General features: G+C 52.5%; 1 protein-coding gene across 1 annotated transcript; it reads left to right on the top strand.

The window, feature by feature from the left end:
- The first annotated feature begins 35,024 nt into the window (after positions 1–35,024).
- Positions 35,025–141,432, top strand: DRC7 (dynein regulatory complex subunit 7). The gene is made up of 18 exons (XM_073659867.1): positions 35,025–35,112; positions 35,334–35,394; positions 37,472–37,643; positions 38,609–38,734; positions 59,498–59,692; positions 59,825–59,983; positions 91,068–91,286; positions 92,791–92,910; positions 98,815–98,875; positions 109,839–109,967; positions 110,041–110,169; positions 110,236–110,462; positions 132,778–132,993; positions 134,057–134,167; positions 134,247–134,357; positions 134,451–134,645; positions 141,014–141,153; positions 141,242–141,432. The coding sequence occupies exons 2-18, from the start codon at positions 35,339–35,341 to the stop codon at positions 141,330–141,332; spliced, it is 2,457 nt and encodes an 818-aa protein (XP_073515968.1). The 5' UTR covers positions 35,025–35,112; positions 35,334–35,338; the 3' UTR covers positions 141,333–141,432.
- Positions 141,433–144,009: the final 2,577 nt, after the last annotated feature.

Raw genomic sequence — 144,009 nt, 5'->3', positions numbered from 1 at the left:
AGAGAGCGCAGTCCTGGCGGGGAGGATACCAGAGAGCGCAGTCCTGGCGGGGAGGATACCAGAGAGCAGGGTCCTGGCGGGGAGGATACCAGAGAGCAGGGTCCTGGCGGGGAGGATACCAGAGAGCAGAGTCAATAAGGGGAGGGTGCAAGAAAGCAGGGTCCATGAGGGGAGGATACGAGAGAGCGCAGTCTTGGCGGGGAGGATACCAGAGAGCAGGGTCCTGGCGGGGAGGATACCAGAGAGCAGAGTCTTGGTGGGGAGGATACCAGAGAGCAGAGTCAATAAGGGGAGGGTGCAAGAAAGCAGGGTCCATGAGGGGAGGATACGAGAGAGCGCAGTCCTGGCGGGGAGGATACCAGAGAGCAGGGTCCATGAGGGGAGGATACCAGAGAGCAGGGTCCATGAGGGGAGGATACCAGAGAGCAGGGTCCTGGCGGGGAGGATACCAGAGAGCAGAGTCAATAAGGGGAGGGTGCAAGAAAGCAGGGTCCATGAGGGGAGGATACGAGAGAGCGCAGTCCTGGCGGGGAGGATACCAGAGAGCAGGGTCCTGGCGGGGAGGATACCAGAGAGCAGAGTCTTGGTGGGGAGGATACCAGAGAGCAGAGTCAATAAGGGGAGGGTGCAAGAAAGCAGGGTCCATGAGGGGAGGATACGAGAGAGCGCAGTCCTGGCGGGGAGGATACCAGAGAGCAGGGTCCATGAGGGGAGGATACCAGAGAGCAGGGTCCATGAGGGGAGCGTGCGAGAGAGCGCAGTCCTGGCGGGGAGGATACCAGAGAGCAGGGTCCTGGCGGGGAGGATACCAGAGAGCGGAGTCTTGGTGGGGAGGATACCAGAGAGCAGAGTCAATAAGGGGAGGGTGCAAGAAAGCAGGGTCCATGAGGGGAGGATACGAGAGAGCGCAGTCCTGGCGGGGAGGATACCAGAGAGCAGGGTCCATGAGGGGAGTATACCAGAGAGCAGGGTCCATGAGGGGAGCGTGCGAGAGAGCGCAGTCCTGGTGGGGAGGATACAAAAGAGCACAGTCCTGGTGGGGAGGATACCAGAGAGCGGAGTCCTGGCGGGGAGGATACGAGACAGCGCGCAGTCCATGAGGGGAAGGTACGAGAAAGCGGAGTCCATGAGGGGAGGGTACGAGCGAGCGGAGTCCATGAGGGGAGGGAACGAGAGAGCGGAGTCCGCGAGGGGAGGGAACGAGAGAGCGGAGTCCGCGAGGGGAGGGAACGAGAGAGCGGAGTCCGCGAGGGGAGGGAACGAGAGAGCGGAGTCCGCGAGGGGAGGGAACGAGAGAGCGGAGTCCGCGAGGGGAGTCTACGAGAGAGCGGAGTCCGCGAGGGGAGGGAACGAGAGAGCGGAGTCCGCGAGGGGAGGGAACGAGAGAGCGGAGTCCGCGAGGGGAGTCTACGAGAGAGCGGAGTCCGCGAGGGGAGTCTACGAGAGAGCGGAGTCCGCGAGGGGAGTCTACGAGAGAGCGGAGTCCGCGAGGGGAGTCTACGAGAGAGCGGAGTCCGCGAGGGGAGTCTACGAGAGAGCGGAGTCCGCGAGGGGAGTCTACGAGAGAGCGGAGTCCGCGAGGGGAGTCTACGAGAGAGCGGAGTCCGCGAGGGGAGTCTACGAGAGAGCGGAGTCCGCGAGGGGAGGGTACGAGAGAGCGGAGTCCGCGAGGGGAGGGTACGAGAGAGCTGAGTCCGCGAGGGGAGGGAACGAGAGAGCGGAGTCCGCGAGGGGAGGGAACGAGAGAGCGGAGTCCGCGAGGGGAGTCTACGAGAGAGCGGAGTCCGCGAGGGGAGTCTACGAGAGAGCGGAGTCCGCGAGGGGAGTCTACGAGAGAGCGGAGTCCGCGAGGGGAGTCTACGAGAGAGCGGAGTCCGCGAGGGGAGTCTACGAGAGAGCGGAGTCCGCGAGGGGAGTCTACGAGAGAGCGGAGTCCGCGAGGGGAGTCTACGAGAGAGCGGAGTCCGCGAGGGGAGTCTACGAGAGAGCGGAGTCCGCGAGGGGAGTCTACGAGAGAGCGGAGTCCGCGAGGGGAATCTACGAGAGAGCGGAGTCCGCGAGGGGAGTCTACGAGAGAGCGGAGTCCGCGAGGGGAGGGTACGAGAGAGCGGAATCCGTGAGGGGAAGGTACGAGAGCGGAGTCCGCGAGGGGAGGGTACGAGAGAGCGGAGTCCATGAGGGGAGGGTACGAGAGCGCGGAGTCCATGAGGGGAGGGTATGAGAGAGCGCACAGTCCAGGTGCAGAGGATACAAGTGAGTGCGCAGTCCGGGCAGGGAGGATACGAGAGAGCGCGAAGTCTTGGCGGGGAGGATACGAGCGAGAGCAGTCCATGAGGGGAGGGTATGAGAGAGCGGAGTCCGCGAGGGGAGGGAACGAGAGAGCGGAGTCCGCGAGGGGAGGGAACGAGAGAGCGGAGTCCGCGAGGGGAGGGAACGAGAGAGCGGAGTCCGCGAGGGGAGGGAACGAGAGAGCGGAGTCCGCGAGGGGAGGGAACGAGAGAGCGGAGTCCGCGAGGGGAGTCTACGAGAGAGCGGAGTCCGCGAGGGGAGTCTACGAGAGAGCGGAGTCCGCGAGGGGAGTCTACGAGAGAGCGGAGTCCGCGAGGGGAGGGTACGAGAGCGGAATCCGTGAGGGGAAGGTACGAGAGCGGAGTCCGCGAGGGGAGGGTACGAGAGAGCGGAGTCCGCGAGGGGAGGGTACGAGAGAGCGGAGTCCATGAGGGGAGGGTACGAGAGAGCGGAGTCCATGAGGGGAGGGTACGAGAGAGCGGAGTCCATGAGGGGAGGGTACGAGAGCGCGGAGTCCATGAGGGGAGGGTATGAGAGAGCGCACAGTCCAGGTGCAGAGGATACAAGTGAGTGCGCAGTCCGGGCAGGGAGGATACGAGAGAGCGCGAAGTCTTGGCGGGGAGGATACGAGCGAGAGCAGTCCATGAGGGGAGGGTATGAGAGAGCGGAGTCCACGAGGGGAGGGAACGAGAGAGCGGAGTCCACGAGGGGAGTCTACGAGAGAGCGGAGTCCACGAGGGGAGTCTACGAGAGAGCGGAGTCCGCGAGGGGATGGTACGAGAGAGCGGAGTCCACGAGGGGATGGTACGAGAGAGCGGAGTCCACGAGGGGATGGTACGAGAGAGCGGAGTCCACGAGGGGAGGATACGAGTGAGCGCGCAGTCCGGGCGGGGAGGATACGAGTGAGCATAGTCCACAAGGGGAGGATATGAGCAAGCGCGCAGTCTGGGCAGGGAGGATGTAAAAGAGTGCGTAGTCTGGGCAGGGAGGATACTAGTGAATCACAGTCCGGGCTGAGAATATACCAAAGAGCGCAGTCCATGCGGGAAGTATATCCATTCACTTACACATACAGAAGAACCCTTAGCTGCAATAGAGGCTGCCGCACTCTCGGCTCTGCCGCACCGGAGCCGCCGCTCACAGTCTGCTGTTCTAGATGTGGACGCTCCACTGCCGAGCTGGCGCCATCAGTTGTTACAGCCCTTAGATGCACAATCCATGGAAATGATGAGGGAAGGAAATAAAACATGTCTCCCCCCAAGATGCCCAACATTCGAAACCCCAGGAGACCCCCAATCACTAGAACAGGTTCCCCATTTCTCCTCTATTAAAAATCTCAGGGACTGAAAAACAACGGATGAGAGATGTGGCAAATCTCACCAGTTCCACTGGGATCCAATCCTTGATCAATTCATGTCGGGAGTGTACAGCATATATTCCTGTGGGGCCATTTGTCTACGGGAGGGGCCACAGCTGTAGCTAGCGGCAAACAGCTGACCCCATGGTGGGAATGTGGCCCCCTGACCGCTGCTCCGTCAGGCCATCCTATACAAAACCTGCAGAGATGGAGGCTACAGAAGACCCCTCCAACTAATGACTGAACCGACCAGACCAGCTCCGCTCGCTGCAGAGTGCGGCGTCACTCGGGCGGAGAGGATGCGCCATGGACAGATCTCTGCTGCCTCTGTGTTCTGATCCTCTGACCGGACGCTCCGCAGATCGGTGGAGGGGCTTCTGCCTTTGGAGAGATTAATTGTGTAATCAGAAATTTACATCTTGTGTCCTCCAGCTGAAGAGCGAATGACCCATTGTACCCGACATTGTGGAAACAGAGCTTCTGTCATGTGCACATAGACAAGAAGGACACCGTGTGCGCGGTATAAGGACGAACACGCTGTGTAGATCCAGTATACACAAGAAGGACGCGGTATACGGACGGGCACGCTCATCAAGGGTGTGTCAGAAGTGATAGACAGTCGCCCTGCAGGGGGTTGCAGGAGATCTCTACGTTTGGCACTACAGACATCTTCTTAGATGAGAGGCTGTCTCTAGGACCCAGCGGCTACCTCCCTCTGGCTACTTAACACCCTGCCTGGGTGTATAAATACCTGGTGTGTTTCAGAGGGAGGTGCTGGCGATATTCATTATTACTTGTGAGGCTTTAGCGAGAGCAGTACTTCTCTCTGGTTCTTGAGGACTTGTGCGCATGTGTCTGGAGTCGTCTAAAGGTAAGCATTTCCTGTTTGTCCTTCCTTGTTGTCTATAGTGTTAAGTGGGGATCGACTAGTGCTTATCTCCTCCCTTCCCTAGCCTGAGTCTTACAACAGAGAGAGACAGGACAAAGCACGCGTGCAGTGATTGCTGAAGAGCCAATACAGGGACATCAGGGGAGACAGGGTGACACTAGACCAGACTAGGAGGTCTTCACTTCCCCCCCTTTCCCTAGAGTCTGGGTTCCCTTTCCCACATCTTGCGTGACAACGCTGTACAGATCCAGTATAGACAAGAAGGACGCGGTATACGGACGGGCACGCTGCGCAGATCAAGTATAGACAAGAAGGACGCGGTATACGGACGGGCACGCTGCGCAGATCCAATATAGACAAGAAGGACGCGGTATACGGACGGGCACGCTGCGCCGATCCAGTATAGACAAGAAGGACGCGGTATACGGACGGGCACGCTGTGCAGATCCAGTATAGACAAGAAGGACGCGGCATACGGACGGGCACGCTGTGCAGATCTATTCTATAGACAAGAAGGACGCGGTATACGGACGAACACTCTATGCAGATCCAGTGTAGACAAGAAGGACGCTGCATACGGACAGGCACGCTGCGCAGATCCATTATATAGACAAGAAGGACGCTGCAAACGGACAGGCACGCTGCACAGATCCATTATATAGACAAGAAGGACGCGGTATACGGACAGGCACGCTGCGCAGATCCATTATATAGACAAGAAGGACGCGGTATACGGACGGGCACGCTGCGCAGATCTGATATAGTCAAGAAGGACGCGGTATACGGACGAACACTCTATGCAGATCCAGTGTAGACAAGAAGGAAGTGGCAAACGGACAGGCACGCTGTGCAGATCCAGTGTAGACAAGAAGGACGCGGTATACGGACGGGCACGCTGTGCAGATCCATTATATAGACAAGAAGGACGCGGTTTACGGACGGGCACGCTGCGCAGATCCATTATATAGACAAGGATGCGGTATACGGACGGGCACGCTGTGCAGATCCAGTATAGACAAGGAGGACGCGGTATATGGACGGGCACGCTGAGCAGATCTAATCTAGAAAAGAAGGACGCAGTATACGGACGGGCACGCTGTGCAGATCCAGTATAGACAAGAAGGACGCGGTATACGGACGGGCACGCTGTGCAGATCCATTATATAGACAAGACGGACGCGGTTTACGGACGGGCACGCTGCGCAGATCCATTATATAGACAAGAAGGACGCGGTATACGGACGGGCACGCTGCGCAGATCCAATATAGACAAGAAGGACGCGGTATACGGACGGGCACGCTGCGCCGATCCAGTATAGACAAGAAGGACGCGGTATACGGACGGGCACGCTGTGCAGATCCAGTATAGACAAGAAGGACGCGGCATACGGACGGGCACGCTGTGCAGATCTATTCTATAGACAAGAAGGACGCGGTATACGGACGAACACTCTATGCAGATCCAGTGTAGACAAGAAGGACGCTGCATACGGACAGGCACGCTGCGCAGATCCATTATATAGACAAGAAGGACGCTGCAAACGGACAGGCACGCTGCACAGATCCATTATATAGACAAGAAGGACGCGGTATACGGACAGGCACGCTGTGCAGATCCATTATATAGACAAGAAGGACGCGGTATACGGACGGGCACGCTGCGCAGATCTGATATAGTCAAGAAGGACGCGGTATACGGACGAACACTCTATGCAGATCCAGTGTAGACAAGAAGGAAGTGGCAAACGGACAGGCACGCTGTGCAGATCCAGTGTAGACAAGAAGGACGCGGTATACGGACGGGCACGCTGTGCAGATCCATTATATAGACAAGAAGGACGCGGTTTACGGACGGGCACGCTGCGCAGATCCATTATATAGACAAGGATGCGGTATACGGACGGGCACGCTGTGCAGATCCAGTATAGACAAGGAGGACGCGGTATATGGACGGGCACGCTGAGCAGATCTAATCTAGAAAAGAAGGACGCAGTATACGGACGGGCACGCTGTGCAGATCCAGTATAGACAAGAAGGACGCGGTATACGGACGGGCACGCTGTGCAGATCCATTATATAGACAAGACGGACGCGGTTTACGGACGGGCACGCTGCGCAGATCCATTATATAGACAAGAAGGACGCGGTATACGGACGGGCACGCTGTGCAGATCTATTATATAGACAAGAAGGACGCGGTATACGGACGAACATTCTATGCAGATCCAGTGTAGACAAGAAGGACGCTGCATACGGACAGGCACGCTGTGCAGATCCATTATATAGACAAGAAGGACGCGGTATACGGACAGGCACGCTGCGCAGATCCATTATATAGACAAGAAGGACGCGGTATACGGACGGGCACGCTGCGCAGATCTGATATAGTCAAGAAGGACGCGGTATACGGACGGGCACGCTGTGCAGATCCAGTATAGACAAGGAGGATGCGGTATATGGACGGGCACGCTGAGCAGATCCAGTGTAGACAAGGAGGACGCTGCATACGGACAGGCACGCTGCGCAGATCCATTATATAGACAAGAAGGACGCGGTATGCGGACAGGCACGCTGCGCAGATCCAGTATATAGACAAGAAGGACGCGGTATACGGACGGGCACGCTGCGCAGATCTGATATAGTCAAGAAGGACGCGGTATACGGACGGGCACGCTGCGCAGATCCAGTATAGACAAGGAGGACGCGGTATACGGACAGGCACGCTGCGCAGATCCATTATATAGACAAGAAGGACGCGGTATACGGACGGGCACGCTGCGCAGATCTGATATAGTCAAGAAGGACGCGGTATACGGACGGGCACGCTGTGCAGATCCAGTATAGACAAGGAGGACGCGGTGTATGGACGGGCACGCTGAGCAGATCTAATATAGAAAAGAAGGACGCGGTATACGGACGGGCACGCTGTGCAGATCCAGTGTAGACAAGAAGGACGCGGCATACGGACGGGCACGCTGTGCAGATCCAGTATAGACAAGGAGGACGCGGTATATGGACGGGCACGCTGTGCAGATCCAGTATAGACAAGAAGGACGCGGTATACGGACGGGCACGCTGTGCAGATCCAGTATAGACAAGGACGCGGTATACAGACGGGCACGCTGTGCAGATCCAGTATAGACAAGGACGCGGTATATGGACAGGAACGCTGAGCAGATCTAATCTAGAAAAGAAGGACGCAGTATACGGACGGGCACGCTGCGCAGATCCATTATATAGACAAGAAGGACGCGGTTTACGGACGGGCACGCTGCGCAGATCCAGTATAGACAAGAAGGACGCGGTTTACGGACGGGCACGCTGTGCAGATCCAGTATAGACAAGGAGGACGCGGTATACGGACGGGCACGCTGTGCAGATCCAGTATAGACAAGAAGGACGCGGTTTACGGACGGGCACGCTGTGCAGATCCAGTATAGACAAGGAGGACGCGGTATACGGACGAACACTCTATGCAGATCCAGTGTAGACAAGAAGGACTCTGCATACGGACAGGCACGCTGCGCAGATCCATTATATAGACAAGAAGGACGCGGTATACGGACGGGCACGCTGCGCAGATCCATTATATAGACAAGAAGGACGCGGTATACGGACAGGCACGCTGCGCAGATCCATTATATAGACAAGGACGCGGTATACGGACGGGCACGCTGTGCAGATCCAGTATAGACAAGGAGGACGCGGTATATGGACGGGCACGCTGTGCAGATCCAGTATAGACAAGGAGGATGCGGTATATGGACGGGCACGCTGAGCAGATCTAATATAGAAAAGAAGGACGCGGTATACGGATGGGCATGCTGTGCAGATCCAGTGTAGACAAGAAGGACGCGGTATATGGACGGGCACGCTGAGCAGATCTAATATAGAAAAGAAGGACGCGGTATACGGATGGGCATTCTGTGCAGATCCATTATATAGACAAGAAGGACGCGGCATACGGACGGGCACGCTGTGCAGATCCAGTATATAGACAAGAAGGACGCTGCATACGGACAGGCACGCTGCGCAGATCCAGTATAGACAAGAAGGACGCGGTATACGGACGGGCACGATGTGCAGATCCAGTATAGACAAGAAGGACGCGGTATATGGACGGGCACGCTGTGCAGATCCAGTATAGACAAGGAGGATGCGGTATATGGACGGGCACGCTGAGCAGATCTAATATAGAAAAGAAGGACGCGGTATACGGACGGGCACGCTGTGCAGATCCAGTATAGACAAGAAGGATGCGGTATACGGATGGGCACGCTGTGCAGATCCATTATATAGACAAGAAGGACGCGGTATAGGGACGGGCACGCTGTGCAGATCCATTATATAGACAAGAAGGATGCGGTATACGGACGAACACTCTATGCAGATCCAGTGTAGACAAGAAGGAAGCTGCATACGGACAGGCACGCTGTGCAGATCCATTATATAGACAAGAAGGACGCGGTATACGGACAGGCACGCTGCGCAGATCCATTATATAGCCAAGAAGGACGCGGTATACGGACGGGCACGCTGCGCAGATCTGATATAGTCAAGAAGGACGCGGTATACGGACGGGCACGCTGTGCAGATCCAGTATAGACAAGAAGGACGCGGTATACGGACAGGCACGCTGCGCAGATCCATTATATAGACAAGAAGGACGTGGTATACGGACGGGCACGCTGCGCAGATCCATTATATAGACAAGAAGGACGCGGTATACGGACAGGCACGCTGCGCAGATCCATTATATAGACAAGAAGGACGTGGTATACGGACGGGCACGCTGCGCAGATCTGATATAGTCAAGAAGGACGCGGTATACGGACGGGCACGCTGTGCAGATCCAGTATAGACAAGGAGGACGCGGTGTATGGACGGGCACGCTGAGCAGATCTAATATAGAAAAGAAGGACGCGGTATACGGACGGGCACGCTGTGCAGATCCAGTGTAGACAAGAAGGACGCGGCATACGGACGGGCACGCTGTGCAGATCCAGTATAGACAAGGAGGACGCGGTATACGGACGGGCACGCTGTGCAGATCCAGTATAGACAAGGAGGACGCGGTATATGGACGGGCACGCTGTGCAGATCCAGTATAGACAAGGACGCAGTATACGGACGGGCACGCTGTGCAGATCCAGTATAGACAAGGACGCGGTATATGGACAGGAACGCTGAGCAGATCTAGAAAAGAAGGACGCAGTATACGGATGGGCACGCTGCGCAGATCCATTATATAGACAAGAAGGACGCGGTTTACGGACAGGCACGCTGTGCAGATCCATTATATAGACAAGAAGGACGCGGTATACGGACGGGCACGCTGCGCAGATCCAGTGTAGACAAGAAGGACGTGGTATACGGACAAACACTCTATGCAGATCCAGTGTAGACAAGAAGGACGTGGTATACGGACGGGCACGCTGCGCAGATCCATTATATAGACAAGGATGCGGTATACGGACAGGCACGCTGTGCAGATCCAGTATAGACAAGAAGGACGCGGTTTACGGACGGGCACGCTGCGCAGATCCATTATATAGACAAGAAGGACGCGGTATACGGACGGGCACGCTGTGCAGATCTATTATATAGACAAGAAGGACGCGGTATACGGACGAACACTCTATGCAGATCCAGTGTAGACAAGAAGGACTCTGCATACGGACAGGCACGCTGCGCAGATCCATTATATAGACAAGAAGGACGCGGTATACGGACAGGCACGCTGCGCAGATCCATTATATAGACAAGGACGCGGTATACGGACAGGCACGCTGCGCAGATCCATTATATAGACAAGGACGCGGTATACGGACGGGCACGCTGTGCAGATCTAATATAGAAAAGAAGGACGCGGTATACGGACGGGCATGCTGTGCAGATCCAGTGTAGACAAGAAGGACGCGGCATACGGACGGGCACGCTGTGCAGATCCAGTATAGACAAGAAGGACGCGGTATACGGACGGGCACGCTGTGCAGATCCAGTATAGACAAGGAGGACGCGGTATACGGACGGGCATGCTGCGCAGATCCAGTATAGACAAGAAGGACGCGGTATACGGACGGGCATGCTGCGCAGATCCAGTATAGACAAGAAGGACGCGGCATACGGACGGGCACGCTGTGCAGATCCAGTATAGACAAGAAGGACGCGGCATACGGACGGGCACGCTGCGCAGATCCAGTATAGACAAGAAGGACGCGGTATACGGACGGGCATGCTGCGCAGATCCAGTATAGACAAGAAGGACGCGGCATACGGACGGGCACGCTGTGCAGATCCAGTATAGACAAGAAGGACGCGGCATACGGACGGGCACGCTGTGCAGATCCAGTATAGACAAGGAGGACGCGGTATACGGACGGGCACGCTGCGCAGATCCAGTATAGACAAGAAGGACGCGGTATATGGACGGGCACGCTGTGCAGATCCAGTATAGACAAGAAGGACGCGGTATACGGACGGGCACGCTGTGCAGGTCCAGTATAGACAAGGAGGACGCGGTATACGGACGGGCACACTGTGCAGATCCATTATATAGACAAGAAGGACGCGGTATACGGACGAACACTCTATGCAGATCCAGTGTAGACAAGAAGGACGCTGCATACGGACAGGCACGCTGCGCAGATCCAGTATAGACAAGGAGGACGCGGTATATGGACGGGCACGCTGTACAGATCCAGTATAGACAAGGAGGATGCGGTATATGGACGGGCACGCTGAGCAGATCTAATCTAGAAAAGGACGCAGTATACGGACGGGCACGCTGCGCAGATCCAGTATAGACAAGAAGGACGCGGTATACGGATGGACACGCTGTGCAGATCCATTATATAGACAAGAAGGACGCGGTATACGGACGGGCACGCTGCGCAGATCCATTATATAGACAAGAAGGACGCGGTATACGGACGGGCACGCTGTGCAGATCCATTATGTAGACAAGGATGCGGTATACGGACGAACACTCTATGCAGATCCATTATATAGACAAGAAGGACGCGGTATACGGACGGGCACGCTGTGCAGATCCATTATGTAGACAAGGACGCTGCATGCAGACGAACACTCTATGCAGATCCAGTGTAGACAAGAAGGACGCTGCATACGGACAGGCACGCTGCGCAGATCCATTATATAGACAAGAAGGACGCGGTATACGGACAGGCACGCTGCGCAGATCCATTATATAGACAAGGACGCGGTATACGGACAGGCACGCTGCGCAGATCCATTATATAGACAAGGACGCGGTATACGGACGGGCACGCTGTGCAGATCCAGTATAGACAAGGAGGACGCGGTATATGGACGGGCACGCTGTGCAGATCCAGTATAGACAAGGAGGATGCGGTATATGGACGGGCACGCTGTGCAGATCCAGTATAGACAAGAAGGACGCGGTATATGGACGGGCACGCTGAGCAGATCTAATATAGAAAAGAAGGACGCGGTATACGGACGGGCATGCTGTGCAGATCCAGTGTAGACAAGAAGGACGCGGCATACGGACGGGCACGCTGTGCAGATCCAGTATAGACAAGAAGGACGCGGTATACGGACGGGCACGCTGTGCAGATCCAGTATAGACAAGGAGGACGCGGTATATGGACGGGCACGCTGTGCAGATCTAATCTAGAAAAGAAGGACGCAGTATACGGACGGGCACGCTGCGCAGATCCAGTATAGACAAGAAGGACGCGGTATACGGACGGGCACGCTGTGCAGATCCATTATATAGACAAGAAGGACGCGGTATACGGACGAACACTCTATGCAGATCCAGTGTAGACAAGAAGGACGCTGCATACGGACAGGCACGCTGCGCAGATCCAGTATAGACAAGAAGGACGCGGTATACGGACGGGCACGCTGAGCAGATCCATTATATAGACAAGAAGGACGCGGTTTACGGACGAACACTCTATGCAGATCCAGTATAGACAAGAAGGACGCGGTATACGGACGGGCACGATGTGCAGATCCAGTATAGACAAGGAGGACGCGGTATATGGACGGGCACGCTGTGCAGATCCAGTATAGACAAGGAGGACGCGGTATATGGACGGGCACGCTGTGCAGATCCAGTATATAGACAAGAAGGACGCGGTTTACGGACGAACACTCTATGCAGATCCAGTGTAGACAAGGACGTGGTATACGGACGGGCACGCTGCGCAGATCCATTATATAGACAAGAAGGACGCGGTTTACGGACGAACACTCTATGCAGATCCAGTATAGACAAGAAGGACGCGGTATACGGACGGGCACGATGTGCAGATCCAGTATAGACAAGGAGGACGCGGTATATGGACGGGCACGCTGCGCAGATCCAGTATAGACAAGAAGGACGCGGTATACGGACGGGCACGATGTGCAGATCCAGTATAGACAAGAAGGACGCGGTATACGGATGGGCACGCTGTGCAGATCCATTATATAGACAAGAAGGACGCGGTATACGGACGGGCACGCTGCGCAGATCCATTATATAGACAAGAAGGACGCGGTATACGGACGGGCACGCTGTGCAGATCCATTATGTAGACAAGGATGCGGTATACGGACGAACACTCTATGCAGATCCATTATATAGACAAGAAGGACGCGGTATACGGACGGGCACGCTGTGCAGATCCATTATGTAGACAAGGACGCTGCATGCAGACGAACACTCTATGCAGATCCAGTGTAGACAAGAAGGACGCTGCATACGGACAGGCACGCTGCGCAGATCCATTATATAGACAAGAAGGACGCGGTATACGGACAGGCACGCTGCGCAGATCCATTATATAGACAAGGACGCGGTATACGGACAGGCACGCTGCGCAGATCCATTATATAGACAAGGACGCGGTATACGGACGGGCACGCTGTGCAGATCCAGTATAGACAAGGAGGACGCGGTATATGGACGGGCACGCTGTGCAGATCCAGTATAGACAAGGAGGATGCGGTATATGGACGGGCACGCTGTGCAGATCCAGTATAGACAAGAAGGACGCGGTATATGGACGGGCACGCTGAGCAGATCTAATATAGAAAAGAAGGACGCGGTATACGGACGGGCATGCTGTGCAGATCCAGTGTAGACAAGAAGGACGCGGCATACGGACGGGCACGCTGTGCAGATCCAGTATAGACAAGAAGGACGCGGTATACGGACGGGCACGCTGTGCAGATCCAGTATAGACAAGGAGGACGCGGTATATGGACGGGCACGCTGTGCAGATCTAATCTAGAAAAGAAGGACGCAGTATACGGACGGGCACGCTGCGCAGATCCAGTATAGACAAGAAGGACGCGGTATACGGACGGGCACGCTGTGCAGATCCATTATATAGACAAGAAGGACGCGGTATACGGACGAACACTCTATGCAGATCCAGTGTAGACAAGAAGGACGCTGCATACGGACAGGCACGCTGCGCAGATCCAGTATAGACAAGAAGGACGCGGTATACGGACGGGCACGCTGAGCAGATCCATTATATAGACAAGAAGGACGCGGTTTACGGACGAACACTCTATGCAGATCCAGTATAGACAAGAAGGACGCGGTATACGGACGGGCACGATGTGCAGATCCAGTATAGACAAGGAGGACGCGGTATATGGACGGGCACGCTGTGCAGATCCAGTATAGACAAGGAGGACGCGGTATATGGACGGGCACGCTGTGCAGATCCAGTATATAGACAAGAAGGACGCGGTTTACGGACGAACACTCTATGCAGATCCAGTGTAGACAAGGACGTGGTATACGGACGGGCACGCTGCGCAGATCCATTATATAGACAAGAAGGACGCGGTTTACGGACGAACACTCTATGCAGATCCAGTATAGACAAGAAGGACGCGGTATACGGACGGGCACGATGTGCAGATCCAGTATAGACAAGGAGGACGCGGTATATGGACGGGCACGCTGCGCAGATCCAGTATAGACAAGAAGGACGCGGTATACGGACGGGCACGATGTGCAGATCCAGTATAGACAAGAAGGACGCGGTATACGGATGGGCACGCTGTGCAGATCCATTATATAGACAAGAAGGACGCGGTATAGGGACGGGCACGCTGTGCAGATCCATTATATAGACAAGAAGGACGCGGTATACAGACGAACACTCTATGCAGATCCAGTGTAGACAAGAAGGACGCTGCATAGGGACAGGCACGCTGCGCAGATCCATTATATAGACAAGAAGGACGCGGTATACGGACAGGCACGCTGCGCAGATCCATTATATAGACAAGAAGGACGCGGTTTACGGACGGGCACGCTGCGCAGATCCATTATATAGACAAGGACGCGGTATACGGACGGGCACGCTGTGCAGATCCATTATGTAGACAAGGATGCGGTATACAGACGGGCACGCTGCGCAGATCTGATATAGTCAAGAAGGACGCGGTATACGGACGGGCACTCTGTGCAGATCCAGTATAGACAAGGAGGACGCGGTATATGGACGGGCACGCTGAGCAGATCTAATATAGAAAAGAAGGACGCGGTATACGGACGGGCATGCTGTGCAGATCCAGTATAGACAAGGACGCGGTATACGGACGGGCACGCTGCGCAGATCCAGTATAGACAAGGAGGACGCGGTATATGGACGGGCACGCTGAGCAGATCTAATCTAGAAAAGGACGCAGTATACGGACGGGCACGCTGCGCAGATCCAGTATAGACAAGAAGGACGCGGTATACGGACGGGCACGCTGCGCAGATCCAGTATAGACAAGAAGGAGGCGGTATACGGACGGGCACGCTGCGCAGATCCAGTATAGACAAGAAGGACGCGGTATACGGACGGGCACGCTGCGCAGATCCAGTATAGACAAGAAGGAGGCGGTATACGGACGGGCACGCTGCGCAGATCTGATATAGACAAGAAGGACGCGGTATACGGACGGGCACGCTGCGCAGATCTGATATAGACAAGAAGGACGCGGTATACGGACGGGCACGCTGCGCAGATCTGATATAGACAAGAAGGACGCGGTATACGGACGGGCACGCTGCGCAGATCTGATATAGACAAGAAGGACGCGGTATACGGACGGGCATACTGCGCAGATCCAGTATAGACAAGAAGGACGCGGTGTGCGCGGTATACGGATAACAACTGAACTACTCGATGCCACCCACAATCGTTTATAGAGGCCGAATTGACACCAGACAGGTAGTGTATGGCTTCAGGGGTGCTGTTTACAGAGCAAGAGGAACAGAACTATTAAAGTTTATATATTTAATCTGAAAAGTAGGCAGTGTTTACAAAAATATACAAAGATGATACAAAATGGGAATAAAACAATACAGTTTATACAATTACATAAAATAAAAAAAGGAAAAATCGAAAGAAAATTACTAAACCTGATGTCACATAAATGGGTCAGAGCTTAGCAGGGGGAGGCGCTCCTGAGGAAACGTGGATCAGTCCTACACCGCAATGTATCTTCATGGCATTGTACACGGATGATAATTGGCATTGGCTTTTATCATTTTATCACGTTCTTGAAAATATGACTTTCCTATCAATTATATTAACGCAGTTCATAAAATCTCACTTCACATTCTTGTGCATTCAAGATAAGATTGGCCTCACATCTGCTAGCCATTAGGATTTTCCTTAATAATTTTTATTTTTATAGCGCCAACATATTTTACAGCAGTATCCATTTAATTACCTGTTTCCAAAGGAGGGTTCATGTGAAGGTAACTTGCTATATTGCCACCTCTTGGTTAATTATGAGACTTCTTATGGATTTGCAGTCATATCTCTGACACCTCCTCCTTTTAGAGATGACATGGGAGACCGATTTACAGATCATCTCCCCGAAGGGTGGGACAATCCGTCCGTCAACCGTGCCATGCTCGCTACCCTTTTTGTGCTGAAGGGTAAAATCGTACAGCTCCAGGGCCGAGCTCCACCGCATATGGGGAAGAGGGGAAATTACAGTGGCTTCCGAAAGTATTCACCCCCTTGTTTTATTACTTATTTTGTTACATTACAACCTGTGTAAATATTTTTGTGATCCGATCTGTGTGAAGCATCAGCACTAAATAGTCTAAGTTGGTGAAGTGAGAAAAATACAGGCATAAATTAAATTTATGGGCTCATATAACTAACAATTGGCATGTGCGTATGTATTCACACCCTTTTGCTATGAAGCCCCTAAAAATTTCTGGTGCCAGCAATTCCCTTTATAAGTCCCATGCTTAGTGACAGCAGGACCCCTGTTTGCATTGTAAGTGTCACCTGTCTGTCACTATATACACTTCACCTTCTCTGAAAGTCCATAGCGGCTACAACACCATTAACAAGAGGCACCACTAACCAAACACCACCATTAACAAGAGGCACCACTAACCAAACACCACCATTAACAAGAGGCACCACTAACCAAACACCACCATTAACAAGAGGCACCACTAACCAAACACCACCATTAACAAGAGGCACCACTAACCAAACACCACCATTAACAAGAGGCACCACTAACCAAACACCACCATTAACAAGAGGCACCACTAACCAAACACCACCATTAACGAGGCACCACTAACCAAACAACACCATTAACAAGGGGCACCACTAACCAAACACCACCATTAACAAGAGGCACCACTAACCAAACACCACCATTAACAAGAGGCACCACTAACCAAACACCACCATTAACAAGAGGCTCCACTAACCAAACACCACCATTAACAAGAGGCACCACTAACCAAACACCACCATTAACAAGAGGCACCACTAACCAAACACCACCATTAACAAGAGGCACCACTAACCAAACACCACCATTAACAAGAGGCACCACTAACCAAACACCACCATTAACAAGAGGCACCACTAACCAAACACCACCATTAACAAGGGGCACCACTAACCAAACACCACCATTAACAAGGGGCACCACTAACCAAACACCACCATTAACAAGAGGCACCACTAACCAAACACCACCATTAACAAGAGGCACCACTAACCAAACACCACCATTAACAAGAGGCACCACTAACCAAACACCACCATTAACAAGAGGCACCACTAACCAAACACCACAAGTAACAAGGGGCACCACTAACCAGAGGCACCACTAACCAAACACCACCATTAACAAGAGGCACCACTAACCAAACACCACCATTAACAAGGGGCACCACTAACCAAACACCACCATTAACAAGAGGCACCACTAACCAAACACCACCATTAACAAGAGGCACCACTAACCAAACACCACCATTAACAAGAGGCACCACTAACCAAACACCACCATTAACAAGAGGCACCACTAACCAAACACCACCATTAACAAGAGGCACCACTAACCAAACACCACCATTAACAAGAGGCACCACTAACCAAACACCACCATTAACAAGAGGCACCACTAACCAAACACCACCATTAACAAGAGGCTCCACTAACCAAACACCACCATTAACAAGAGGCTCCACTAACCAAACAACACCATTAACAAGAGGCACCACTAACCAAACAACACCATTAACAAGAGGCACCACTAACCAAACAACACCATTAACAAGAGGCACCACTAACCAAACAACACCATTAACAAGAGGCTCCACTAACCAAACACCACCATTAACAAGAGGCACCACTAACCAAACACCACCATTAACAAGAGGCACCACTAACCAAACACCACCATTAACAAGAGGCACCACTAACCAAACACCACCATTAACAAGAGGCACCACTAACCAAACACCACCATTAACAAGAGGCACCACTAACCAAACACCACCATTAACAAGAGGCACCACTAACCAAACACCACCATTAACAAGAGGCACCACTAACCAAACACCACCATTAACAAGAGGCACCACTAACCAAACACCACCATTAACAAGAGGCACCACTAACCAAACACCACCATTAACAAGAGGCACCACTAACCAAACACCACCATTAACAAGAGGCACCACTAACCAAACACCACCATTAACAAGAGGCTCCACTAACCAAACACCACCATTAACAAGAGGCTCCACTAACCAAACAACACCATTAACAAGAGGCACCACTAACCAAACAACACCATTAACAAGAGGCACCACTAACCAAACAACACCATTAACAAGAGGCACCACTAACCAAACAACACCATTAACAAGAGGCACCACTAACCAAACAACACCATTAACAAGAGGCTCCACTAACCAAACACCACCATTAACAAGAGGCACCACTAACCAAACACCACCATTAACAAGAGGCACCACTAACCAAACACCACCATTAACAAGAGGCACCACTAACCAAACACCACCATTAACAAGAGGCACCACTAACCAAACACCACCATTAACAAGGGGCACCACTAACCAAACACCACCATTAACAAGAGGCACCACTAACCAAACACCACCATTAACAAGAGGCACCACTAACCAAACACCACCATTAACAAGAGGCACCACTAACCAAACACCACCATTAACAAGAGGCACCACTAACCAAACACCACCATTAACAAGGGGCACCACTAACCAAACACCACCATTAACAAGGGGCACCACTAACCAAACAACACCATTAACAAGAGGCACCACTAACCAAACAACACCATTAACAAGGGGCACCACTAACCAAACAACACCATTAACAAGAGGCACCACTAACCAAACAACACCATTAACAAGAGGCACCACTAACCAAACACCACCATTAACAAGAGGCACCACTAACCAAACACCACCATTAACAAGAGGCACCACTAACCAAACACCACCATTAACAAGAGGCTCCACTAACCAAACACCACCATTAACAAGAGGCACCACTAACCAAACACCACCATTAACAAGAGGCACCACTAACCAAACACCACCATTAACAAGAGGCACCACTAACCAAACACCACCATTAACAAGAGGCACCACTAACCAAACACCACCATTAACAAGAGGCACCACTAACCAAACACCACCATTAACAAGAGGCACCACTAACCAAACACCACCATTAACAAGAGGCACCACTAACCAAACAACACCATTAACAAGAGGCTCCACTAACCAAACACCACCATTAACAAGAGGCTCCACTAACCAAACACCACCATTAACAAGAGGCTCCACTAACCAAACACCACCATTAACAAGAGGCACCACTAACCAAACACCACCATTAACAAGAGGCACCACTAACCAAACACCACCATTAACAAGAGGCACCACTAACCAAACAACACCATTAACAAGAGGCTCCACTAACCAAACACCACCATTAACAAGGGGCACCACTAACCAAACACCACCATTAACAAGGGGCACCACTAACCAAACACCACCATTAACAAGAGGCACCACTAACCAAACACCACCATTAACAAGAGGCACCACTAACCAAACACCATTAACAAGGGGCACCACTAACCAAACAACACCATTAACAAGAGGCACCACTAACCAAACAACACCATTAACAAGAGGCACCACTAACCAAACAACACCATTAACAAGAGGCACCACTAACCAAACAACACCATTAACAAGGGGCACCACTAACCAAACACCACCATTAACAAGAGGCTCCACTAACCAAACAACACCACGAAGACCAAGGAGATCTCCAATCACCACCATTAACCCCGTCACGCCGACGCCTTTTCCATTTTTGTGTTTTTGTTTTTTGCTCCCCTTCTTCCCAGAGCCATAGCGTTTTTATTTTTTGGTCAATATGGCCGTGTGAGGGCTTATTTTTTGCGGGACGAGTTGTACTTTTGAACGACACCATTGAATTTACCATATCGTGTACTGGAAAACAGAAAAAAATTCCAAGTGCTGTAAAATTGCAAAAAAAGTGCAATTTCACAATTGTTTTTTTTTTTACCACATTCACTAAATGCTAAACCTGAGCGGCCATCATTATTCTCCAGGTCATTACGAGTTCGTAGACACCAAACATCTATAGGTTCTTTTTTATTTAAGTGGTAAAAAAAATCAAAAGATTGTTGAAAAAAATTGCGCCGTTTTCTGAGACCCGTAGCGTCTCCATTTTTCGGGATCTGGGGCCAGGTGAGGGCTTATTTTTTATGTGCCGGGCTGACGTTTTTATTGATACCATTTTGGGGTAGATCCAATGTTTTGATCGCCTGTTATTGCATTTTATTGCAATGTTGCGGCGACCAAAAAACGCAATTCTGGCTTTTTAATTTTTTTTCTCGTTATTCCGTTTACCGATCAGATTAATTATTTTTTTATATTGATAGATCGGGCGATTCTGAACGCTGTGATACCAAATATGTGTGTTTTTTTTTTATTGTTTTATTTTGAATGGGGCGAAAGGGGGGTGATGTGAACTTTTATATATTTTTTTAAATTTTTATCTGCTTCAAGAGTCTCCATGGGAGACTAGAAGCTGCGATCATCAGATCGACTGGGTGTAGCAGAATTGTTCACTTGCTATGAGCACCGACTGCTGGGCGACTTGTATAATTGCCGCAATAGGAGGCTCCACAAAGTACTGACTTTAGGGGGTGAATAGTTATGCACACTGAAGTTTTCAGTTATTTTGTCCTATTTGTTGTTTGTTTGTTCACAGTTGTCGGCAGGTTCTTTATATGAACTGATGCAAACCCTCAAAAAAACAGTGAAATGCCAGGTTGAAAAACAGGAAAAATGCCAAGGGAGTGAATACTTTCGCAAGTCACTGTACGTATAGCTAGGAAGTGAGAAAAATGAATTAAGGGCCCCTTCACACGTCCATGTCCTGCTTTTACAGAGCCGCAAATACGGACATGCGCATTGTATTCATTGGGTGTGCGCACATGTCTTTTTTTTCACGCAGACATTAACACGCACCAGCACCAGGGGAATCAGCGATACAGATCGCGCTGATCACCGGCGCTGGCTGCTGGAGGCATTTGTCATCATTGTCCCCTGCTTGCTCTGAAATCAGTGTGAGTAGGGGACAATGTTGAGAGTTGTATTCAGCCCCCGCCATCTCCAACAAGTGTAAAATTAAGAATAAAATATAAAAAAACAAAACAATATCCTTCACCTGTCCGAAGTACAAAGAATCCAGTGTCCCGCGCCGTAATCCATCTTCTGCATGAATGCTGGCATGATGCAAGAGCTCATGCTGACGAACAGAGGAGAATGACACGCTGCAGCGAGAGCGGCCCATGAACTGCGGTGACCTCAGTGAGATCATCGCAGCTCACCAAGGGACACCATCGCTAAGCGCCAGAACGGGCAAATCCTATTGATGCACCATTTCGGGGCCGCTGAGGGCTGATATTATTAGCTTCAGAGGGGGCTAGTATCCATGGCCCCTTCCCTGGCTATTAACCCCTTTCTGACGTCGGGCATAATAATACGTACCTGTGCCCTGGGCCTATTGGACCAGATATGTATTATTACGCCCTGGCGATTGCAACAGCAGAGGCTGTGCAGGGCGATTGCCGCCAGGTGTCAGCTGAATCCCCCACAGCTGACACCTAGTACTATGTGCCAGAAGCAGTCCCGCACCGCTCCCGGCACATTAACCCCAGAAATACTGTGATCAAAGTCGATTGCAGAATTTCCGGGGCAAGCATCGCTAAGAGCGCCCCTCTTACCTTCTATCCAGGATCCCGCGCTGTCTGTGCTGGGTCCGGATAGTTGCCATGGTGACCCGATGTCATGACATCCGGGTCACCAGGCATCAGGAAGTTAGAAAGATCGGGCGCAGTACATGATCTAACTTATGACTGCAGGGCTGATAGGCTGTATAGCACAGGGATGCTGCTGCTGATGCATCCTTATGCTATGCAAGCGATCAGCCTGCAAAAAATGAAAGTCCCATAGTGGGACAAAGTGTAAAAGTGAAAAACAGTGTCCCAAAGTGAAAAAAAAAAATTGTAAAAATATAAAAAAAAAAAAGAAAAAATAATCCCCCAAAAAATAAAAATATACTATACCCATAAATAAATCTTATTATGAAAAACAAAAAAAAACAAACCAATAAAAGTACACATATTTGGTATCGCTGCCTCCAGAACAACCTGACCTATAAAACTGTCCCACTAGTTAATCCCTTTAGTGAACACTGTAAAAAAAAATAAAAAATTAAGCAAAAAACGATGCTTTATCACCATACCACCAAAAAAAATTGAATAAAACGCGATCAAAAAGATGAATGTAAATAAAAATGGTACCGCTGAAAAAGTCATCTTGTCCCGCAAAAAACAAGCCGCCATACAGCTCCATCATCCGAAAAATAAAAAAGTTATAGCTCTCAGAATAAAGCGATGCAATCGATAATAGGTTATATTGTGTAAAAGCGCCAAAACATAGAAAAACGATATAAATGTGGTACCGCTGTAAACGTACTGACCCGAAGAATAAAGCTGCCTTATCAATTTTACCACACGCGGAACAGAATAAAAAAAAAAAAAAAAACAATTCCTGAATTGTTGGTTTTTGTTTATTCTGCCTCCCAAAAATCAGAATAGAAAGTGATCAAAAAATGTCACGTGCCTGAAAATGGCACCAATAAAAACATCAGCTCATCCCGCAAAAAACAAGCCGTCACATGACTGTCTGCCAAAATATAGAAAACTTACAGCTCTCAAAATATGGCGATGCAAAAACTACACACAAAAAAATGGGTCTTTTAGTGAGTGACAGCTGTCAATCATAAAAACCCCATATGATTCTGGTATCGCTGTAATCGCACCGAGCCGAAGAATAAAGTCGTCTAATCACTTATACCGCACGAGGAACAGCGTAAAAAATAAACTCTCGGGTTAGGGATGGGGTTTTTTAAAACGTAAAGAAAAAAAGATGACGATATGGCGACTAGTGTTGAGTGCTCGCTACTTGAGTTTGCATCGGGTGCTCGGGTATGCATTGAGTATCGTGGGTATTTGAGTGACATGCTCGAGTCTCCGCCCCATATGCTTCGCGGCCAAAAAAACCTCGCGGGGATTGCCTGCCATGCACGAGCGATCCCTGCATGTTTTTTTGGGCGTCTAACAACCGTGAAACATGTGGGCGGGGACTCGAGCATGTCACTCCAGCACCCCCGATACATGGTGCATACCGGAGTACCCAATGCAAACTCAAGTAGCGAGCACTTGCGCTCAAGACTAATGACAACTTATTCAATATGATGACCTAATGTTATCAAATTCTGTGTCGTACCTCTGGGTTCAAAATGTTCACTATACCCCTTGATAAAATCCTTGAGGGGTGTAGTTTCCACAATGGGGTCACTTGTGGGGGGTTTCCACTATTTAGGCACATCAGGGGCTCTCCAAACGCGACATGGCGTCCACTCTCGATTCCAGCCAATTTTGCTTTCAAATAGTCACACAGCGCTCCCTCCCTTCTGAACCATGACGGGCGCCCAAACACTGTATTTTCCCCACATATGGGGTATCGGTGTACTCAGGAGAAATTGCACAATAAGTTGCATGGTGCAATTTCTCCTATTACCCTTAGAAAAATGCAAAACTGGGGGCTGAAAAACATTTTTGTGGGAAAAATGTGAAAATTTTATTTTTACGGCAGAATGTTATAAACTTCTGTGAAGCACTTGGGGGTTCAAGGTGCTCACCACACATCTAGATAAGTTCCCTGAGGGGTCTAGTTTCCAAAATGGGGTCACTTGTGGGGGGTTTCCACAGTTTAGGCACATCAGGGGCTCCCCAAACGCAACATGGCGTCCGCTAATTATTCAAGCAAATTTTACAATCAAAAAGTCAAATGGCGCTCCTTCCCTTCCAAGCCCCCAAACAGTGGTTTTCATGGGGTGTGAAAACCCGGGGTCTTCCTTGAGTGCAATGCTACTCAGACAACACAGGGTGAGGGTAAACAGCGTGTTAATACTTTACTGACCCACAAAGCGGAGAATAAACACATAGAACAGTCCCAGCAAATACCCAAGATGGTGGAACATTACATAGTCCTCACCCTTCCTCCTTCTCCGCCCGATGAGAATTAGAGCAGCTGCGAATTTGGAGACTTCCAGGGCCGACTACCTCAACCAGTGGCCCCCCACTTCTGGTGGGCCCCCACAGAGAGAAGGTAGCGGCAAACTTAGGAAGCTAGCAGTCCATCGAGGTACAAGGCCAGGAGACCCGAGGTTCCAAATGTTACACACACGCCGCTAGGTTCAGATAGGGGCGAGATAGGTTACATGAATTCTTTGGAATCCTGGGGGAACATTCAGGGTTATACAAATACTAATCTCTGTTAATCAACTAAAGAAGAACACAGGTTAAAAAGTCAACATAAAAATAAAGGTGTGCTGCTCTTGCCATCAGAAAGTATGTCTGGCATAATTAAGATTTACACTGTATTGTCACATGGAGTATTTGGGAGCTCAGGAGAAATTGCACAACATATTTTGGTGTCCATTATTTCCTGATACCTTTGTGAAAACTAGAAAAATTGGGTCTTAAGTAACATTTTTGTGAAAAAACTTTAAATGTTAATTTTTTTCTTCCACATTCCAAAAATTTCTGTGAAGCACCTGAAGGGTTAATAAAGTTCTTGAATGTGGTTTTGAGCACCTTGAGGGGTGTAGTTTTTAGGATGGTGTCACTTTTGGGTATTTTCTGTCATAAAGACCCCTCAAAGTGACTTCAAATGTGATGTGGTCTCTAAAAAAATGGTTTTGTAAATTTTGTTGGAAAAATGAGAAATCGCTGATCAACTTTTAACCCTTACAGCTCCCTAACAAAAAAAAATGAAAATGTGGTTCCAAAATTGTGCTGATGTAAAGTAGACATGTGGGAAATGTTATTTATTAACTATTTTGCGTGACATATCTCTCTGATTTAACGGCATGAAAATTAAAATTTTGAAAATTTTCACCAAATTTCCGATTTTTTTCACAAATAAACGCAAGTGATATCGAAGAAATGTTACCACAATCATGAAGTACAATATGTCACGAAAAAACAATCTCAGAATCAGGGGAATCCGTTGAAGCTCCAGAGTAATTACCTCATAAAGGGACAGTGGTCAGAATTGTAAAAATTGGTCTGGTCATTAACGTGCAAACAGCCTGCGGGGATAAAGGGGTTAATATTAGCCCACAGCTGTCTGTTTGCCCTTTGCTGGTTAGAATTTATAGGGGGCTCCTAAGTCAATTTTTTCTGGGTTCCCACTGTAATCTAACCAGTAAATACTAATCAAACAGCTAATGGCTGTTATTAATAGCCAGAGAACATTTTTTGGCTAATGGCCCCTTCCCTGGCTAGTAATATCAGACCCCAGTGTATTACAGTGAACTGTAGAGGGAAGTTCTGAGGCCCGCGCTCCAGCAGCTCCATCTAGTGGTGACAGTGCTGAACTGTCTACAGGAGGGGATTTCTGAGGCCGCGCTCTGGCAGCTCCATCTAGTGGCGACAGTTCTCCGGCAGCTCCATCTAGTGGCGACAGCGCTCCGGTCTCCTCAGAGCTTCGCCAGCTCCATCTAGTGGCAACAGCGCTCCGCCAGCTCTCGTCTCCTCAGAGGTCCGCCAGCTCCATCTAGTGGCAACAGCTCCGCCAGCTACATCTAGTAGCGACAGCGCTCCGCCAGCTCTCGTCTCCTCAGAGGTCCGCCAGCTCCATCTAGTGGCGACAGCGCTCCGGTCTCCTCGGCGCTCTGGTCTTGGCGCTCCGGTATCTCCGGTCTCCTCGCCGCTCCGGTCTCTCCTCGCCGCTCCGGTCTCTCCTCGCCGCTCCGGTATCTCCTCGCCGCTCCGGTCTCTCCTCGCCGCTCCGGTATCTCCGGTCTCCTCAGCGCTCCGGTATCTCCGGTCTCCTCAGCGCTCCGGTCTCCTCAGCGCTCCTCGGCGCTCCGGTATCTCCGGTCTCCTCGGCGCTCCGGTATCTCCGGTCTCCTCGGCGCTCCGGTGTCTCCTCGGCACTCCGGTATCTCCTCGGCGCTCCGCTATCTCCTCGGCGCTCCGCTATCTCCTCGGCGCTCCGCTATCTCCGGTCTCCTCGGCGCTCCGGTCTCTCCGGTCTCCTCGGCGCTCCGCTATCTCCTCGGTGCTCCGCTATCTCCTCGGAGCTCCGGTCTCCTCGGCGCTCCGGTATCTCCTCGGTGCTCCGCTATCTCCGGTCTCCTCGGCGCTCCGGTCTCCTCGGCGCTCCGGTATCTCTTCGGCGCTCCGGTATCTCCGGTCTCCTCGGCGCTCCGGTATCTCCGGTCTCCTCGGCTCTCCGGTCTCTCCTCGGCGCTCCGATCTCTCCTCGGCGCTCCGGTCTCTCCGGCGCTCCGGTCTCCTCGGCGCTCCGGTCTCTCCTCGGCGCTCCGGTCTCTCCTCGGCGCTCCGGTATCTCCGGTCTCTCCTCGGCGCTCCGGTATCTCCGGTCTCTCCTCGGCGCTCCGGTATCTCCGGTCTCCTCGGCGCTCCGGTCTCCTCGGCGCTCCGGTCTCTCCTCGGCGCTCCGGTATCTCCTGTCTCTCCTCAGCGCTCCGGTCTCTCCTCGGCGCTCCGGTATCTCCGGTCTCCTCGGCGCTCCGGTATCTCCTCGGCGCTCCGGTATCTCCGGTCTCCTCGGCGCTCCGGTATCTCCGGTCTCTCCTCGGCGCTCCGGTCTCTCCTCGGCGCTCCGGTCTCTCCTCGGCGCTCCGGTCTCTCCGGTCTCCTCGGCGCTCCGGTATCTCCGGTCTCTCCTCGGCGCTCCGGTATCTCCTCGGCGCTCCGGTATCTCCGGTCTCCTCGGCGCTCCGGTATCTCCGGTCTCTCCTCAGCGCTCCGGTCTCTCCTCGGCGCTCCGGTATCTCCGGCCTCTCCTCGGCGCTCCGGTATCTCCGGCCTCTCCTCGGCGCTCCGGTATCTCCGGTCTCTCCTCGGCGCTCCGGTATCTCCGGTCTCTCCTCGGCGCTCCGGTCTCTCCTCAGCGCTCCGGTATCTCCGGTCTCTCCTCAGCGCTCCGGTATCTCCGGTCTCTCCTCAGCGCTCCGGTATCTCCGGTCTCTCCTCAGCGCTCCGGTATCTCCGGTCTCTCCTCAGCGCTCCGGTCTCTCCTCAGCGCTCCGGTCTCTCCGGTCTCCTCGGCGCTCCGGTATCTCCGGTCTCTCCTCGGCGCTCCGGTATCTCCGGTCTCTCCTCGGCGCTCCGGTATCTCCGGTCTCTCCTCGGCGCTCCGGTATCTCCGGTCTCTCCTCGGCGCTCCGGTATCTCCGGTCTCTCCTCGGCGCTCCGGTATCTCCTCAGCGCTCCGGTATCTCCGGTCTCTCCTCAGCGCTCCGGTATCTCCGGTCTCTCCTCAGCGCTCCGGTATCTCCGGTCTCTCCTCAGCGCTCCGGTCTCTCCTCAGCGCTCCGGTCTCTCCTCAGCGCTCCGGTATCTCCGGTCTCTCCTCAGCGCTCCGGTATCTCCGGTCTCTCCTCAGCGCTCCGGTATCTCCGGTCTCTCCTCAGCGCTCCGGTATCTCCGGTCTCTCCTCAGCGCTCCGGTATCTCCGGTCTCTCCTCAGCGCTCCGGTATCTCCGGTCTCTCCTCAGCGCTCCGGTCTCTCCTCAGCGCTCCGGTCTCTCCTCAGCGCTCCGGTCTCTCCTCAGCGCTCCGGTATCTCCGGTCTCTCCTCAGCGCTCCGGTATCTCCGGTCTCTCCTCAGCGCTCCGGTCTCTCCGGTCTCTCCTCAGCGCTCCGGTCTCTCCTCAGCGCTCCGGTCTCTCCTCAGCGCTCCGGTCTCTCCTCGGCGCTCCGGTATCTCCGGTCTCTCCTCAGCGCTCCGGTATCTCCGGTCTCTCCTCAGCGCTCCGGTATCTCCTCAGCGCTCCGGTATCTCCGGTCTCTCCTCAGCGCTCCGGTCTCTCCTCAGCGCTCCGGTATCTCCGGTCTCCTCAGCGCTCCGGTATCTCCGGTCTCCTCAGCGCTCCGGTCTCCTCAGCGCTCCTCGGCGCTCCGGTATCTCCGGTCTCCTCGGCGCTCCGGTATCTCCGGTCTCCTCGGCGCTCCGGTGTCTCCTCGGCACTCCGGTATCTCCTCGGCGCTCCGCTATCTCCTCGGCGCTCCGCTATCTCCTCGGCGCTCCGCTATCTCCGGTCTCCTCGGCGCTCCGGTCTCTCCGGTCTCCTCGGCGCTCCGCTATCTCCTCGGTGCTCCGCTATCTCCTCGGAGCTCCGGTCTCCTCGGCGCTCCGGTATCTCCTCGGTGCTCCGCTATCTCCGGTCTCCTCGGCGCTCCGGTCTCCTCGGCGCTCCGGTATCTCTTCGGCGCTCCGGTATCTCCGGTCTCCTCGGCGCTCCGGTATCTCCGGTCTCCTCGGCTCTCCGGTCTCTCCTCGGCGCTCCGATCTCTCCTCGGCGCTCCGGTCTCTCCGGCGCTCCGGTCTCCTCGGCGCTCCGGTCTCTCCTCGGCGCTCCGGTCTCTCCTCGGCGCTCCGGTATCTCCGGTCTCTCCTCGGCGCTCCGGTATCTCCGGTCTCTCCTCGGCGCTCCGGTATCTCCGGTCTCCTCGGCGCTCCGGTCTCCTCGGCGCTCCGGTCTCTCCTCGGCGCTCCGGTATCTCCTGTCTCTCCTCAGCGCTCCGGTCTCTCCTCGGCGCTCCGGTATCTCCGGTCTCCTCGGCGCTCCGGTATCTCCTCGGCGCTCCGGTATCTCCGGTCTCCTCGGCGCTCCGGTATCTCCGGTCTCTCCTCGGCGCTCCGGTCTCTCCTCGGCGCTCCGGTCTCTCCTCGGCGCTCCGGTCTCTCCGGTCTCCTCGGCGCTCCGGTATCTCCGGTCTCTCCTCGGCGCTCCGGTATCTCCTCGGCGCTCCGGTATCTCCGGTCTCCTCGGCGCTCCGGTATCTCCGGTCTCTCCTCAGCGCTCCGGTCTCTCCTCGGCGCTCCGGTATCTCCGGCCTCTCCTCGGCGCTCCGGTATCTCCGGTCTCTCCTCGGCGCTCCGGTATCTCCGGTCTCTCCTCGGCGCTCCGGTCTCTCCTCAGCGCTCCGGTATCTCCGGTCTCTCCTCAGCGCTCCGGTATCTCCGGTCTCTCCTCAGCGCTCCGGTATCTCCGGTCTCTCCTCAGCGCTCCGGTATCTCCGGTCTCTCCTCAGCGCTCCGGTCTCTCCTCAGCGCTCCGGTCTCTCCGGTCTCCTCGGCGCTCCGGTATCTCCGGTCTCTCCTCGGCGCTCCGGTATCTCCGGTCTCTCCTCGGCGCTCCGGTATCTCCGGTCTCTCCTCGGCGCTCCGGTATCTCCGGTCTCTCCTCGGCGCTCCGGTATCTCCTCAGCGCTCCGGTATCTCCGGTCTCTCCTCAGCGCTCCGGTATCTCCGGTCTCTCCTCAGCGCTCCGGTATCTCCGGTCTCTCCTCAGCGCTCCGGTCTCTCCTCAGCGCTCCGGTATCTCCGGTCTCTCCTCAGCGCTCCGGTATCTCCGGTCTCTCCTCAGCGCTCCGGTATCTCCGGTCTCTCCTCAGCGCTCCGGTATCTCCGGTCTCTCCTCAGCGCTCCGGTATCTCCGGTCTCTCCTCAGCGCTCCGGTATCTCCGGTCTCTCCTCAGCGCTCCGGTCTCTCCTCAGCGCTCCGGTCTCTCCTCAGCGCTCCGGTATCTCCGGTCTCTCCTCAGCGCTCCGGTATCTCCGGTCTCTCCTCAGCGCTCCGGTATCTCCGGTCTCTCCTCAGCGCTCCGGTCTCTCCTCAGCGCTCCGGTCTCTCCTCGGCGCTCCGGTATCTCCGGTCTCTCCTCAGCGCTCCGGTATCTCCGGTCTCTCCTCAGCGCTCCGGTATCTCCTCAGCGCTCCGGTATCTCCGGTCTCTCCTCAGCGCTCCGGTCTCTCCTCAGCGCTCCGGTATCTCCGGTCTCTCCTCAGCGCTCCGGTATCTCCGGTCTCTCCTCAGCGCTCCGGTCTCTCCTCAGCGCTCCGGTCTCTCCTCAGCGCTCCGGTATCTCCGGTCTCTCCTCAGCGCTCCGGTATCTCCGGTCTCTCCTCAGCGCTCCGGTATCTCCGGTCTCTCCTCAGCGCTCCGGTATCTCCGGTCTCTCCTCAGCGCTCCGGTATCTCCGGTCTCTCCTCAGCGCTCCGGTCTCTCCTCAGCGCTCCGGTATCTCCGGTCTCCTCGGCGCTCCGGTATCTCCGGTCTCTCCTCGGCGCTCCGGTATCTCCTCAGCGCTCCGGTATCTCCGGTCTCTCCTCAGCGCTCCGGTATCTCCGGTCTCTCCTCAGCGCTCCGTTATCTCCGGTCTCTCCTCAGCGCTCCGGTCTCTCCTCAGCGCTCCGGTATCTCCGGTCTCTCCTCAGCGCTCCGGTATCTCCGGTCTCTCCTCAGCGCTCCGGTATCTCCTCAGCGCTCCGGTATCTCCGGCCTCTCCTCAGCGCTCCGGTATCTCCGGTCTCTCCTCAGCGCTCCGGTATCTCCTGTCTCTCCTCAGCGCTCCGGTATCTCCGGTCTCTCCTCAGCGCTCCGGTATCTCCGGTCTCTCCTCAGCGCTCCGTTATCTCCGGTCTCTCCTCAGCGCTCCGGTCTCTCCTCAGCGCTCCGGTATCTCCGGTCTCTCCTCAGCGCTCCGGTATCTCCGGTCTCTCCTCAGCGCTCCGGTATCTCCGGTCTCTCCTCAGCGCTCCGGTCTCTCCTCAGCGCTCCGGTCTCTCCGGTCTCTCCTCAGCGCTCCGGTATCTCCGGTCTCTCCTCAGCGCTCCGGTCTCTCCGGTCTCTCCTCAGCGCTCCGGTCTCTCCTCAGCGCTCCGGTATCTCCGGTCTCCTCGGCGCTCCGGTATCTCCGGTCTCTCCTCAGCGCTCCGGTATCTCCGGTCTCTCCTCAGCGCTCCGGTATCTCCGGTCTCTCCTCAGCGCTCCGGTATCTCCTCAGCGCTCCGGTATCTCCTCAGCGCTCCGGTATCTCCGGTCTCTCCTCAGCGCTCCGGTATCTCCGGTCTCTCCTCAGCGCTCCGGTCTCTCCTCAGCGCTCCGGTCTCTCCTCAGCGCTCCGGTATCTCCGGTCTCTCCTCAGCGCTCCGGTATCTCCGGTCTCTCCTCAGCGCTCCGGTCTCTCCTCAGCGCTCCGGTCTCTCCGGTCTCTCCTCAGCGCTCCGGTATCTCCGGTCTCTCCTCAGCGCTCCGGTATCTCCGGTCTCTCCTCAGCGCTCCGGTCTCTCCTCAGCGCTCCGGTATCTCCGGTCTCCTCGGCGCTCCGTTATCTCCGGTCTCTCCTCAGCGCTCCGGTCTCTCCTCAGCGCTCCGGTATCTCCGGTCTCTCCTCAGCGCTCCGGTATCTCCGGTCTCTCCTCAGCGCTCCGGTCTCTCAGCGCTCCGGTCTCTCCTCAGCGCTCCGGTATCTCCGGTCTCTCCTCAGCGCTCCGGTATCTCCGGTCTCTCCTCAGCGCTCCGGTCTCTCCTCAGCGCTCCGGTCTCTCCTCAGCGCTCCGGTCTCTCCTCAGCGCTCCGGTATCTCCTCAGCGCTCCGGTATCTCCGGTCTCTCCTCAGCGCTCCGGTCTCTCCGGTCTCCTCAGCGCTCCGGTCTCTCCTCAGCGCTCCGGTCTCTCCTCAGCGCTCCGGTATCTCCGGTCTCCTCAGCGCTCCGGTCTCTCCTCAGCGCTCCGGTCTCTCCTCAGCGCTCCGGTCTCTCCTCAGCGCTCCGGTCTCTCCTCAGCGCTCCGGTCTCTCCTCAGCGCTCCGGTATCTCCGGTCTCTCCTCAGCGCTCCGGTATCTCCGGTCTCTCCTCAGCGCTCCGGTATCTCCGGTCTCCTCAGCGCTCCGGTATCTCCGGTCTCTCCTCAGCGCTCCGGTATCTCCGGTCTCTCCTCAGCGCTCCGGTATCTCCGGTCTCTCCTCAGCGCTCCGGTATCTCCGGTCTCTCCTCAGCGCTCCGTTATCTCCGGTCTCTCCTCAGCGCTCCGGTCTCTCCTCAGCGCTCCGGTCTCTCCTCAGCGCTCCGGTCTCTCCTCAGCGCTCCGGTATCTCCGGTCTCTCCTCAGCGCTCCGGTCTCTCCTCAGCGCTCCGGTCTCTCCTCAGCGCTCCGGTCTCTCCTCAGCGCTCCGGTCTCTCCTCAGCGCTCCGGTATCTCCGGTCTCTCCTCAGCGCTCCGGTATCTCCTCAGCGCTCCGGTATCTCCGGTCTCCTCGGCGCTCCGTTATCTCCGGTCTCTCCTCAGCGCTCCGGTCTCTCCTCAGCGCTCCGGTATCTCCGGTCTCTCCTCAGCGCTCCGGTATCTCCGGTCTCTCCTCAGCGCTCCGGTATCTCCGGTCTCTCCTCAGCGCTCCGGTCTCTCCGGTCTCCTCAGCGCTCCGGTCTCTCCTCAGCGCTCCGGTATCTCCGGTCTCCTCAGCGCTCCGGTATCTCCGGTCTCCTCAGCGCTCCGGTATCTCCGGTCTCCTCAGCGCTCCGGTATCTCCGGTCTCCTCAGCGCTCCGGTATCTCCGGTCTCCTCAGCGCTCCGGTATCTCCGGTCTCCTCAGCGCTCCGGTATCTCCTCAGCGCTCCGGTCTCTCCTCAGCGCTCCGGTCTCTCCGGTCTCTCCTCAGCGCTCCGGTATCTCCGGTCTCTCCTCAGCGCTCCGGTATCTCCGGTCTCTCCTCAGCGCTCCGGTATCTCCGGTCTCTCCTCAGCGCTCCGGTATCTCCGGTCTCTCCTCAGCGCTCCGGTATCTCCGGTCTCTCCTCAGCGCTCCGGTCTCTCCTCAGCGCTCCGGTATCTCCGGTCTCTCCTCAGCGCTCCGGTCTCTCCTCAGCGCTCCGGTATCTCCGGTCTCTCCTCAGCGCTCCGGTATCTCCGGTCTCTCCTCAGCGCTCCGGTATCTCCGGTCTCTCCTCAGCGCTCCGGTATCTCCGGCCTCTCCTCAGCGCGCCGGTATCTCCGGCCTCTCCTCAGCGCTCCGGTATCTCCGGTCTCTCCTCAGCGCTCCGGTATCTCCGGTCTCTCCGGTCTCCTCAGCGCTCCGGTATCTCCGGTCTCCTCAGCGCTCCGGTATCTCCGGTCTCCTCAGCGCTCCGGTATCTCCGGTCTCTCCTCAGCGCTCCGGTATCTCCTCAGCGCTCCGGTCTCTCCTCGGCGCTCCGGTATCTCCGGTCTCTCCTCAGCGCTCCGGTATCTCCGGTCTCCTCGGCGCTCCGGTATCTCCGGTCTCCTCGGCGCTCCGGTATCTCCGGTCTCTCCTCAGCGCTCCGGTATCTCCTCAGCGCTCCGGTATCTCCGGTCTCCTCAGCGCTCCGGTATCTCCGGTCTCTCCTCAGCTCTCCGGTCTCTCCTCAGCGCTCCGGTCTCTCCTCAGCTCTCCGGTCTCTCCTCAGCGCTCCGGTCTCTCCGGTCTCTCCTCAGCGCTCCGGTATCTCCGGTCTCTCCTCAGCGCTCCGGTATCTCCGGTCTCTCCTCAGCGCTCCGGTATCTCCTCAGCGCTCCGGTATCTCCGGTCTCCTCAGCGCTCCGGTATCTCCGGTCTCTCCTCAGCGCTCCGGTATCTCCGGTCTCTCCTCAGCGCTCCGGTCTCTCCTCAGCGCTCCGGTATCTCCGGTCTCTCCTCAGCGCTCCGGTCTCTCCGGTCTCTCCTCAGCGCTCCGGTATCTCCGGTCTCTCCTCAGCGCTCCAGTATCTCCGGTCTCTCCTCAGCGCTCCGGTATCTCCGGTCTCTCCTCAGCGCTCCGGTATCTCCGGTCTCCTCGGCGCTCCGGTATCTCCGGCGCTCCGGTCTCTCCTCAGCGCTCCGGTATCTCCGGTCTCCTCAGCGCTCCGGTATCTCCGGTCTCCTCGGCGCTCCGGTATCTCCGGCGCTCCGGTCTCTCCTCAGCGCTCCGGTATCTCCGGTCTCTCCTCAGCGCTCCGGTATCTCCGGTCTCTCCTCAGCGCTCCGGTATCTCCGGTCTCTCCTCAGCGCTCCGGTCTCTCCTCAGCGCTCCGGTCTCTCCTCAGCGCTCCGGTCTCTCCTCAGCGCTCCGGTCTCTCCTCAGCGCTCCGGTATCTCCGGTCTCCTCGGCGCTCCGTTATCTCCGGTCTCTCCTCAGCGCTCCGGTCTCTCCTCAGCGCTCCGGTCTCTCCTCAGCGCTCCGGTATCTCCGGTCTCCTCGGCGCTCCGGTATCTCCGGTCTCCTCAGCGCTCCGGTATCTCCTCAGCGCTCCGGTATCTCCGGTCTCCTCAGCGCTCCGGTATCTCCTCAGCGCTCCGGTATCTCCTCAGCGCTCCGGTATCTCCGGTCTCCTCAGCGCTCCGGTATCTCCGGTCTCCTCAGCGCTCCGGTATCTCCGGTCTCCTCAGCGCTCCGGTATCTCCTCAGCGCTCCGGTATCTCCGGTCTCCTCAGCGCTCCGGTATCTCCGGTCTCCTCGGCGCTCCGGTATCTCCGGCGCTCCGGTCTCTCCTCAGCGCTCCGGTCTCTCCTCGGCGCCGTCTGTAGCGGAGGCTGAGGGAGAAGCACTGAGGACCCTCACACTCTATAGCCATCAGTCCGCGCCGGGGGAAGCCCCGCCTTTTCCTGCACTTCACCCCCGTCACTTGGTCACATGGTTTGACGTCAGCCGTGGATTGTATTTAGCCTCTTCCATTGGATAATCTCATGATGCGGGGGCGGAGCCTGTGACTTCACTTCCGGTCTGTTGCTTAGAAACCAGACGCGGAGAAGAAACGCACAGGAGACTGAACTGCAGGTAAGAGAAAGAAAACTGGACACCCCCATAATCATCACTATCACCCCCATAATCATCACTATCACCCCCATAATCATCACTATCACCCCCATCACCACTATCACCCCCATAATCATTACAATCACCCCCATCAACACTATCACCCCCATAATCATTACTATCACCCCCATAATCATTACTATCACCCCCATCATCATAAGTTGGATGTTGTCCTCATACAGGTGTCATGGAGGCTGTAGAGGAGGTGGATGAGCGCGGACACGAGGGGGCCGACATCTCCGGGTGAGTGAGGACTGTGCACTGATGGGGGATACGGGGGAGGACTGTGCACTGATGGGGGAGGACTGTGCACTGATGGGGGTATACGGGGGAGGACTGTGCACTGATGGGGGAGGACTGTGCACTGATGGGGTATACGGGGGAGGACTGTGCACTGATGGGGTATACGGGGGAGGACTGTGCACTGATGGGGGTATACGGGGGAGGACTGTGCACTGATGGGGTATACGGGGGAGGACTGTGCACTGATGGGGGGATACGGGGGAGGACTGTGCACTGATGGGGGGATACGGGGGAGGACTGTGCACTGATGGAGGGATACGGGGGAGGACTGTGCACTGATGGGGGTATACGGGGGAGGACTGTGCACTGATGGAGGGATACGGGGGAGGACTGTGCACTGATGGGGGAGGACTGTGCACTGATGGGGTATACGGGGGAGGACTGTGCACTGATGGGGTATACGGGGGAGGACTGTGCACTGATGGGGGTATACGGGGGAGGACTGTGCACTGATGGGGGTATACGGGGGAGGACTGTGCACTGATGGGGTATACGGGGGAGGACTGTGCACTGATGGGGGGATACGGGGGAGGACTGTGCACTGATGGGGGTATACGGGGGAGGACTGTGCACTGATGGGGGTATACGGGGGAGGACTGTGCACTGATGGGGGTATACGGGGGAGGACTGTGCACTGATGGAGGGATACGGGGGAGGACTGTGCACTGATGGGGGGATACGGGGGAGGACTGTGCACTGATGGGGGGATACGGGGGAGGACTGTGCACTGATGGAGGGATACGGGGGAGGACTGTGCACTGATGGAGGGATACGGGGGAGGACTGTGCACTGATGGGGTATACGGGGGAGGACTGTGCACTGATGGGGGTATACGGGGGAGGACTGTGCACTGATGGGGGTATACGGGGGAGGACTGTGCACTGATGGGGTATACGGGGGAGGACTGTGCACTGATGGGGGTATACGGGGGAGGACTGTGCACTGATGGAGGGATACGGGGGAGGACTGTGCACTGATGGGGGTATACGGGGGAGGACTGTGCACTGATGGAGGGATACGGGGGAGGACTGTGCACTGATGGGGGGATACGGGGGAGGACTGTGCACTGATGGAGGGATACGGGGGAGGACTGTGCACTGATGGAGGGATACGGGGGAGGACTGTGCACTGATGGGGTATACGGGGGAGGACTGTGCACTGATGGAGGGATACGGGGGAGGACTGTGCACTGATGGAGGGATACGGGGGAGGACTGTGCACTGATGGGGTATACGGGGGAGGACTGTGCACTGATGGGGGTATACGGGGGAGGACTGTGCACTGATGGGGGTATACGGGGGAGGACTGTGCACTGATGGGGGTATACGGGGGAGGACTGTGCACTGATGGGGTATACAGGGGAGGACTGTGCACTGATGGGGGGATACGGGGGAGGACTGTGCACTGATGGGGGGATACGGGGGAGGACTGTGCACTGATGGGGGTATACGGGGGAGGACTGTGCACTGATGGGGGTATACGGGGGAGGACTGTGCACTGATGGAGGGATACGGGGGAGGACTGTGCACTGATGGGGGGATACGGGGGATCACTGTGCACTGATTGAGGGATACGGGGGAGGACTGTGCACTGATGGAGGGATACGGGGGAGGACTGTGCACTGATGGAGGGATACGGGGGAGGACTGTGCACTGATGGGGGATACGGGGGAGGACTGTGCACTGATGGCGGATACGGGGGAGGACTGTGCACTGATGGAGGGATACGGGGGAGGACTGTGCACTGATGGCGGATACGGGGGAGGACTGTGCACTGATGGCGGATACGGGGGAGGACTGTGCACTGATGGCGGATACGGGGGAGGACTGTGCACTGATGGGGGATACGGGGGAGGACTGTGCACTGATGGGGGATACGGGGGAGGACTGTGCACTGATGGGGGATACGGGAGAGGACTGTGCACTGATGGGGGGATACGGGGGAGGACTGTGCACTGATGGGGGGATACGGGGAGGACTGTACACTGATGGGGGGTGCATCCTTCCTTATATTGCAGAGAGTTGGTCGCCTCCGTGGACATCTCGTCATTCCCATCATCTTACACCCAGAACTCGCCCGAGGAGCAGACGCTGTTGGACCTGGCAGAAAACTTCTGTCGACAGTACGCGCTCCTCTATCCCGACCGGAAGCCGCTCTTCACATCACCCCAGAACGAGTGTGGTGTGGAGGTGAGTGCGAGTGACCCCGCAAGAATGGTGGATGGGTGCGGTGTCATGGCGTGTAAGATGGGGACGTGCCGTCTTGTGGAGTGTACGATGGGGACGTGCCGTCTTGTGGAGTGTACGATGGGGACGTGCCGTCTTGTGGAGTGTACGATGGGGACGTGCCGTCTTGTGGAGTGTACGATGGGGACGTGCCGTCTTGTGGGGTGTACGATGGGGACGTGCCGTCTTGTGGGGTGTACGATGGGGACGTGCCGTCTTGTGGGGTGTACGATGGGGACGTGCCGTCTTGTGGAGTGTAAGATGGGGACGTGCCGTCTTGTGGAGTGTAAGATGGGGACGTGCCGTCTTGTGGAGTGTAAGATGGGGACGTGCCGTCTTGTGGAGTGTAAGATGGGGACGTGCCGTCTTGTGGAGTGTACGGTGGGGACGTGCCGTCTTGTGGAGTGTAAGATGGGGACGTGCCGTCTTGTGGAGTGTAAGATGGGGACGTGCCGTCTTGTGGAGTGTAAGATGGGGACGTGCCGTCTTGTGGAGTGTAAGATGGGGACGTGCCGTCTTGTGGAGTGTACGGTGGGGACGTGCCGTCTTGTGGAGTGTACGGTGGGGACGTGCCGTCTTGTGGGGTGTACGGTGGGGACGTGCCGTCTTGTGGGGTGTACGGTGGGGACGTGCCGTCTTGTGGGGTGTACGGTGGGGACGTGCCGTCTTGTGGGGTGTACGGTGGGGACGTGCCGTCTTGTGGGGTGTACGGTGGGGACGTGCCGTCTTGTGGGGTGTACGGTGGGGACGTGCCGTCTTGTGGGGTGTACGGTGGGGACGTGCCGTCTTGTGGGGTGTACGGTGGGGACGTGCCGTCTTGTGGAGTGTACGGTGGGGACGTGCCGTCTTGTGGAGTGTACGGTGGGGACGTGCCGTCTTGTGATTTGTTAATGCTCTTCTCATGGCCTCCACCCTTTCTGGATCCACAGAAGTTTGTGTGCTCCACACTGCGCCCAACTCTCCTCCCGTACCCGACGCTCTACCAGTGGGAGGAATGTGCGCACTTTGTGTCTGAATTTATAACCATGAGACCCCTGAACTCCGCGATTGAGCTGGTAACAAAGCGTAATTCATGTATGACATCTGTCCACTCTTCTCTCTGTGTCCCCCCTCACCTCTCCTCGCTTCTTTCTGTGTCCCTTCTTCTCTCTGCGCACCCTTTCGCCTCTCTTCTCTGTGTATTAGATGTCTCTCATTGACGCTTTCTCCCGGGGTCTTCTCGTTCACGGCCCCTCTGCCTCTCTTCTCTGTGTATTAGATGTCTCTCATTGATGCTTTCTCCCGGGGTCTTCTCGTTCACAGCCCCTCTGCCTCTCTTCTCTGTGTATTAGATGTCTCTCATTGATGCTTTCTCCCGGGGTCTTCTCATTCACGGCCCCTCTACCTCTCTTCTCTGTGTATTAGATGTCTCTCATTGACGCTTTCTCCCGGGGTCTTCTCGTTCACGGCCCCTCTACCTCTCTTCTCTGTATATTAGATGTCTCTCATTGACGCTTTCTCCCGGGGTCTTCTCGTTCACGGCCCCTCTGCCTCTCTTCTCTGTGTATTAGATGTCTCTCATTGACGCTTTCTCCTGGGGTCTTCTCGTTCACGGCCCCTCTGCCTCTCTTCTCTGTGTATTAGATGTCTCTCATTGACGCTTTCTCCCGGGGTCTTCTCGTTCACGGCCCCTCTGCCTCTCTTCTCTGTGTATTAGATGTCTCTCATTGATGCTTTCTCCCGGGGTCTTCTCGTTCACGGCCCCTCTACCTCTCTTGTCTGTGTATTAGATGTCTCTCATTGACGCTTTCTCCCGGGGTCTTCTCGTTCACAGCCCCTCTGCCTCTCTTCTCTGTATATTAGATGTCTCTCATTGACGCTTTCTCCCGGGGTCTTCTCGTTCACGGCCCCTCTGCCTCTCTTCTCTGTGTATTAGATGTCTCTCATTGACGCTTTCTCCCGGGGTCTTCTCGTTCACGACCCCTCTGCCTCTCTTCTCTGTGTATTAGATGTCTCTCATTGACGCTTTCTCCCGGGGTCTTCTCGTTCACGGCCCCTCTGCCTCTCTTCTCTGTGTATTAGATGTCTCTCATTGATGCTTTCTCCCGGGGTCTTCTCGTTCACGGCCCCTCTGCCTCTCATCCCTGTGTATTAGATGTCTCTCATTGATGCTTTCTCCCGGGGTCTTCTCGTTCACGGCCCCTCTGCCTCTCTTCTCTGTGTATTAGATGTCTCTCATTGACGCTTTCTTCTGGGGTCTTCTCTTTCACGGACTCTCTTCTCTGTGTATTAGATGTCTCTCATTGATGCTTTCTCCCGGGGTCTTCTCGTTCACAGCCCCTCTGCCTCTCTTCTCTGTATATTAGATGTCTCTCATTGACGCTTTCTCCCGGGGTCTTCTCGTTCACGGCCCCTCTGCCTCTCTTCTCTGTGTATTAGATGTCTCTCATTGACGCTTTCTCCTGGGGTCTTCTCGTTCACGGCCCCTCTGCCTCTCTTCTCTGTGTATTAGATGTCTCTCATTGACGCTTTCTCCCGGGGTCTTCTCGTTCACGGCCCCTCTGCCTCTCTTCTCTGTGTATTAGATGTCTCTCATTGACGCTTTCTTCTGGGGTCTTCTCTTTCACGGACTCTCTTCTCTGTGTATTAGATGTCTCTCATTGATGCTTTCTCCCGGGGTTTTCTCGTTCACAGCCCCTCTGCCTCTCTTCTCTGTATATTAGATGTCTCTCATTGATGCTTTCTCCCGGGGTTTTCTCGTTCACGGCCCCTCTGCCTCTCTTCTCTGTGTATTAGATGTCTCTCATTGATGCTTTCTCCTGGGGTCTTCTCGTTCACGGCCCCTCTGCCTCTCTTCTCTGTGTATTAGATGTCTCTCATTGACGCTTTCTCCTGGGGTCTTCTCGTTCACGGCCCCTCTGCCTCTCTTCTCTGTGTATTAGATGTCTCTCATTGACGCTTTCTCCCGGGGTCTTCTCGTTCACGGCCCCTCTGCCTCTCTTCTCTGTGTATTAGATGTCTCTCATTGATGCTTTCTCCCGGGGTCTTCTCGTTCACGGCCCCTCTGCCTCTCTTCTCTGTGTATTAGATGTCTCTCATTGACGCTTTCTCCCGGGGTCTTCTCGTTCACGGCCCCTCTGCCTCTCTTCTCTGTGTATTAGATGTCTCTCATTGACGCTTTCTCCCGGGGTCTTCTCGTTCACGGCCCCTCTGCCTCTCTTCTCTGTGTATTAGATGTCTCTCATTGATGCTTTCTCCTGGGGTCTTCTCGTTCACGGCCCCTCTGCCTCTCTTCTCTGTGTATTAGATGTCTCTCATTGACGCTTTCTCCTGGGGTCTTCTCGTTCACGGCCCCTCTGCCTCTCTTCTCTGTGTATTAGATGTCTCTTATTGATGCTTTCTCCCGGGGTCTTCTCGTTCACAGCCTCTCTGCCTCTCTCCTCTGTGTATTAGATGTCTCTCATTGACGCTTTCTCCTGGGGTCTTCTCGTTCACAGCCCCTCTGCCTCTCTTCTCTGTGTATTAGATGTCTCTCATTGATGCTTTCTCCCGGGGTCTTCTCGTTCACAGCCCCTCTGCCTCTCTTCTCTGTGTATTAGATGTCTCTCATTGATGCTTTCTCCCGGGGTCTTCTCGTTCACGGCCCATCTGCCTCTCATCCCTGTGTATTAGATGTCTCTCATTGACGCTTTCTCCCGGGGTCTTCTCGTTCACAGCCCCTCTGCCTCTCTTCTCTGTATATTAGATGTCTCTCATTGACGCTTTCTCCCGGGGTCTTCTCGTTCACGGCCCCTCTGCCTCTCTTCTCTGTGTATTAGATGTCTCTCATTGACGCTTTCTCCTGGGGTCTTCTCGTTCACGGCCCCTCTACCTCTCTTGTCTGTGTATTAGATGTCTCTCATTGACGCTTTCTCCCGGGGTCTTCTCGTTCACAGCCCCTCTGCCTCTCTTCTCTGTATATTAGATGTCTCTCATTGACGCTTTCTCCCGGGGTCTTCTCGTTCACGGCCCCTCTGCCTCTCTTCTCTGTGTATTAGATGTCTCTCATTGATGCTTTCTCCTGGGGTCTTCTCGTTCACGGCCCCTCTGCCTCTCTTCTCTGTGTATTAGATGTCTCTCATTGACGCTTTCTCCTGGGGTCTTCTCGTTCACGGCCCCTCTGCCTCTCTTCTCTGTGTATTAGATGTCTCTCATTGATGCTTTCTCCTGGGGTCTTCTCGTTCACAGCCCCTCTGCCTCTCTTCTCTGTGTATTAGATGTCTCTCATTGACGCTTTCTCCCGGGGTCTTCTCGTTCACAGCCCCTCTGCCTCTCTTCTCTGTGTATTAGATGTCTCTCATTGATGCTTTCTCCCGGGGTCTTCTCGTTCACGGCCCCTCTGCCTCTCTTCTCTGTGTATTAGATGTCTCTCATTGATGCTTTCTCCCGGGGTCTTCTCGTTCACGGCCCCTCTGCCTCTCATCCCTGTGTATTAGATGTCTCTCATTGACGCTTTCTCCCGGGGTCTTCTCGTTCACAGCCCCTCTGCCTCTCTTCTCTGTGTATTAGATGTCTCTCATTGACGCTTTCTTCTGGGGTCTTCTCTTTCACGGACTCTCTTCTCTGTGTATTAGATGTCTCTCATTGATGCTTTCTCCCGGGGTCTTCTCGTTCACAGCTCCTCTGCCTCTCTTCTCTGTATATTAGATGTCTCTCATTGACGCTTTCTCCCGGGGTCTTCTCGTTCACGGCCCCTCTGCCTCTCTTCTCTGTGTATTAGATGTCTCTCATTGACGCTTTCTCCTGGGGTCTTCTCGTTCACGGCCCCTCTGCCTCTCTTTTCTGTGTATTAGATGTCTCTCATTGACGCTTTCTCCCGGGGTCTTCTCGTTCACGGCCCCTCTGCCTCTCATCCCTGTGTATTAGATGTCTCTCATTGACGCTTTCTCCCGGGGTCTTCTCGTTCACAGCCCCTCTGCCTCTCTTCTCTGTGTATTAGATGTCTCTCATTGACGCTTTCTTCTGGGGTCTTCTCTTTCACGGACTCTCTTCTCTGTGTATTAGATGTCTCTCATTGATGCTTTCTCCCGGGGTCTTCTCGTTCACGGCCCCTCTGCCTCTCTTCTCTGTGTATTAGATGTCTCTCATTGATGCTTTCTCCCGGGGTCTTCTCGTTCACGGCCCCTCTGCCTCTCTTCTCTGTGTATTAGATGTCTCTCATTGACGCTTTCTCCCGGGGTCTTCTCGTTCACGGCCCCTCTGCCTCTCTTCTCTGTGTATTAGATGTCTCTCATTGATGCTTTCTCCCGGGGTCTAAACGTTCACGGCCCCTCTGCCTCTCTTCTCTGTGTATTAGATGTCTCTCATTGACGCTTTCTCCCGGGGTCTTCTCATTCACAGCCCCTCTGCCTCTCTTCTCTGTGTATTAGATGTCTCTCATTGACGCTTTCTCCCGGGGTCTTCTCGTTCACGGCCCCTCTGCCTCTCTTCTCTGTGTATTAGATGTCTCTCATTGATGCTTTCTCCCGGGGTCTTCTCGTTCACAGCCTCTCTGCCTCTCTCCTCTGTGTATTAGATGTCTCTCATTGACGCTTTCTCCTGGGGTCTTCTCGTTCACAGCCCCTCTGCCTCTCTTCTCTGTGTATTAGATGTCTCTCATTGATGCTTTCTCCCGGGGTCTTCTCGTTCACAGCCCCTCTGCCTCTCTTCTCTGTGTATTAGATGTCTCTCATTGATGCTTTCTCCCGGGGTCTTCTCGTTCACGGCCCATCTGCCTCTCATCCCTGTGTATTAGATGTCTCTCATTGACGCTTTCTCCCGGGGTCTTCTCGTTCACGGACTCTCTTCTCTGTGTATTAGATGTCTCTCATTGATGCTTTCTCCCGGTGTCTTCTCGTTCACAGCCCCTCTGCCTCTCTTCTCTGTATATTAGATGTCTCTCATTGACGCTTTCTCCCGGGGTCTTCTCGTTCACGGCCCCTCTGCCTCTCTTCTCTGTGTATTAGATGTCTCTCATTGACGCTTTCTCCTGGGGTCTTCTCGTTCACGGCCCCTCTACCTCTCTTGTCTGTGTATTAGATGTCTCTCATTGACGCTTTCTCCCGGGGTCTTCTCGTTCACAGCCCCTCTGCCTCTCTTCTCTGTATATTAGATGTCTCTCATTGACGCTTTCTCCCGGGGTCTTCTCGTTCACGGCCCCTCTGCCTCTCTTCTCTGTGTATTAGATGTCTCTCATTGATGCTTTCTCCTGGGGTCTTCTCGTTCACGGCCCCTCTGCCTCTCTTCTCTGTGTATTAGATGTCTCTCATTGACGCTTTCTCCTGGGGTCTTCTCGTTCACGGCCCCTCTGCCTCTCTTCTCTGTGTATTAGATGTCTCTCATTGATGCTTTCTCCCGGGGTCTTCTCGTTCACGGCCCCTCTGCCTCTCTTCTCTGTGTATTAGATGTCTCTCATTGATGCTTTCTCCTGGGGTCTTCTCGTTCACAGCCCCTCTGCCTCTCTTCTCTGTGTATTAGATGTCTCTCATTGACGCTTTCTCCCGGGGTCTTCTCGTTCACGGCCCCTCTGCCTCTCTTCTCTGTGTATTAGATGTCTCTCATTGATGCTTTCTCCCGGGGTCTTCTCGTTCACGGCCCCTCTGCCTCTCTTCTCTGTGTATTAGATGTCTCTCATTGATGCTTTCTCCCGGGGTCTTTTCGTTCACGGCCCCTCTGCCTCTCTTCTCTGTGTATTAGATGTCTCTCATTGACGCTTTCTCCCGGGGTCTTCTCGTTCACAGCCCCTCTGCCTCTCTTCTCTGTGTATTAGATGTCTCTCATTGACGCTTTCTTCTGGGGTCTTCTCTTTCACGGACTCTCTTCTCTGTGTATTAGATGTCTCTCATTGATGCTTTCTCCCGGGGTCTTCTCGTTCACAGCTCCTCTGCCTCTCTTCTCTGTATATTAGATGTCTCTCATTGACGCTTTCTCCCGGGGTCTTCTCATTCACGGCCCCTCTGCCTCTCTTCTCTGTGTATTAGATGTCTCTCATTGACGCTTTCTCCTGGGGTCTTCTCGTTCACGGCCCCTCTGCCTCTCTTTTCTGTGTATTAGATGTCTCTCATTGACGCTTTCTCCCGGGGTCTTCTCGTTCACGGCCCCTCTGCCTCTCTTCTCTGTGTATTAGATGTCTCTCATTGACGCTTTCTCCCGGGGTCTTCTCGTTCACGGCCCCTCTGCCTCTCTTCTCTGTGTATTAGATGTCTCTCATTGACGCTTTCTCCCGGGGTCTTCTCGTTCACGGCCCCTCTGCCTCTCTTCTCTGTGTATTAGATGTCTCTCATTGACGCTTTCTCCCGGGGTCTTCTCGTTCACGGCCCCTCTGCCTCTCTTCTCTGTGTATTAGATGTCTCTCATTGACGCTTTCTCCTGGGGTCTTCTCGATCACAGCCCCTCTGCCTCTCTTCTCTGTGTATTAGATGTCTCTCATTGACGCTTTCTCCCGGGGTCTTCTCGTTCACGGCCCCTCTGCCTCTCTTCTCTGTGTATTAGATGTCTCTCATTGACGCTTTCTCCCGGGGTCTTCTCGTTCACGGCCCCTCTGCCTCTCTTCTCTGTGTATTAGATGTCTCTCATTGATGCTTTCTCCCGGGGTCTTCTCGTTCACGGCCCCTCTGCCTCTCTTCTGTGTGTATTAGATGTCTCTCATTGACGCTTTCTCCCGGAGTCTTCTCGTTCACGGCCCCTCTGACTCTCTTCTGTGTGTATTAGATGTCTCTCATTGACGCTTTCTCCCGGGGTCTTCTCGTTCACGGCCCCTCTGACTCTCTTCTCTGTATATTAGATGTCTCTCATTGATGCTTTCTCCCGGGGTCTTCTCATTCATGGCCCCTCTACCTCTCTTGTCTGTGTATTAGATGTCTCTCATTGACGCTTTCTCCCGGGGTCTTCTCTTTCACGGCCCCTCTGCCTCTCTTCTCTGTATATTAGATGTCTCTCATTGACGCTTTCTCCCGGGGTCTTCTCGTTCACGGCCCCTCTGCCTCTCTTCTCTGTGTATTAGATGTCTCTCATTGACGCTTTCTCCCGGGGTCTTCTCGTTCACGGCCCCTCTGCCTCTCTTCTCTGTGTATTAGATGTCTCTCATTGACGCTTTCTCCCGGGGTCTTCTCGTTCACGGCCGCTCTGCCTCTCTTCTCTGTGTATTAGATGTCTCTCATTGACGCTTTCTCCCGGGGTCTTCTCGTTCACGGCCCCTCTGCCTCTCTTCTCTGTGTATTAGATGTCTCTCATTGACGCTTTCTTCTGGGGTCTTCTCTTTCACGGCCTCTCTTCTCTGTGTATTAGATGTCTCTCATTGATGCTTTCTCCCGGGGTCTTCTCGTTCACGGCCCCTCTGCCTCTCTTCTCTGTGTATTAGATGTCTCTCATTGACGCTTTCTTCTGGGGTCTTCTCTTTCACGGCCTCTCTTCTCTGTGTATTAGATGTCTCTCATTGACGCTTTCTCCCGGGGTCTTCTCGTTCACGGCCCCTCTGCCTCTCTTCTCTGTGCATTAGATGTCTCTCATTGACGCTCTCTCCCGGGGTCTTCTCGTTCACGGCCCCTCTGCCTCTCTTCTATGTGTATTAGATGTCTCTCATTGACGCTTTCTCCCGGGGTATTCTCGTTCACAGCCCCTCTACCTCTCTTCTCTGTGTATTAGATGTCTCTCATTGACGCTTTCTCCCGGGGTCTTCTCGTTCACGGCCCCTCTGCCTCTCTTCTCTGTGTATTAGATGTCTCTCATTGACGCTTTCTCCCGGGGTCTTCTCGTTCACAGCCCCTCTGCCTCTCTTCTCTGTGTATTAGATGTCTCTCATTGACGCTTTCTTCTGGGGTCTTCTCTTTCACGGCCTCTCTTCTCTGTGTATTAGATGTCTCTCATTGACGCTTTCTCCCGGGGTCTTCTCGTTCACGGCCCCTCTGCCTCTCTTCTCTGTGCATTAGATGTCTCTCATTGACGCTCTCTCCCGGGGTCTTCTCGTTCACGGCCCCTCTGCCTCTCTTCTATGTGTATTAGATGTCTCTCATTGACGCTTTCTCCCGGGGTCTTCTCGTTCACGGCCTCTCTGCCTCTCTTCTCTGTGTATTAGATGTCTCTCATTGACGCTTTCTCCCGGGGTCTTCTCGTTCACGGCCCCTCTGCCTCTCTTCTCTGTGCATTAGATGTCTCTCATTGACGCTCTCTCCCGGGGTCTTCTCGTTCACGGCCCCTCTGCCTCTCTTCTATGTGTATTAGATGTCTCTCATTGACGCTTTCTCCCGGGGTCTTCTCGTTCACAGCCCCTCTACCTCTCTTCTCTGTGTATTAGATGTCTCTCATTGACGCTTTCTCCCGGGGTCTTCTCGTTCACGGCCGCTCTGCCTCTCTTCTCTGTGTATTAGATGTCTCTCATTGACGCTTTCTCCCGGGGTCTTCTCGTTCACTGCCCCTCTGCCTCTCTTCTATGTGTATTAGATGTCTCTCATTGACGCTTTCTCCCGGGGTCTTCTCGTTCACAGCCCCTCTGCCTCTCTTTCCTGTGTATTATATGTCTCTCGTTGACGCTTTCTCCCGGGGTCTTCTCGTTCACAGCCCCTCTGCCTCTCTTTCCTGTGTATTATATGTCTCTCGTTGACGCTTTCTCCTGGGGTCTTCTCATTCACGGCCCCTCTACCTCTCTTCTCTGTGTATTATATGTCTCTCGTTGACGCTTTCTCCTGGGGTCTTCTCGTTCACGGCCCCTCTGCCTCTCTTCTCTGTGTATTATATGTCTCTCATTGACGCTTTCTCCTGGGGTCTTCTCGCTCACAGCCCCTCTGCCTCTCTTCTCTGTGTATTAGATGTCTCTCATTGACGCTTTCTCCCGGGGTCTTCTCGTTCACGGCCCCTCTGCCTCTCTTCTCTGTGTATTAGATGTCTCTCATTGACGCTTTCTCCTGGGGTCTTCTCGTTCACAGCCCCTCTGCCTCTCTTCTCTGTGTATTAGATGTCTCTCATTGACGCTTTCTCCCGGGGTCTTCTCGTTCACGGCCCCTCTGCCTCTCTTCTATGTGTATTAGATGTCTCTCATTGACGCTTTCTCCCGGGGTCTTCTCGTTCACAGCCCCTCTGCCTCTCTTCTCTGTGTATTAGATGTCTCTCATTGACGCTTTCTCCTGGGGTCTTCTCGCTCACAGCCCCTCTGCCTCTCTTTCCTGTGTATTATATGTCTCTCGTTGACGCTTTCTCCTGGGGTCTTCTCGTTCACGGCCCCTCTGCCTCTCTTCTCTGTGTATTAGATGTCTCTCATTGACGCTTTCTCCTGGGGTCTTCTCGCTCACAGCCCCTCTGCCTCTCTTCTCTGTGTATTAGATGTCTCTCATTGACGCTTTCTCCCGGGGTCTTCTCGTTCACGGCCCCTCTGCCTCTCTTCTCTGTGTATTAGATGTCTCTCATTGACGCTTTCTCCCGGGGTCTTCTCGTTCACGGCCCCTCTGCCTCTCTTCTCTGTGTATTAGATGTATCTCATTGATGCTTTCTCCCGGGGTCTTCTCATTCACGGCCCCTCTACCTCTCTTCTCTGTGTATTAGATGTCTCTCATTGATGCTTTCTCCCGGGGTCTTCTCGTTCACGGCCCCTCTGCCTCTCTTCTCTGTGTATTAGATGTCTCTCATTGATGCTTTCTCCCGGGGTCTTCTCGTTCACGGCCCCTCTGCCTCTCTTCTCTGTGTATTAGATGTCTCTCATTGACGCTTTCTTCTGGGGTCTTCTCTTTCACGGACTCTCTTCTCTGTGTATTAGATGTCTCTCATTGATGCTTTCTCCCGGGGTCTTCTCGTTCACAGCCCCTCTGCCTCTCTTCTCTGTGTATTAGATGTATCTCATTGATGCTTTCTCCCGGGGTCTTCTCGTTCACGGCCCCTCTGCCTCTCTTCTCTGTGTATTAGATGTCTCTCATTGACGCTTTCTCCTGGGGTCTTCTCATTCACGGCCCCTCTACCTCTCTTCTCTGTGTATTAGATGTCTCTCACGGCCTCTCTTCTCTGTGTATTAGATGTCTCTCATTGATGCTTTCTCCCGGGGTCTTCTCGTTCACGGCCCCTCTGCCTCTCTTTTCTGTGTATTAGATGTCTCTCATTGACGCTTTCTCCTGGGGTCTTCTCGTTCACGGCCCTTCTGCCTCTCTTCTCTGTGTATTAGATGTCTCTCATTGACGCTTTCTCCCGGGGTCTTCTCGTTCACGGCCCCTCTGCCTCTCTTCTCTGTGTATTAGATGTCTCTCATTGACGCTTTCTCCCGGGGTCTTCTCGTTCACGGCCCCTCTGCCTCTCTTCCCTGTGTATTAGATGTCTCTCATTGATGCTTTCTCCCGGGGTCTTCTCGTTCACGGCCCCTCTGCCTCTCTTCTCTGTGTATTAGATGTATCTCATTGATGCTTTCTCCCGGGGTCTTCTCATTCACGGCCCCTCTACCTCTCTTCTCTGTGTATTAGATGTCTCTCATTGACGCTTTCTCCCGGGGTCTTCTCGTTCACAGCCCCTCTGCCTCTCTTCTCTGTGTATTAGATGTCTCTCATTGTCGCTTTCTTCTGGGGTCTTCTCTTTCACGGACTCTCTTCTCTGTGTATTAGATGTCTCTCATTGATGCTTTCTCCCGGGGTCTTCTCGTTCACAGCCCCTCTGCCTCTCTTCTCTGTATATTAGATGTCTCTCATTGACGCTTTCTCCCGGGGTCTTCTCGTTCACGGCCCCTCTGCCTCTCTTCTCTGTGTATTAGATGTCTCTCATTGACGCTTTCTCCTGGGGTCTTCTCGTTCACGGCCCCTCTGCCTCTCTTTTCTGTGTATTAGATGTCTCTCATTGACGCTTTCTCCCGGGGTCTTCTCGTTCACGGCCCCTCTGCCTCTCTTCTCTGTGTATTAGATGTCTCTCATTGATGCTTTCTCCTGGGGTCTTCTCGTTCACGGCCCCTCTGCCTCTCTTCTCTGTGTATTAGATGTCTCTCATTGACGCTTTCTCCCGGGGTCTTCTCGTTCACGGCCCCTCTGCCTCTCTTCTCTGTGTATTAGATGTCTCTCATTGACGCTTTCTCCCGGGGTCTTCTCGTTCACGGCCCCTCTGCCTCTCTTCTCTGTGTATTAGATGTCTCTCATTGATGCTTTCTCCCGGGGTCTTCTCGTTCACGGCCCCTCTGCCTCTCTTCTCTGTGTATTAGATGTCTCTCATTGACGCTTTCTCCTGGGGTCTTCTCGTTCACGGCCCCTCTGCCTCTCTTTTCTGTGTATTAGATGTCTCTCATTGACGCTTTCTCCCGGGGTCTTCTCGTTCACAGCCCCTCTGCCTCTCTTTTCTGTGTATTAGATGTCTCTCATTGACGCTTTCTCCCGGGGTCTTCTCGTTCACGGCCCCTCTGCCTCTCTTCTCTGTGTATTAGATGTCTCTCATTGACGCTTTCTCCTGGGGTCTTCTCGCTCACAGCCCCTCTGCCTCTCTTCTCTGTGTATTAGATGTCTCTCATTGACGCTTTCTCCTGGGGTCTTCTCGTTCACGGCCCCTCTGCCTCTCTTCTCTGTGTATTATATGTCTCTCGTTGACGCTTTCTCCTGGGGTCTTCTCGTTCACGGCCCCTCTGCCTCTCTTCTCTGTGTATTATATGTCTCTCATTGACGCTTTCTCCCGGGGTCTTCTCCTTCACGGCCCCTCTGCCTCTCTTCTCTGTGTATTAGATGTCTCTCATTGACGCTTTCTCCCGGGGTCTTCTCGTTCACAGCCCCTCTGCCTCTCTTCTCTGTGTATTAGATGTATCTCATTGATGCTTTCTCCCGGGGTCTTCTCGTTCACGGCCCCTCTGCCTCTCTTCTCTGTGTATTAGATGTGTCTCATTGATGCTTTCTCCCGGGGTCTTCTCGTTCACGGCCCCTCTGCCTCTCATCCCTGTGTATTAGATGTCTCTCATTGACGCTTTCTCCCGGGGTCTTCTCGTTCACAGCCCCTCTGCCTCTCTTCTCTGTGTATTAGATGTCTCTCATTGACGCTTTCTCCTGGGGTCTTCTCGTTCACGGCCCCTCTGCCTCTCTTCTCTGTATATTAGATGTCTCTCATTGATGCTTTCTCCTGGGGTCTTCTCGTTCACGGCCCCTCTGCCTCTCATCTCTGTGTATTAGATGTCTCTCATTGACGCTTTCTCCCGGGGTCTTCTCGTTCACAGCCCCTCTGCCTCTCTTCTCTGTATATTAGATGTCTCTCATTGATGCTTTCTCCCGGGGTCTTCTCGTTCACGGCCCCTCTGCCTCTCTTCTCTGTGTATTAGATGTCTCTCATTGACGCTTTCTCCTGGGGTCTTCTCGTTCACGGCCCCTCTGCCTCTCTTCTCTGTGTATTAGATGTCTCTCATTGACGCTTTCTCCCGGGGTCTTCTCGTTCACAGCCCCTCTGCCTCTCTTCTCTGTATATTAGATGTCTCTCATTGATGCTTTCTCCCGGGGTCTTCTCGTTCACGGCCCCTCTGCCTCTCTTCTCTGTGTATTAGATGTCTCTCATTGACGCTTTCTCCCGGGGTCTTCTCGTTCACAGCCCCTCTGCCTCTCTTCTCTGTGTATTAGATGTCTCTCATTGATGCTTTCTCCCGGGGTCTTCTCGTTCACAGCCCCTCTGCCTCTCTTCTCTGTGTATTAGATGTCTCTCATTGACGCTTTCTCCTGGGGTCTTCTCGTTCACGGCCCCTCTGCCTCTCTTCTCTGTATATTAGATGTCTCTCATTGATGCTTTCTCCTGGGGTCTTCTCGTTCACGGCCCCTCTGCCTCTCATCTCTGTGTATTAGATGTCTCTCATTGACGCTTTCTCCCGGGGTCTTCTCGTTCACGGCCCCTCTGCCTCTCTTCTCTGTATATTAGATGTCTCTCATTGGCGCTTTCTCCCGGGGTCTTCTCGTTCACAGCCCCTCTGCCTCTCTTCTCTGTGTATTAGATGTCTCTCATTGACGCTTTCTCCCGGGGTCTTCTCGTTCACGGCCCCTCTGCCTCTCTTCTCTGTGTATTAGATGTCTCTCATTGACGCTTTCTTCTGGGGTCTTCTCTTTCACGGCCTCTCTTCTCTGTGTATTAGATGTCTCTCATTGATGCTTTCTCCCGGGGTCTTCTCGTTCACAGCCCCTCTGCCTCTCTTCTCTGTGTATTATATGTCTCTCATTGACGCTTTCTCCCGGGGTCTTCTCGTTCACGGCCCCTCTGCCTCTCTTCTCTGTGTATTAGATGTCTCTCATTGACGCTTTCTCCCGGGATCTTCTCGTTCACGGCCCCTCTGCCTCTCTTCTCTGTGTATTAGATGTCTCTCATTGATGCTTTCTCCCGGGGTCTTCTCGTTCACGGCCCCTCTGCCTCTCTTCTCTGTGTATTAGATGTCTCTCATTGACGCTTTCTCCCGGGGTCTTCTCGTTCACAGCCCCTCTGCCTCTCTTCTCTGTGTATTAGATGTATCTCATTGACGCTTTCTCCCGGGGTCTTCTCATTCACAGCCCCTCTGCCTCTCTTCTCTGTGTATTAGATGTCTCTCATTGATGCTTTCTCCCGGGGTCTTCTCGTTCACGGCCCCTCTGCCTCTCTTCTCTGTGTATTAGATGTATCTCATTGACGCTTTCTCCCGGGGTCTTCTCGTTCACAGCCCCTCTGCCTCTCTTCTCTGTGTATTAGATGTATCTCATTGACGCTTTCTCCCGGGGTCTTCTCGTTCACGGCCCCTCTGCCTCTCTTCTCTGTGTATTAGATGTCTCTCATTAACGCTTTCTCCCGGGGTCTTCTCGTTCACGGCCCCTCTGCCTCTCTTCTCTGTGTATTAGATGTCTCTCATTGACGCTTTCTCCTGGGGTCTTCTCGTTCACAGCCCCTCTGCCTCTCTTCTCTGTGTATTAGATGTCTCTCATTAACGCTTTCTCCCGGGGTCTTCTCGTTCACAGCCCATCTGCCTCTCTTCTCTGTGTATTAGATGTCTCTCATTGATGCTTTCTCCCGGGGTCTTCTCGTTCACGGCCCCTCTGCCTCTCTTCTGTGTGTATTAGATGTCTCTCATTGACGCTTTCTCCCGGGGTCTTCTCGTTCACGGCCCCTCTGCCTCTCTTCTCTGTGTATTAGATGTCTCTCATTGACGCTTTCTCCCGGGGTCTTCTCGTTCACGGCCCCTCTGCCTCTCTTCTGTGTGTATTAGATGTCTCTCATTGACGCTTTCTCCCGGGGTCTTCTCGTTCACGGCCCCTCTGCCTCTCTTCTCTGTGTATTAGATGTCTCTCATTGACGCTTTCTCCCGGGGTCTTCTCGTTCACGGCCCCTCTGCCTCTCTTCTCTGTGCATTAGATGTCTCTCATTGACGCTCTCTCCCGGGGTCTTCTCGTTCACGGCCCCTCTGCCTCTCTTCTATGTGTATTAGATGTCTCTCATTGACGCTTTCTCCCGGGGTCTTCTCGTTCACAGCCCCTCTACCTCTCTTCTCTGTGTATTAGATGTCTCTCATTGACGCTTTCTCCCGGGGTCTTCTCGTTCACAGCCCCTCTGCCTCTCTTCTCTGTGTATTAGATGTCTCTCATTGACGCTTTCTCCCGGGGTCTTCTCGTTCACGGCCCCTCTGCCTCTCTTCTCTGTGTATTAGATGTCTCTCATTGACGCTTTCTCCCGGGGTCTTCTCGTTCACGGCCCCTCTGCCTCTCTTCTTTGTGTATTAGATGTCTCTCATTGACGCTTTCTCCCGGGGTCTTCTCGTTCACGGCCCCTCTGCCTCTCTTCTTTGTGTATTAGATGTCTCTCATTGATGCTTTCTCCCGGGGTCTTCTCGTTCACAGCCCCTCTGCCTCTCTTCTCTGTATATTAGATGTCTCTCATTGATGCTTTCTCCCGGGGTCTTCTCGTTCACGGCCCGTCTGCCTCTCTTCTCTGTGTATTAGATGTCTCTCATTGACGCTTTCTCCCGGGGTCTTCTCGTTCACAGCCCCTCTGCCTCTCTTCTCTGTGTATTAGATGTCTCTCGTTGACGCTTTCTCCCGGGGTCTTCTCGTTCACGGCCCCTCTGCCTCTCTTCTCTGTGTATTAGATGTCTCTCGTTGACGCTTTCTCCTGGGGTCTTCTCGTTCACAGCCCCTCTGCCTCTCTTCTCTGTATATTAGATGTCTCTCATTGACGCTTTCTCCTGGGGTCTTCTCGTTCACAGCCCCTCTGCCTCTCTTCTCTGTGTATTAGCTGTCTCTCATTGACGCTTTCTCCTGGGGTCTTCTCGTTCACAGCCCCTCTGCCTCTCTTCTCTGTGTATTAGATGTCTCTCGTTGACGCTTTCTCCCGGGGTCTTCTCGTTCACGACCCCTCTGCCTCTCTTCTCTGTGTATTAGATGTCTCTCGTTGACGCTTTCTCCTGGGGTCTTCTCGTTCACGACCCCTCTGCCTCTCTTCTCTGTGTATTAGATGTCTCTCGTTGACGCTTTCTCCTGGGGTCTTCTCGTTCACGGCCGCTCTGCCTCTCTTCTCTGTGTATTAGATGTCTCTCGTTGACGCTTTCTCCCGGGGTCTTCTCGTTCACGGCCCCTCTGCCTCTCTTCTCTGTGTATTATATGTCTCTCGTTGACGCTTTCTCCCGGGGTCTTCTCGTTCACAGCCCATCTGCCTCTCTTCTCTGTGTATTAGATGTCTCTCATTAACGCTTTCTCCCGGGGTCTTCTCGTTCACAGCCCATCTGCCTCTCTTCTCTGTGTATTAGATGTCTCTCATTGACGCTTTCTCCCGGGGTCTTCTCGTTCACAGCCCATCTGCCTCTCTTCTCTGTGTATTAGATGTCTCTCATTAACGCTTTCTCCCGGGGTCTTCTCGTTCACAGCCCATCTGCCTCTCTTCTCTGTGTATTAGATGTCTCTCATTGACGCTTTCTCCCGGGGTCTTCTCGTTCACGGCCCCTCTGCCTCTCTTCTCTGTGTATTAGATGTCTCTCATTGACGCTTTCTCCCGGGGTCTTCTCGTTCACGGCCCCTCTGCCTCTCTTCTCTGTGTATTAGATGTCTCTCATTGACGCTTTCTCCCGGGGTCTTCTCGTTCACGGCCCCTCTGCCTCTCTTCTCTGTGTATTAGATGTCTCTCATTGATGCTTTCTCCCGGGGTCTTCTCGTTCACGGCCCCTCTGCCTCTCTTCTCTGTGTATTAGATGTCTCTCGTTGAATCTTTCTCCCGGGGTCTTCTCGTTCACGGCCCCTCTGCCTCTCTTCTCTGTGTATTAGATGTCTCTCATTGACGCTTTCTCCCGGGGTCTTCTCGTTCACGGCCCCTCTACCTCTCTTCTCTGTGTATTAGATGTCTCTCATTGACGCTTTCTCCCGGGGTCTTCTCGTTCACGGCCCCTCTGCCTCTCTTCTCTGTGCATTAGATGTCTCTCATTGATGCTTTCTCCCGGGGTCTTCTCGTTCACGGCCCCTCTGCCTCTCTTCTCTGTGTATTAGATGTCTCTCGTTGAATCTTTCTCCCGGGGTCTTCTCGTTCACGGCCCCTCTGCCTCTCTTCTCTGTGTATTAGATGTCTCTCATTGACGCTTTCTCCCGGGGTCTTCTCGTTCACGGCCCCTCTGCCTCTCTTCTCTGTGTATTAGATGTCTCTCATTGACGCTCTCTCCCGGTGTCTTCTCGTTCACGGCCCCTCTGCCTCTCTTCTATGTGTATTAGATGTCTCTCATTGACGCTTTCTTCTGGGGTCTTCTCTTTCACGGCCTCTCTTCTCTGTGTATTAGATGTCTCTCATTGACGCTTTCTCCCGGGGTCTTCTCGTTCACGGCCCCTCTGCCTCTCTTCTCTGTGCATTAGATGTCTCTCATTGACGCTCTCTCCCGGGGTCTTCTCGTTCACGGCCCCTCTGCCTCTCTTCTATGTGTATTAGATGTCTCTCATTGACGCTCTCTCCCGGGGTCTTCTCGTTCACAGCCCCTCTGCCTCTCTTCTCTGTGCATTAGATGTCTCTCATTGACGCTCTCTCCCGGGGTCTTCTCGTTCACAGCCCCTCTACCTCTCTTCTCTGTGTATTAGATGTCTCTCATTGACGCTTTCTCTCGGGGTCTTCTCGTTCACGGCCGCTCTGCCTCTCTTCTCTGTGTATTAGATGTCTCTCATTGACGCTTTCTCCCGGGGTCTTCTCGTTCACAGCCCCTCTGCCTCTCTTCTCTGTGTATTAGATGTCTCTCATTGACGCTTTCTCCCGGGGTCTTCTCGTTCACGGCCCCTCTGCCTCTCTTCTCTGTGTATTAGATGTCTCTCATTGACGCTTTCTCCCGGGGTCTTCTCGTTCACGGCCCCTCTGCCTCTCTTCTTTGTGTATTAGATGTCTCTCATTGATGCTTTCTCCCGGGGTCTTCTCGTTCACGGCCCCTCTGCCTCTCTTCTCTGTGTATTAGATGTCTCTCATTGACGCTTTCTCCCGGGGTCTTCTCGTTCACGGCCCCTCTGCCTCTCTTCTCTGTGTATTAGATGTCTCTCGTTGACGCTTTCTCCCGGGGTCTTCTCGTTCACGGCCCCTCTGCCTCTCTTCTCTGTGTATTAGATGTCTCTCGTTGACGCTTTCTCCTGGGGTCTTCTCGTTCACAGCCCCTCTGCCTCTCTTCTCTGTATATTAGATGTCTCTCATTGACGCTTTCTCCTGGGGTCTTCTCGTTCACAGCCCCTCTGCCTCTCTTCTCTGTGTATTAGATGTCTCTCATTGACGCTTTCTCCCGGGGTCTTCTCGTTCACAGCCCCTCTGCCTCTCTTCTCTGTGTATTAGATGTCTCTCATTGATGCTTTCTCCCGGGGTCTTCTCGTTCACGGCCCATCTGCCTCTCTTCTCTGTGTATTAGATGTCTCTCATTGACGCTTTCTCCCGGGGTCTTCTCGTTCACAGCCCATCTGCCTCTCTTCTCTGTGTATTAGATGTCTCTCATTGACGCTTTCTCCCGGGGTCTTCTCGTTCACAGCCCATCTGCCTCTCTTCTCTGTGTATTAGATGTCTCTCATTGACGCTTTCTCCCGGGGTCTTCTCGTTCACAGCCCCTCTGCCTCTCTTCTCTGTATATTAGATGTCTCTCATTGATGCTTTCTCCCGGGGTCTTCTCGTTCACGGCCGCTCTGCCTCTCTTCTCTGTGTATTAGATGTCTCTCATTGACGCTTTCTCCCGGGGTCTTCTCGTTCACGGCCCCTCTGCCTCTCTTCTCTGTGTATTAGATGTCTCTCATTGACGCTTTCTCCCGGGGTCTTCTCGTTCACGGCCCCTCTGCCTCTCTTCTCTGTGTATTAGATGTCTCTCATTGATGCTTTCTCCCGGGGTCTTCTCGCTCACAGCCCCTCTGCCTCTCTTCTCTGTGTATTAGATGTCTCTCATTGATGCTTTCTCCTGGGGTCTTCTCGTTCACGGCCCCTCTGCCTCTCTTCTCTGTGTATTAGATGTCTCTCATTGATGCTTTCTCCTGGGGTCTTCTCGTTCACGGCCCCTCTGCCTCTCTTCTCTGTGTATTAGATGTCTCTCATTGATGCTTTCTCCTAGGGTCTTCTCGTTCACGGCCCCTCTGCCTCTCTTCTCTGTGTATTAGATGTCTCTCATTGATGCTTTCTCCTGGGGTCTTCTCGTTCACGGCCCCTCTGCCTCTCTTCTCTGTGTATTAGATGTCTCTCATTGACGCTTTCTCCCGGGGTCTTCTCGTTCACGGCCCCTCTGCCTCTCTTCTCTGTGTATTAGATGTCTCTCATTGATGCTTTCTCCTGGGGTCTTCTCGTTCACGGCCCCTCTGCCTCTCTTCTCTGTGTATTAGATGTCTCTCATTGACGCTTTCTCCCGGGGTCTTCTCGTTCACGGCCTCTCTGCCTCTCTTCTCTGTGTATTAGATGTCTCTCATTGACGCTTTCTCCCGGGGTCTTCTCGTTCACAGCCCCTCTGCCTCTCTTCTCTGTGTATTAGATGTCTCTCATTGACGCTTTCTCCCGGGGTCTTCTCGTTCACGGCCCCTCTGCCTCTCTTCTCTGTGTATTAGATGTCTCTCATTGATGCTTTCTCCTGGGGTCTTCTCGTTCACGGCCCCTCTGCCTCTCTTCTCTGTGTATTAGATGTCTCTCATTGATGCTTTCTCCCGGGGTCTTCTCGTTCACGGCCCCTCTGCCTCTCTTCTCTGTGTATTAGATGTCTCTCATTGATGCTTTCTCCCGGGGTCTTCTCGTTCACGGCCCCTCTGCCTCTCTTCTCTGTGTATTAGATGTCTCTCATTGATGCTTTCTCCCGGGGTCTTCTCTTTCACGGCCCCTCTGCCTCTCTTCTCTGTGTATTAGATGTCTCTCATTGATGCTTTCTCCCAGGGTCTTCTCGTTCACAGCCCCTCTGCCTCTCTTCTCTGTGTATTAGATGTCTCTCATTGACGCTTTCTCCCGGGGTCTTCTCGTTCACGGCCCCTCTGCCTCTCTTCTCTGTGTATTAGATGTCTCTCGTTGATGCTTTCTCCCGGGGTCTTCTCGTTCACAGCCCCTCTACCTCTCTTCTCTGTGTATTAGATGTCTCTCATTGACGCTTTCTCCCGGGGTCTTCTCGTTCACGGCCCCTCTGCCTCTCTTCTCTGTGTATTAGATGTCTCTCATTGACGCTTTCTCCTGGGGTCTTCTCGTTCACGGCCCCTCTGCCTCTCTTTTCTGTGTATTAGATGTCTCTCATTGATGCTTTCTCCTGGGGTCTTCTCGTTCACGGCCCCTCTGCCTCTCTTCTCTGTGTATTAGATGTCTCTCATTGACGCTTTCTCCTGGGGTCTTCTCGTTCACAGCCCCTCTGCCTCTCTTCTCTGTGTATTAGATGTCTCTCATTGATGCTTTCTCCTGGGGTCTTCTCGTTCACGGCCCCTCTGCCTCTCTTCTCTGTGTATTAGATGTCTCTCATTGACGCTTTCTCCCGGGGTCTTCTCGTTCACGGCCCCTCTGCCTCTCTTCTCTGTGTATTAGATGTCTCTCATTGACGCTTTCTCCCGGGGTCTTCTCGTTCACGGCCCCTCTGCCTCTCTTCTCTGTGTATTAGATGTCTCTCATTGATGCTTTCTCCTGGGGTCTTCTCGTTCACAGCCCCTCTGCCTCTCTTCTCTGTGTATTAGATGTCTCTCATTGACGCTTTCTCCCGGGGTCTTCTCGTTCACGGCCCCTCTACCTCTCTTCTCTGTGTATTAGATGTCTCTCATTGACGCTTTCTCCCGGGGTCTTCTCGTTCACGGCCCCTCTGCCTCTCTTCTCTGTGTATTAGATGTCTCTCATTGATGCTTTCTCCCGGGGTCTTCTCGTTCACGGCCCCTCTGCCTCTCTTCTCTGTGTATTAGATGTCTCACATTGACGCTTTCTCCTGGGGTCTTCTCGTTCACAGCCCCTCTGCCTCTCTTCTCTGTGTATTAGATGTCTCTCATTGACGCTTTCTCCCGGTGTCTTCTCGTTCACGGCCCCTCTGCCTCTCTTCTCTGTGTATTAGATGTCTCTCATTGACGCTTTCTCCCGGGGTCTTCTCGTTCACGGCCCCTCTGCCTCTCTTCTCTGTGTATTAGATGTCTCTCATTGACGCTTTCTCCCGGGGTCTTCTCGTTCACAGCCCCTCTGCCTCTCTTCCCTGTGTATTAGATATCTCTCATTGACGCTTTCTCCCGGGGTCTTCTCGTTCACGGCCCCTCTGCCTCTCTTCTCTGTGTATTAGATGTCTCTCATTGACGCTTTCTCCCGGGGTCTTCTCGTTCACGGCCCCTCTGCCTCTCTTCTCTGTGTATTAGATGTCTCTCATTGATGCTTTCTCCCGGGGTCTTCTCGTTCACGGCCCCTCTGCCTCTCTTCTCTGTGTATTAGATGTCTCTCATTGACGCTTTCTCCCGGGGTCTTCTCGTTCACAGCCCCTCTGCCTCTCTTCCTCGTTCTCGGTTCTTCGGGAGCAGACGGGACATTGCTTTGATTTCAGCGTCTTGCTCTGCTCTTTGCTGTTGGGCGCTGGATACGATGCGTACTGCGTCAGCGGATATGCCACCCACAAAATGTGCCTCATGGATGAGCGTCAAGAAGCCTGTCCTCTACTGAACACCCCGCAAGAGGTGAGAGGAAGCCCAGGTGTAGAGGGTGCGGAGGGCTAACACTACGAGGGTCCTGCAGCCCGCCCGCTTCTTCCATAAGTGCTGCTCTCGTATCCTCAGTTGTGTTCATTTCTGCACTGTTACTCCATCCAGAGCCGTGGATCGTCACCACTGAAGCCCCCTCAGAAGTACAGTGTGCGCCCCCCCAGACAACTACTCAGTAAGTTTCAGCTCCAGCAGGAAGTCAAGCAGGAGGCGAAGGAGCAGGCCGCCAGCCGGAAGCAGCACGAAGAAGAGGAGCGTCGCCTGGCGGTACGTGTTACCTGCCCCTCATACCGAGGCAATGATCCCCACCGAGCACACAGGTGTCACACTGACGGCAGCTGCCAGCGGTGGATCCCTACTGATCGACGTGGTGCACAGTCTTCTACTACTGCAGTCCCCTTAACAATAATAATGTTATTTCTATAGCACCAACATATTCCACAGCACTGTTCAATAAGAGAGGACATGTGCAGACAATAAAGACATTACATGGTAACACGGCGTTCACCAGTTACAGGAGGACGAGGGTCCGGCTCCAGGCTACAATCTATGAGGAGAGGGGGGACACAAGGGATACAACGTGCTGTCATGTACGGTCCGGCCGTCAGTATGATAAATAGGGATTATGATATAAAGCTGCAGGATCTATCATCAGCCAGGATCTGTACATACAGTTAGGTCCATATATATTTGGACAGAGACAACATTTTTCTAGTTTTGCTTCTAGACATGACCACAATGAACTTTAAACAAGACAATTCAGATGCAGTTGAAGTTCAGACTTTCCGCTTTCATTTGAGGGTCTCCACATTAACATTGGATGAAGGGTTTCGGAGTTTCAGCTCCTTACCATGTGCCACCTTGTTATTAAAGGGACCAAAAGTAATTGGACAGTTGACTCCAAGGCTATTTCATGGACAGGTGTGGGCAATCCCTTCGTTATGTCATTCTCCATTAAGCAGATACAAGGCCTGGAGTTGATTTGAGGTTGGTGCTTGCATTTGGAAGGTTTTGCTGTGAAGTAAACATGCGGTCAAAGGAGCTCTCCATGCAGGTGAAACAAGCCATCCTTAAGCTGAAAAAACCCATCCGAGAAATGGCTACAATATTAGGAGCGGCAAAATCTACAGTTTGGTACATCCTGAGAAAGAAAGAAAGCACAGGTGAACTCATCAATGCAAAAAGACCTGGGCGCCCACGGAAGACAACAGTGGTGGATGATGGCAGAATAATCTCCATGGTGAAGAGAAACCCCTTCACAACAGCCAACCAAGTGACCACCACTCTCCAGGAGGTAGGCGTATCAATATCCAAATCTACCATAAAGAGAAGACTGCATGAAAGTAACTACAGAGGGTTCACTGCACGGTGCAAGCCACTCATAAGCATCAAGAAGAAAAAGGCTAAAAAACATCGAAAAAAGCCGCACAGTTCTGGAAGAAACCAAGATCAACCTCTACCAGAATGATGGAAAGAGAAAAGTATGGCGAAGGCGTGGTACAGCTCATGATCCAAAGCATACCACATCATCTGTAAAACACGGCGGAGGCAGTGTGATGGCGCGGGCATGCATGGCTGCCAGTGGCACTGGGTCACTAGTGTTTATTGATGATGTGACACAGGACAGAAGCAGCCGAATGAATTCTGATGTATTCAGAGCCATACTGTGTGCTCAGATCCAGCCAAATGCAGCCAAACTGATTGTCCATCTGTAGTATCAAACGACGACCAATGACCCAAAACATAAAGCCAAAGCAACCCAGGAGTTTATTAAAGCAAAGAAGTGGAATATTCTTGAATGGCCAAGTCAGTCACCTGATCTCAACCCAATTGAGCCGCATTTCACTTGTTAAAGACTAAACTTCAGACAGAAAGGCCCACAAACAAACAGCAACTGAAAAGCACCGCAGTGAAGGCCTGGCAGAGCATCAAAAAGGAGGAAACACAGCGTCTGGTGATGTCCATGAGTTCAAGACTTCAGGCAGTCATTGCCAACAAAGGGTTTTCAACCAAGTACTAGAAATGAACATTTTATTTACAATTATTTAATCAGTCCAATTACTTTTGGTCCCTTTAATAACAGGGTGGCACATGTTAAGGAGCTGAAACTCCTAAACCCTTCATCCAATGTTAATGTGGAGACCCTCAAATGAAAGTGGAAAGTCTGAACTTCAACTGCATCTGAATTGTTTGGTTTAAAGTTCATTGTGGTCATGTCTAGAAGCAAAACTAGAAAAATGTTCTCTCTGTCCAAATATATATGGACTGTAACGGGTCTGGTAGGCGGAACCTCTGAGCTACTATACAAGGGGGCGGTCCTTGTAAGGGAGCGGGTGGCGACCAGGGAAGACGGGCAGGAAGTCACAGCAGGTGACCGGGACAGTCTCTGGGTGAACGGGCAGGAGGTCACGGCAAGTGACCGGGGCAGTCTCTGGGTAAAGGGTAGGTACGACCTGTGATGGCTGAACCTCCAGGAAGGCTAGCAGGCAGATGACAGATGAGTGCTCCCAGGTGAGCAAGCGAGAGTCTCTGGAATAGCAGGTGGTCACAGCACGTGACGGCGGAGCCTCCAGGCAGGCAAGCAGGCAGGTATCAGAGGAGCGCTCCCAGGTGAGCGGGCAAGAGTCTCTGGAATAGCAGGTGGTCACAGCACGTGACGGCAGAGCCTCCGGGAAGGCTAGCAGGCAGGTAGCAGATGTGCGCTCCCAGGTGAGCGGCCAAGCTGGTCCATAGACAGACTGACAGGAGTTGTAAGGCAGACCGTCGGACCTCAGGCAAGCAGGCAGGTAGCAGGAATATCAGGCAGGAAACAGACAGCAAACTGGCAGGACTCTGGCAGGAATCAGGCAGGTAACTGACAGGTAACTGGCAACGGGACCTGAGGGCTGAAGCAGAGTAGTGAACAGTGCAACAACATTGCTCGGGCACCTCCATTTTGGAGGAGGTGCCTTATATATGGTGAAGTCCTCCGGCCATTGGCCGGGGACTCCTTAGGACGGCGCGCGCGGCCCCTTTAAGAGGGAGGGAGGGAGCGCGCGCCCTAAGCACAGTGGCCGGGAAGGAGCGCGCGCTGCCAGCAGAGCGGGAGGAGGACACCGGGCTCGGAGCAGAGAGGTGAGGGGAACAGCGTCCCTGCCTAGCAGAGGGCAGGGACGCCGGCGCTACAGTACCCCCCCCCCCTTTAGGCCCCCCCTTTTTTAGGCCAGACAGAAATTTAGCAAGGATGAGAGGGGCATGGATGTTCTCCCGGGGCTCCCACGTTCTCTCCTCAGGACCAAACCCCTTCCAATCTACTAGAAAAAAGGTCTTCCCTCTTACCCTTTTGGTGGCCAGAATGTTCTCTACCTCAAACTCGTTTTCAGCGGAAACCGGAGCAGGAGGCGTACCTGTAGACTTGGAAAAAGAGTTAAGTACCACAGGTTTGAGGAGATATACATGGAAGGAGTTAGGGATCCGCAAGTTGGCCAGGAGTTTCAATTTATAGGCCACCGGGTTGATCTGACTGATGACCTCCAGAGGACCGATGAACCGAGGCCCCAACTTATAGGAAGGAATCTTGAGCCGGACATACTTGGACGAGAGCCAGACCTTATCCCCTGGACGGAATTGAGGAGGATCCAGACGTTTTTTGTCAGCATGTCTTTTCATACGCTCGGATGACAGAAGGAGTGCGGACCGGGTACTCTCCCATATGGAGGAAAATTTGTTAACAAGAGATTCCGCAGCCGGATTGTCCACCGAGGTGGAGACGGGAAACGGGATCCGAGGATGCTGACCGAAGACTACAAAAAACGGGGATTTGGAGGAGGATTCGCTCTCATGATTGTTGTACGAGAATTCGGCCCATGGCAGGAGATCCACCCAGTCTGAATGGTGAGCATTAACGAAGTGCCGGAGGTAACAGGTCAGGTTCTGATTGATCCGCTCCACTTGACCATTAGACTGTGGGTGGTAAGCGGAGGAGAAGTCCAGGGTGACGTCTAGCAATTTACAAGTGGCTCTCCAGAAGCGTGAGGTGAACTGTACCCCACGATCCGACACGATGTGACGGGGCAGGCCATGAAGACGGAAGATGTGGCAGATAAAGTCTTTAGCTAGCTCGGGTGCAGACGGGAGGCCTGGCAGGGGAACGAAATGAGCCATCTTGGAAAAGCGGTCAGCGACCACCCAAATGACCGTACAACCGGCAGAGACGGGAAGATCAGTTATGAAGTCCATCGCTATATGCTGCCAGGGGGCAGCAGGTACTGGCAGAGGAAGGAGGCGACCGGCTGGCAGATGTCTCGGAACTTTGTTGCGGGCACAGGACACACAGGCAGAAACAAAGTCTATTACATCCTTGTGCAGGTTAGGCCACCAGTAGTGCCGGGTAATAAGCTGGAGGGTCTTTTTCTGACCGGCGTGGCCAGCTAGTTTTGATGAATGACCCCAGTGTAGGATCTTCTCCCGATCAGGTACCGATACGAACGTCTTACCGGGAGGGAGACGATTTAGACTCACGGGAGCCACCTGCATTACTCTGGCGGGATCGATGATATGTTTAGGTTCCTCCTCGAGGTCAGATACCAGAAAGGATCGGGACAAGGCGTCCGCTTTGATGTTCTTGTCAGCCGGGCGAAAATGTAGAGCAAAATCAAAGCGAGCAAAAAACAAGGACCACCGGGCTTGGCGCGGGTTAAGTCTCTGGGCATGCTGGAGATAAGCCAAGTTCTTGTGGTCAGTGTAAATTATTACCGGATGAAGAGCCCCTTCGAGCAGGTAACGCCACTCCTCCAATGCCAGCTTGATGGCCAATAACTCTCGGTCTCCTATGGAATAATTGCGCTCAGAAGAGGAGAAGAGTTTGGAGAAAAAGCCGCAAGTTACCATCCTCCCGGAAGATGATTTTTGAGTAAGTACAGCTCCGGCTCCAGAGGAGGAGGCGTCAACCTCCAGGAAGAACTGCTTGTTGCCGTCCGGACGATGCAGCACCAGGGCGGAAGAGAAGGCCTGTTTTAAGGAAAGAAAGGCCTCCTCTGCTTCGGACGGCCACTCCTTGGGATTAGTACCCTTACGGGTGAGCGCGGAAATTGGGGCAGTCCGGGAAGAGAAGTGTGGTATGAAGAGGCGGTAGTAGTTGGCGAAGCCCAGGAACCGCTGAATGGCCTTCAACCCCTCCGGTCGGGGCCATTTCTCGATGGCAGACAGTTTCTCTGGATCCATTCGAAGGCCGGTCTGAGAAATAATGTAGCCCAAAAACGGAAGCGAGGTCTGCTCAAAGAGGCACTTCTCGTATTTAGCGAAGAGGTGATTCTGCCTGAGCCTGAGCAGGACCTGACGAACGTCCCTCCGGTGAGTCTGGAGATCCGGAGAGAAGACCAAGATGTCGTCCAGGTACACCACTACGCAGGAGTAGAGAAGGTCCCGGAAGATGTCATTGACCAACTCTTGAAAGACGGCAGGAGCGTTACAGAGACCAAAGGGCATTACCAGATATTCATAGTGGCCGTCCCGGGTGTTGAATGCAGTCTTCCATTCATCCCCTTGACGGATACGGACCAGGTTGTACGCCCCACGGAGGTCCAGTTTGGTGAAGACTCTAGCCCCCCTCAGGCGATCAAATAATTCTGGAATGAGCGGAAGGGGGTACTTATTCTTCACCGTGATCTGGTTAAGGCCTCTATAGTCTATACAGGGACGGAGAGAGCCGTCCTTCTTTTTTACGAAGAAGAAGCCTGCTCCCGCCGGGGAGGTAGATTTCCGGATGAATCCCCTGGCCAAATTCTCCTCAATATATTCGGACATCGACCGGGTCTCAGCAGCGGACAATGGGTAAATACGCCCACAGGGAGGAGTAGTACCGGGTAACAGGTCGATAGGACAGTCGTATGGTCTATGAGGGGGTAGTGTCTCTGCTTCCTTTTTATTAAAGACATCAGCAAATGACCAATAGGGAATCGGAAGTCCAGGTAGATTAGTTGGGGTAGGAGAAGGACGGGCGGGATGAACAGGAACCAAACAAGTCTTATGACAGTCCTGTCCCCAGCGAAGGACTTCTCCGGTCTGCCAGTCAAGCACGGGTGCATGTCTCTGGAGCCAAGGTAGACCTAGTAAGAGGGCGTGAGAGAGCCCAGGCAGAACATGAAAGGAGATACTCTCAGAATGCAGCATTCCCACCTGCAGAGTTACGGATTCGGTGATGAGTTGGATGGGACGTGGTAAGAGACCCCCATCCACAGCAGTGACAGATAATGGTACAGCCAGAGGTTTGGTGGGGATGCAGTATTTTTCTACCAGGGACTGTGAAATAAGATTCCCGGCCGCTCCAGAGTCAAGTTGGGCTAGTTCGAAATAACGATTCTCCCCGCAGATAATAGAGACTGACAGCAACAGAGATGGAGAGGATTTATTCTTGTCTAGGTCGACCTCTCTGAGCGAACCTAGACACAGGCGTTTCCCGACCTCTCCGGGCAGGTACGGATCCGGTGCTCCTTACTGCCACAGTAGAAGCAGCTCCCTTCGGCACGGCGTAAGTCCTGACGGGTTTTGACCATCTTGGTCTGGTCGAGCTGCATAGGCTCAGGAGAGTGTACCTGGGGAGAAACGGAGGGAGTGACGGGTTTCTGAAAAGTAGGAGCTAGACGTGGAAACCTCCTCTCACGGGTGACCTCTTTGGCACGCTCCTGGAACCGTAGGTCAATCCGGGTGGCAAGGGTTATTAAGTCATCGAGAGTGGTTGGAATGTCCCGACCGGCGAGTTCATCTTTAATACGGCCGGACAGACCCTCCCAGAAGACAGATACCAGAGCGTCGTTATCCCAAGCCAGCTCCGAGGCAAGGGTACGGAACCGTATGGCATATTGGCCCACGGTGAGACTTCCCTGACGGAGGCGTAGCAGTGATGATGCGGATGAGGTCTTCCGTCCGGGTTCGTCGAAGACTTTCCGGAAAGCCGTGAGAAAGGCAGGCAAATCGGACACCAGGGGGTCTCCTCTCTCCCATAGAGGATTTAGCCAGGCCAGGGCCTCCCCGGTGAGATGGGACATGATGAAGGCAATTTTGGCCCGGTCGGAGTTAAACTGGTGGGACAGGAGTTCAAAGTGCAGGGTGCACTGATTTATGAAGCCCCGAGCCTGAGCGGAGTCGCCTCCGAAGCAAGGAGGTGCAGAAAGCCGGGGTCCGGGGTAGGATACCATGGTATTGGTGGGCAGCGGAGCTGCCGGGTTGCGAGTCATGGCACTGGCGGTGGTTGCTGGTGGAGCAGTCAGAGTGTCCAGGCGAGAATTGACATTCCGCAGGTGACCCAGGATGGACTCCTGTTGGGATCTCTGACGGGACAGTTCATGACAGAGGTCCGAGAGCGAGGGAGCTTGGGTGCCACCGGGTTCCATGGCCCGAGCAAACTGTAACGGGTCTGGTAGGCGGAACCTCTGAGCTACTATACAAGGGGGCGGTCCTTGTAAGGGAGCGGGTGGCGACCAGGGAAGACGGGCAGGCAGTCACAGCAGGTGACCGGGACAGTCTCTGGGTGAACGGGCAGGAGGTCACGGCAAGTGACCGGGGCAGTCTCTGGGTAAAGGGTAGGTACGACCTGTGATGGCTGAACCTCCAGGTAGGCTAGCAAGGCAGATGGAGGATGTGTGCTCCCAGGTGAGCAAGCGAGAGTCTCTGGAATAGCAGGTGGTCACAGCACGTGACGGCAGAGCCTCCAGGTAGGCAAGCAGGCAGGTAGCGGAGGAGCGCTCCCAGGTGAGCGGGCAAGAGTCTCTGGAATAGCAGGTGGTCACAGCACGTGACGGCAGAGCCTCCAGGTAGGCAAGCAGGCAGGTAGCGGAGGAGCGCTCCCAGGTGAGCGGGCAAGAGTCTCTGGAATAGCAGGTGGTCACAGCACGTGACGGCGGAGCCTCCAGGTAGGCAAGCAGGCAGGTAGCGGAGGAGCGCTCCCAGGTGAGCGGGCAAGAGTCTCTGCAATAGCAGGTGGTCACAGCACGTGACGGCGGAGCCTCCGGGTAGGCTAGCAGGCAGGTAGCAGAGGAGCGCTCCCAGGTGAGCGGGCAAGCTGGTCCATAGACAGACTGACAGGAGTAGGAAGGCAGACCGTCGGACCTCAGGCAAGCAGGCAGGTAGCAGAGGAGCGCTCCCAGGTGAGCGGGCAAGCTGGTCCATAGACAGACTGACAGGAGTAGGAAGGCAGACCGTCGGACCTCAGGCTAGCAAGCAGGTAGCAGGAATATCAGGCAGGAAACAGACAGCAAACTGGCAGGACTCTGGCAGGAATCAGGCAGGTAACTGGCAACGGGACCTGAGGGCTGAAGCAGAGTAGTGAACAGTGCAACAACATTGCTCGGGCACCTCCATTTTGGAGGAGGTGCCTTATATATGGTGAAGTCCTCCGGCCATTGGCCGGGGACTCCTTAGGACGGCGCGCGCGGCCCCTTTAAGAGGGAGGGAGCGCGCGCGCCCCCTAAGCACAGTGGCCGGGAAGGAGCGCGCGCTGCCAGCAGAGCGGGAGGAGGACGCCGGGCTCGGAGCAGAGAGGTGAGGGGAACAGCGTCCCTGCCTAGCAGTGGGCAGGGACGCCGACGCTACATGGACCTAACTGTATGTACATGTATGGTAGGGTGGTAGACAGAGATTAGGAGGAGATGTAGCGTGGTGCAGCACTGTGTAGATGGTTAGGTGGTAGACAGAGATTAGGAGGAGATGTAGGGTGGTGCAGCACTGTGGATAGGACAGGTAGGTGGTAGACAGAGATTAGGAGGAGATGTAGGGTGGTGCAGCACTGTGGAGAGGATGGGTAGGTGGTAGACAGAGATTAGGAGGAGATGTAGGGTGGTGCAGCACTGTGTAGATGGTTAGGTGGTAGACAGAGATTAGGAGGAGATGTAGGGTGGTGCAGCACTGTGGAGATGGTTAGGTGATAGACAGAGATTAGGAGGAGATGTAGGGTGGTGCAGCACTGTGGATAGGACAGGTAGGTGGTAGACAGAGATGAGGAGGAGATGTTGGGTGGTGCAGCACAGTGGAGATGGTTAGGTGGTAGACAGAGATGAGGAGGAGATGTAGGGTGGTGCAGCACTGTGGAGATGGTTAGGTGGTAGACAGAGATTAGGAGGAGATGTAGGGTGGTGCAGCACTGTGTAGATGGTTAGGTGGTAGACAGAGATCAGGAGGAGATGTAGGGTGGTGCAGCACTGTGGAGATGGTTAGGTGGTAGACAGAGATGAGGAGGAGATGTAGGGTGGTGCAGCACTGTGGAGAGGACGGGTAGGTGGTAGACAGAGATTAGGAGGAGATGTAGGGTGGTGCAGCACTGTGGAGATGGTTAGGTGGTAGACAGAGATTAGGAGGAGATGTAGGGTGGTGCAGCACTGTGGAGATGGTTAGGTGGTAGACAGAGATGAGGAGGAGATGTAGGGTGGTGCAGCACTGTGGAGAGGATGGGTAGGTGGTAGACCGAGATGAGGAGGAGATGTAAGGTGGTGCAGCACTGTGGAGAGGATGGGTAGGTGGTAGACCGAGATGAGGAGGAGATGTAAGGTGGTGCAGCACTGTGGAGATGGTTAGGTGGTAGACAGAGATGAGGAGGAGATGTAGGGCGGTGAAGCACTGTGGAGAGGACGTGTAGGTGGTAGACAGATGAGGAGGAGATGTAGGGCGGTGCAGCACTGTGGAGAGGACGGGTAGGTGGTAGACAGATGAGGAGATGTAAGGTGGTGCAGCACTGTGAAGATGGTTAGGTGGTAGACAGAGATGAGAAGGAGATGTAGGGTAGTGCAGCACTGTGGAGAGGATGGGTAGGTGGTAGACAGAGAAGAGGAGGAGATGTAGGGTGGTGCAGCACTGTGGAGATGGTTAGGTGGTAGACAGAGATGAGGAGGAGATGTAGGGTGGTGCAGCACTGTGGAGATGGTTAGGTGGTAGACAGAGATTAGGAGGAGATGTAAGGTGGTGCAGCACTGTGGAGATGGTTAGGTGGTAGACAGACATGAGGAGGAGATGTAGGGCGGTGCAGCACTGTGGAGAGGACGGGTAGGTGGTAGACAGAGATTAGGAGGAGATGTAGGGTGGCGCAGCACAGTGGAGATGGTTAGGTGGTAGACAGAGATGAGGAGGAGATGTAGGGTGGTGCAGCACTGTGGAGATGGTTAGGTGGTAGACAGAGATGAGGAGGAGATGGTTAGGTGGTAGACAGAGATTAGGAGGAGATGTAGGGTGGTGCAGCACTGTGGAGATGGTTAGGTGGTAGACAGAGATGAGGAGGAGATGTAGGGTGGTGCAGCACTGTGGAGATGGTTAGGTGGTAGACAGAGATTAGGAGGAGATGTAGGGTGGTGCAGCACTGTGGAGATGGTTAGGTGGTAGACAGAGATGAGGAGGAGATGTAGGGTGGTGCAGCACTGTGGAGAGGATGGGTAGGTGGTAGACCGAGATGAGGAGGAGATGTAAGGTGGTGCAGCACTGTGGAGAGGATGGGTAGGTGGTAGACCGAGATGAGGAGGAGATGTAAGGTGGTGCAGCACTGTGGAGATGGTTAGGTGGTAGACAGAGATGAGGAGGAGATGTAGGGCGGTGAAGCACTGTGGAGAGGACGTGTAGGTGGTAGACAGATGAGGAGGAGATGTAGGGCGGTGCAGCACTGTGGAGAGGACGGGTAGGTGGTAGACAGATGAGGAGATGTAAGGTGGTGCAGCACTGTGAAGATGGTTAGGTGGTAGACAGAGATGAGAAGGAGATGTAGGGTAGTGCAGCACTGTGGAGAGGATGGGTAGGTGGTAGACAGAGAAGAGGAGGAGATGTAGGGTTGTGCAGCACTGTGGAGATGGTTAGGTGGTAGACAGAGATGAGGAGGAGATGTAGGGTGGTGCAGCACTGTGGAGATGGTTAGGTGGTAGACAGAGATTAGGAGGAGATGTAAGGTGGTGCAGCACTGTGGAGATGGTTAGGTGGTAGACAGAGATTAGGAGGAGATGTAAGGTGGTGCAGCACTGTGGAGATGGTTAGGTGGTAGACAGACATGAGGAGGAGATGTAGGGCGGTGCAGCACTGTGGAGAGGACGGGTAGGTGGTAGACAGAGATTAGGAGGAGATGTAGGGTGGCGCAGCACAGTGGAGATGGTTAGGTGGTAGACAGAGATGAGGAGGAGATGTAGGGTGGTGCAGCACTGTGGAGATGGTTAGGTGGTAGACAGAGATGAGGAGGAGATGGTTAGGTGGTAGACAGAGATTAGGAGGAGATGTAGGGTGGTGCAGCACTGTGGAGATGGTTAGGTGGTAGACAGAGATGAGGAGGAGATGTAGGGTGGTGCAGCACTGTGGAGATGGTTAGGTGGTAGACAGAGATTAGGAGGAGATGTAGGGTGGTGCAGCACTGTGGAGATGGTTAGGTGGTAGACAGAGATGAGGAGGAGATGTAGGGTGGTGCAGCACTGTGGAGAGGATGGGTAGGTGGTAGACCGAGATGAGAAGGAGATGTAAGGTGGTGCAGCACTGTGGAGAGGATGGGTAGGTGGTAGACCGAGATGAGGAGGAGATGTAAGGTGGTGCAGCACTGTGGAGATGGTTAGGTGGTAGACAGAGATGAGGAGGAGATGTAGGGCGGTGAAGCACTGTGGAGAGGACGTGTAGGTGGTAGACAGATGAGGAGGAGATGTAGGGCGGTGCAGCACTGTGGAGAGGACGGGTAGGTGGTAGACAGATGAGGAGATGTAAGGTGGTGCAGCACTGTGAAGATGGTTAGGTGGTAGACAGAGATGAGAAGGAGATGTAGGGTAGTGCAGCACTGTGGAGAGGATGGGTAGGTGGTAGACAGAGAAGAGGAGGAGATGTAGGGTGGTGCAGCACTGTGGAGATGGTTAGGTGGTAGACAGAGATGAGGAGGAGATGTAGGGTGGTGCAGCACTGTGGAGATGGTTAGGTGGTAGACAGAGATTAGGAGGAGATGTAAGGTGGTGCAGCACTGTGGAGATGGTTAGGTGGTAGACAGACATGAGGAGGAGATGTAGGGCGGTGCAGCACTGTGGAGAGGACGGGTAGGTGGTAGACAGAGATTAGGAGGAGATGTAGGGTGGCGCAGCACAGTGGAGATGGTTAGGTGGTAGACAGAGATGAGGAGGAGATGTAGGGTGGTGCAGCACTGTGGAGATGGTTAGGTGGTAGACAGAGATGAGGAGGAGATGGTTAGGTGGTAGACAGAGATTAGGAGGAGATGTAGGGTGGTGCAGCACTGTGGAGATGGTTAGGTGGTAGACAGAGATGAGGAGGAGATGTAGGGTGGTGCAGCACTGTGGAGATGGTTAGGTGGTAGACAGAGATTAGGAGGAGATGTAGGGTGGTGCAGCACTGTGGAGATGGTTAGGTGGTAGACAGAGATGAGGAGGAGATGTAGGGTGGTGCAGCACTGTGGAGATGGTTAGGTAGTAGACAGAGATGAGGAGGAGATGTAAGGTGGTGCAGCACTGTGGAGAGGATGGGTAGGTGGTAGACCGAGATGAGGAGGAGATGTAAGGTGGTGCAGCACTGTGGAGATGGTTAGGTGGTAGACAGAGATGAGGATGAGATGTAAGGTGGTGCAGCACAGTGGAGATGGTTAGGTGGTAGACAGAGATGAGGAGGAGATGTAGGGTGGTGCAGCACTGTGGAGATGGTTAGGTGGTAGACAGAGATTAGGAGGAGATGTAGGGTGGTGCAGCACTGTGGAGATGGTTAGGTGGTAGACAGAGATTAGGAGGAGATGTAGGGTGGTGCAGCACTGTGGAGATGGTTAGGTGGTAGACAGAGATGAGGAGGAGATGTAGGGTGGTGCAGCACTGTGGAGATGGTTAGGTAGTAGACAGAGATTAGGAGGAGATGTAGGGTGGTGCAGCACTGTGGAGATGGTTAGGTGGTAGACAGAGATGAGGAGGAGATGTAGGGTGGTGCAGCACTGTGGAGATGGTTAGGTAGTAGACAGAGATGAGGAGGAGATGTAAGGTGGTGCAGCACTGTGGAGAGGATGGGTAGGTGGTAGACCGAGATGAGGAGGAGATGTAAGGTGGTGCAGCACTGTGGAGATGGTTAGGTGGTAGACAGAGATGAGGAGGAGATGTAGGGCGGTGAAGCACTGTGGAGAGGACGTGTAGGTGGTAGACAGATGAGGAGGAGATGTAGGGCGGTGCAGCACTGTGGAGAGGACGGGTAGGTGGTAGACAGATGAGGAGATGTAAGGTGGTGCAGCACTGTGAAGATGGTTAGGTGGTAGACAGAGATGAGAAGGAGATGTAGGGTAGTGCAGCACTGTGGAGAGGATGGGTAGGTGGTAGACAGAGAAGAGGAGGAGATGTAGGGTGGTGCAGCACTGTGGAGATGGTTAGGTGGTAGACAGAGATGAGGAGGAGATGTAGGGTGGTGCAGCACTGTGGAGATGGTTAGGTGGTAGACAGAGATTAGGAGGAGATGTAAGGTGGTGCAGCACTGTGGAGATGGTTAGGTGGTAGACAGACATGAGGAGGAGATGTAGGGCGGTGCAGCACTGTGGAGAGGACGGGTAGGTGGTAGACAGAGATTAGGAGGAGATGTAGGGTGGCGCAGCACAGTGGAGATGGTTAGGTGGTAGACAGAGATGAGGAGGAGATGTAGGGTGGTGCAGCACTGTGGAGATGGTTAGGTGGTAGACAGAGATGAGGAGGAGATGGTTAGGTGGTAGACAGAGATTAGGAGGAGATGTAGGGTGGTGCAGCACTGTGGAGATGGTTAGGTGGTAGACAGAGATGAGGAGGAGATGTAGGGTGGTGCAGCACTGTGGAGATGGTTAGGTGGTAGACAGAGATTAGGAGGAGATGTAGGGTGGTGCAGCACTGTGGAGATGGTTAGGTGGTAGACAGAGATGAGGAGGAGATGTAGGGTGGTGCAGCACTGTGGAGAGGATGGGTAGGTGGTAGACCGAGATGAGGAGGAGATGTAAGGTGGTGCAGCACTGTGGAGAGGATGGGTAGGTGGTAGACCGAGATGAGGAGGAGATGTAAGGTGGTGCAGCACTGTGGAGATGGTTAGGTGGTAGACAGAGATGAGGAGGAGATGTAGGGCGGTGAAGCACTGTGGAGAGGACGTGTAGGTGGTAGACAGATGAGGAGGAGATGTAGGGCGGTGCAGCACTGTGGAGAGGACGGGTAGGTGGTAGACAGATGAGGAGATGTAAGGTGGTGCAGCACTGTGAAGATGGTTAGGTGGTAGACAGAGATGAGAAGGAGATGTAGGGTAGTGCAGCACTGTGGAGAGGATGGGTAGGTGGTAGACAGAGAAGAGGAGGAGATGTAGGGTGGTGCAGCACTGTGGAGATGGTTAGGTGGTAGACAGAGATGAGGAGGAGATGTAGGGTGGTGCAGCACTGTGGAGATGGTTAGGTGGTAGACAGAGATTAGGAGGAGATGTAAGGTGGTGCAGCACTGTGGAGATGGTTAGGTGGTAGACAGAGATTAGGAGGAGATGTAAGGTGGTGCAGCACTGTGGAGATGGTTAGGTGGTAGACAGACATGAGGAGGAGATGTAGGGCGGTGCAGCACTGTGGAGAGGACGGGTAGGTGGTAGACAGAGATTAGGAGGAGATGTAGGGTGGCGCAGCACAGTGGAGATGGTTAGGTGGTAGACAGAGATGAGGAGGAGATGTAGGGTGGTGCAGCACTGTGGAGATGGTTAGGTGGTAGACAGAGATGAGGAGGAGATGGTTAGGTGGTAGACAGAGATTAGGAGGAGATGTAGGGTGGTGCAGCACTGTGGAGATGGTTAGGTGGTAGACAGAGATGAGGAGGAGATGTAGGGTGGTGCAGCACTGTGGAGATGGTTAGGTGGTAGACAGAGATTAGGAGGAGATGTAGGGTGGTGCAGCACTGTGGAGATGGTTAGGTGGTAGACAGAGATGAGGAGGAGATGTAGGGTGGTGCAGCACTGTGGAGAGGATGGGTAGGTGGTAGACCGAGATGAGAAGGAGATGTAAGGTGGTGCAGCACTGTGGAGAGGATGGGTAGGTGGTAGACCGAGATGAGGAGGAGATGTAAGGTGGTGCAGCACTGTGGAGATGGTTAGGTGGTAGACAGAGATGAGGAGGAGATGTAGGGCGGTGAAGCACTGTGGAGAGGACGTGTAGGTGGTAGACAGATGAGGAGGAGATGTAGGGCGGTGCAGCACTGTGGAGAGGACGGGTAGGTGGTAGACAGATGAGGAGATGTAAGGTGGTGCAGCACTGTGAAGATGGTTAGGTGGTAGACAGAGATGAGAAGGAGATGTAGGGTAGTGCAGCACTGTGGAGAGGATGGGTAGGTGGTAGACAGAGAAGAGGAGGAGATGTAGGGTGGTGCAGCACTGTGGAGATGGTTAGGTGGTAGACAGAGATGAGGAGGAGATGTAGGGTGGTGCAGCACTGTGGAGATGGTTAGGTGGTAGACAGAGATTAGGAGGAGATGTAAGGTGGTGCAGCACTGTGGAGATGGTTAGGTGGTAGACAGACATGAGGAGGAGATGTAGGGCGGTGCAGCACTGTGGAGAGGACGGGTAGGTGGTAGACAGAGATTAGGAGGAGATGTAGGGTGGCGCAGCACAGTGGAGATGGTTAGGTGGTAGACAGAGATGAGGAGGAGATGTAGGGTGGTGCAGCACTGTGGAGATGGTTAGGTGGTAGACAGAGATGAGGAGGAGATGGTTAGGTGGTAGACAGAGATTAGGAGGAGATGTAGGGTGGTGCAGCACTGTGGAGATGGTTAGGTGGTAGACAGAGATGAGGAGGAGATGTAGGGTGGTGCAGCACTGTGGAGATGGTTAGGTGGTAGACAGAGATTAGGAGGAGATGTAGGGTGGTGCAGCACTGTGGAGATGGTTAGGTGGTAGACAGAGATGAGGAGGAGATGTAGGGTGGTGCAGCACTGTGGAGATGGTTAGGTAGTAGACAGAGATGAGGAGGAGATGTAAGGTGGTGCAGCACTGTGGAGAGGATGGGTAGGTGGTAGACCGAGATGAGGAGGAGATGTAAGGTGGTGCAGCACTGTGGAGATGGTTAGGTGGTAGACAGAGATGAGGATGAGATGTAAGGTGGTGCAGCACAGTGGAGATGGTTAGGTGGTAGACAGAGATGAGGAGGAGATGTAGGGTGGTGCAGCACTGTGGAGATGGTTAGGTGGTAGACAGAGATTAGGAGGAGATGTAGGGTGGTGCAGCACTGTGGAGATGGTTAGGTGGTAGACAGAGATTAGGAGGAGATGTAGGGTGGTGCAGCACTGTGGAGATGGTTAGGTGGTAGACAGAGATGAGGAGGAGATGTAGGGTGGTGCAGCACTGTGGAGATGGTTAGGTAGTAGACAGAGATTAGGAGGAGATGTAGGGTGGTGCAGCACTGTGGAGATGGTTAGGTGGTAGACAGAGATGAGGAGGAGATGTAGGGTGGTGCAGCACTGTGGAGATGGTTAGGTAGTAGACAGAGATGAGGAGAAGATGTAAGGTGGTGCAGCACTGTGGAGAGGATGGGTAGGTGGTAGACCGAGATGAGGAGGAGATGTAAGGTGGTGCAGCACTGTGGAGATGGTTAGGTGGTAGACAGAGATGAGGAGGAGATGTAGGGCGGTGAAGCACTGTGGAGAGGACGTGTAGGTGGTAGACAGATGAGGAGGAGATGTAGGGCGGTGCAGCACTGTGGAGAGGACGGGTAGGTGGTAGACAGATGAGGAGATGTAAGGTGGTGCAGCACTGTGAAGATGGTTTGGTGGTAGACAGAGATGAGAAGGAGATGTAGGGTAGTGCAGCACTGTGGAGAGGATGGGTAGATGGTAGACAGAGAAGAGGAGGAGATGTAGGGTGGTGCAGCACTGTGGAGATGGTTAGGTGGTAGACAGAGATGAGGAGGAGATGTAGGGTGGTGCAGCACTGTGGAGATGGTTAGGTAGTAGACAGAGATGAGGAGGAGATGTAAGGTGGTGCAGCACTGTGGAGAGGATGGGTAGGTGGTAGACCGAGATGAGGAGGAGATGTAAGGTGGTGCAGCACTGTGGAGATGGTTAGGTGGTAGACAGAGATGAGGAGGAGATGTAGGGCTTTGAAGCACTGTGGAGAGGACTTGTAGGTGGTAGACAGATGAGGAGGAGATGTAGGGCGGTGCAGCACTGTGGAGAGGACGGGTAGGTGGTAGACAGATGAGGAGATGTAAGGTGGTGCAGCACTGTGAAGATGGTTTGGTGGTAGACAGAGATGAGAAGGAGATGTAGGGTAGTGCAGCACTGTGGAGAGGATGGGTAGGTGGTAGACAGAGAAGAGGAGGAGATGTAGGGTGGTGCAGCACTGTGGAGATGGTTAGGTGGTAGACAGAGATGAGGAGGAGATGTAGGGTGGTGCAGCACTGTGGAGATGGTTAGGTGGTAGACAGAGATGAGGAGGAGATGCAAGGTGGTGCAGCACTGTGGAGATGGTTAGGTGGTAGACAGAGATGAGGAGGAGATGTAGGGCGGTGAATCACTGTGTAGAGGACGGGTAGGTGGTAGACAGAGATTAGGAGGAGATGTAGGGTGGTGCAGCACTGTGGAGATGGTTTGGTGGTAGACAGAGATGAGGAGGAGATGTAAGGTGGTGCAGCACTGTGGAGATGGTTAGGTGGTAGACAGAGATTAGGAGGAGATGTAGGGTGGTGCAGCACTGTGGAGATGGTTAGGTGGTAGACAGATGAGGAGGAGATGTAGGGCGGTGCAGCACTGTGGAGAGGACGGGTAGGTGGTAGACAGAGAGGAGGAGGAGATGTAGAGTGGTGCAGCACTGTGGAGATGGTTTGGTGGTAGACAGAGATTAGGAGGAGATGTAGCGTGGTGCAGCACTGTGGAGATGGTTAGGTGGTAGACAGAGAAGAGGAGGAGATGTAGGGTGGTGCAGCACTGTGGAGATGGTTAGGTGGTAGACAGAGAAGAGGAGGAGATGTAGGACTGTGCAGTACTGGGAAGAGGACGGGTAGGTGGTAGACAGATGAAGAGGAGATGTAGGGCGGTGCAGCACAGTGGAGATGGCTAGGTGGTAGAGAAGAGGAGGAGATGTAGGGTGGTGCAGCACAGTGGAGATGGTTAGGTGGTAGACAGATAAGAGGAGGAGATGTAGGGCGGTGCAGCACTGTGGAGAGGACGGGTAGGTGGTAGAGATGGGGAGGAGATGTAGGACTGTGCAGTACTGGGAAGAGGAAGGGTAGGTGGTAGACAGATGAGTAGATGTAGAGCGGTGCTGCACTGGAGAGGACGAGTAGGTGGTAGACAGATGAGGAGGAGATGTAGGGCGGTGCAACACAGTGGAGATGGCTAGGTGGTAGAGAAGAGGAGGAGTAGTAGGGTGGTGCAGCACAGTGGAGATGGTTAGGTGGTAGACAGAGAAGAGGAGATGTAGGGTGGTGCAGCACAGTGGAGATGGTTAGGTGGTAGACAGAGAAGAGGAGGAGATGTAGGGTGGTGCAGCACAGTGGAGATGGTTAGGTGATAGACAGATGAGGAGGAGATGTAGGGCGGTGCAGCACTGGAGAGGACGAGTAGGTGGAAGACAGATGAGGAAGAGAAGTAGGACTGTGCAGTACTGGGAAGAGGACTGGTAGGTGCTTAAAATGCTTAAAAACGTGCGTATTTTATGCTGCATCGGAGCTAAAGATGACTGTAGGTTGTTCATAAGCTTTTGGGTATTGATGGCACGTAGGTCTCTGTATGTGTGGTAAGTGGGTGTGTCCTGAGCAGGCAACTGCTACTGACATGGACGGTAAACATAGATGAGGAGGAGATGTAGGGCGGTGCACCACTGTGGAGAAGACGGGTAGGTGGCAGACAAAGATGAGGAGCTGTAGGGTGGTACAGCACTGTGGAGAGGACGGGTAGGTGGCAAACAAATATGAGGAGTAAATGTAGGGCAGTGTAGCACCATGGAGAGGACGGGTAGGTGGTAGACAGATGAGGAGGAGATGTAGGGCGGTGCAGCACTGTGGAGAGGACGGGTAGGTGGTAGACAGATGAGGAGGAGATGTAGGGGGGTGCAGCACTGTGGAGAGGACGGGTAGGTGGTAGACAGATGAGGAGGAGATGTAGGGGGGTGCAGCACTGTGGAGAGGATGGGTAGGTGGTAGACAGATGAGGAGGAGATGTAGGGCGGTGCAGCACTGTGGAGAGGACGGGTAGGTGGTAGACAGAGAGGAGGAGGAGATGTAGGGTGGTGCAGCACTGTGGAGATGGTTAGGTGGTAGACAGATGAGGAGGAGATGTAGGGCGGTGCAGCACTGTGGAGAGGGCGGGTAGGTGGTAGATAGAGATGAGGAGGAGATGTAGGGCGGTGCAGCACTGTGGAGAGGATGGGTAGGGTGGTAGACAGATGAGGAGGAGATGTAGGGTGGTGCAGCACTGTGGAGAGGACAGGTAGGTGGTAGACAGAGATGAGGAGGAGATGTAGGGTGGTGCAGCACTGTGGAGAGGACAGGTAGGTGGTAGACAGATGAGGAGGAGATGTAGGGCGGTGCAGCACTGTGGAGAGGGCGGGTAGGTGGTAGATAGAGATGAGGAGGAGATGTAGGGCGGTGCAGCACTGTGTAGAGGACGGGTAGGTGGAAGACAGATGAGGAGGAGATGTAGGGCGGTGCAGCATTGTGGAGAGGATGGGTAGGGTGGTAGACAGATGAGGAGGAGATGTAGGGTGGTGTGGCACTGTGGAGAGGACAGGTAGGTGGTAGAGATGAGGAGGAGATGTAGGGTGGTGCAGCACTGTGGAGAGGACAGGTAGGTGGTAGAGATAAGGAGGAGATGTAGGGTGGTGTGGCACTGTGGAGAGGACAGGTAGGTGGTAGAGATGAGGAGGAGATGTAGGGCGGTGCAGCACTGTGGAGAGGACAGGTAGGTGGTAGAGATGAGGAGGAGATGTAGGGTGGTGTGGCACTGTGGAGAGGACAGGTAGGTGGTAGAGATGAGGAGGAGATGTAGGGCGGTGCAGCACTCTGGGGAGCTTTATGGGCAAGAGTAATGATTTGATATTGTACTCAGATGGGTAAAAAATGCTTAAGAACGTGCTTCTTTTATGCTGCATCGGAGCTAAAGATGACTGTAGGTTGTTCATAAGCTTTTGAGTATTGATGGCACGTAGGTCTCTGTATGTGTGGTAAGTGGGTGTGTCCTGAGCGGACGACTGTTACTGACCGAGAAGGAAAGATGGTTGAGGTCAGACTACGGGAGAGGGGAGTGAGTAAAGTCATACACTCGGCCGATCTGGGAGAAGACCAGGTGTAGTGTATTCCCGTACTCGTGTAGGAGAGTTAGTAGCTACTAAACGGCGAAGGAGGAGGTTAGAGATAGAAGATGAGCAGCTGATTGTGACGCCTCTGTTGTCGGGTATCCCGGGGCCAGGGGCTCCTTGCCTATCCATAACTCTAGGGGGCGTCCTAGCTATCAGTGTTCCCTGGATTATTTCTAAAGGTGAAGACACCGGGGCCACGTACCTTGCTGAGCTCCTGAATCTGCCATCAGTCTGTTCCCTCCCCCCAGCCAGGGAAGAGGGGAGTAGTAGTGTATGACAGTACAGGAACCAGACTAACAAGGTACTACAAACAGGGATAAGGGAAAATACCAATCTCACTAAATTAGAATATCATCAAAAAGTGAATTTATTTCAGCTCTTCAATACAAACAGTGAAGCTCCTATCTATCTATCTATCTATCTATCTATCTATCTATATATATACAGTACAGACCAAAAGTTTGGACACACCTTCTCATTTAAAGATTTTTCTGTATTTTCATGACTATGAAAATTGTACATTCACACTGAAGGCATCAAAACTAAGAATTAACACATGTGGAATTATATACTTAACAAAAAAGTGTGAAACAACTGAAAATATGTCTTATATTCTAGGGTCTTCACAGTAGCCCCCTTTTGCTTTGATGACGGCTTTGCACACTCTTGGCATTCTCTTGATGAGCTTCAGGAGGTAGTCACCGGAAATGGTCTTCCAACAATCTTGAAGGAGTTCCCAGAGATGCTTAGCACTTGTTGGCCCTTTTGCCTTCACTCTGCGGTCCAGCTCACCCCAAACCATCTCGATTGGGTTCAGTTCTGGTGACAGAGGAGGCCAGGTCATCTGGCGTAGCCCCCCATCACTCTTCTTTTTGGTCAAATAGCCCTTACACAGCCTGGAGGTGTGTTTGGGGTCATTGTCCTGTTGAAAAATAAATGATGGTCCAACTAAACGCAAACCGGATGGAATAGCATGCTGCTGCAAGATGCTGTGGTAGCCATGCTGGTTCAGTATGCCTTCAATTTTGAAAAAATCCCCAACAGTGTCACCAGCAAAGCCCCCCCACACCATCACACCTCCTCCTCCATGCTTCACGGTGGGAACCAGGCATGTAGAGTCCATCCGTTCACCTTTTCTGCGTCGCACAAAGACACGGTGGTTGGAACCAAAGATCTCAAATTTGGACTCATCTATTTTACCATGAAGGCCTGCTGCACAAAGTCTCCTCTTAACAGTTGTTGTAGAGATGTGTCTGCTGCTAGAACTCTGTGTGGCATTGACCTGGTCTCTAATCTGAGCTGCTGTTAACCTGCGATTTCTGAGGCTGGTGACTCTGATAAACTTATCCTCAGAAGCAGAGGTGACTCTTGGTCTTCCTTTCCTGGGGTGGTCCTCATGTGAGCCAGTTTCTTTGTAGCGCTTGATGGTTTTTGCAACTGCACTTGGAGACACTTTCAAAGTTTGCCCAATTTTTCGGACTGACTGACCTTCATTTCTTAAAGTAATGATGGCCACTCGTTTTTCTTTACTTAGCTGCTTTTTTCTTGCCATAATACAAATTCTAACAGTCTATTCAGTAGGACTATCAGCTGTGTATCCACCAGACTTCTGCACAACACAACTGATGGTCCCAACCCCATTTATAAGGCAAGAAATCCCACTTATTAAACCTGAGAGGGCACACCTGTGAAGTGAAGACCATTTCTGGTGACGACCTCTTGAAGCTCATCAAGGTAATGCCAAGAGTGTGCAAAGCAGTCATCAAAGCAAAAGGTGGCTACTGTGAAGACCCTAGAATATAAGACATATTTTCAGTTGTTTCACACTTTTTTGTTAAGTATATAATTCCACATGTGGTAATTCATAGTTTTGATGCCTTCAGTGTGAATGTACAATTTTCAAAGTCAAGAAAATACAGAAAAATCTTTAAATGAGAAGGTGTGTCCAAACTTTTGGTCTGTACTGTATATATATATATATAATATATATATATATATATATATATATATATATATATATATATATATATATATATATATATATATATATATATATATATATATATATAAATTGTCTTATCCTGTCTGTCTGTCCAGGAAATCCCGCGTCGCTGATTGGTCTGGCCGTGGCCAATCAGCGACGCGGGATTTCAGAAAAAGATGGCGGACGTTAGCGGCTCATCTGCCGGACGGAGGGCAGCGGCGATGCAGCGGGGAGATGAGCGGTGCTAGCCGCTCATCTCCCCGATGCTAGTAGCACAAGTACCCCGAGAGGCGGCGCCGCTCACCTCCATGCGGCTAACGTCGGGAGATCAGCAGCTTGGCCCGCTGATCTCCGGAGGGCAAGTGTGAACGGAGGACCGGGGAGCGGCGCCGCCGGTCGGGATGCTTCTGCTGCGAGTAGCCGCTCATCTCCCGGCTTCTCGCAGTGGAAGTAGCCGCACAGGCAGCGGCGCCGCTCCCCGGTCCTCACTAATACGATTTCGCTCCCCGGTCCTCACTAATACGATTCCGCTCCCCGCTCCTCACTAATACGATTCCGCTCCCCGGTCCTCACTAATACGATTCCGCTCCCCGCTCCTCACTAATACGATTCCGCTCCCCGGTCCTCACTAATACGATTCCTCTCCCCGGTCCTCACTAATACGATTCCGCTCCCCGCTCCTCACTAATACGATTCCGCTCCCCGGTCCTCACTAATACGATTCCGCTCCCCGGTCCTCACTAATACGATTCCGCTCCCCGGTCCTCACTAATACGATTCCGCTCCCCGGTCCTCACTAATACGATTCCGCTCCCCGGTCCTCACTAATACGATTCCGCTCCCCGGTCCTCACTAATACGATTCCGCTCCCCGGTCCTCACTAATACGATTCCGCTCCCCGCTCCTCACTAATACGATTCCGCTCCCCGGTCCTCACTAATACGATTCCGCTCCCCGCTCCTCACTAATACGATTCCGCTCCCCGCTCCTCACTAATACGATTCCGCTCCCCGGTCCTCACTAATACGATTCCGCTCCCCGCTCCTCACTAATACGATTCCGCTCCCCGGTCCTCACTAATACGATTCCGCTCCCCGCTCCTCACTAATACGATTCCGCTCCCCGGTCCTCACTAATACGATTCCGCTCCCCGGTCCTCACTAATACGATTCCGCTCCCCGCTCCTCACTAATACGATTCCGCTCCCCGGTCCTCACTAATACGATTCCGCTCCCCGGTCCTCACTAATACGATTCCGCTCCCCGGTCCTCACTAATACGATTCCGCTCCCCGCTCCTCACTAATACGATTCCGCTCCCCGCTCCTCACTAATACGACGCTGATTGGTCGCGGTCGACGCCCGCGACCAATCAGTGATATGGGCGGAAAATTTAAACGCCTCTCTGCTGATTGGTCGCGGTGGCCGGCCGCGACCAATCAGCGATATTGGCGCCAAATTTAAACGCCGCTCTGCTGATTGGTCGCAGCCGGCGACCGCCACCAATCAGCATTATTGGCGCCACATATAAACCACGCTCTGCTGATTAGTCGGGGCCGGCCACCGATCAGCGATTTTGGTGCCAAATTTAAACACCGCTCTGCTGATTGCGCCCTGTCGGCCACATACATATTCTAGAATACCCGATGCGTTAGAATCGGGCCACCATCTAGTATTATATAGAGTCGATCGCTCTGTGTGTAATGATAGATCCCTCTGTGTGTAATGACTATATAATAGATCCCTCTGTGTGTAATGACTCTATATAATAGATCCCTCTGTGTGCAATGACTCTATATAATAGATCCCTCTGTGTGTAATGACTCTATATAATAGATCCCTCTGTGTGTAATGACTCTATATAATAGATCTCTCTGTGTGTAATGACTCTATATAATAGATCCCTCTGCGTGTAATGACTCTATATAATAGATCCCTCTGTGTGTAATGACTCTATATAATAGATCCCTCTGTGTGTAATGACTATATAATAGATCCCTCTGTGTGTAATGACTCTATATAATAGATCCCTCTGTGTGTAATGACTCTATATAATAGATCTCTCTGTGTGTAATGACTCTATATAATAGATCCCTCTGCGTGTAATGACACTATATAATAGATCCCTCTGTGTGTAATGACTCTATATAACAGATCCCTCTGCGTGTAATGACTATATAATAGATCCCTCTGCGTGTAATGACTCTATATAATAGATCCCTCTGCGTGTAATGACTCTATATAATAGATCCCTCTGCGTGTAATGACTCTATATAATAGATCCCTCTGTGTGTAATGACTCTATATAATAGATCTCTCTGTGTGTAATGACTCTATATAATAGATCCCTCTGCGTGTAATGACTCTATATAATAGATCCCTCTGTGTGTAATGACTCTATATAACAGATCCCTCTGCGTGTAATGACTATATAATAGATCCCTCTGCGTGTAATGACTCTATATAATAGATCCCTCTGCGTGTAATGACTCTATATAATAGATCCCTCTGCGTGTAATGACTCTATATAATAGATCCCTCTGTGTGTAATGACTCTATATAATAGATCTCTCTGTGTGTAATGACTCTATATAATAGATCCCTCTGCGTGTAATGACTCTATATAATAGATCCCTCTGTGTGTAATGACTCTATATAATAGATCCCTCTGCGTGTAATGACTCTATATAATAGATCCCTTTGTGTGTAATGACTCTATATAATAGATCCCTCTGTGTGTAATGACTCTATATAATAGATCCCTCTGCGTGCAATGACTCTATATAATAGATCCATCTGCGTGCAATGACTCTATATAATAGATCCCTCTGTGTGTAATGACTCTATATAGTAGATCCCTCTGTGTGTAATGACTATATAATAGATCCCTCTGCGTGCAATGACTCTATATAATAGATCCCTCTGTGTGTAATGACTCTATATAATAGATCCCTCTGTGTGTAATGACTCTATATAATAGATCACTCTGTGTGTAATGACTCTATAGAATAGATCCCTCTGTGTGTAATGACTCTATATAATAGATCCCTCTGCGTGTAATGACTCTATAGAATAGATCCCTCTGTGTGTAATGACTCTATAGAATAGATCCCTCTGTGTGTAATGACTCTATAGAATAGATCCCTCTGTGTGTAATGACTCTATATAATAGATCCCTCTGTGTGTAATGACTCTATATAATAGATCCCTCTGTGTGTAATGACTCTATATAATAGATCCCTCTGTGTGAAATGACTATATAATAGATCGCTCTGTGTGTAATGACTCTATATAATAGATCCCTCTGCGTATAGTGACTCTATATAATAGATCCCTCTGCGTGTAATGACTCTATATAATAGATCCCTCTGCGTGTAATGACTCTATATAATAGATCCCTCTGTGTGTAATGACTCTATATAATAGATCCCTCTGTGTGTAATGACTCTATATAATAGATCCCTCTGTGTGTAATGACTCTATATAATAGATCCCTCTGTGTGTAATGATTCTATATAATAGATCCCTCTGTGTGTAATGACTCTATATAATAGATCCCTCTGTGTGTAATGACTATATAATAGATCCCTCTGTGTGCAATGACTCTATATAATAGATCGCTCTGTGTGTAATGACTCTATATAATAGATCCCTCTGTCTGTAATGACTCTATATAATAAGATCCCTCTGCGTGTAATGACTCTATATAATAAATCCCTCTGCGTGTAATGACTCTATATAATAGATCACTCTGTCTGTAATGACTCTATATAATAAGATCCCTCTGCGAGTAATGACTCTATATAATAGATCCCTCTGCGTGTAATGACTCTATATAATAGATCACTCTGTGTGTAATGACTCTATATAATAGATCCCTCTGTGTGTAATGACTCTATATAATAGATCGCTCTGTGTAATGACTCTATATAATAGATCCCTCTGTCTGTAATGACTCTATATAATAGATCCCTCTGTCTGTAATGACTCTATATAATAGATCCCTCTGTGTGTAATGACTATATAATAGATCCCTCTGTGTGTAATGACTCTATATAATAGATCCCTCTGTGTGTAATGACTCTATATAATAGATCCCTCTGTGTGTAATGACTCTATATAATAGATCCCTCTGTGTGTAATGACTCTATATAATAGATCACTCTGTGTGTAATGACTCTATATAATAGATCTCTCTGTGTGTAATGACTCTATATAATAGATCGCTCTGCGTTTAATGACTCTATATAATAGATCGCTCTGTGTGTAATGACTCTATATGATAGATCGCTCTGCGTGTAATGACTCTATATAATAGATCCCTCTGCGTGTAATGACTCTGTATAATAGATCCCTCTGCGTGTAATGACTCTATATAATAGATCCCTCTGCGTGTAATGACTCTATATAATAGATCCCTCTGCGTGTAATGACTCTATATAATAGATCCCTCTGTGTGTAATGACTCTATATAATAGATCTCTCTGTGTGTAATGACTCTATATAATAGATCCCTCTGTGTGTAATGACTCTATATAATAGATCCCTCTGTGTGTAATGACTCTATATAATAGATCCCTCTGTGTGTAATGACTCTATAAAATAGATCCCTCTGCGTGTAATGACTCTATATAATAGATCCCTCTGCGTGTAATGACTCTATATAATAGATCCCTCTGTGTGTAATGACTCTATATAATAGATCCCTCTGTGTGTAATGACTCTATATAATAGATCCCTCTGTGTGTAATGACTCTATAAAATAGATCCCTCTGCGTGTAATGACTCTATAAAATAGATCCCTCTGCGTGTAATGACTCTATATAATAGATCCCTCTGTGTGTAATGACTCTATATAATAGATCCCTCTGTGTGTAATGACTATAAAATAGATCCCTCTGCGTGTAATGACTCTATATAATAGATCCCTCTGCGTGTAATGACTCTATATAATAGATCCCTCGGTGTGTAATGACTCTATATAATAGATCCCTCTGTGTGTAATGACTCTGTATAATAGATCCCTCTGCGTGTAATGACTCTATATAATAGATCCCTCTGCGTGTAATGACTCTATATAATAGATCCCTCTGCGTGTAATGACTCTATATAATAGATCACTCTGTGTGTAATGACTCTATATAATAGATCCCTCTGCGTGTAATGACTCTATATAATAGATCCCTCTGCGTGTAATGACTCTATATAATAGATCACTCTGTGTGTAATGACTCTATATAATAGATCACTCTGTGTGTAATGACTCTATATAATAGATCACTCTGTAATGACTCTATATAATAGATCACTCTGCGTGCAATGACTATATAATAGATCCCTCTGTCTGTAATGACTATATAATAGATCCCTCTGTTTGTAATGACTATATAATAGATCCCTCTGTGTGTAATGACTCTATATAATAGATCACTTTGTGTGTAGTGACTCTATATAATAGATCCCTCTGTGTGTAATTACTCTATATAATAGATCCCTCTGTGTGTAATGACTCTATATAATAGATCCCTCTGTCTGTAATGACTCTATATAATAGATCCCTCTGTGTGTAATGACTATATAATAGATCCCTCTGTGTGTAATGACTCTATATAATAGATCCCTCTGTGTGTAATGACTCTATATAATAGATCCCTCTGTGTGTAATGACTCTATATAATAGATCCCTCTGTGTGTAATGACTCTATATAATAGATCACTCTGTGTGTAATGACTCTATATAATAGATCTCTCTGTGTGTAATGACTCTATATAATAGATCGCTCTGCGTTTAATGACTCTATATAATAGATCGCTCTGTGTGTAATGACTCTATATGATAGATCGCTCTGCGTGTAATGACTCTATATAATAGATCCCTCTGCGTGTAATGACTCTGTATAATAGATCCCTCTGCGTGTAATGACTCTATATAATAGATCCCTCTGCGTGTAATGACTCTATATAATAGATCCCTCTGCGTGTAATGACTCTATATAATAGATCCCTCTGTGTGTAATGACTCTATATAATAGATCTCTCTGTGTGTAATGACTCTATATAATAGATCCCTCTGTGTGTAATGACTCTATATAATAGATCCCTCTGTGTGTAATGACTCTATATAATAGATCCCTCTGTGTGTAATGACTCTATAAAATAGATCCCTCTGCGTGTAATGACTCTATATAATAGATCCCTCTGCGTGTAATGACTCTATATAATAGATCCCTCTGTGTGTAATGACTCTATATAATAGATCCCTCTGTGTGTAATGACTCTATATAATAGATCCCTCTGTGTGTAATGACTCTATAAAATAGATCCCTCTGCGTGTAATGACTCTATAAAATAGATCCCTCTGCGTGTAATGACTCTATATAATAGATCCCTCTGTGTGTAATGACTCTATATAATAGATCCCTCTGTGTGTAATGACTATAAAATAGATCCCTCTGCGTGTAATGACTCTATATAATAGATCCCTCTGCGTGTAATGACTCTATATAATAGATCCCTCGGTGTGTAATGACTCTATATAATAGATCCCTCTGCGTGTAATGACTCTGTATAATAGATCCCTCTGCGTGTAATGACTCTATATAATAGATCCCTCTGCGTGTAATGACTCTATATAATAGATCCCTCTGCGTGTAATGACTCTATATAATAGATCACTCTGTGTGTAATGACTCTATATAATAGATCCCTCTGCGTGTAATGACTCTATATAATAGATCCCTCTGCGTGTAATGACTCTATATAATAGATCACTCTGTGTGTAATGACTCTATATAATAGATCACTCTGTGTGTAATGACTCTATATAATAGATCACTCTGTAATGACTCTATATAATAGATCACTCTGCGTGCAATGACTATATAATAGATCCCTCTGTCTGTAATGACTATATAATAGATCCCTCTGTTTGTAATGACTATATAATAGATCCCTCTGTGTGTAATGACTCTATATAATAGATCACTTTGTGTGTAGTGACTCTATATAATAGATCCCTCTGTGTGTAATTACTCTATATAATAGATCCCTCTGTGTGTAATGACTCTATATAATAGATCCCTCTGTCTGTAATGACTATATAATAGATCCCTCTGTGTGTAATGACTCTATATAATAGATCCCTCTGTGTGTAATGACTCTATATAATAGATCTCTCTGTGTGTAATGACTCTATATAATAGATCCCTCTGTGTGTAATGACTCTATATAATAGATCCCTCTGTGTGAAATGACTATATAATAGATCGCTCTGTGTGTAATGACTCTATATAATAGATCCCTCTGTGTGTAATGACTCTATATAATAGATCCCTCTGTGTGTAATGACTCTATATAATAGATCCTTCTGCGTGTAATGACTCTATATAATAGATCCCTCTGTGTGTAATGACTATATAATAGATCCCTCTGTGTGTAATGACTCTATATAATCGATCCCTCTGTGTGTAATGACTCTATATAATAGATCCCTCTGTGTGTAATGACTCTATATAATAGATCCCTCTGTGTGTAATGACTATATAATAGATCCCTCTGCGTGTAATGACTCTATATAATAGATCACTCTGTGTGTAATGACTCTATATAATAGATCCCTCTGTGTGTAATGACTCTATATAATAGATCCCTCTGTGTGTAATGACTATATAATAGATCCCTCTGCGTGTAATAACTCTATATAATAGATCCCTCTGTGTGTAATGACTATATAATAGATCCCTCTGCGTGTAATGACTCTATATAATAGATCCCTCTGTGTGTAATGACTATATAATAGATCACTCTGTGTGTAATGACTCTATATAATAGATCCCTCTGTGTGTAATGACTCTATATAATAGATCCCTCTGTGTGTAATGACTATATAATAGATCCCTCTGCGTGTAATGACTCTATATAATAGATCCCTCTGTGTGTAATGACTCTATATAATAGATCCCTCTGTGTGTAATGACTCTATATAATAGATCCCTCTGTGTGTAATGACTCTATATAATAGATCCCTCTGCGTGTAATGACTCTATATAATAGACCCCTGTGTGTAATGACTCTATAATAATCCCTCTGTGTGTAATGACTCTATATAATATGAGTTTCACTTTTTGTATTGAAGAACTGAAATAAATGTAACTTTTTGATGATATTCTAATTTTGTGAGAATCACCTGCACACAAACAACAGAGGATAACATTGGGGAGGATGGGGAAAACCAAAGTATGAGAGGATAAACACACAACAAAAACCATGCAACAGTCTTAGCTAAATCCACCAAATGCCTTCTGAAACAACAAAACTCCACCAACCCCTTAAAATTATGCAGCAATGAAGTTAGCCCTGGCAATGTCTGCTAACCAGAGTCAAGTATATATAGGAGCGGCGAGTGGCCAACTCTGAACAGCTGAGAGCCAAGGCAGGGAAGCTTCCAGGAGCTCACAGCAGCAGATTAACCCCTGCACTGCTAGAAGAAACCTGCACCATTTAATATGCAGGAGAAGTGCTTCTAGTCATTTCTGGAGTACGAGAAGTCAGATGTCGCGGTCTTCTGGCCTCTGTCGTGGCAAACCCGTGACACTGATGGGGAGGTAGGATAATCAATGGGATGTTAAAGTCCCCCGTGACGAGAGTGGGGATGTCACAGGATTGAAAGTGTGGAAGGGTGACTCAAAGTGATCTATAAACTGATGGAAGGAGCCTGGAGGGTGATACACAGCCGCCACTCACGGGGAGAAGGGTTTGAAAAGTCTGACAGTGTGGACCTCAGAGGAATGGAAGGCATGGGAGGGTACCGGGTGGATGACCTGGAAAGCACATTGTGATGAAAGGGGCTGATCAACACCCCCACCTTGTCTGCTGTTAGGTCTGGGAGTATGTGAGAGATGTAGCCCACCATACAAGAGATCAGCAGCAGCGGTGTATGCAAGGTTCTGTGAGAGCCAGAAGGTTAAAGGAATTTATAAGGAAAAAGTAATGGATGTCGGGGTTGTTTTTACATGCTGACCGGGAGATCCAGAGGGCACAATTACAGGAGAAGGCTGCACTGAATGTTAATGAAATTCCCCTTCATTCCCTACATTTTCATAAGTCCCCAGATCCATGAGTATGGTATGTGTCCACAGGAAGCAGAGACCCCCGGCCCAGACCCTATGTATGGTCGCAGAGTTCACTGCTGGGTGTTGGTCCTGGCTAGTAAGAGAGAAGTTCCAGACAATTTCTTCATCGATGCTCTGACAGGCCGCGCGTACCCGACCAAGGACCCACATTTCCTGGGCATCGAAAGTCTGTGGAATCATGAAAACTACTGGGTGAACATGCAGGACTGCCGTAACGGCTGCAAGGTACCAGGGACGGAGAGAAACATTGCAGATGTATGGCAGCGGAGGGGACGGCACAGCGTGTTCGAGGAGTGGGACTGCAGCAGCGGGGACGGTGCAGCGTGTGCCGGGGAGGGACAGCATAGGAGGGGACGGCATAGTCAGTGCAGGGGAGGGAAGGTAGAGGAGGGGATGGCGTAGTGAGTGCATGGGAGGGAGGGTAGAGGAGGGGATGCCAGAGGAGGGGATGGCGTAGTGAGTGCATGGGAGGGAGGGTAGAGGAGGGGATGCCAGAGGAGGGGATGGCGTAGTGAGTGCATGGGAGGGAGGGTAGAGGTGGGGATGCCAGAGGAGGGGATGGCGTAGTGAGTGCAGGGGAGGGAGGGTAGAGGAGGGGATGGCGTAGTGAGTGCATGGGAGGGAGGGTAGAGGAGGGGATGCCAGAGGAGGGGATGGCGTAGTGAGTGCATGGGAGGGAGGGTAGAGGAGGGGATGCCAGAGGAGGGGATGGCGTAGTGAGTGCATGGGAGGGAGGGTAGAGGAGGGGATGCCAGAGGAGGGGATGGCGTAGTGAGTGCATGGGAGGGAGGGTAGAGGTGGGGATGCCAGAGGAGGGGATGGCATAGTCAGTGCAGGGGAGGGAAGGTAGAGGAGGGGATGGTGTAGTGAGTGCATGGGAGGGAGGGTAGAGGTGGGGATGGCTTAGTGAGTGCAGGGGAGGGTAGAGGAGGGGACGGCGTAGCATGTGCAAGCAAGGGACAGCAGCGTAGGGGACAGTGCAGTGCTTGCAGGGGAGGGACGACAGAGGAAGGGATGGTGTAGCGAGTGCAGGGAAGGTAGAGGATGGGACGGCGTAGCATGTGGAAGGGAGGGACAGCGGCGGAGGGGACAGTGCAGCTCATGGAGGGGCCGGCACAGCATGTGCAGGGGAGGGATGACAGAGGAAGGGATGGTGCAGGGGAAGGATGGCATAGTTGGGGATGAAAGCAGAGGGGACAACTGCAGAGGGGACGGCGCAGTGTGTACAGGGTAGGGACAGCATAGGAGGGGACGGCATAGCATGTGCAGGGGAAGGACGGTAGAGGAGGGAATGGCTTAGCATGTGCAAGGGATGGATGGTAGAGGAGGGGATAGCGCAGCATGTGCAGGGGAGGGACAGCATAAGAAGGGACGGTGCAGGGGAGGGATGGCAGTGAAAGGGACAGTGCAGCATATGCAGGGGATGGACAGCAGCGGAGGGGACAGTGTGGAGGAGGAACAGAAGTGGAGGGGACGCACAGCGTTTGCAGGGGAGAGACAGTGCAGTGATTGAAGGGGCGGGTGACGGTAGAGGAGAGGATGGAGTAGTGTGTGAAGGGGAAAGACTGCATTGGAGGGGATGTGACGACAGCAGAGGGGACGGCGCAGCGTGTATGGGAGAGGAATGGCTGTGGGGAGGACATGGACGTGCAGTTTGTCACATGAAGACTGGAGTTGTGTGCTGGACACTTTGGAAGGCAATACATTCAGTCCCCCTTTTCTTTAATAGGATATGACCTTTGACCTGGGTGACCCGTTTTGCTGGGAGTTTATGCTGTTGAGCACTGTAAAGCCTGCACTGCTCATTCCTGACTTGAAGGAGGAAGACGAGGAGGAGGAAGGAGACCAGGTGAGCGCACAGGTTGTAGCAGCGGAGGAATAAGGAGACCGGGGGAGTGCACAGGTTGTAGCAGAGGAGGAATAAGGAGAATAGGTGAGTGCACAGGTTGTAGCAGCGGAGGAATAAGGAGAATAGGTGAGTGCACAGGTTGTAGCAGAGGAGGAATAAGGAGAATAGGTGAGGACACAGGTTGTAGCAGAGGAGGAATAAGGAGAATAGGTGAGTGCACAGGTTGTAGCAGAGGAGGAATAAGGAGAATAGGTGAGTGCACAGGTTGTAGCAGAGGAGGAATAAGGAGACCGGGGGAGCGCACAGGTTGTAGCAGAGGAGGAATAAGGAGAACAGGTGAGCGCACAGGTTGTAGCAGCGGAGGAATAAGGAGAACAGGTGAGCGCACAGGTTGTAGCTGCGGAGGAATAAGGAGAACAGGTGAGTGCACAGGTTGTAGCAGAGGGTATAAGGAGAACAGGTGAGTGCACAGGTTGTAGCAGCGGAGGAATAAGGAGAACAGGTGAGTGCACAGGTTGTAGCTGCGGAGGAATAAGGAGACCGGGGGAGGGCACAGGTTGTAGCTGCGGAGGAATAAGGAGACCGGGGCAGCACACAGGTTGTAGCAGCGGAGGAATAAGGAGAACAGGTGAGTGCACAGGTTGTAGCAGCTGAGAAATAAGGAGAACAGGTTAGTGCACAGGTTGTAGCAGCGGAGGAATAAGGAGAACAGGTTAGTGCACAGGTTGTAGCAGCGGAGGAATAAGGAGAACAGGTGAGCGCACAGGTTGTAGCAGAGGAGGAATAAGGAGAACAGGTGAGCGCACAGGTTGTAGCAGCGGAGAAATAAGGAGAACAGGTGAGTGCACAGGTTGAAGCAGAGGAGGAGTAAGGAGAACAGGTGAGTGCACAGGTTGTAGCAGAGGGAATAAGGAGAACAGGTGAGCGCACAGGTTGTAGCAGCGGAGGAATAAGGAGAACAGGTGAGTGCACAGGTTGTAGCAGAGGAGGAATAAGGAGACCGGAGGAGGGCACAGGTTGTAGCTGCGGAGGAATAAGGAGACCGGGGCAGCGCACAGGTTGTAGCAGCGGAGGAATAAGGAGAACAGGTGAGTGCACAGGTTGAAGCAGAGGAGGAGTAAGGAGAACAGGTGAGTGCACAGGTTGAAGCAGAGGAGGAGTAAGGAGAACAGGTGAGTGCACAGGTTGAAGCAGAGGAGGAGTAAGGAGAACAGGTGAGTGCACAGGTTGAAGCAGAGGAGGAGTAAGGAGAACAGGTGAGTGTACAGGTTGTAGCAGAGGGAATAAGGAGAACAGGTGAGCGCACAGGTAGCAGCGGAGGAATAAGGAGAACAGGTGAGTGCACAGGTTGTAGCAGAGGGAATAAGGAGAAAAGGTGAGTGCACAGGTTGTAGCAGCGGAGGAATAAGGAGAACAGGTGAGTGCACAGGTTGTAGCTGCGGAGGAATAAGGAGACCGGGTGAGTGCACAGGTTGTAGCTGCGGAGGAATAAGGAGACCGGGGCAGCGCACAGGTTGTAGCAGCGGAGGAATAAGGAGACCGGGGGAGTGCACAGGTTGTAGCAGAGGAGGAATAAGGAGAATAGGTGAGTGCACAGGTTGTAGCAGAGGAGGAATAAGGAGAATAGGTGAGTGCACAGGTTGTAGCAGAGGAGGAATAAGGAGAACAGGTGAGTGCACAGGTTGTAGCAGAGGAGGAATAAGGAGACCGGGGGAGCGCACAGGTTGTAGCAGCGGAGGAATAAGGAGACCGGGGGAGGGCACAGGTTGTAGCAGAGGAGGAATAAGGAGACCGGGGGAGGACACAGGTTGTAGCAGAGGAGGAATAAGGAGACCGGGGGAGCGCACAGGTTGTAGCAGAGGAGGAATAAGGAGAATAGGTGAGTGCACAGGTTGTAGCAGCGGAGGAATAAGGAGACCGGGGGAGCGCACAGGTTGTAGCAGAGGAGGAATAAGGAGAATAGGTGAGTGCACAGGTTGTAGCAGTGGAGGAATAAGGAGACCGGGGGAGGGCACAGGTTGTAGCAGAGGAGGAATAAGGAGACCGGGGGAGCACACAGGTTGTAGCAGAGGAGGAATAAGGAGACCGGGTGAGTGCACAGGTTGTAGCAGCGGAGGAATAAGGAGAACAGGTGAGTGCACAGGTTGAAGCAGAGGAGGAGTAAGGAGAACAGGTGAGTGCACAGGTTGAAGCAGAGGAGGAGTAAGGAGAACAGGTGAGTGCACAGGTTGAAGCAGAGGAGGAGTAAGGAGAACAGGTGAGTGTACAGGTTGTAGCAGAGGGAATAAGGAGAACAGGTGAGCGCACAGGTTGTAGCAGCGGAGGAATAAGGAGAACAGGTGAGTGCACAGGTTGTAGCAGAGGGAATAAGGAGAAAAGGTAAGTGCACAGGTTGTAGCAGCGGAGGAATAAGGAGAACAGGTGAGTGCACAGGTTGTAGCTGCGGAGGAATAAGGAGACCGGGGCAGCGCACAGGTTGTAGCAGCGGAGGAATAAGGAGAACAGGTGAGTGCACAGGTTGTAGCAGCTGAGAAATAAGGAGAACAGGTTAGTGCACAGGTTGTAGCAGAGGGAATAAGGAGAAAAGGTGAGTGCACAGGTTGTAGCAGCGGAGGAATAAGAGAACAGGTGAGTGCACAGGTTGTAGCTGCGGAGGAATAAGGAGAACAGGTGAGTGCACAGGTTGTAGCAGAGGAGGAATAAGGAGAACAGGTGAGTGCACAGGTTGTAGCAGAGGAGGAATAAGGAGAACAGGTGAGTGCACAGGTTGTAGCAGAGGGAATAAGGAGAAAAGGTGAGTGCACAGGTTGTAGCAGCGGAGGAATAAGGAGAACAGGTGAGCGCACAGGTTGTAGCAGCGGAGGAATAAGGAGACTGGGGGAGCGCACAGGTTGTAGCAGCTGAGAAATAAGGAGAACAGGTTAGTGCACAGGTTGTAGCAGCGGAGGAATAAGGAGAACAGGTTAGTGCACAGGTTGTAGCAGAGGGAATAAGGAGAAAAGGTGAGTGCACAGGTTGTAGCAGCGGAGGAATAAGGAGAACAGGTGAGTGCACAGGTTGTAGCAGCGGAGGAATAAGGAGACCGGGGCAGCGCACAGGTTGTAGCAGCGGAGGAATAAGGAGAACAGGTGAGTGCACAGGTTGTAGCAGCTGAGAAATAAGGAGAACAGGTGAGTGCACAGGTTGTAGCAGCGGGGGAATAAGGAGAACAGGTTAGTGCACAGGTTGTAGCAGCGGAGGAATAAGGAGAACAGGTGAGTGCACAGGTTGTAGCAGAGGAGGAATAAGGAGAACAGGTGAGCGCACAGGTTGTAGCAGCGGAGGAATAAGGAGAACAGGTTAGTGCACAGGTTGTAGCAGCTGAGAAATAAGGAGAACAGGTGAGTGCACAGGTTGTAGCAGCGGAGGAATAAGGAGAACAGGTTAGTGCACAGGTTGTAGCAGCGGAGGAATAAGGAGAACAGGTGAGCGCACAGGTTGTAGCAGAGGAGGAATAAGGAGAACAGGTTAGTGCACAGGTTGTAGCAGAGGGAATAAGGAGAAAAGGTGAGTGCACAGGTTGTAGCAGCGGAGGAATAAGGAGAACAGGTTAGTGCACAGGTTGTAGCAGAGGGAATAAGGAGAAAAGGTGAGTGCACAGGTTGTAGCAGCGGAGGAATAAGGAGAACAGGTGAGTGCACAGGTTGTAGCAGCGGAGGAATAAGGAGACCGGGGCAGCGCACAGGTTGTAGCAGCGGAGGAATAAGGAGAACAGGTGAGTGCACAGGTTGTAGCAGCGGAGGAATAAGGAGAACAGGTTAGTGCACAGGTTGTAGCAGAGGGAATAAGGAGAAAAGGTGAGTGCACAGGTTGTAGCAGCGGAGGAATAAGGAGAACAGGTGAGTGCACAGGTTGTAGCAGCGGAGGAATAAGGAGACCGGGGCAGCGCACAGGTTGTAGCAGCGGAGGAATAAGGAGAACAGGTGAGTGCACAGGTTGTAGCAGCTGAGAAATAAGGAGAACAGGTGAGTGCACAGGTTGTAGCAGCGGGGGAATAAGGAGAACAGGTTAGTGCACAGGTTGTAGCAGCGGAGGAATAAGGAGAACAGGTGAGTGCACAGGTTGTAGCAGAGGAGGAATAAGGAGAACAGGTGAGCGCACAGGTTGTAGCAGCGGAGGAATAAGGAGAACAGGTTAGTGCACAGGTTGTAGCAGCTGAGAAATAAGGAGAACAGGTGAGTGCACAGGTTGTAGCAGCGGAGGAATAAGGAGAACAGGTTAGTGCACAGGTTGTAGCAGCGGAGGAATAAGGAGAACAGTTGAGCGCACAGGTTGTAGCAGAGGAGGAATAAGGAGAACAGGTGAGCGCACAGGTTGTAGCAGCGGAGTAATAAGGAGACTGGGGAAGGGCACGGGTTGTAGCAGAGGTGGAATAAGGAGACCGGGGGAGGGCACGGGTTGCAGCAGGGGTGGAATAAGGAGACCGGGGGAGTGCACAGGTTGTAGCAGAGGAGGAATAAGGAGACCGGGGGAGGACACAGGTTGTAGCAGCGGAGGAATAAGGAGAACAGGTGAGTGCACAGGTTGTAGCAGAGGGAATAAGGAGAAAAGGTAAGTGCACAGGTTGTAGGGCGCGGAGTAATAAGGAGACTGGGGAAGGGCACGGGTTGTAGCAGAGGTGGAATAAGGAGACCGGGGGAGGGCACGGGTTGCAGCAGGGGTGGAATAAGGAGACCGGGGGAGTGCACAGGTTGTAGCAGAGGTGGAATAAGGAGACCGGGTGAGTGCACAGGTTGTAGCAGAGGTGGAATAAGGAGACCGGGGGAGGGCACAGGTTGTAGCAGAGGTGGAATAAGGAGACCGGGGGAGGGCACAGGTTGTAGCAGAGGAGGAATAAGGAGACCGGGGGAGGGCACAGGTTGTAGCAGAGGTGGAATAAGGAGACCGGGGGAGCGCACAGGTTGTAGCAGCGGAGGAATAAGGAGACCGGGGGAGCGCACAGGTTGTAGCAGCGGAGGAATAAGGAGACCGGGGGAGGGCACAGGTTGTAACAGAGGAGGAATAAGGAGACCGGGGGAGGACACAGGTTGTAGCAGATGTGGAATAAGGAGACCGGGGGAGGACACAGGTTGTAGCAGAGGAGGAATAAGGAGACCGGGGGAGGGCACAGGTTGTAGCAGAGGAGCAATAAGGAGACCGGGGGAGGACACAGGTTGTAGCAGCGGAGGAATAAGGAGACCGGGGGAGCGCACAGGTTGTAGCAGAGGAGGAATAAGGAGACCGGGGGAGGGCACGGGTTGTAGCAGAGGTGGAATAAGGAGACCGGGGGAGGGCACGGGTTGCAGCAGGGGTGGAATAAGGAGACCGGGGGAGTGCACAGGTTGTAGCAGAGGAGGAATAAGGAGACCGGGGGAGGGCACAGGTTGTAGCAGAGGTGGAATAAGGAGACCGGGGGAGGGCACAGGTTGTAGCAGCGGAGGAATAAGGAGACCGGGGGAGGGCACAGGTTGTAGCAGAGGTGGAATAAGGAGACCGGGGGAGCGCACAGGTTGTAGCAGCGGAGGAATAAGGAGACCGGGGGAGCGCACAGGTTGTAGCAGCGGAGGAATAAGGAGACCGGGGGAGGACACAGGTTGTAGCAGAGGAGGAATAAGGAGACCGGGGGAGGGCACAGGTTGTAGCAGAGGAGGAATAAGGAGACCGGGGGAGGGCACAGGTTGTAGCAGCGGAGGAATAAGGAGACCGGGCGGGGGAGCGCACAGGTTGTAGCAGAGGAGGAATAAGGAGACCGGGGGAGGGCAGGGGTTGTAGCAGAACATGCAGCAGCTTCCTACTCTTAGTATACTGTATGCGGATTACAGCTGAAGATGATGAGAGTTGTGGTTGTGATTTACTGTTTGTCTCGTCACTTGTCTTCTCCTCCAGGACCAGGTTATGGGCCGGGTGCCGGTGTCCTGGGTGCTGCCCATTGTGGTGACCCCAGAAGGTGCGTAATAATACTGCGATTACAAAGCAGCGCCATTGATATGTGGCCCAATGCTGAAGGCCTGAGCGGCTGGTGCTGTACAGTGATGGCAAAGGAGTGTGGAGGCCCCTGTCATTCTATCACTGGCCCCTGACACCTCCGCCCCTGACACCTCCGCCCCTGACACCTCCACCCCTGACACCTCCACCCCTGACACCTCCACCCCTGACTCCATGGCCCCTGACACCTCCGCCCCTGACACCTCCACCCCTGACACCTCCACTCCTGACTCCATGGCCCCTGACACCTCCGCCCCTGACACCTCCGCCCCTGACACCTCCGCCCCTGACACCTCCGCCTCTGACACCTCCGCCTCTGACACCTCCGCCCCTGACACCTCCGCCCCTGACACCTCCGCCCCTGACACCTCCGCCCCTGACACCTCCGCCCCTGACACCTCCACCCCTGACACCTCCACCCCTGACACCTCCGCCTCTGACACCTCCGCCTCTGACACCTCCACTCCTGACTCCATGGACCCTGACACCTGAACCCCTGACACCTCCACCCCTGACTCCCTGACACCTCCGCCCCTGACACCTCCGCCCCTGACACCTCCGCCCCTGACACCTCCGCCCCTGACACCTCCGCCCCTGACACCTCCGCCTCTGACACCTCCACCCCTGACACCTCCACCCCTGACACCTCCACCCCTGACACCTCCGCCTCTGACACCTCCGCCTCTGACACCTCCGCCTCTGACACCTCCACTCCTGACTCCATGGACCCTGACACCTGAACCCCTGACACCTCCACCCCTGACTCCCTGACACCTCCGCCCCTGACACCTCCGCCCCTGACACCTCCACCCCTGACACCTCCACCCCTGACACCTCCGCCCCTGACACCTCCGCCCCTGACACCTCCGCCTCTGACACCTCCGCCTCTGACACCTCCGCCTCTGACACCTCCGCCCCTGACACCTCCACCCCTGACACCTCCGCCTCTGACACCTCCGCCTCTGACACCTCCGCCTCTGACACCTCCGCCCCTGACACCTCCGCCCCTGACACCTCCGCCCCTGACACCTCCGCCCCTGACACCTCCGCCCCTGACACCTCCGCCCCTGACACCTCCGCCCCTGACACCTCCGCCCCTGACACCTCCGCCCCTGACACCTCCGCCCCTGACACCTCCGCCTCTGACACCTCCGCCCCTGACACCTCCGCCCCTGACACCTCCACCCCTGACACCTCCACCCCTGACACCTCCGCCTCTGACACCTCCACTCCTGACTCCATGGACCCTGACACCTGAACCCCTGACTCCCTGACACCTCCACCCCTGACACCTCCACTCCTGACTCCATGGCCCCTGACACCTCCGCCCCTGACACCTCCGCCCCTGACACCTCCGCCCCTGACACCTCCGCCCCTGACACCTCCGCCCCTGACACCTCCGCCCTTGACACCTCCACCCTTGACACCTCCACCCTTGACACCTCCACCCCTGACACCTCCGCCTCTGACACCTCCGCCTCTAACACCTCCACTCCTGACTCCATGGACCCTGACACCTGAACCCCTGACACCTCCACCCCTGACTCCCTGACACCTCCAGCCCTGACACCTCCACTCCTGACTCCTCCACCCCTGACACCTCCGCCCCTGACACCTCCGCCCCTGACACCTCCGCCCCTGATACCTCCGCCTCTGACACCTCCACTCCTGACTCCATGGACCCTGACACCTGAACCCCTGACACCTCCACCCCTGACTCCCTGACACCTCCAGCCCTGACACCTCCAGCCCTGACACCTCCACCCCTGACACCTCCACCCCTGACACCTCCACCCCTGACACCTCCGCCCCTGACACCTCCGCCCCTGACACCTCCGCCCCTGACACCTCCGCCTCTGACACCTCCGCCTCTGACACCTCCGCCTCTGACACCTCCGCCTCTGACACCTCCACCCCTGACACCTCCACCCCTGACACCTCCACCCCTGACACCTCCACCCCTGACACCTCCACCCCTGACACCTCCACCCCTGACACCTCCACCCCTGACACCTCCACCCCTGACACCTCCACCCCTGACACCTCCACCCCTGACTCCATGGCCACTGACACCTCAACCCCTGACACCTCAACCCCTGACACCTCCACCCCTGACACCTCCACCCCTGACACCTCCACCCCTGACACCTCCACCCCTGACACTTCCACTCCTGACTCCATGGCCCCTGACACCTCCGCCCCTGACACCTCCGCCCCTGACACCTCCGCCCCTGACACCTCCACCCCTGACACCTCCGCCCCTGACACCTCCGCCCCTGACACCTCCGCCCCTGACACCTCCGCCCCTGACACCTCCGCCCCTGACACCTCCGCCCCTGACACCTCCGCCTCTGACACCTCCGCCTCTGACACCTCCGCCTCTGACACCTCCGTCCCTGACACCTCCGTCCCTGACACCTCCGTCCCTGACACCTCCGCCCCTGACACCTCCACCCCTGACACCTCCGCCTCTGACACCTCCGTCCCTGACACCTCCGCCCCTGACACCTCCACCCCTGACACCTCCACCCCTGACACCTCCACCCCTGACACCTCCACCCCTGACACCTCCACCCCTGACACCTCCGCCTCTGACACCTCCGCCTCTGACACCTCCACTCCTGACTCCATGGCCCCTGACACCTCCACCTCTGACACCTCCGCCCCTGACACCTCCGCCCCTGACACCTCCACTCCTGACACCTCCACTCCTGACACCTCCACCCCTGACACCTCCACCCCTGACACCTCCAGCCCTGACACCTCCACCCCTGACACCTCCACCCCTGACACCTCCACCCCTGACACCTCCGCCCCTGACACCTCCGCCCCTGACACCTCCGCCCCTGACACCTCCGCCTCTGACACCTCCGCCTCTGACACCTCCGCCTCTGACACCTCCGCCTCTGACACCTCCGCCTCTGACACCTCCACCCCTGACACCTCCACCCCTGACACCTCCACCCCTGACACCTCCACCCTTGACACCTCCGCCTCTGACACCTCCGCCTCTGACACCTCCGCCTCTAACACCTCCACTCCTGACTCCATGGACCCTGACACCTGAACCCCTGACACCTCCACCCCTGACTCCCTGACACCTCCAGCCCTGACACCTCCAGCCCTGACACCTCCACTCCTGACACCTCCGCCCCTGACACCTCCGCCCCTGACACCTCCGCCTCTGACACCTCCACTCCTGACTCCATGGACCCTGACACCTGAACCCCTGACTCCCTGACACCTCCAGCCCTGACACCTCCACCCCTGACACCTCCACCCCTGACACCTCCACCCCTGACACCTCCGCCCCTGACACCTCCACCCTTGACACCTCCACCCTTGACACCTCCACCCTTGACACCTCCACCCTTGACACCTCCACCCCTGACACCTCCGCCCCTGACACCTCCGCCCCTGACACCTCCGCCCCTGACACCTCCGCCCCTGACACCTCCGCCCCTGACACCTCCACCCTTGACACCTCCACCCTTGACACCTCCACCCTTGACACCTCCACCCCTGACACCTCCGCCCCTGACACCTCCGCCCCTGACACCTCCACCCCTGACACCTCCACCCCTGACTCCATGGCCACTGACACCTCAACCCCTGACACCTCAACCCCTGACACCTCAACCCCTGACACCTCCACCCCTGACACCTCCACCCCTGACTCCCTGACACCTCCACCCCTGACACTTCCACTCCTGACTCCATGGCCCCTGACACCTCCGCCCCTGACACCTCCGCCCCTGACACCTCCACCCCTGACACCTCCGCCTCTGACACCTCCACCTCTGACACCTCCACCTCTGACACCTCCACCTCTGACACCTCCACCCCTGACACCTCCACCCCTGACTCCCTGACACCTCCACCCCTGACACTTCCACTCCTGACTCCATGGCCCCTGACACCTCCGCCCCTGACACCTCCACCCCTGACACCTCCACCCCTGACACCTCCGCTTCTGACACCTCCGCTTCTGACACCTCCACCTCTGACACCTCCACCTCTGACACCTCCACCCCTGACACCTCCACCCCTGACACCTCCACCCCTGACACCTCCACTCCTGACTCCATGGCCCCTGACACCTCCGCCTCTGACACCTCCACCCCTGACACCTCCGCCCCTGACACCTCCGCCTCTGACACCTACACCCCTGACACCTCCACCCCTGACACCTCCGCCCCTGACACCTCCGCCCCTGACACCTCCGCCCTTGACACCTCCGCCCTTGACACCTCCACCCTTGACACCTCCACCCTTGACACCTCCACCCCTGACACCTCCGCCTCTAACACCTCCACTCCTGACTCCATGGACCCTGACACCTGAACCCCTGACACCTCCACCCCTGACTCCTCCACCCCTGACACCTCCGCCCCTGACACCTCCGCCCCTGACACCTCCGCCTCTGACACCTCCACTCCTGACTCCATGGACCCTGACACCTGAACCCCTGACACCTCCACCTCTGACTCCCTGACACCTCCAGCCCTGACACCTCCAGCCCTGACACCTCCACCCCTGACACCTCCACCCCTGACACCTCCGCCCTTGACACCTCCGCCCTTGACACCTCCACCCTTGACACCTCCACCCCTGACACCTCCGCCCCTGACACCTCCGCCCCTGACACCTCCGCCCCTGACACCTCCGCCTCTGACACCTCCGCCTCTGACACCTCCGCCTCTGACACCTCCGCCTCTGACACCTCCACCCCTGACACCTCCACCCCTGACACCTCCACCCCTGACTCCATGGCCCCTGACACCTCAACCCCTGACACCTCAACCCCTGACACCTCCACCCCTGACACCTCCACCCCTGACTCCCTGACACCTCCACCCCTGACACTTCCACTCCTGACTCCATGGCCCCTGACACCTCCGCCCCTGACACCTCCGCCCCTGACACCTCCACCCCTGACACCTCCACCCCTGACACCTCCGCCCCTGACACCTCCGCCCCTGACACCTCCACCCCTGACACCTCCGCCTCTGACACCTCCGCCTCTGACACCTCCACCCCTGACACCTCCGCCTCTGACACCTCCGCCTCTGACACCTCCGCCTCTGACACCTCCGTCCCTGACACCTCCGTCCCTGACACCTCCGCCCCTGACACCTCCGCCCCTGACACCTCCGCCTCTGACACCTCCGCCTCTGACACCTCCGTCCCTGACACCTCCGCCCCTGACACCTCCGCCCCTGACACCTCCGCCCCTGACACCTCCGCCCCTGACACCTCCACCCCTGACACCTCCACCCCTGACACCTCCACCCCTGACACCTCCGCCTCTGACACCTCCGCCTCTGACACCTCCGCCTCTGACACCTCCGCCTCTGACACCTCCAATCCTGACTCCATGGACCCTGACACCTGAACCCCTGACTCCCTGACACCTCCACCCCTGACACCTCCACTCCTGACTCCATGGCCCCTGACACCTCCACCCCTGACACCTCCACCCCTGACACCTCCACCCCTGACACCTCCACCCCTGACACCTCCGCCCCTGACACCTCCGCCCCTGACACCTCCGCCCCTGACACCTCCGCCCCTGACACCTCCGCCCCTGACACCTCCGCCCCTGACACCTCCGCCTCTGACACCTCCGCCCCTGACACCTCCGCCCCTGACACCTCCACCCTTGACACCTCCACCCTTGACACCTCCACCCTTGACACCTCCACCCTTGACACCTCCACCCTTGACACCTCCGCCCCTGACACCTCCGCCTCTGACACCTCCGCCTCTGACACCTCCGCCTCTGACACCTCCACCCCTGACACCTCCACCCCTGACACCTCCACCCCTGACACCTCCACCCCTGACACCTCCACCCCTGACACCTCCACCCCTGACTCCATGGCCACTGACACCTCAACCCCTGACACCTCAACCCCTGACACCTCCACCCCTGACACCTCCACCCCTGACTCCCTGACACCTCCACCCCTGACACTTCCACTCCTGACTCCATGGCCCCTGACACCTCCGCCCCTGACACCTCCGCCCCTGACACCTCCGCCCCTGACACCTCCACCCCTGACACCTCCGCCCCTGACACCTCCGCCTCTAACACCTCCACTCCTGACTCCATGGACCCTGACACCTGAACCCCTGACACCTCCACCCCTGACTCCCTGACACCTCCAGCCCTGACACCTCCACTCCTGACTCCTCCGCCCCTGACACCTCCGCCCCTGACACCTCCGCCTCTGACACCTCCACTCCTGACTCCATGGACCCTGACACCTGAACCCCTGACACCTCCACCCCTGACTCCCTGACACCTCCAGCCCTGACACCTCCACCCCTGACACCTCCACCCCTGACACCTCCGCCCCTGACACCTCCGCCCCTGACACCTCCACCCTTGACACCTCCACCCTTGACACCTCCACCCTTGACACCTCCACCCTTGACACCTCCGCCCCTGACACCTCCGCCCCTGACACCTCCGCCTCTGACACCTCCGCCTCTGACACCTCCGCCTCTGACACCTCCGCCTCTGACACCTCCGCCCCTGACACCTCCGCCCCTGACACCTCCACCCCTGACACCTCCACCCCTGACTCCATGGCCACTGACACCTCAACCCCTGACACCTCAACCCCTGACACCTCCACCCCTGACACCTCCACCCCTGACACCTCCACCCCTGACTCCCTGACACCTCCACCCCTGACACTTCCACTCCTGACTCCATGGCCCCTGACACCTCCGCCCCTGACACCTCCGCCCCTGACACCTCCGCCTCTGACACCTCCGCTTCTGACACCTCCACCTCTGACACCTCCACCTCTGACACCTCCACCCCTGACACCTCCACCCCTGTCTCCCTGACACCTCCACCCCTGACACTTCCACTCCTGACTCCATGGCCCCTGACACCTCCGCCCCTGACACCTCCACCCCTGACACCTCCGCTTCTGACACCTCCGCTTCTGACACCTCCACCTCTGACACCTCCACCTCTGACACCTCCACCTCTGACACCTCCACCCCTGACACCTCCACCCCTGACACCTCCACCCCTGACACCTCCACTCCTGACTCCATGGCCCCTGACACCTCCGCCTCTGACACCTCCACCCCTGACACCTCCACCCCTGACACCTCCACTCCTGACTCCATGGCCCCTGACACCTCCGCCTCTGACACCTCCAACCCCGACACCTCCAACCCCGACACCTCCACCCCTGACACCTCCAACCCCGACACCTCCACCCCCGACACCTCCACTCTTGACTCCATGGCCCCTGACACCTCCACCCCCGACACCTCCACCCCCGACACCTCCAACCCCGACACCTCCAACCCCGACACCTCCACCCCTGACACCTCCACCCCTGACACCTCCACTCCTGACTCCATGGCCCCTGACACCTCCGCCTCTGACACCTCCAACCCCGACACCTCCAACCCCGACACCTCCACCCCCGACACCTCCAACCCCGACACCTCCACCCCCGACACCTCCACCCCGGACACCTCCACTCTTGACTCCTCCATGGCCCCCGACACCTCCAACCCCGACACCTCCAACCCCGACACCTCCACCCCCGACACCTCCACCCCGGACACCTCCACTCTTGACTCCATGGCCCCTGACACCTCCACCCCCGACACCTCCACCCCCGACACCTCCACCCTTGACACCTCCACCCCGGACACCTCCACTCTTGACTCCATGGCCCCTGACACTGCCGCCCCTGACACCACCACTCCTGACACCTCCACTCCTGACTCCATGGCCCCTGACACCTCCTCCTCTGACACCTCCACCCCTGACACCTCCACCCCCGACACCTCCACCCCCGACACCTCCACCCTTGACACCTCCACCCCGGACACCTCCACTTTTGACTCCATGGCCCCTGACACCTCCGCCCCTGACACTGCCGCCCCTGACACCACCACTCCTGACACCTCCACTCCTGACTCCATGGCCCCTGACACCTCCGCCTCTGACACCTCCGCCTCTGACACCTCCGCCTCTGACACCTCCGCCTCTGACACCTCCGCCTCTGACACCTCCACCCCTGACACCTCCACCCCTGACACCTCCACCCCTGACACCTCCACCCCTGACACCTCCACCCCTGACACCTCCACCCCTGACACCATGGCCCCTGACACCTCCGCCTCTGACACCTCCGCCTCTGACACCTCCGCCTCTGACACCTCCGCCTCTGACACCTCTGCCTCTGACACCTCCGCCCCTGACACCTCCACTCCTGACACCTCCGCCCCTGACACCTCCACCCCTGACACCTCCACCCCTGACACCTCCACTCCTGACTCCATGGCCCCTGACACCTCCTCCTCTGACACCTCCAACCCCGACACCTCCAACCCCGACACCTCCACCCCTGACACCTCCACCCCTGACACCTCCACCCCTGACACCTCCACTCCTGACTCCATGGCCCCTGACACCTCCGCCTCTGACACCTCCACCCCTGACACTGCCGCCCCTGACACCACCACTCCTGACTCCATGGCCCCTGACACCTCCACTCCTGACACCTCCACCCCTGACACCTCCACTCCTGACTCCATGGCCTCTGACACCTCCGCCCCTGACACCTCCGCCCCTGACACCTCCACCCCTGACACCTCCACCCCTGACACCTCCACCCCTGACACCTCCACCCCTGACACCTCCACTCCTGACTCCATGGACCCTGACACCTCCACCCCTGACACCTCCACCCCTGACACCTCCACCCCTGACACCTCCACCCCTGACACCTCCACCCCTGACACCTCCACCCCTGACACCTCCACTCCTGACTCCATGGCCTCTGACACCTCCACTCCTGACACCTCCGCCCCTGACACCTCCGCCCCTGACACCTCCACTCCTGACACCTCCACTCCTGACACCTCCACTCCTGACTCCATGGACCCTGACACCTCCACCCCTGACACCTCCACCCCTGACACCTCCACCCCTGACACCTCCACCCCTGACACCTCCACCCCTGACACCTCCACCCCTGACACCTCCACCCCTGACTCCATGGCCTCTGACACCTCCGCCCCTGACACTGCCGCCCCTGACACTGCCGCCCCTGACACCTCCGCCTCTGACACCTCCACCCCTGACACCACCACTCCTGACACCTCCACTCCTGACTCCATGGCCTCTGACACCTCCACCCCTGACACCTCCACCCCTGACACCTCCACCCCTGACACCTCCACCCCTGACACCTCCACCCCTGACACCTCCACCCCGGACACCTCCACCCCGGACACCTCCACCCCTGACACCTCCACTCCTGACTCCATGGCCTCTGACACCTCCGCCCCTGACACCTCCACCCCTGACACCTCCGCCCCTGACACCTCCACTCCTGACTCCATGGCCCCTGACACCTCCGCCCCTGACACCGCCACTCCTGACTCCATGGCCCCTGACACCTCCGCCCCTGACACCTCCGCCCCTGACACCGCCACTCCTGACTCCATGGCCCCTGACACCTCCACCCCGGACACCTCCACTCTTGACTCCATGGCCCCTGACACCTCCGCCCCTGACACCTCCGCCCCTGACACCTCCGCCCCTGACACCTCCGCCCCTGACACCTCCACCCCTGACACCTCCGCCCCTGACACCGCCACTCCTGACTCCATGGCCCCTGACACCTCCACTCCTGACACCGCCACTCCTGACTCCATGGCCCCTGACACCTCCGCCCCTGACACCACCACTCCTGACTCCATGGCCCCTGACACCTCCACCCCTGACACCTCCGCCCCTGACACCGCCACTCCTGACTCCATGGCCCCTGACACCTCCGCCTCTGACACCTCCACCCCGGACACCTCCACTCTTGACTCCATGGCCCCTGACACCTCCGCCCCTGACACCGCCACTCCTGACTCCATGGCCCCTGACACCTCCGCCCCTGACACCTCCGCCCCTGACACCGCCACTCCTGACTCCATGGCCCCTGACACCTCCACCCCGGACACCTCCACTCTTGACTCCATGGCCCCTGACACCTCCGCCCCTGACACCTCCGCCCCTGACACCTCCGCCCCTGACACCTCCACCCCTGACACCTCCACCCCTGACACCTCCGCCCCTGACACCGCCACTCCTGACTCCATGGCCCCTGACACCTCCACTCCTGACACCGCCACTCCTGACTCCATGGCCCCTGACACCTCCGCCCCTGACACCACCACTCCTGACTCCATGGCCCCTGACACCTCCACCCCTGACACCTCCGCCCCTGACACCGCCACTCCTGACTCCATGGCCCCTGACACCTCCGCCTCTGACACCTCCACCCCGGACACCTCCACTCTTGACTCCATGGCCCCTGACACCTCCACTCCTGACACCTCCACCCCTGACACCTCCGCCCCTGACACCTCCGCCCCTGACACCTCCACTCTTGACTCCATGGCCCCTGACACCTCCGCCTCTGACACCTCCACCCCGGACACCTCCACTCTTGACTCCATGGCCCCTGACACCTCCACTCCTGACACCTCCACCCCTGACACCTCCGCCCCTGACACCTCCGCCCCTGACACCGCCACTCCTGACTCCATGGCCCCTGACACCTCCGCCTCTGACACCTCCACCCCGGACACCTCCACTCTTGACTCCATGGCCCCTGACACCTCCGCCCCTGACACCTCCACCCCTGACACCTCCGCCCCTGACACCTCCGCCCCTGACACCTCCACCCCTGACACCTCCGCCCCTGACACCTCCACCCCTGACACCTCCACCCCTGACACCTCCACCCCTGACACCTCCGCCCCTGACACCGCCGCCCCTGACACCGCCGCCCCTGACACCGCCGCTCCTGACGCCGCCACCTCTGGTACTGCCACTTCTCCATCACAGAATCATCAGGTCCGTTTGCTCATCCTTCCTCCAGAGTTCGAGATGCGATGTCCTGAAGGAAAGAAGCTTCTACAATACAAGAAGGCCAGGCTAGAGAAATGGGCGCCCTACCTCCAGGACGATGGCCGGGTGTCTCGCCTCACGCTCTACCAGGACACTGCGTGTAAGTTCCTGACACTTTCCATGAGAAATGGGGTTACCAATCAGATGCTCACCCCGGGCCCTAATCTCCTCAGCCTCCATTGAGCTGGAAGTCCAGGACTGGTTTCAGAACCGGAAGGACAAGTTGCACATGAGACAGGTGAAGCGTCAGACCGGAGTCAGCAGCGAGTACTTCTCTGCAGGCCGCAAGGATGCACTGAAGGGTAATATGACGCTATGAGGAGGTGTGGAGGGTCCGACACTGCGCTGCTAACCTCTCTCTCTTCTAGCTCACACCTTCCGATCCCTGACCCCAGAGACTGAGCGCAGCATGGTATTTTACAGCGAGGCTCGTCTTGATGGACTGCAGAGACGCGAGGAGCGACCAAAGGAAATGCTGGAGATCTTCCAGAGCAGAGAGGATCTCCTGTACTACAGGCACACGACGTATGGAAAACGGCCAAAGAAAGTCTCCATTGCTGGAGGACCAATAGAGGTCAACCCCCGACCCATCCTGGTACGGACCCTGACCCTTCATATGCACAAGACAGGAATACATATATATACCACCGCGAGAAGCGCACAGTACCCCCAGTCTGCTCACACATCTAACACTCAATAGTAGCAGTGCTACAACAATATCGACAGCTCACCTGCTGTCAGCACTCCGCGCCCCCCGCTACTAAAACCCATCATCCACTATGTACCATGCTAATGAGAAACCTGCCATACACTGTTCCTCCTGCTAATGAGAGCTTGCAATAAACCCTGTGCGCCACACTAATGAGAATAAAATCTCATGTAATACAGGCGCTCTGGGGTGATATCACGTGTAATACAGGTGCTCTGGGGTGATATCATGTGTAATACAGGTTCTCTGGGGTGATATTGTGTAATACAGGCTCTCTGGGGTGATATCATGTAACACAGGCACTCTGGGGTGATATCACGTGTAATACAGGCGCTCTAGGGTGATATTACGTATAATACAGGCGCTCTGGGGTGATATCACGTGTAATACTGGCTCTCTGGGGTGATATCACGTGTAATACAGGCGCTCTGGGGTGATATCACGTGCAATACAGGCACTCTGGGGTGATATCACGTGTAATACAGGCGCTCTGGGGTGGTATCACGTGCAATACAGGCACTCTGGGGAGATATCACGTGTAATACAAGCGCTCTGGGGTGATATCACGTGTAATACAGGCGCTCTGGGGTGATATCACGTGTAATACAGGCGCTCTGGGGTGATATCACGTGTAATACAGGTGCTCTGGGGTGATATCACGTGTAATACAGGCACTCTGGGGTGATATCACGTATAATACAGGCACTCTGGGGTGATATCACGTGTAATACAGGCACTCTGGGGTGATATCACGTGTAATACAGGCACTCTGGGGTGATATCACATGTAATACAGGCACTCTGGGGTGATATCACGTGCAATACAAGCATTCTGGGGTGATATCACGTGTAATACAGGCGCTCTGGGGTGATATCACGTATAATACAGGCACTCTGGGGTGATAACACGTGGAATACAGGCGCTCTGAAGTGATAACACGTGGAATACAGGCGCTCTGGGGTGATATTGTGTAATACAGGCGCTCTGGGGTGATATCACATGTAATACAGGCGCTCTGGGGTGATATCACATGTAATACAGGCGCTCTGGGGTGATATTGTGTAATACAGGCGCTCTGGGGTGATATCACATGTAATACAGGCGCTCTGGGGTGATATTGTGTAATACAGGCACTCTGGGGTGATATCATGTAATACGGGCGCTCTGGGGTGATATCACATGTAATACAGGCGCTCTGGGGTGATATCACATGTAATACAGGTGCTCTGGGGTGATATTGTGTAATACAGGCGCTCTGAGGTGATATCACGTGTAATACAGGCGCTCTGGGGTGATACCATGTGTAATACTGGCACTCTGGGGTGATATCATGTAATACAGGCACTCTGGGGTGATATGTAATACAGGCACTCTGGGGTGATATCACGTGTAATACAGGCACTCTGGGGTGATATCACGTGTAATACAGGCGCTCTAGGGTGATATCACGTGTAATACAGGCGCTCTAGGGTGATATCACGTGTAATACAGGCGCTCTGGGGTGATATCACGTGTAATACAGGCACTCTGAGGTGATATCACGTATAATACAGGCACTCTGGGGTGATATCACGTATAATACAGGCACTCTGGGGTGATATCACGTGTAATACAGGCACTCTGGGGTGATATCATGTAATACAGGCGCTCTGGGGTGATATCATGTAATACAGGCACTCTGGGGTGATATGTAATACAGGCACTCTGGGGTGATATCACGTGTAATACAGGCACTCTGGGGTGATATCACGTGTAATACAGGCGCTCTAGGGTGATATCACGTGTAATACAGGCGCTCTGGGGTGATATCACGTGTAATACAGGCACTCTGAGGTGATATCACGTATAATACAGGCACTCTGGGGTGATATCACGTATAATACAGGCACTCTGGGGTGATATCACGTGTAATACAGGCACTCTGGGGTGATATCATGTATAATACAGGCACTCTGGGGTGATATCACGTATAATACAGGCGCTCTGGGGTGATATCACGTATAATACAGGCACTCTGGGGTGATATCACGTGTAATACAGGCACTCTGGGGTGATATCACGTATAATACAGGCACTCTGGGGTGATATCACGTGTAATACAGGCGCTCTGGGGTGATATCACGTGTAATACAGGCGCTCTGGGGTGATTCCATGTGTAATACAGGCACTCTGGGGTGATATCACGTATAATACAGGCACTCTGGGGTGATATCACGTGTAATACAGGCACTCTGGGGTGATATCATGTAATACAGGCGCTCTGGGGTGATATCACATGTAATACAGGCACTCTGGGGTGATATCACGTGCAATACAAGCTTTCTGGGGTGATATCACCCCAGAGCGCCTGTATTACACGTGATATCACCCAGAAAGCTTGTATTGCACGTGATATCACCCCAGAGTGCCTGTATTACATGTGATATCACCCCAGAGCGCCTGTATTACATGATATCACCCCAGAGTGCCTGTATTACACGTGATATCACCCCAGAGTGCCTGTATTACACGTGATATCACCCCAGAGCGCCTGTATTATACGTGATATCACCCCAGAGTGCCTGTATTACACATGGAATCACCCCAGAGCGCCTGTATTACACGTGATATCACCCCAGAGCGCCTGTATTACACGTGATATCACCCCAGAGTGCCTGTATTATACGTGATATCACCCCAGAGTGCCTGTATTACACATGATATCACCCCAGAGTGCCTGTATTATACGTGATATCACCCCAGAGCGCCTGTATTATACGTGATATCACCCCAGAGTGCCTGTATTATACATGATATCACCCCAGAGTGCCTGTATTACACGTGATATCACCCCAGAGTGCCTGTATTATACGTGATATCACCCCAGAGTGCCTGTATTATACGTGATATCACCTCAGAGTGCCTGTATTACACGTGATATCACCCCAGAGCGCCTGTATTACACGTGATATCACCCTAGAGCGCCTGTATTCCACGTGTTATCACCCCAGAGTGCCTGTATTATACGTGATATCACCCCAGAGCGCCTGTATTACACGTGATATCACGTATAATACAGGCACTCTGGGGTGATAACACGTGGAATACTGGCGCTCTGAAGTGATAACACGTGGAATACAGGCGCTCTGGGGTGATATTGTGTAATACAGGCGCTCTGGGGTGATATCACATGTAATACAGGCGCTCTGGGGTGATATCACATGTAATACAGGCGCTCTGGGGTGATATTGTGTAATACAGGCGCTCTGGGGTGATATCACATGTAATACAGGCGCTCTGGGGTGATATCACATGTAATACAGGCGCTCTGGGGTGATATTGTGTAATACAGGCACTCTGGGGTGATATCATGTAATACAGGCGCTCTGGGGTGATATCACATGTAATACAGGCGCTCTGGGGTGATATCACATGTAATACAGGCGCTCTGGGGTGATATTGTGTAATACAGGCGCTCTGAGGTGATATCACGTGTAATACAGGCGCTCTGGGGTGATTCCATGTGTAATACTGGCACTCTGGGGTGATATCATGTAATACAGGCACTCTGGGGTGATATGTAATACAGGCACTCTGGGGTGATATCACGTGTAATACAGGCACTCTGGGGTGATATCACGTGTAATACAGGCGCTCTAGGGTGATATCACGTGTAATACAGGCGCTCTAGGGTGATATCATGTGTAATACAGGCTTTCTGGGGTGATATCACGTGTAATACAGGCACTCTGGGGTGATATCACGTATAATACAGGCACTCTGGGGTGATATCACGTGTAATACAGGCACTCTGGGGTGATATCACGTGTAATACTGGCGCTCTGAGGTGATAACACGTGTAATACAGGCACTCTGGGGTGATATCACGTATAATACAGGCACTCTGGGGTGATATCACATGTAATACAGGCGCTCTGGGGTGATATTGTGTAATACAGGCGCTCTAGGGTGATAACACGTGGAATACAGGCACTCTGGGGTGATATCATGTAATACAGGCGCTCTGGGGTGATATCACATGTAATACAGGCGCTCTGGGGTGATATCACATGTAATACAGGCGCTCTGGGGTGATATTGTGTAATACAGGCGCTCTGAGGTGATATCACGTGTAATACAGGCGCTCTGGGGTGATTCCATGTGTAATACTGGCACTCTGGGGTGATATCATGTAATACAGGCACTCTGGGGTGATATGTAATACAGGCGCTCTGAAGTGATATCACGTGTAATACAGGCACTCTGGGGTGATTCCATGTGTAATACAGGCGCTCTGGGGTGATATCACGTGTAATACAGGCACTCTGGGGTGATATCATGTAGTTCAGGCGCTCTGGGGTGATATGTAATACAGGCGCTCTGGGGTGATATGTAATACAGGCGCTCTGGGGTGATATGTAATACAGGCGCTCTGGGGTGATATCACATAACTCTGGGGTGATATCACGTGTAATACAGGCACTCTGGGGTGATAACACGTGTAATACAGGCGCCTGGGGTGATAGCATGTAATACAGGCGCTCTAGGGTGATATCATGTAATACAGGCACACAGGGTGATATCTAGTGTAATACAAGCGCTCTGGGGTGATATCATGTAATACAAGGCCTCTGGGGTGATATCATGTAATACAGGATTTCTGGGGTGATATCATGTAATACAAGGCCTCTGGGGTGATATCATGTAATACAGGATTTCTGGGGTGATATCATGTAATACAGGCGTTCTGGGGTGATATCACGTGTAATACAGGCGCTCTGGAGTGATATCACGTGTAATACAGGCGCTCTGGAGTGATGTGTAATACAGGCGCTCTGGGGTGATATCACGTGTAATACAGGCGCTCTGGAGTGATATCACGTGTAATACAGGCGCTCTGGAGTGATGTGTAATACAGGCACTCTGGGGTGATATCACGTGTAATACAGGCACTCTGGGGTGATTCCATGTGTAATACTGGCACTCTGGGGTGATATCATGTGGTTCAGGCACTCTGGGGTGATATGTAATACATGCCCTATGAGGTGATATCTCGTGTAATACAATCACTCTGGGGTGATATGTAATACAGGCGCTCTAGGGTGATATCACATAACTCTGGGGTGATATTGTGTAATACAGGCACTCTGGGGTGATATCATCTAGTTCAGGCACTCTGGGGTGATATGTAATACAGGCACTCTGGGGTGATATCATGTAATACTGGCGCTCTGGGGTGATATTGTGTAATACAGGCACTCGGGTGAAATTGTGTAATACAGGCGCTCTGGGGTGATATCATGTAATACAGGCTCTCTGGAGTGATACTACGTGTAACACAGGCGCTCTGGGGTGATATGTAATACAGGCGCTCTGGGGTGATATCATATAACACATGCGCTCTGGGGTGATATCATGTAATACAGGCACTCTGGGGTGAAATTGTGTAATACATGCACTCTGGGGTGATATCATGTAATACAGGCACTCTGGGGTGAAATTGTGTAATACATGCACTCTGGGGTGATATTGTGTAATACATGCCCTATGGGGTGATATCTCGTGTAATACAGGCGCTCTGGAGTGATATGTAATACAGGCGGTCTGGGGTGATACCACGTGTAACACAGGCGCTCTGGGGTGATATCACGAGTAATACAGGCACTCTGGGGTGAAATTGTGTAATACAGGCGCTCAGAGGTGATATTGTGTAATACAGGCGCTCTGGAGTGATATCATGTTGTACAGGCGCTCTGGGGTGATATCACGAGTAATACAGGCTCTCTGGGGTGATATTGTGTAATACAGGTGCTCTGGGGTGATATTGTGTAATACAGGCGCTCTGAGGTGATATTGTGTAATACAGGCGCTCTGGAGTGATATCATGTTGTACAGGCGCTCTGGGGTGATACCATGTAATACAGGCGCTCTGGGGTGATATCACGTGAAATACAGGCACTCTGGGATTATATCACATGTAATACAGGTGCTCTGGCATGATATCATTTAATACATGCACTCTGGGGTGATATCACGTGTAATACAGGTGCTCTTGGGTGATATCACATGTAATACAGGCGCTCTGGGGTGATATATGTAATACAAGCGCTCTGGGGTGATATTACGTTTAATACAGGCACTCTGGGGTGATATCATGTGTAATACAGGCGCTCTGGGATTATATCACATGTAATAGAGGCGCTCTGGGGTGATATCATGTAATACAGGCGCTCTGGGGTGATATCACGTGTAATACAGGCTCTCTGGGGTGATATCATGTGTAATACAGGCGCTCTGGGATTATATCACATGTAATACAGGCGCTCTGGGGTGATATCATGTAATACAGGCGCTCTGGGGTGATATCACGTGTAATACAGGCGCTCTGGGGTGATATCACGTGTAATACAGGCCCTCTGGGGTGATATCACGTGTAATACAGGCACTCTGGAGTGATATCATGTAGTACAGACGCTCTGGGGTGATATTGTGTAACACAGGCTCTCTGGGGTGATATCACGTGTAATACAGGCTCTCTGGGGTGATATCACGTGTAATTCAGACGCTCTGGGGTGATATCATGTAATACAGGCGCTCTAGGGTGATATCACGTGTAATACAGGCGCTCTGGGGTGATATCATGTGTAATACAAGCGCTCTGGGGTGATATTACGTATAATACAGGCACTCTGGGGTGATATAATGTAATACAGGCGCTCTGGGGTGATATCACATGTAATACTGGGGCTCTGGGGTGATATGTACAGGCGCTCTGGGGTGATATCATGTAATACAAGCACTCTGGGGTGATATGTAATACAGGTGCTCTGGGGTGATATCACATAACTCTGGGGTGATATTGTGTAATACAGGCACTCTGGGGTGATATCATGTAATACAGGCACTCTGGGGTGATATTGTGTAATACAAGCACTTTGGGGTGAAATTGTGTAATAAATGCACTCTGGGGTGATATCACGTGTAATACAGGCACTCTGGGGTGATATCACGTGTAATACAGGCACTCTGGGGTGATATCACATATAATACAGGCGCTCTGGGGTGATATCACGTGTAATACAGGCGCTCTGGGGTGATACCACATGTAATACAGGCACTCTGGGGTGATATCACATGTAATACAGGCGCTCTGGGGTGATATCACGTGGAATACAGGCGCCTGGGGTGATAACATGTAATACAGGCACTCTGAGGTGATATCATGTGTAATACAGGCACTCTGGGGTGATATCACATGTAATACAGGCACTCTGGGGTGATTCCATGTGTAATACAGGCGCTCTGGGGTGATATCACGTGTAATACAGGCACTCTGGGGTGATTCCATGTGTAATACAGGCACTCTGGGGTGATATGTAATACTGGCACTCTGGGGTGATATTGTGTAGTACAGGTGCTCTGGTGTGATATTGTGTAATACAGGCACTCGGGTGAAATTGTGTAATACAGGCACTCGGGTGAAATTGTGTAATACAGGCACTCGGGTGAAATTGTGTAATACAGGCACCCGGGTGAAATTGTGTAATACAGGCACCCGGGTGATATTGTGTAATACAGGCACTCGGGTGATATTGTGTAATACAGGCACTCGGGTGATATTGTGTAATACAGGCACTCGGGTGAAATTGTGTAATACAGGCACCCGGGTGATATTGTGTAATACAGGCACTCGGGTGATATTGTGTAATACAGGCACTCGGGTGAAATTGTGTAATACAGGCACTCGGGTGAAATTGTGTAATACATGCACTCTGTGGTGATATCACATGTAATACAGGCACTCTGGGGTGATATCACATATAATACAGGCGCTCTGGGGTGATATTGTGTAATACAGGCGCTCTGGGGTGCTAACACGTGGAATACAGGCGCCTGAGGTGATAACATGTAATACAGGCGCTCTGGGGTGATATCATGTAATACAAGGCCTCTGGGGTGATATCATGTAATACAGGCGTTCTGGGGTGATATCATGTAATACAGGCGTTCTGGGGTGATGTCACGTGTAATACAGGTGCTCTGGGGTGATATCACGTGTAATACAGGCGTTCTGGGGTGATATCACGTGTAATACAGGCGCTCTGGAGTGATGTGTAATACAGGCGCTCTGGGGTGATTCCATGTGTAATACTGGCACTCTGGGGTGATATCATGTGGTTCAGGCACTCTGGGGTGATATGTAATACAGGCGTTCTGGGGTGATATCACTTGTAATACAGGCGCTCTGGAGTGACGTGTAATACAGGCACTCTGGGGTGATTCCATGTGTAATACTGGCACTCTGGGGTGATATCATGTGGTTCAGGCACTCTGGGGTGATATGTAATACAGGCGCTCTGGGGTGATATCACATAACTCTGGGGTGATATTGTGTAATACAGGCACTCTGGGGTGATATCATGTAATACAGGCACTCTAGGGTGAAATTGTGTAATACAGGCGCTCTGGGGTGATATTGTGTAATACAGGCACTCTGGGGTGATATCATGTAATACGGGCGCTCTGGGGTGAAATTGTGTAATACAGGCACTCTGGGGTGATATTGTGTAACACAGGCGCTCTGGGGTGATATCATGTAATACAGGCTCTCTGGAGTGATACTACGTGTAACACAGGCGCTCTGGGGTGATATGTAATACAGGCGCTCTGGGGTGATATCATATAACACATGCGCTCTGGGGTGATATCATGTAATACAGGTACTCTGGGGTGAAATTGTGTAATACATGCACTCTGGGGTGAAATTGTGTAATACATGCCCTATGGGGTGATATCTCGTGTAATACAGGCGCTCTGGAGTGATATGCAATACAGGCAGTCTGGGGTGATACCACGTGTAACACAGGCGCTCTGGGGTGATATCACGTATAATACAGGCGCTCTGGGGTGATATTGTGTAATACAGGCGCTCTGGAGTGATATCACGAGTAATACAGGCACTCTGGGGTGATATCACGAGTAATACAGGCACTCTGGGGTGATATCATGTAATACAGGCACTCTGGGGTGAAATTGTGTAATACAGGTACTCTGGGGTGATATTGTGTAATACAGGCGCTCTGAGGTGATATTGTGTAATACAGACGCTCTGGGGTGATACCATGTAATACAAGCACTCTGGAGTGATATCATGTTGTACAGATGCTCTGGGGTGATACCATGTAATACAGGCGCTCTGGGGTGATATTGTGTAAGACAAGTACTCTGGGGTGAAATTGTGTAATAAATGCCCTCTGGGGTGATATCACGTGTAATACAGGCCCTCTGGGGTGATACCACGTGTAACACTGACTCTCTGGGGTGATATCACGTATAATACAGGCGCTCTGGAGTGATATCACGTGTAATACAGGCGCTCTAGGGTGATATCACGAGTAATACAGGCACTCTGGGGTGATATCATGTAATACACGCACTCTGGGGTGAAATTGTGTAATACAGGCGCTCTGGGGTGATATTGTGTAATACAGGCGCTCTGAGGTGATATTGTGTAATACAAGCACTCTGGCGTGATATCATGTTGTACAGACGCTCTGGGGTGATACCATGTAATACAGGCGCTCTGGGGTGATATTGTGTAAGACAAGTACTCTGGGGTGAAATTGTGTAATAAATGCACTCTGGGGTGATATCACGTGTAATACAGGCACTCTGGGGTGATATCACATGTAATACAGGCACTCTGGGGTGATATCACGTGTAATACAGGCACTCTGGGGTGATATCACGTGTAATACAGGCACTCTGGGGTGATATCACATGTAATACAGGCTCTCTGGGGTGATATCACGTGTAATACTGGCACTCTGGGGTGATATTGTGTAGTACAGGTGCTCTGGGGTGATATCACATGTAATACAGGCGCCTGGGGTGATAACATGTAATACAGGCACTCTGAGGTGATATCACGTGTAATACAGGTGCTCTGGGGTTATATCACGTGTAATACAGGCACTCTGGGGTGATTCCATGTGTAATACAGGCGCTCTGGGGTGATATCACGTGTAATACAGGCACTCTGAGGTGATTCCATGTGTAATACAGGCCCTCTGGGGTGATATCACGTGTAATACAGGCCCTCTGGGGTGATATCACGTGTAATACTGGCACTCTGGGGTGATATCATGTGGTTCAGGCACTCTGGGGTGATATGTAATACAGGCGCTCTGGGGTGATATCACATAACTCTGGGGTGATATTGTGTAATACAGGCACTCTGGGGTGATATCATGTAATACAGGCACTCTAGGGTGAAATTGTGTAATACAGGCGCTCTGGGGTGATATTGTGTAATACAGGTACTCTGGGGTGATATCATGTAATACAGGCACTCTGGGGTGATATGTAATACAGGCACTCTGGGGTGATATGCAATACAGGCGCTCTGGGGTGATATTGTGTAGTACAGGTGCTCTGGTGTGATATCACATGTAATACAGGCGCTCTGGGGTGATATTGTGTAATACAGGCACTCGGGTGAAATTGTGTAATACATGCACTCTGGGGTGATATCACATGTAATACAGGCGCTCTGGGGTGATATTGTGTAATACAGGCACTCGGGTGAAATTGTGTAATACAGGCACTCGGGTGAAATTGTGTAATGCATGCACTCTGGGGTGATATCACATGTAGTACAGGCGCTCTGGGGTGATATTGTGTAATACAGGCACTCTGGGGTGATATCACGTGTAATACAGGCACTCTGGGGTGATAACATGTAATACAGGCACACAGGGTGATATCATGTAATACAAGGCCTCTGGGGTGATATCATTTAATACAGGCGTTCTGGGGTGATATCATGTAATACAAGGCCTCTGGGGTGATATCATTTAATACAGGCGTTCTGGGGTGATATCATGTAATACAGGCGTTCTGGGGTGATGTCACGTGTAATACAGGCGTTCTGGGGTGATGTCACGTGTAATACAGGCACTCTGGGGTGATATTGTGTAATACAGGCACTCTGGGGTGATATCATGTAGTTCAGGCACTCTGGGGTGATATGTAATACAGGCGCTCTGGGGTGATATCATGTAATACAGGCACTCTGGGGTGATATTGTGTAATACAGGCACTCGGGTGAAATTGTGTAATACAGGCGCTCTGGGGTGATATCATGTAATACAGGCTCTCTGGAGTGATACTACGTGTAACACAGGCGCTCTGGGGTGATATGTAATACAGGCGCTCTGGGGTGATATCATATAACACATGCGCTCTGGGGTGATATCATGTAATACAGGCACTCTGGAGTGATATCACGAGTAATACAGGCGCTCTGGAGTGATATGTAATACAGGCGCTCTGGGGTGATATCACGAGTAATACAGGCACTCTGGGGTGATATTGTGTAATACAGGCACTCTGGGGTGAAATTGTGTAATACAGGCGCTCTGGGGTGATATTGTGTAATACAGGCGCTCTGAGGTGATATTGTGTAATACAGGCGCTCTGGAGTGATATGTTGTACAGGCTCTCTGGGGTGATACCATGTAATACAGGCGCTCTGGGGTGATATCACGTGTAATACATGCACTCTGGGGTGATATCGCGTGTAATACAGGGGCTCGGGGGTTATATCATGTAATACAGGCCCTCTGGGGTGATATCACGTTAAATAAAGGTGCTCTTGGGTGATATCACATGTAACACAGGCGCTCTGGGATTATATCACATGTAATACTGGCGCTCTGGCGTGATATCATGTACAGGCGCTCTGGCGTGATATCATGTAATACAAGCACTCTGGAGTGATGTGTAATACAGGCACTCTGGGGTGATATCACGTGTAATACATGCACTCTGGGGTGATATCACGTGTAATACAGGCGCTCTGGAGTGATATCATGTAGTACAGACGCTCTGGGCTGATACCATGTAATACAGGCACTCTGGGGTGATATCACGTGTAATACAGGCACTCTGGGGTGATATCACATGTAATACAGGCTCTCTGGGGTGATATCATGTAATACAGGCGCTCTGGGGTGATATTACGTGTAATACAGGCACTCTGGGGTGATATCACGTGTAATACAGGCACTCTGGGGTGATATCACGTGTAATACAGGCACTCTGGGGTGATATCACATGTAATACAGGCGCTCTGGGGTGATATCATGTAATACAGGCGCTCTAGGGTGATATCACGTGTAATACAGGCTCTCTGGGGTGATATCATGTGTAATACAAGCACTCTGGGGTGATATCACGTATAATACAGGCTCTCTGGGGTGATATGTAATACAGGCGCTCTAGGGTGATATCACATGTAATACAGGCGCTCTGGGGTGATATAATGTAATACAGGCGCTCTGGGGTGATATAATGTAATACAGGCGCTCTAGGGTGATATCACGTGTAATACAGGCGCTCTGGGGTGATATCACGTGTAATACAGGCACTCTGGGGTGATATCACGTGTAATACAGGCGCTCTAGGGTGATATCACGTGTAATACAGGCTCTCTGGGGTGATATCATGTGTAATACAGGCGCTCTGGGATTATATCACATGTAATACTGGGGCTCTGGGGTGATATGTACAGGCGCTCTGGGGTGATATCATATGTAATACAAGCACTCTGGAGTGATGTGTAATACAGGCGCTCTGGGGTGATATCACATAACTCTGGGGTGATATTGTGTAATACAGGCACTCTTGGGTGATATCATGTAATACAGGCACTCTGGGGTGAAATTGTGTAATACAGGCGCTCTGGGGTGATATCATGTAATACAGGCGCTCTGGAGTGATACTACGTGTAACACAGGCGCTCTGGGGTGATATGTAATACAGGCGCTCTGGGGTGATATCATGTAATACAGGCACTCTGGGGTGATATTGTGTAATACAGGCACTCGGGTGAAATTGTGTAATACAGGCGCTCTGGGGTGATATGTAATACAGGCGTTCTGGAGTGATACTACGTGTAACACAGGCGCTCTGGGGTGATATGTAATACAGGCGCTCTGGGGTGATATCATATAACACATGCGCTCTGGGGTGATATCATGTAATACATGCACTCTGGGGTGAAATTGTGTAATACATGCCCTATGGGGTGATATCTCGTGTAATACAGGCGCTCTGGAGTGATATGTAATACAGGCAGTCTGGGGTGATATCACGTGTAATACAGGCACTCTGGGGTGATATCACATGTAATACAGGCGCTCTGGGGTGATATCATGTAATACAGGCGCTCTAGGGTGATATCACGTGTAATACAGGTGCTCTGGGGTGATATCATGTGTAATACAAGCGCTCTGGGGTGATATCACGTATAATACAGGCACTCTGGGGTGATATCACGTGTAATACAAGCGCTCTGGGGTGATATCATGTAATACAAGCGCTGTGGGGTGATATCATGTAATGCAAGCGCTCTGGGGTGATATCACGTGTAATACAGGCGCTCTGGGGTGATATCATGTAATACAAGCGCTCTGGGGTGATATCACGTATAATACAGGCACTCTGGGGTGATATCACGTGTAATACAAGCGCTCTGGGGTGATATCATGTAATACAGGCACTCTGGGGTGATATCACGTGTAATACAGGCACTCTGGGGTGATATCACGTGTAATACAGGCGCTCTGGGGTGATATCATGTAATACAGGCACTCTGGGGTGATGTCACGTGTAATACAGGCGCTCTGAGGTGATATCACGTGTAATACAGGCGCTCTGGGGTGATATCACGTGTAATACAGGCACTCTGGGGTGATATCACGTGTAATACAGGCACTCTGGGGTGATATCACATGTAATACAGGCACTCTGGGGTGATATCACGTGTAATACAGGCGCTCTGGGGTGATATCACATGTAATACAGGCACTCTGGGGTGATATCACGTGTAATACAGGCACTCTGGGGTGATATCACGTGTAATACAGGCATTCTGGGGTGATATCACGTGTAATACAGGCATTCTGGGGTGATATCATGTAATACAGGCACTCTGGGGTGATATTATGTAATACAGGCACTCTGGGGTGATATTATGTAATACAGGCACTCTGGGGTGATATTATGTAATACAGGCACTCTGGGGTGATATTATGTAATACCGGCACTCTGGGGTGATATCACGTGTAATACAGGCACTCTGGGGTGATATCACGTGTAATACAGGCACTCTGGGGTGATATCACATGTAATACAGGCGCTCTGGGGTGATATCACATAACTCTGGGGTGATATTGTGTAATACAGGTGCTCTGGGGTGATATTATGTAATACAGGCAACCTGGGGTGATATGTAATACAGGCGCTCTGGGGTGATATCATGTAATACAGGCGCTCTGGGGTGAAATTGTGAAATACAGGTGCTCGGGGTAATATCACGTGTAATACAGGCGCTCTGGGGTGATATCACATGTAATACAGGCGCTCTGGGGTGATATCATGTAATACAGGCGCTCTGGGGTGAAATTGTGAAATACAGGTGCTCGGGGTAATATCACGTGTAATACAGGCGCTCTGGGGTGATATCACGTGTAATACAGGCGCTCTGGGGTGATATCATAGTTACATAGTTACATAGTTTATAAGGCCGAAAAAAGACAAGCGTCCATCCAGTTCAGCCTATTTCTTGTGCACTGCAGCTATTCCGCAGCGTTGATCCAGGGGAAGGCAAAAAAAAAACATGCGGTATAAGCCAATTTACATCATTGAGGAAAAATTCACTTCCCGACACCAATCTGGCAGTCAGATTAAATCCCTGGATTAATTAACTAAGCATAAGATGTAATTTTATTGTTCTCAAGAAAGGCGTCCAGGCCTCTCTTGAACTCATTAAGTGAGTTGGACATCACCACTTCCTCTCCCAGAGAGTTCCAGAGTCTCACGGCTCTGACCGTAAAGAATCCCCTTCTATGCTGGTGCAGGAACCTCCTTTCCTCCAGACGCATAGTGTGCCCTCTCGTCTTTGTCACCATCCTTGGTATAAACAGGTCATGGGAGAGATCTCTGTACTGCCCCCTGATGTATTTATACATGTTTATGAGGTCTCCCCTAAGCCTTCTCTTTTCCAACGTAAATAGGCCTAATTTTGACAACCTCTCTGGGTATTCTAGTCCCTCCATTCCCTTTATTACCTTAGTCGCCCTCCTTTGTACCCTCTCTAGCTCCAATATGTCTTCCCTGAGCACCGGAGCCCAGAACTGTGCACAATATTCTAAGTGCGGCCTTACCAGCGCTTTATACAGAGGAAGAACAATGTTCTCATCATATGCCCCTATTCCTCTTCTGATGCATGCCATGACTCTATTTGCCTTCGCAGCTGCTGCCTGACACTGGGCACTCCAATTTAATTTGCTATTAACCAAGATGCCCAGGTCCTTCTCCATGTCAGATTTCCCCAACGTTTTCCCATTTAATATGTATGGGTGACTGCTGTTTTTCTTTCCCATGTGCATGACCTTACATTTATCGGCATTGAACCCCATTTGCCATTTTTTGGCCCAACTCCCCAATTTATCTAAATCCTCCTGTAGCTGTGCCCTATCCTCATCTGTATTAACTACTTTACAAAGTTTAGTATCATCTGCAAATATTGCTATTTTACTATGCAACGCTTCCACTAGATCATTAATAAATATATTAAATAATATAGGGCCCAAGACAGACCCTTGAGGCCCCCCGCTAGTAACCCTGACACCCCCTGAGCTTACTCCATTGATAACCCCCCTCTGCTTTCTATCACTCAGCCAGCTATTTACCCACTTGCACACATTATCCCCCAGACCAAGCATTCTCATTTTATAGACCAACCTTTTGTGTGGCACGGTATCAAACGCTTTGGAGAAGTCAAGGTATACAACATCCACTGACTCTCCCCGGTCCAGCTGTGAGCTCACCTCCTCGTAGAAGGCCATCAGGAGCGAACCCTCATGAATCCATGTTGATATGGAGTTAGACAGTTATTATCATTAAGATATTCTACAATAGCATCTCTAAGAAATCCTTCAAGCAATTTACCCACAACAGACGTTAAGCTGACTGCTCTATAGTTCCCATGTGTAATACAGGCGCTCTGGGGTGATATCACATGTAATACAAGCGCTCTGGGGTGATATCACATGTAATACAGGCACTCTGGGGTGATATCACGTGTAATACAAGCGCTCTGGGGTGATATCACGTGAAATACTGGTTCTCTGGGGTGATATCACGTGTAATACAGGCGCTCTGGGTTGATATCACGTGTAATACAAGCGCTCTGGGTTGATATCACGTGTAATACAAGCGCTCTGGGGTGATATCACGTGTAATACTGGTTCTCTGGGGTGATATCACGTGTAATACAGGCGCTCTGAGGTGATATCACGTGTAATACTGGTGCTCTGGGGTGATATCACTTGTAATACAGGCTCTCTGGGGTGATATCACGTGTAATACAGGTGCTCTAGGGTGATATTGTGTAACACAGGCGCTCTGGGGTGATATCAATTGTAATACAGGCGCTCTAGGGTGATATCACGTGTAATACAGGCACTCTGGGGTGATATCACGTGTAATACAGGCGCTCTGGGGTGATATCACGTGTAATACAGGCACACTGGGGTGATATCACGTGTAATACAGGCGCTCTAGGGTGATATCACGTGTAATACAGGCGCTCTAGGTTGATATCACGTGTAATACAGGCGCTCTCGGGTGATATCACGTGTAATACAGGCGCTCTCGGGTGATATTGTGTAACACAGGCACTCTCGGGTGATATCACATGTAATACAGGCACTCTAGGGTGATATTGTGTAACACAGGCGCTCTGGGGTGATATCACTTGTAATACAGGCACTCTGGGGTGATATCACGTGTAATACAGGCACTCTGGAGTGATATCACGTGTAATACAGGTACTCTGGTGTGATATCATGTAATACAGGCGCTCTGGGGTGATATCACGTGTAATACAGGCACTCTGAGGTGATATCACGTGTAATACAGGCGCTCTGAGGTGATATCACGTGTAATACAGGCACTCGGGGGTGATATCACGTGTAATACAGGCGCTCTGGGGTGATATCACGTGTAATACAGGCTCTCTGGGGTGATATCACGTGTAATACAGGCGCTCTGAGGTGATATCACATGTAATACAGGCGCTCTGAGGTGATATCACGTGTAATACAGGCGTTCTGGGGTGATATCACGTGTAATACAGGCACTCTGGGGTGATATCACGTGTAATACAGGCGCTCTGAGGTGATATCACGTGTAATACAGGCACTCTGGGGTGATATCACATGTAAAACAGGCGCTCTGGGGTGATATCACGTGTAATACAGGCTCTCTGGGGTGATATCACGTGTAATACAGGCGCTCTGGGGTGATATCACGTGTAATACAGGCGCTCTGAGGTGATATCACATGTAATACAGGCGCTCTGAGGTGATATCACATGTAATACAGGCGCTCTAGGGTGATATCACATGTAATACAGGTGCTCTGAGGTGATATCACATGTAATACAGGCGCTCTGAGGTGATATCACGTGTAATACAGGCATTCTGGGGTGATATCACGTGTAATACAGGCGCTCTGAGGTGATATCACGTGTAATACAGGCACTCTGGGGTGATATCACATGTAATACAGGCGCTCTGGGGTGATATCACGTGTAATACAGACGCTCTGGGGTGATATCATTTGTAATACAGGCGCTCTGGGGTGATATCACGTGTAATACAGACGCTCTGGGGTGATATCACGTGTAATACAGACGCTCTGGGGTGATATCATTTGTAATACAGGCGCTCTGGGGTGATATCATGTGTAATACAGGCACTCTGGGGTGATATCACATGTAATACAGGCGCTCTGGGGTGATATCACGTGTAATACAGACGCTCTGGGGTGATATCATTTGTAATACAGGCACTCTGGGGTGATATCATGTGTAATACAGGCACTCTGGGGTGATATCACATGTAATACAGGCTCTCTGAGGTGATATCACGTGTAATACAGGCGCTCTGGGGTGATATCACGTGTAATACATGCGCTCTGGGGTGATATCACGTGTAATACAGGCGCTCTGAGGTGATATCACGTGTAATACAGGCGCTCTGAGGTGATATCACATGTAATACAGGCGCTCTGGGGTGATATTACGTGTAATACAGGCGCTCTGGGGTGATATCACATGTAATACAGGCACTCTGGGGTGATATCACGTGTAATACAGGCACTCTGGGGTGATATTGTGTAATACAGGCTCTCTAGGGTGATATCACATGTAATACAGGCACTCTGGGGTGATATCACGTGTAATACAGGCGCTCTGGGGTGATATCACATGTAATGCAGGCATTCTGGGGTGATATTACGTGTAATACAGGCGCTTTGGGGTGATATCATGTAATACAGGCGCTCTGGGGTGATATCACGTGTAATACAGGCGCTCTGGGGTGATATCACGTGTAATACAGGCGCTCTGGAGTGATATCACGTGTAATACAGGCGCTCTGGGGTGATATTACGTGTAATACAGGCGCTCTGGGGTGATATCACATGTAATACAGGCACTCTAGGGTGATATCACGTGTAATACAGGCGCTCTGGGGTGATATCACATGTAATACAGGCATTCTGGGGTGATATTACGTGTAATACAGGCGCTTTGGGGTGATATCACGTGTATTACAGGCGCTCTGGGGTGATATCACGTGTATTACAGGCGCTCTGGGGTGATATCACGTGTAATACAGCCGCTGTGGGGTGATATTGTGTAATACAGGCACTCTGGGGTGATATCACGTGTAATACAGGCACTCTGGGGTGATATTGTGTAATACAGGCGCTCTGGGGTGATATCGCATGTAACACAGGCGCTCTGAGGTGATATCACGTGTAATACAGGCGCTCTGAGGTGATATCACATGTAATACAGGCGCTCTGAGGTGATATCACGTGTAATACAGGCTCTCTGGGGTGATATCACGTTTAATACAGGCACTCTCGGGTGATATCACGTGTAATACAGGCGCTCTGAGGTGATATCACATGTAATACAGGCACTCTGGGGTGATATTGTGTAATACAGGCACTCTGGGGTGATATCACGTGTAATACAGGCACTCTGGGGTGATTTCACGTGTAATACAGGCACTCTGGGGTGATATTGTGTAATACAGGCGCTCTGGGGTGATATCACATGTAACACAGGCGCTCTGAGGTGATATCACATGTAATACAGGCGCTCTGAGGTGATATCACATGTAATACAGGCGCTCTAGGGTGATATCACATGTAATACAGGTGCTCTGAGGTGATATCACATGTAATACAGGCGCTCTGAGGTGATATCACGTGTAATACAGGCATTCTGGGGTGATATCACGTGTAATACAGGCGCTCTGGGGTGATATCACGTGTAATACAGGCACTCTGGGGTGATATCACATGTAATACAGGCGCTCTGAGGTGATATCACATGTAATACAGGCGCTCTAGGGTGATATCACATGTAATACAGGCGCTCTGAGGTGATATCACATGTAATACAGGCGCTCTGAGGTGATAACACGTGTAATACAGGCGTTCTGGGGTGATATCACGTGTAATACAGGCACTCTGGGGTGATATCACGTGTAATACAGGCGCTCTGAGGTGATATCACGTGTAATACAGGCACTCTGGGGTGATATCACGTGTAATACAGGCGCTCTGGGGTGATATCACGTGTAATACAGGCTCTCTGGGGTGATATCACGTGTAATACTGGCGCTCTGGGGTGATATCACGTGTAATACAGGCGCTCTGAGGTGATATCACGTGTAATACAGGCGCTCTGAGGTGATATCACATGTAATACAGGCGCTCTGAGGTGATATCACATGTAATACAGGCGCTCTAGGGTGATATCACATGTAATACAGGTGCTCTGAGGTGATATCACATGTAATACAGGCTCTCTGAGGTGATATCACGTGTAATACAGGCGCTCTGGGGTGATATCACGTGTAATACATGCGCTCTGGGGTGATATCACGTGTAATACAGGCGCTCTGAGGTGATATCACATGTAATACAGGCGCTCTGAGGTGATATCACATGTAATACAGGCGCTCTGGGGTGATATTACGTGTAATACAGGCGCTCTGGGGTGATATCACATGTAATACAGGCACTCTGGGTTGATATCACGTGTAATACAGGCACTCTGGGGTGATATTGTGTAATACAGGCTCTCTAGAGTGATATCACATGTAATACAGGCACTCTGGGGTGATATCACGTGTAATACAGGCGCTCTGGGGTGATATCACGTGTAATACTGGCGCTCTGGGGTGATATCACGTGTAATACAGGCACTCTGGGGTGATATCACATGTAATACAGGCGCTCTGAGGTGATATCACATGTAATACAGGCGCTCTAGGGTGATATCACATGTAATACAGGCGCTCTGAGGTGATATCACATGTAATACAGGCGCTCTGAGGTGATATCACGTGTAATACAGGCGTTCTGGGGTGATATCACGTGTAATACAGGCACTCTGGGGTGATATCACGTGTAATACAGGCGCTCTGAGGTGATATCACGTGTAATACAGGCACTCTGGGGTGATATCATGTAATACAGACGCTCTGGGGTGATATCACATGTAATACAGGCGCTCTGGGGTGATATCACGTGTAATACAGACGCTCTGGGGTGATATCATTTGTAATACAGGCACTCTGGGGTGATATCATGTGTAATACAGGCGCTCTGGGGTGATATCACGTGTAATACAGGCTCTCTGAGGTGATATCACGTGTAATACAGGCGCTCTGGGGTGATATCACGTGTAATACATGCGCTCTGGGGTGATATCACGTGTAATACAGGCGCTCTGAGGTGATATCACGTGTAATACAGGCGCTCTGAGGTGATATCACATGTAATACAGGCGCTCTGGGGTGATATTACGTGTAATACAGGCGCTCTGGGGTGATATCACATGTAATACAGGCACTCTGGGGTGATATCACGTGTAATACAGGCACTCTGGGGTGATATTGTGTAATACAGGCTCTCTAGGGTGATATCACATGTAATACAGGCACTCTGGGGTGATATCACGTGTAATACAGGCGCTCTGGGGTGATATCACATGTAATGCAGGCATTCTGGGGTGATATTACGTGTAATACAGGCGCTTTGGGGTGATATCATGTAATACAGGCGCTCTGGGGTGATATCACGTGTATTACAGGCGCTCTGGGGTGATATTGTGTAATACAGGCGCTCTGGGGTGATATCACGTGTAATACAGGCGCTCTGGGGTGATATTACGTGTAATACAGGCGCTCTGGGGTGATATCACATGTAATACAGGCGCTCTGGGGTGATATCACGTGTAATACAGGCGCTCTGGGGTGATATCACATGTAATACAGGCATTCTGGGGTGATATTACGTGTAATACAGGCGCTTTGGGGTGATATCATGTAATACAGGCGCTCTGGGGTGATATCACGTGTATTACAGGCGCTCTGGGGTGATATTGTGTAATACAGGCGCTCTGGGGTGATATCACGTGTAATACAGGCGCTCTGGGGTGATATCACGTGTAATACAGGCGCTCTGGGGTGATATCACGTGTAATACAGGCGCTCTGGGGTGATATCACGTGTAATACAGGCGCTCTGGGGTGATATCACGTGTAATAGAGGCTCTCTAGGGTGATATCATGTAATACAGGCGCTCTGGGGTGATATCACGTGTAATACAGGCGCTCTGGGGTGATATCACGTGTAATACAGGCGCTCTGGGGTGATATCACGTGTAATACAGGCCCTCTGGGGTGATATCACGTGTAATACAGGCGCTCTGGGGTGATATCACGTGTAATACAGGCGCTCTGGGGTGATATCACGTGTAATACAGGCTCTCTAGGGTGATATCACATGTAATACAGGCACTCTGGGGTGATATCACGTGTAATACAGGGGCTCTGGGGTGATATCACATGTAATACAGGCATTCTGGGGTGATATTACGTGTAATACAGGCGCTCTGGGGTGATATCACGTGTAATACAGGCGCTCTGGGGTAATATCATGTAATACAGGCGCTCTGGGGTGATATCACGTGTAATACAGGCGCTCTGGGGAGATATTACAGCCATTTATTGTGGGTTCTTTATATTTGGGAATTCTTTAATTTTCTCTATTTTCGTTGTTACTAGAAAATCCTAGAATGTTTCCGTAGGAATTCCAACAAGACGGCCAATGAGGATGTGGCGGAGCGGATCTTCCTGATAGCGGAGGATCGTGTCCACGTCCGCTGCCACCGGCAGGACGATCACATCACCACCTCCACCTGGGATTTCCTGAAGCCGGCCAACCTCGGACAGAAGGGGGCACCCGTGGTGCTGAGCCCCGAGACCTGCGTCTCCTACCAGGTACCGCAGAGATTAGGACGCTGCCGGACACTTGGGCTTTCCAGTGGTGGAGAGCGCGGCGGATCTGCTGCACGACTCTTGGGCTGTCCAGTGGTGGAGAGCGCGGTGGATCTGCTGCACGACTCTTGGGCTGTCCAGTGGTGGAGAGCGCGGCGGATCTGCTGCACGACTCTTGGGCTGTCCAGTGGTGGAGAGCGCGGTGGATCTGCTGCACGACTCTTGGGCTGTCCAGTGGTGGAGAGCGCCGCGGATCTGCTGCACGACTCTTGGGCTGTCCAGTGGTGGAGAGCGCGGTGGATCTGCTGCACGACTCTTGGGCTGTCCAGTGGTAGAGAGCGTGGCGGATCTGCTGCACGACTCTTGGGCTGTCCAGTGGTGGAGAGCGCGGTGGATCTGCTGCACGACTCTTGGGCTGTCCAGTGGTGGAGAGCGCGGTGGATCTGCTCCGGACACTTGGGCTTTCCAGTGGTGGAGAGCGCCGCGGATCTGCTGCACGACTCTTGGGCTGTCCAGTGGTGGAGAGCGCGGCGGATCTGCTGCACGACTCTTGGGCTGTCCAGTGGTGGAGAGCGCGGTGGATCTGCTGCACGACTCTTGGGCTGTCCAGTGGTGGAGAGCGCGGTGGATCTGCTCCGGACACTTGGGCTTTCCAGTGGTGGAGAGCGCGGCGGATCTGCTGCACGACTCTTGGGCTGTCCAGTGGTGGAGAGCGCGGTGGATCTGCTCCGGACACTTGGGCTTTCCAGTGGTGGAGAGCGCGGCGGATCTGCTGCACGACTCTTGGGCTGTCCAGTGGTGGAGAGCTCGGCGGATCTGCTGCACGACCCTTGGGGTTTCCAGTGGTGGAGAGCGCAGCGGATCTGCTGCACGACCCTTGGGGTTTCCAGTGGTGGAGAGCTCGGTGGATCTGCTCACTGTAATGGATGGAGGGATGTTGACACCTGGATCAGACAGAGACGGCAGTTGTGGGCTCAGTTCTTGGAGACGGCACAGAGTCATGAGTTAGAGGGTGGATTATCAAAGAACGCTAACAATTCTCACGCTCTGCTCTATCGTCCACCAGGTGGAGCCACTGGAGAAATTCAGCAAACAACTGTACGTCTACGAGACTCTACTACATCTCCAGCAGGGGGAGCAGTGCGCACAGGAAGCGGTGCGCAGGGCCGAGGCAGAGGTAGGAGACAGCAGCTGTCATAGTGAGCGCATGAATACATGGATGGGAGTGAGGATAATGGGGGCACTCTGCACCGCAGCTGCTGGAGATCCTGTACCGGCGGGCTCAGGAAGAGGCAGATCCGCAGCTGATCATTTCTATCTATGACACTGAGAGGAACAGGAGCAGCCAAGAGCAGCGAGCGACGCAGGTGTGTGGTGCAGTGCGGGGATCCAGTGCGGGGATCAGCTCAGCCTCCTGGGGGATCACAGGGCCGTGGTAATGTGTCGCTGTCTCACCTCAGCAACGTGCTGCCCAGGAGGAACGGCAGCGCCGCGCGGAGCTCTGCCTGGATTATCTGGCTCCGTACCTGGCACTTGTGGGAGACCCCGAGAAGCTGACACGGCTGCAGGCCCAGCAGGTGAAGGACGACTGCCTGCGCGACCTCAAGAATAGGCTGGTGCAGCAGGCCAACCTCATCCAGGCGCGATTCGAAAAGGTAACGAAGGGTCACCGGGACACTCGCCCACCTACGCGTGTCATGGGAATGCCGAGAAAGTGCCATCACGTGTGCCGTCCCCTGACCAGAGTATTGTGCTCCACCTGCAGCCGCCCCCGGTGTCCCCGCACGCTGAGCGCAGCCGCCCCCGGTGTCCCCGCACGCAGAGCGCAGCCGCCCCCAGTGTCCCCGCACGCCGACCGCGGCCATCCCCAGTGTCCCCGCACGCTGAGCGCAGCCATCCCCTGGTGTCCCTGCACACAGACCGCAGCCGCCCCTGGTGTCCCTGCACACAGACCGCAGCCGCCCCTGGTGTCCCCGCACGCAGAGCGCAGCCGCCCCTAGTGTCCCCGCACGCCGACCGCGGCCATTCCCAGTGTCCCTGCACACTGATTGCAGCCATCACCGCTGATCCTCTGACATATTGCCGACAGATGAATTTTCCATTCTGTAAATATAGACACTGTGTATTGTATATACAGAAATCTTTGTCCAGTGAGGAATCCTCGTGATTTCAGCTCTGCAGGATGCTATTTTGCAGTTGAAGTGGAGACCTTCAGGGTTAATTAAAGGGGTTAAAGAGAAATCTCCTGTGAAACGTTCAGGAATTGCAATCATTTTTTGGGGCTTAGAAATAATTGGACAAATTTACTTTCCCATAAATAAAATGTCCATGTTTAACCCTTTGTAGAGAATCCTTTGCAGCAATGACGGCCTAAAGTCAGACACCATAGACATCACCATTGCTGGTCTCCTTTGTGAGGCTTTGCAGCAATGATGGCCTGAGGTCTGGATGCCATGGACATTATCATCGCTGGTCTCCTCCGGTGTGAGGCTTTGCAGCAATGACAGCCTCAAGTCTGGAGGCCATGGTTGTCACCATCGCTGGTCTCCTGTGTGAGGCTTTGCAGTAATGACGGCCTGAAGTCTGGAGGCCATGGCTGTCACCATCGCTGGTCTCCTCTGGTGTGAGACTTTGCAGTAATGATGACCTGAAATCTGGAGGCCATGGCTGTCACCATCGCTGGTCTCCTCCGGTGTGAGGCTTTGCAGCAATGACGGCCTGAAGTCTGGAGGCCATGGTTGTCACCATCGCTGGTCTCCTCTGGTGTGAGGCTTTGCAGCAATGACGGCCTGAAGTCTAGAGGCCATGGCTGCCACCATCGCTGGTCTCCTCTGGTGTGAGACTTTGCAGTAATGATGACCTGAAGTCTAGAGGCCATGGCTGCCACCATCGCTGGTCTCCTCTGGTGTGAGGCTTTGCAGCAATGACAGCCTCAAGTCTGGAGGCCATGGTTGTCACCATCCCTGGTCTCCTGTGTGAGGCTTTGCAGTAATGACGGCCTGAAGTCTGGAGGCCATGGCTGTCACCATCGCTAGTCTCCTCTGGTGTGAGACTTTGCAGTAATGATGACCTGAAATCTGGAGGCCATGGCTGTCACCATCGCTGGTCTCCTCCGGTGTGAGGCTTTGCAGCAATGACGGCCTGAAGTCTGGAGGCCATGGTTGTCACCATCGCTGGTCTCCTCTGGTGTGAGGCTTTGCAGCAATGACGGCCTGAAGTCTAGAGGCCATGGCTGCCACCATCGCTGGTCTCCTCTGGTGTGAGGCTTTGCAGCAATGACGGCCTGAAGTCTGGAGGTCATGGCTGTCACCATCGCTAGTCTCCTCTGGTGTGAGGCTTTGCAGCAATGACGGCCTGAAGTCTAGAGGCCATGGCTGCCACCATTGCTGGTCTCCTCTGGTGTGAGGCTTTGCAGCAATGACAGCCTGAAGTCTGGAGGTCATGGCTGTCACCATCGCTGGTCTCCTCTGGTGTGAGGCTTTGCAGCAATGACGGCCTGAAGTCTGGAGGCGATGGCCGTCACCATCGCTGGTCTCCTCTGGTGTGAGGCTTTGCAACAATGATGACCTGAAGTCTGGAGGTCATGGACGTCACCATCGCTGGTCTCCTCCGGTGTGAGTCTTTGCAGTAATGATGACCTACAGTACAGACCAAAAGTTTGGACACACCTTCTCATTTAAAGATTTTTCTGTATTTTCATGACTATGAAAATTGTCCATTCACACTGAAGGCATCAAAACTATGAATTACCACATGTGGAATTATATACTTACCAAAAAAGTGTGAAACAACTGAAAATATGTCTTATATTCTAGGTTCTTCACAGTAGCCACCTTTTGCTTTGATGACTGCTTTGCACACTCTTGGCATTCTCTTGATGAGCTTCAAGAGGTAGTCACCGGAAATGGTCTTCACTTCACAGGTGTGCCCTGTCAGGTTTAATAAGTGGGATTTCTTGCCTTATAAATGGGGTTGGGACCATTAGTTGTGTTGTGCAGAAGTCTGGTGGATACACAGCTGATAGTCCTACTGAATAGACTGTTAGAATTTGTATTATGGCAAGAAAAAAGCAGCTAAGTAAGGAAAAACGAGTGGCCATCATTACTTTAAGAAATGAAGGTCAGTCAGTCCGAAAAATTGGGCAAACTTTGAAAGTGTCCCCAAGTGCAGTTGCAAAAACCATCAAGCGCGACAAAGAAACTGGCTCACATGAGGACCGCCCCAGGAAAGGAAGACCAAGAGTCACCTCTGCTTCTGAGGATAAGTTTATCTGAGTCACCAGCCTCAGAAATCGCAGGTTAACAGCAGCTCAGATTAGAGACCAGGTCAATGCCACACAGAGTTCTAGCAGCAGACACATCTCTACAACAACTGTTAAGAGGAGACTTTGTGCAGCAGGCCTTCATGGTAAAATAGCTGCTAGGAAACCACTGCTAAGGACAAGCAACAAGCAGAAGAGACTTGTTTGGGCTAAAGAACACAAGGAATGGACATTAGACCAGTGGAAATCTGTGCTTTGGTCTGATGAGTCCAAATTTGAGATCTTTGGTTCCAACCACCGTGTCTTTGTGCGACGCAGAAAAGGTGAACAGATGGACTCTACATGCCTGGTTCCCACCGTGAAGCATGGAGGAGGAGGTGTGATGGTGTTGGGGTGCTTTGCTGGTGACACTGTTGGGGATTTATTCAAAATTGAAGGCATACTGAACCAGCATGGCTACCACAGCATCTTGCAGCGGCATGCTATTCCATCCGGTTTGCGTTTAGTTGGACCATCATTTATTTTTCAACAGGACAATGACCCCAAACACCTCCAGGCTGTGTAAGGGCTATTTCACCAAGAAGGAGAGTGATGGGGGGCTACGCCAGATGACCTGGCCTCCACAGTCACCAGACCTGAACCCAATCGAGATGGTTTGGGGTGAGCTGGACCGCAGAGTGAAGGCAAAAGGGCCAACAAGTGCTAAGCATCTCTGGGAACTCCTTCAAGATTGTAGGAAGACCATTTCCGGTGACTACCTCCTGAAGCTCATCAAGAGAATGCCAAGAGGGTGCAAAGCCGTCATCAAAGCAAAAGGTGGCTACTGTGAAGACCCTAGAATATAAGACATATTTTCAGTTGTTTCACACTTTTTTGTTAAGTATATAATTCCACATGTGCTAATTCATAGTTTTGATGCCTTCAGTGTGAATGTACAATTTTCATAGTCATGAAAATACAGAAAAATCTTTAAATGAGAAGGTGTGTCCAAACTTTTGGTCTGTACTGTATACACCACCTTCCAACACATGGGATATGTGTATATGCCCTCGTACTATCACTGATAGTCTCACGATAACCCACTTAATATTATTTGCTGCCACCACCGACCAAGTTTGAAGTACAGGCCTGGTCGGACGGCTGCTTTCTGGTAGCGTATATGACTTTGGGGGAGGAACGACTACAGAGCAAAAGAAACAGAACTATTACTTTTTTATTTAATCCAAAAGGGAGGCAGAGTTTATGAAAAATATACAAAAGGAGACAATACAGTACAGGGTATACAGTTACACAAAATAAATGGGATTAAAGAAGAACTTACTATAAAGATCGCAGAGACGATTCAGGTTAGCTGGAGGGGAGGCGCTCTAATTGTCCTTTTTACGGGTCCGAGTGGTGGAACCTCTGTGCTTCGGTGCAAGGAGGGACCAGAGGGGCGTAACTAAATGTCTACTCGAACCAACCCAGGTCACACGGCGGATTAGTCGACTCCGTGAATCAGGGAGGGACCGGGCAGGTGAAGCATGTGCCACTCTGGGACCGACCTTGTGTGAGAGCAGGTGACTCCCACGGGTCAGATGACAGGAGCTGATCGGTACAGCGGATGACCACAGCAGGAAGGCTGGCGGGGGATCCGGGTAGATAAGCAGGCAGGTACGGCTGATAGCCAGACAGGTGCTCCGGGTAGGCAAGTAGGCGGGTACAGCGGATAGGCAGACAGGTGCTCCGGGTAGGCAAGCTGGCGGGCACGGCAGGTAACTGGCAGGTGCTCCGGGTAGGCAGACTGGCGGGCACGGCAGGTAACTGGCAGGTGCTCCGGGTAGGCAGACTGGCGGGCACGGCAGGTAACTGGCAGGTGCTCCGGGTAGGCAGGCTGGCGGGCACGGCAGGTAACTGGCAGGTGCTCCGGGTAGGCAGACTGGCGGGCACGGCAGGTAACTGGCAGGTGCTCCGGGTAGGCAGACTGGCGGGCACGGCAGGTAACTGGCAGGTGCTCCGGGTAGGCAGGCTGGCGGGCACGGCAGGTAACTGGCAGGTGCTCCAGGTAAGCAGGCTGGTGGGCACAGCAGATAGACTGACTGGCGGGCAGGACTGTTAGACAGACCGGCGGGCAAGACTGACAGGCAGCGGGACCTGAGGGCTGAAGGAAGTGTTAGCACACAAAACAACAACCTTGCACAGGCACCACCATTTTGGAGGAGGTGCCTTATAAAGGGGAAGTCCTCCGGCCATTGGCCAGGGACTCTTTAGGATGGCGCACGTGGCCCCTTCAAGAGGGACGGAGCGCGCGCGCCCTAAGCACAGTGCCCGGGAAGGTGCGCGCCACAGCAGCGGCAGGAGGGGAGCAGGAAGATGCCGGACCGGGACCGCGGCGGTGAGGGGAACAGCGTCTCTGCCCAGCAGGAGGCAGAGACGCCGATGCTACAGCCGTTATCGAATGGGACCCCTTGTTTATAGAATATATATCTCCCAGCAATGAGTATGGACCCATATTCAGCTTGGTCTTTTATGCCGAAGGGGGGGACTGCCCACACACCCCCTGTGATGACATCATGTGGGTTGGGCTCCACCCTTCATGTTTTTATTAAAATATCTAACTTCCGCGATAACTCCTTGCGGGTTGATTGCAGAAGCTTGCAAATGATACCATATTTTCCATTATGAATTTACCTTTCTTTAGAGACCACACATGGCATAGCCTCGGTCTGTTATTTTGTACTTTTGCATTACAGCTCACTGGAAGGGCGTACAGATTTGTAAAATTATGCATATTGTTCCTTAGCTGACCCAGCCGCTAAAAATAGGTGTCCCATTATTATCAGAAGTATAGAACTTCCAATATTCCATATTTTGTATCGGTGCCGGCAAGACTGTAGATTTCTGTTTGAGCAAATGGGGATGCCCTGGGGGTGAGAGAGTTCTTTTGAAGCCAGGAACTGCATCCTTCTCACCTAGGTGTATATTAATCACAGGCCGCTGCTACTACAACTACATTCGTATGTTAATTAGAATGGACACTGAGATTGCCACCTCTCCTGTGTATGGTGATTTGCAGAGAGACAGCTCCTTAGATTGCCACCTCTTCTACTCTGACAAATAGTATAGAGGGAGGAGGAAGAGGGGTTTGGAGGGGGGGAGGAAAACTCTTAATATTTCTATGACAATCACCATGGGAAGGCTTCTATGATCATCCACCACTGGTGTCTTCCGGGGACATCCAGGCCTTTTTGAGTTCCCAGCTCACAAAGGCGCTCTTTTTTTTGCAAAACTGTTGATTTCGCCGCTCCTAACGTTTCTGCTGTCTCTCTGAAGTATTTCTTCTTTTTTTTTTAAGCCTAATGATGGTCGGTTTCTCCTCCATTGAGAGCTCTTTTAACCGCATATTGTGGGTTCACAGCATCAGCTTCCAAATGCAATTGCCGCACCTGGAATCAGCTCCAGACCTTTTACCTGCTTAATTGATTATGGAATAACATGGGAAAAGCCCATGGAGCCCATTAATGAGCTTCTGAGATAATTGTCCGATTACTTCTGGTCCCTTTAATAAGAGGCAGCTCCATATTACAGAGCTGTAATTCCTGAACCCATCGTCCAATCAGGATGTTAATCCCCTCGGATTAGGGTCGGTACTTTACTTCCAGATTTGTGATAGGAATGAATCTGAAATATGTTCAGATAAACAGATAAAATGTCAAAACTTGTGTCACCGTCCAAATATTTCTGGACCTAACTGTATATACCTCCATATGTGACCCATATAAGGAGACACAAGAGCTGCAAAAGAAGCAGCAGTGGTACCACCAGAACCAGCCATCCATGACGAGGGAGGACGAGGAGGCGTACCTGGAGTTCTGCTCTGAGGCCATGTTCCGCATCCAGATCCTGGAGACCAGACTGAGCAGGTGGGATGCCACGGCGCCGATGCTGATTATGTAATGGCCACTATAAGGGGGCAGCTCACCCCCAATATCCTCATCTCTCTCCTCGTAGACACAAGCGACTGGCTCCTCAGAAGTTCCTGGTCCTGGAGGATCAACTCAACAAGGACCCACGTCTGAGCGAGCAGCTGCTCCCCCCATAGTCACCCTGCAATGAGACCACCGTCACCAGACCCACGGTGCGACAACGATAAGAAAGACGATGTAATAACCTGAAAGAGACGAAATAAAAGAAATACACAAGACTCCGACACATCTACAACCACGGGTGCTTATAATACTCAGCGGTGACATCACCGCTCTCCAGATATCAGTTATATTATACAGCAGTGACATCACCGCTCTCCAGATATCAGTTATATTATACAGCAGTGACATCACCGCTCTCCAGATATCAGTTATATTATACAGCGGTGACATCACCGCTCTCCAGATATCAGTTATATTATACAGCGGTGACATCACCGCTCTCCAGATATCAGTTATATTATACAGCAGTGACATCACCGCTCTCCAGATATCAGTTATATTATACAGCAGTGACATCACCGCTCTCCAGATATCAGTTATATTATACAGCAGTGACATCACCGCTCTCCAGATATCAGTTATATTATACAGCAGTGACATCACCGCTCTCCAGATATCAGTTATATTATACAGCAGTGACATCACCGCTCTCCAGATATCACTTATATTATACAGCAGTGACATCACCGCTCTCCAGATATCAGTTATATTATACAGCAGTGACATCACCGCTCTCCAGATATCAGTTATATTATACAGCAGTGACATCACCGCTCTCCAGATATCAGTTATATTATACAGCGGTGACATCACCGCTCTCCAGATATCAGTTATATTATACAGCGGTGACATCACCGCTCTCCAGATATCAGTTATATTATACAGCAGTGACATCACCGCTCCCCAGATATCAGTTATATTATACAGCAGTGACATCACCGCTCCCCAGATATCAGTTATATTATACAGCAGTGACATCACCGCTCTCCAGATATCAGTTATATTATACAGCGGTGACATCACCGCTCTCCAGATATCAGTTATATTATACAGCAGTGACATCACCGCTCCCCAGATATCAGTTATATTATACAGCGGTGACATCACCGCTCTCCAGATATCAGTTATATTATACAGCGGTGACATCACCGCTCCCCAGATATCAGTTATATTATACAGCGGTGACATCACCGCTCTCCAGATATCAGTTATATTATACAGCGGTGACATCACAGCTCTCCAGATATCAGTTATATTATACAGCAGTGACATCACCGCTCCCCAGATATCAGTTATATTATACAGCAGTGACATCACCGCTCTCCAGATATCAGTTATATTATACAGCAGTGACATCACCGCTCCCCAGATATCAGTTATATTATACAGCAGTGACATCACCGCTCCCCAGATATCAGTTATATTATACAGCGGTGACATCACCGCTCTCCAGATATCAGTTATATTATACAGCAGTGACATCACCGCTCCCCAGATATCAGTTATATTATACAGCAGTGACATCACCGCTCCCCAGATATCAGTTATATTATACAGCAGTGACATCACCGCTCTCCAGATATCAGTTATATTATACAGCAGTGACATCACCGCTCCCCAGATATCAGTTATATTATACAGCAGTGACATCACCGCTCTCCAGATATCAGATATTATACAGCAGTGACATCACCGCTCCCCAGATATCAGTTATATTATACAGCAGTGACATCACCGCTCCCCAGATATCAGTTATATTATACAGCGGTGACATCACCGCTCTCCAGATATCAGGTATATTATACAGCAGTGACATCACCGCTCTCCAGATATCAGTTATATTATACAGCAGTGACATCACCGCTCTCCAGATATCAGTTATATTATACAGCAGTGACATCACCGCTCTCCAGATATCAGTTATATTATACAGCGGTGACATCACCGCTCTCCAGATATCAGGTATATTATACAGCAGTGACATCACCGCCCTCCAGATATCAGTTATATTATACAGCAGTGACATCACCGCTCTCCACATATCAGTTATATTATACAGCAGTGACATCACCGCTCTCCAGATATCAGTTATATTATACAGCAGTGACATCACCGCTCTCCAGATATCAGTTATATTATACAGCAGCGACATCACCGCTCTCCAGATATCAGTTATATTATACAGAGGTGACATCACCGCTCTCCAGATATCAGTTATATTATACAGCAGTGACATCACCGCTCTCCACATATCAGTTATATTATACAGCAGTGACATCACCGCTCTCCAGATATCAGTTATATTATACAGCAGTGACATCACCGCTCTCCAGATATCAGTTATATTATACAGCAGTGACATCACCGCTCTCCAGATATCAGATATTATACAGCAGTGACATCACCGCTCCCCAGATATCAGTTATATTATACAGCAGTGACATCACCGCTCTCCAGATATCAGTTATATTATACAGCAATGACATCACCGCTCTCCAGATATCAGTTATATTATACAGCAGTGACATCACCACTCTCCAGATATCAGTTATATTATACAGCAGTGACATCACCGCTCCCCAGATATCAGTTATATTATACAGCAGTGACATCACCGCTCCCCAGATATCAGTTATATTATACAGCAGTGACATCACCGCTCCCCAGATATCAGTTATATTATACAGCAGTGACATCACCGCTCCCCAGATATCAGTTATATTATACAGCAGTGACATCACCGCTCCCCAGATATCAGTTATATTATACAGCAGTGACATCACCGCTCTC

The sequence above is a fragment of the Phyllobates terribilis genome, unplaced genomic scaffold, assembly GCF_046119375.1.
Source record: "Phyllobates terribilis strain yellow unplaced genomic scaffold, ASM4611937v1 Scaffold_14__1_contigs__length_39327217, whole genome shotgun sequence".
Lineage (NCBI taxonomy): Eukaryota > Metazoa > Chordata > Amphibia > Anura > Dendrobatidae > Phyllobates > Phyllobates terribilis.
Note: the sequence above shows the minus strand (reverse complement) of the source record. Positions and strands in the feature narration are given on the sequence as shown.

Coding starts and splice junctions, on each gene's coding strand:
- DRC7 (XM_073659867.1), top strand. CDS start 35,339: ATGGAGGCTGTAGAGGAGGTGGATGAGCGCGGACACGAGGGGGCCGAC. Junction 59,984..91,067: donor AAGAGGAGCGTCGCCTGGCG/GTACGTGTTACC, acceptor ATGTGTCCACAG/GAAGCAGAGACCCCCGGCCC. Junction 91,287..92,790: donor ACTGCCGTAACGGCTGCAAG/GTACCAGGGACG, acceptor TTTCTTTAATAG/GATATGACCTTTGACCTGGG.